The sequence below is a fragment of the Phoenix dactylifera genome, chromosome 4 (genome assembly GCF_051530095.1).
Source record: "Phoenix dactylifera cultivar Ajwa chromosome 4, Ajwa_hap1_PhDact_Kaust_v1.1, whole genome shotgun sequence".
Taxonomy (NCBI): domain Eukaryota; kingdom Viridiplantae; phylum Streptophyta; class Magnoliopsida; order Arecales; family Arecaceae; genus Phoenix; species Phoenix dactylifera.
The window spans coordinates 52,234,581-52,372,181 of NC_143193.1; the positions used below are offsets into that span (position 1 = coordinate 52,234,581).

A 137,601-nucleotide genomic window follows, 5' to 3' on the forward strand; every position below is an offset into this window, starting at 1 on the left:
CTCTCTCTTTCTCTCTCTCTCTCTCTGTGTGTGTGTGTGTGTGTGTGTGTTATACCTTAAGTCTTTACTCTCGTCTTTTTATTTCTACAGCATCAGAGCAGAGCCCTCATAGCCTTGTCCCCGCCACCGGTTCGCCTACTCCTCCAACCCCTGCTTCAACGACAGAGGAGCACTCCGCTTCCACCAACCCCGAGCCAGAGCAAGGGCAGAGGCGGCGGTACCGCGGCGTCCGACAGCGGCCGTGGGGAAAATGGGCAGCAGAAATCAGAGACCCGCACAAGGCGGCCCGCGTATGGCTCGGCACCTTCGAGACCGCCGAGGCCGCCGCCCGGGCCTACGACGAGGCCGCCCTCCGCTTCAGAGGAAACAGAGCCAAGCTGAACTTCCCCGAGAATGTCCACCTTGGACCGGCGGCACCCATTTCTCCTGCGCCTCAGCCGCCGGCTCCCAGTCCTCAGCCGGCGACTCTTTTGGAATCCCAACCATTTGCTCTGCTTCAAGCTTCCAGTGCCTCGAGGGACTATTTAGAGTACTCTAGTCTCTTACAGGGGACAGGGCAATACCGGACGTTGCCTCCCGCGGCCCTTTTGGAACAAATGATGTACTCCAGTTCTTCTATGGCATCTCTTATGGCGAACACTTCTTCACTGGCTTCTCATTCTTTCGCGACTTCCTCTGTTTCTTCCTCCTCTGCTCCATCTTCTTTTTCTCCCTCCTCTGCTTTTCCCCTGCTTTATCCTTCAGGGGAAACAGAGCAGCAGACAGGCTATCTCCGTCCGCCGGGAAGCAGCACTGGAGGGAGTGGATCGGGCTTTCCGGCGCCGCCCTGGACGGATTTTGGCCGCTATCCCCCATCTTCTTCGGGATAGAAGTCAATCGTCGGGACCTGACGCTCGGCGCACATTTTATTGCTTCCAGTCTTATACCATAGTTTTTGTTTTGTTTATTATTTATTAAAAATGTGATCTGGTATTTGCTTTTGGAGTCATTAGGAAGAGCAAAGCAACTTGGTTTCCTCCAATTCTTGTATTCCATTGCTCGGTTTTCGATTAGTGCAGAATTCAAGTCAAGTACGCTTTTTCTTAAAATTATTATTTATATAGAATCATTAAACTACGGGCGTTCTTCTTATTTTAGTAATTTTCCAAATTAATGGGGTGCTTTTGTTTACCAAAACTTCCTATTAACAGAGGAAAGAGGATTCAAATGTTTCTATTAACAGAATAATCTATTCGTAGTGAGAAATGAAATGTGGCACAAAAAGATCAAAGAAACTTGCATGATAATCTTGGACATAAATGTATTGACTAGACAACGCTTCTTCGGAAGCTGACCAAACCATAGTTTTCTTCCAAGTAGACTTTTATACGGACGACGTACAGAGAAGAGTATCATGATGGTTCACGTCGTGGTCAAACGTGAATCCAAGTTGTGGATTGCAATAGAATATGATAGAACTAATCAGGAATTCCACGCATCATATCTAATTTTACCTCTTCTATAAAGTTGTTCATAAAAATGAATAAAGTAAAACTAAATATTGAAATGGTCTTAGATTTCTGACGATGACTTATCCACCAGTCTTAAAAGATAAACCATACTTATCGAAAGAGACAATTTGCAATGACAACTTGAGAAGGTCTGAAAGGTGCTTGGACAGGAGATACATTGATACCAGATGGTATCACAACATGCGATCATTATCCGGCATCCAGTTTCATTCTTATCTTGTCAAGACCTAAGTATGAGTCGTTTATCTCGAGCAAATGGTCCCTAACAAGCAAAAGAAACACCAAGCTATGTGGCACATAGTAAAAAGTTGAATATTTTAGCACAAGCCAATCGGCTTAGCATGGCTGATGCTAGTTTTTAATGACTCAAAAACTTTTTGTCGTGCGCAATGCAATACTTGATGGTAATCATAAGAAGATAGACGACTATCAAACCAGACATGCTTGTGTATGATATATAAAATTATTTTATTTGATGGCTATTCATCTCTTGATGATTGTTATTAAGCATTGCATCCTATTATGCAGTTGAATACCATTAGCAATATGCTGCTTAAGTCTCCAATAAAAAAGACCATCAAGTGGTGCATGTAGCTCTCCAACTCTCTCAGCAGAAGCTTTCCTTGATATATTACCCATATAAAGTTTTAGCATCCAAACGGCGCTTTACATGCTACACATGTATAATATTAGATTAGAAAATTAAGCAGGCATAAGATTTAAGATAAGTCTTGCACCTGCCGAATTGCTTGTACAGACATATAAGAGTAGAAAAAAAAAACAAAGACCATGCCATTAAGCTTTCTGATATCAGTGTTGACTGTCTCGTACAACCTGAGCTTTCTTTAATAAATTGGGCGGAAGGTGAACAAAGACGATTCAATTATGTCCTTTTCCGAGCCACAAGGAGACAAGCCAGCAGTTTTCTTAGCATCTAAGATATGGTGGGCGTTCGAGAAGCTATAAAAAAGAAAAAATAAGATACTGTTCCCATCGGTGTTCCTCGTAACCTGCTCCGTTCTATAGCATTTTTCCTAGTTACTTGAGACGGCGGTTCACGTCTTTTGGACGGCGGTCGGGTGACGCGGATAACCGACTCAGTAAACCGGCAGGGTCGCATCCCGGAGACAGACGTGGATTTGCCGTCTTACCTCGTGTGCATTAGATAATAAAATTTTTTATATGAATATTTTTCTAAATATTAAATTTTATATAAATATTTTTTCAAAATTGATATTTATATGTATATTCTCGTAAAATACTTATTTTGTTATTCTATTCTTTTTTTTATTTTTATTTTTGCATATGTACCTATGCTAACGATGTTAAAAAATTAACGGTTTCAAATTAAAATAACTAAAATATTCTTAATAAATAAATATGCAAATAGATCGTAATCCCGATAGCAGAAAAAGAAGGCAGAAAAAATAGCGTAATTTTAAATTTTTATTTTATTTTTAATTAATATAAATATGATTTTTCTTAACACCGTTAGAACGATCATTATATTATGGGCATTTATACAATACAGAATTTTACGAGGATATACATGCAAATATCAATTTTGGAAGGGTATTCATGCAAAATTTGATATTTAGAAGGATATCCATACATAGGGCTGTTAACGAGCCGAGCCGAGCCCGAGCCTCCGCAGGCTCGGCTTGGCTCGTTTCATCAATTCTTCGGCTCGGGCTCGCCCCATCTCCATCCCCATCCCTATCCGGCCATCCCCATACCTGTCCCCGTTTCCGTCGGAGAGAAGAACGAGTAGCCGAGCTCGGTTCCGACGGTTCGTCGTCGGAGAGAAAAATAAAGGAAAGAAAGAAAGAAGAGAAGAAGAAGAAAAGAAAGAAGGAACGAACGAAAGAAAGAAAGAAAGAAAGAAAAAAAAGAGAGAAGAATGGACTCACCTCGTCGCGTGTGGCAGCCGCCGGCTTCGGCCGCGAGCACCGCCGGCACGGGCGTTGGCCGCAGGCACGGCCGAGGACGCCGCCGGCCGTGGCCCGATCCTCCCGTGCGAGGGACTCACCTCCTCTGTCGCAGTCTCGCCGGTGGAGGAGTCAACAAAAAGAGGAAAAGAGAGGGGGAGAAACGGAGAAGAAAGAGGGGGAAGGGCCTCGGGTGCGATTTCTTTCCCAGGTAACGGAAGGAGGTAACGAGGCATCGGCGGCAGAGGAGGAAGGTGATAGGGGAGGGGAGGGACACCCGGTGCGAGAAGCTTCTGGAGAAACCCAGAAGAAAGAGAAGAAAAAAAAAGAAAGAGGAGGTGGAGGGAAGGGTTAACGGATTGGGTTTGGGTTAACGGGCTAAATCTGAACCCAAACCAATCCAATTCGATTTAAAGAAATTAAATGGATTTGGATTAGCTCAGATTGGGTCTGATTTAAATCCAACTGGGTTCAATCAGATTGGGATTGAAATTGATTAAGCCAAATAAAATTTAATTGGATTGAGTCCAAATTTAATTGGGACCCAATTAATTTGTTAATTGGACTGAGTCCTCTTTTGAGCTTGTTTGGGCTTACGAGCTGCTCGGGCTCGGGCTCGGATTTAAACGGGCCTCATTTTGGGCTCGGGTTCGGGCTCATTTGACTAACGAGCCGAGCTCGAGCCGGGCTTTTACCGAGCCGGGCCCGAGCCGAGCCCGAGCAGCTCGGCCCGTTGACAGCCCTATCTATAAAAAAAAACCTATATAATACTGACACGCGCATTGGAGTTAGACGAGACCACGTCCAAATTTCACCCAACGTTATATATTTTGTTGCCTAGTGGAACAAAACTACCACTCTCGCTTGGCACTAAGATCTTATGGTAGCTTAGAAGCACTCCCTCACTCGAGTGTTTATATCACATTACATTCCTTGGACTCTGAATCTGGTGCTATGTCAAGTAGGTATTTATCATGTAGTTTCTTCGAAAACACTTTATTATCAGGCTTGTTTGCTGATTTTCCCAGGCAGTTCAATTCTTCTCGATCTATGTATCTGCTAGGTTTGGACTTCATGTTATCAGCTTGTAATGTAATGTTAGTCGAAGCATCATCATTCGACATATCTATTGCTCGATCATGCATGGCTTTCGAATAAAAGAATGTCTTAGGTTGAGTTAGTTATGAAGGCTGCTTCAATCCCCACCTCCCATTGCTTCTTCCTATAAATTGATTACAGTACAAAGAAGTCTCATCCTGTGATGCACAAAACAAAGCATGCCTCGCCCTGTGAGTGGAAGAAAGACAGACCGGCTTTTGGGAACAAAATATGTGACATTCTAGAATAGCAGCAGGAAATTATGTTAAAAATAGTTCTGACTTGAGGCATGGAGTCGTTTCTAAATTGTTGTTGCACGCTGGGATTGAGTTGACTGCATGAGGTGGTATTTGTGATCTCACGTGCAATGGGCACTGTTTGTTAATTTCATAACGAGGACTAGTAACAGTGTTGGACCGGGCCTTAATTGGGCCAAGCTTTAGCGAATTGACCGGGGAATTGGACAAACTCGGTGCAAAAAATCTTCAAGCCCAAAACAAATTGGGGACTGTGCAACCCAACAACCCACGTACCGAACGCTATATTATTTATAATCTAATGAAATAAGTTACTGATGCACAGTTTGTTGAAGTTATTTATAATTCGGTTCAGGAACTTCAATTTATTGTTTACTTTGAGATTTGCCAAGTGTCTTTCAGCTGCAACTTTGTAATATTTCAATCTTTGTTGTTTAAAAAACGAGAGAAACACAGAAAGCACACCAATAAAAATATATAATTTGTCTAACTATACATATATATATATATATATATATATATATATATATATATATATATATATATATATATGTGTATATATATATGTATATATATATGTATATATACATGTATATATATATGTATATATATATGTATATATGTATATATACATGTATATATATATATATATGTATATATGTATATATACATGTATATATATATATATGTATATATGTATATATACATGTATATATATATATGTATATATATATATATATATATATATATGAGAGAAGGTGAATATTCAAGTTATAACAACTTAGAACCTCACCCAAAATGATTAGCCAGAAGATATTATTTAGGTTTCTTGATCCTATATAGGTACCCAAGATCTACCGGCGAATAACCGATGTGGGACTAAATACACACCTACACGGATTCTTACATACTCATTCTGTTTAAGTTATGACATTCTCATCAGGCTAAGAATTTAAATCTAATTGCAAGCACTACGATTGACCCGTGGTCAACCCCAATAGATATGTGATGCAGTGATCCTTAATTCACATAAATTATGGGTTAGGTCCACTATAATACCATTTGTAACAAACTAAGACCTTACCCAATATAGCTAGCCGGAAGGTATTATTTGGGTTTCTTGATCATATATAAGTATTCAGAATCTATCCAGCAAATAATCAATATGGGACTAAATACACGCCCACGCGAATCTTCACAAAAGCATTCATTAGGAAATGCATTAATAATTTGTTCTCAACATATTTGTGCGTGTTGCTCGCTAACTTTGTGAATCTTATTATAAGTAGGATCCCATCCATCTAGGATCTATTGGTAAATTGTTCTCGATATATCATAAGTTGAAGTTGGAGATTAGGGAGCTAAAAATAACAGCCTGCCTATTTGGGACCTAGGTGATTTCAAGCATGAAAATTGTAACTTTTCAAGCTGTAAATAATAAGACATCTATTTAGGAACTCATATAAAATTTCTCTCATATTGCACGGTCGGCAGGTTGCACCGACCTCTCGTGGTAATTGCTCCATCATGACGATGAAAACCAAATCCCTATCTGAGATCAATCTCTTCAATGATTGGTACTGTGTGTTTTTTTTGTTCCCTTTCAGCGCCAGTCTTGTTATTTCATCCAAACTCACCGATCAGTGAAAGTACAAGAAAGATGTGCCCTCTTAGCTATCAAGAGAAATAGAACCGGAAGAAACATAAATAATTTGTAGATGGATAAGCCACATAATATTTTTTAATCATATAACACAGCAACATGGTTCTTCATTTCATCTGAAAAGGTCAACAACATAACTTCTTTGCAGCAGGACTGCTAAGTGGATTTGGAAGGGAATGCAGAGCTCTATCATTGCTTCAAATATCCAAGACTAAAGGATTGAGCTTAGGTTAATGCTGTGTAGAAGGTTGAGTTACCTATGGAAGTCTAGTGATCAATCTCTATGGAGAATGCATGGCATGAAAAATAAAAATACAGCAACATAGAGCACGAATAATAAATGGAAGGAGGGGATGAGATAGGACCCATTGAAGACCTGATAGCTCATGCTTATTTTGTAAGATCTTATGTGATTATATCCATAATATTTCTCCTCCTTCTCCTTGAAGGATCTTGTTAAAATCACCATTTGTCCCAAAAATTTAAGCTGATAGGATGAGGTAGATTTGTTTATATATTTTATATTTTCTTATACTCTTCCTCACATGTGGGCCGGACTTTTCTTTAATGAAGAAGCCCAACATGTAAAATTTTTAATAATGAAGTTAAAGAGTGCGAAGACAGGGTTCAAACTTAGGACCTCTGCTATGATACTATGTTAAAATCACCATTTATTCTAAAAGCTTAAGTTGATAGGATGAAGTAGATTTATTTATATATTTTATATTTTCTTATAGATCTCACTTGCTTGCTCCGAGAAGTGAACTAAGGTTTAAATGGGAAAAATTGGTGGGGACAGGAAAGAAGTGTGAACGCTGCAAATGATTGCTAACAATTAAATAATATATCTGGAGTTTTATTGGCAGATTGGTGGTCTTATGTAGATGTGACCAACCATGAGAATCCAAGGATCGGATTTGGCTAGTTATAACTTTCTATTTTAAAAATACACATGTTCATGCACCTGATTCATAAGTTGGTCGTGATTCTTTCCCCCATAATACGTTAGTCTCAGGACATACCTCCTAGTGAAATCCATATCTGGTACAAAGTGTGATGAGGCTTGATTCTTCTCCTCGAAATCCCACCCAGGATCTTGTGAAATGAAGTTCATGAATGCTGAAGATTTTGTGAGGATAAGTTCTTGTCTTCCAATAATGTCATAACATTTTTAGAAGATTTGCTTTGATTGCGAGGAATGTCCCAATTGGACTGGACAAGATCATACACGTATGTACTTAATTTTTCGAGCGTGATTTTAAAATAATAACCTTTAGCATTAATCACTATTATACTAGTTTGGGAAGTCGCTAATTATGTTGTTCATATATAAAATAGACATCATTGCCATTTCACCAATTTTCAGCTATAATTGCCGTGTTTTAACAGGAATTGCCTCCTTCCATCCCCCTCGATCTTCAGTGCTGATCAAATAGAAATGGCCAGAGATGACAAATTCGGTCAAAGTGGTCCAAATTCAGCAATTTGTTATTACAAATATGTGAAAATCAGAAGAAGGATGATGAGTAAAAGATTAATGATGGGTGGTGGTGAGGGCGAAGAGGAATTGGGCTGCCAATAACCAGGGAACAAGATTGGGAAGGGTGGAAGAGGGAAAGGACAACACTGACTTTGTTGTCACCATTTTTCGTCTCATCCAGGACATGTTCGAAAGAGCAATGACAAGTCAGAAGGTACAAAATAGATAGGTGCGTAAATATACCACTAGCATTAAAGTAGCCAAAAAGATCATGATCAAAAAAAGAATATGAGTGTAGCATAGGTTCAAGTGCACTGACTTTGAAGGACTTTCATCACCATCATACTACTATTTGAAGAGGATAGATTTGATAGAGATAATGATGTAGCCTGAGCTATGGTAATAGAGATCTAAGTTAACACTGCTCCTAAGGTAGAAGTCTACTAGTAAGTTAAGCTAAGATTAAATGCATTGATAGGTTTGATTGTTGAAAAGTCACTGATAAAGTATAATTACACTTATCTATATTAGGAGATAAGATAAATGTAGCACAGCCAATTCATTATCGCTACTATCATCAACGATTTTAACGATTCACTCCCATGATCCAATGTGTAGTATAACCCCGAACTAGGTCACTATCTAATATCCTTCAGCATGTGAGTCATTCCAATGTATCATGATTGATCACAGTCAGGTTTTAATCTTTCAATCTGCCTACCCATGTTATGGTTGAATTCCACTACTATCAAATTCAGCAAGAGTCACATAACTTTCATCTATTCCAGCTACGTCTAACTTGATCCATGCGTCAGTTTCTCACGATTGCTACCTAAATTTGTTGAGATGGATTGTAAAATAGATTTAAATTAAGAATATATTTGATTGGTGGGAGTTGGGCTCTAGAATGGAAATAGGAATAAGTAACTCGCACTCCAACCATTTGGTTAGAAGGAGTCCTATTCCCCTTTCCAATCCCATTCCAGAGAGAATGAGAATACCTAACCTTCCAAAATCTAATCTCGGTTCTCCTCTTAATGTTCAAATCCTATTATGCCACACTTTAAAAATTGATTTTCCAAAGTACCCCTCTATTTATTGATTTTTCAAAAATATCTCTCTATTTAATCAATTTTTTGGTTCAGATTTTGATTCTAATTACGAACTAAATGCATTGAGGAATATGTCCATTTCAATTTATATTCCATTCTATTTCATTTCGATTCTGATTCTGATCCATGGCGATCGAAATGCACCCTAAAAGTCAGAAGGGTTAATTGGAACGTTTCAAGGAGTGGTGTTGCTTCGGGTCAGAAGGTGAACAGGTCCAAGTCTGCTATTTGTTTTAGTCCGAGGACTCAACCGCAGATCAAAGCCTCCATCAAGGAGATCCTAGGCGTGGGTGAGCAGGAGGGCATGATGAGGTATCTTGGGGTTTCCATCACTGGTCGGCGTCTTCGGCGTAGTGATTGCTTCGAGGTTGAGCTGAGTTTCAGGCGCGGATTGGAGGGATGGCAGATGGATGCCCTTTCCATGATGGGGCAGATCACCCTGGTGCGGTCGGTTTTAAGCTCAATGCCAGTATACTTGCTAGCGAACACATCAGTGCTAGTGTCTCTGTTGAGGTTATTGGAGCAGTTGTTCAGGGACTTTATATGGGGCAGGCGAAAGGGCAGACGGGGGATTCATTTGGTGGCGTGGGAGGTTATTTGTCAGCCATTCAGACATGGTGGTTTGGGGAAATAGTCATTGCTGGCGAGGCGAGAGGTTTTAGCTGCACAACGTGTTGCCAGGTTTGTTTTGGAGCCAGATAGTCTGTGGAGTGTCTTATTGATGGCGCCCACTTGACCGAGGTGGAGTTTCGGGCCGGGTGTTACTGTTCCTTCATCTGGCAAGAGATCTGCTCCTTCACCCAATCGGTGCTATCGGCGATTAGGTGAACGATTGGGGATGGGCAGTCCATCGATGTTCTAGAGGATAAGTGGTTGACGGAGCTACTACTTTGCTGGATGCTGACGGTGGTTGATTCGGCGAGACTGGTCGGACTCAGAGTCAGCGATCTAATGGTATCCGGCGAGAGATGGTGCGATGAGGTCTTGGTTAGGGAGACATTCGGGGCACAGCTAGCTGAGAGGGTACTTGTCATCCCAGTACTTCGAGGGGGCTGGACAGATAGGTGTGGACTGCGACGGGGTCAGCCAGGATGCGGTCGGCTGGCATACAGGTGGTGATGGGGGGTGAGGTGGCCAAGCGTTGTGATGGTAGCTGGATCTGGAGGATGCAGGTCCACTCCCGAGTGGCGTTGTTCATCTGGAAGGTGGTCTAGGACTGCATGTCGACTAGGCGCATGTTAGCCAGGAGGGAAGTCAGGATTTCGCCGACGTGTGTGGACTGCTCAGATTCGGTGGAGACTGTTAGTCATGTTCTGTTTGAGTACCCTCAGGCAGCTCAGGTTTGGAGGAGGGCATCGTTTCCCCTTTCGGGGTCCGATGTTGTGGTGAAGAATTTTTTACGGCAAGTGAGGTCTGCCATACGATCTCCGAGCATTGTAAGGTAGGGTATTGATTATGTTTACTTGGCTTACCATATTTGGCTGGATAGAAATGCCAGAGTTTTTGACGATAGGAGGGCACCCCTGAGGTTTGTTGTGGAGCGGACCCTCCATCAGGCAGTGGAGGTCATTGAGTCTATAGAGTCTGATTCATCTGCGGTGGCTAGGGACACCTGGGGCCCCTTCTTCGCTTCTATAGCGCCCAGGTTTGCTCTTGTTTCTTGGGAGCCCCCACCACTTGGTCCCCTTAAGGTGAATTTTGATGGGAGTTTGCCCGCCGGTAGTGTTGGCGCGGGAGTGGCGTTTGTGATCAGAGACCATGGCTCCAGGTTGATCGCAGCGGGGGGACGTCATTCCTTCGAGGCATCAGCATTTGGAGCGGAGCTCAGGGCTGCATGGGAGGAGCTCTCTTATACGAGACATATTCTGGAGGCAGGCTATATTATCTCGGAGGGGGACTCAGCTTTATTGATGGAGCACTTACGAGAGGAGGAGTTGGAGGAGGTAGAGCACCCGCTTCTATATGACATACGTCGGATGCTGCGGGAGCGCCATGCGGTCCGGGTCAGGCATGTTCTTTGGGAGGCGAATCAAGCTGCTGATTGGATCGCCTTATTTGTTGCTCATCATTCAGGAGAATTTTTTTGGACCCAACAGTTCTCTATTTTTTTTGCTCTGTGTAGCCTGATTGTTAGTAATGCTGCTGGCTGTGCTTATGCGAAGGTAGTGTGAGCAGCCAATGTACATTAAAAAAAAAAAAAAAAAAAAAAAAAAAAAAAAAAAAAAAAAAAAAAAAAGGAGTGGTGTCGCTGCGCAAATGGCTAGAAGTCGAGGGGCTAAAGTGTGACTTTCCTTCCGCCCTTTCGTATTAATAGCATCTCGTTCCAAGGACTCCCCCGTCTACTTTTGCCCTTCCTCACTTCTAGGCTCTAAACGGCTAAACCCCAAATCCAAACCCTAAGCGCTCGATTCTCCCTCTATTCTATTCTAGGGTGTTCAAACTTCTTGGATTCGGTCGCAGCGGAGGGAGGATGGAATTCGACGAGTACGATTACCTGGAGAAATCGGTGGAGCCCGCGGATCTCAAGAAGGAGCGCCGGAGCTCCCGGCACGGCGGCGACCACGAGAAGGACGGCGGCGGCACGGATAGACCGTCGAGGCGGTCGAGGGCGGAGGAGAAGCAGAACGGCGAGAAGGTGGACCGCGAGGATCGGGATCGATCGCTTCGGCACGAGAAGGATCGCCACCGGAGCAGTAGGGAGGCGGAGAGGGAGCGTGACAAGGATAGAGACAACCGGAGCCGAGAGAGAGATCACCGGGAAAGAGAGAAGGAGAAGGACAAGAAGGAAAGGGAGAAGGAGAGGGATAGAGAGAAAGAGAGGGGAAGGGAGGAGAGGGAGAAAGAGGAAGATAGGGAGAGGAGGAAGGAGGGAGAACGGGAGAGGGAGAGAGAAAGGGAGCGGGACAGCGAGAGGAGAAGCAGCAGCAGGTCGAGAAGGCATGATAGCGAGGTTGAAAGAGAGATGGAGAGGGCAAGGAGCAGAGAGAGGGCATTGAGAGAAAGAGAAATCGAGAGAGAGGTGAGGGAAAGAGAGAGCAGGTATTGTTTATGTTCTTTTCTTATATCCTCTTTAGCTTATTTGTATTTGTGCTAATTTTCGGCTTCTGTGGAGTATTATATACTTTCCATTTGTAAAGTTTTCTATCGTTTCCCCAGTTCTCTTCCTTTTTTTGAATGATTACGGTATTGTTTAAAAGTAATGTTACAGTTTCGTAAACAATTGATATCAAGCTGTCTGCGTTAATGGTGAAATCTATTTTGTCATGTAGGAGGTACAAGGAGAAAAAAGAAGTGGTGGAACCTGAAGTTGATCCAGAAAGGGACCAGAGGACTGTTTTTGCATATCAGGTGTATAGATTGACTCGTATTTTAACCTTTATTTTTAACATGGTGCCTACAATTTTGACAAATTATGTTTCATATATTCAGTCTTGTTCACTTTTATTTCATTTACATGCCAGATGCCTTTGAAGGCGACTGAGAGAGATGTTTATGAGTTCTTCTCAAAAGCAGGAAAGGTTAGTGAAACATAATGGTTTGTTAGTTCAGCAGGATGCTAATGTTTGTCTTCTATTATATTCCTTTTAAAGGATTGCCTGCATGTTTTGACATGTCATTTCACCCACGAGGTAAAATATATCCTGGAATCTATACATGTTATGCGCAATGAAGGTACAGTTTCCATCATATTTTTCCCATGCATATAACATTTGATATGTAGTTAACCATTCAAATCTATTTGGTGCATTTTCACAAAAAAAAAAAAAGTTTGGTCCATGCTATTCAGAGATAATGCTTATCACATAAAATGCTGCCCTTCCTTTATTGAGGTGAACTATAATATCTTTTTTGTGGCTCAATGTACTTATTATTTGGTTACTGATGATGAATAAAGAAGCCAATTAGCAATCACACAGTCTGCTTTAATGGGTGGTATAATATGCATAAGGCATATCACTGCATCTCATATACTGCAGTTCCCTGCTTATTATTTGCTTCTGGTAAAGAATACATCTTTGAATGTTCTTAATTTCTAGGTGAGGGATGTACGCTTGATTATGGATCGTAATTCAAGGCGTTCGAAGGGAGTAGGGTATGTAATTTCCTTGTACCTGAAGCTACACATTTATGCCCTCAAAAAACTGCTTTATTTCCTTTTACTTGTACAAAATCTCCTGCCTAATTTTATTTTGTTTATTAAATGCAGTGGCATTAAGAAAGAAAGAAAAGATGATACCTATAAGAACCAGTTGTTGGGAATTCTATGTATATCATTTTAACTCCTGTAGAATGTTTTTGGCATCGTATTGACATTCAATATTTGCCTTAGAGGCCATAATGTGTGTGTGGGTGTTCAAAAACATTTCTTGAGCATTTAAGCAATCTTTTTGTTCATCCACTTATCTTGGTGGCAATATGTTATGTTCTCGTGTATTTGAACTCAAGCATAAGCTTGTTTTCATAACCAACCTCAGAATTTTTGGAAAAATTCCAGATTCTATAAACCTTCTCCATTTGATTTTAGACCTCTTCGAGGCCTATTTTTTTTATGAGCTTTGCCGTATGTACTTCTGCCCCTGAGATTTGTTTCTCTATCTCCTTGCCTGTGTTCTCATTTGCGTTTTTGCACTGTTTTTAGTCATAAAACCATCTGCCGTACCTTGAAATTAAAATGTGTAACTCCTCGTCCTATTCCTGACGATGTAAGTGTACAAAATTGACCTAAAGTTTGTCTATGCAATATCATGAAGCCTCCAAGTTGTCATTATAGTTTGGAGTTACCCTCCACAAAGGGAGTCATAATTATGATGAACAAGCCTTTTCCTATTCATTTGGTTCCACTTCATAATCATTCTTGTCATTTTGTTGTAATTTTAACTCAAACAGAACCTTTAAAATATTTTGTCATAGCTTTCATCTAAAACTTCGCTAAATCTTCATTTGATGCTCATTTCCAAAACAATCCATTTAAGACTTCCATCTGAACCTTTAAATTTTCATCGTCTGCAAGAAATCTTAGTTTCTCTTTGATGCTGTTAACTTTAAACTTTGTTGCACACTGTCATACCATTCTGTTGGACCCTGATGGATGATCATGTCATCTTCACATCTAACTCAGCTATTGTAAGTCCCAGCTTTGCTTTGTTTTTTTTTATGCTCTCTATGATCTGAAATTCTAATTCACATGAAATATCTTGCCTAGTCACTTTTCATAACAACAGCATGTAATGACTGTGAACATGAGCTGTATGCTCCCTGATTATTCATTCTTCTTTGGGCTTAAGTTCTTTACTCAGTTGCTTTAAATCCCTTGTTAGCCATTCTTGAAAGAAAAATCTCCTGTTGTGCAACTTTCCCTCGAGACTGGAGTGTGTCTTGATCATGCACTCTTCAAGCTTCTTGCTACTCAAACCCTTCTTAAATTCTGTTGCATTGTAATTCTGATTTCTTCTGTTCCTGGATCCAGGATGGCCTAAATGATTGCTTAGGTTACCTTGCAGTCATGATTTTGTGCAAATCTTTCTCATTTTTATACATTTTAAGTTCTCTCTCTCTCTCTCTCTCTCTCTCTCTCTATATATATATATATATATATATATATATATATATATATTTATTTATATATATTCTTGACTTTTATTGAATACATTTTTTTCCTTGCTTTATAACAAGAGAAGCCTTTCTTGTCTATTTGCCATTTTTTTTTGTTGAGGGGTGGGGGTGGAATGTCTATTTGCATGTTCAAACATCTTATTGTTGTTTATATTGGAGTTGTTGCAGTTACATCGAGTTTTATGATGCAATGTCAGTACCGATGGCAATAGTTCTTTCTGGTCACCTTCTTCTTGGTCAACCAGTGATGGTTAAACCTTCAGAAGCAGAAAAGAATCTTGTTCAGTCAAATGCTACTGGAGCTGCTGCAAGAAAAATTTATGTTGGAAATCTTCACTTCAACATTACAGAAGATCAGCTTCGTCAGGTGAATGCAGCCGATGGCTAAACTGAAATGTAGCTAATATGGAATAATTTTGAATGTGTTCTTATGAATTCTGCTATTGCTGGTGTATCTGCAAATTTATGATGACCTCGTCTTTCATTGGGATAGCTACAGTGATTTTCTTTTTTTCTGGATAGATTTTTTTTAGCTATTGGGTCATATTTTTCATTTTAAACTTCAATATTCCAGATGCATGTTATCCGACATTCAGGTTTAAAATGCTGTTCCAATGAATAGCGAATCTGAGTATGGATTTGTTATTAAAAATAGATAGATTCTAACTGAAAATCAATAATATGGAGCTTGATTTCATTTTTCAGTTATTCAATTTGTATATTTTATGATTTGACCAAATAGTATGCTTCTTAGGCCACTTAAATGATATGCATAAACAAGATAGAGGAAACCTCATCTTTGTCATACAAAGGTTAGATTAATTATAAATTACCATCCTTCCTCGATGGAAATAACTTTCATTTTCTCATTGTAATCTACAGTATAGATGGTGTTCTGTTTTCTCAGTTGTCAGGGGGAGAAGAATAAAGAAGGGTCAGTTTGTAGATTTTAGATACTCAGTGCTCCTAGGCTTTATGGGGTAATGATAATTTCCCCCCATCTATTTGTGCTGTCTGTTGGGCAAATCATTATATTTGATGTACTTTTCAATAAATTAAGTTGACAAAGAACTCTGGGTTTTTGATCCGTTAGTCTCCGTGTACCTTTCAATATTGTAAGAAACATGTCCAGCTGAGGCATATTGATCCATTTTTCAATGAAAGATTTTTGGTCGATTAAATCCAGCTTGGCTTATAATTGGATAACTTGGATTTGCAAGTTAAACACTTTATTCATAGTGTTGTGCGATTGCATGCATATTGTGAAAATTGTGAGTCTACTTGAAGACAATTGATTTGGACTTGGAGAGTGAGCTGGTATTCGGCAAGTTTTAACCATTATTTTCTTGTAAGGTGAAATAACAGGCCAGATAGCTGGTGCATCATTGAAATTAAGTATTTGTCTGACTCATTCAAAAATACAGATTTTAGGACAAGTTAGTTGGCACAGAAATTGGATAATAAAGTTTTCAGTATCAGAATAGGGTGTACATTTGCTTCTCTTTGTTAAACACGATTTCTATCCTTCATGTTAGTGTTGGATTTCTATCTCTAGATTTTTACCTAAAGTGCTGCAATCCTTCCTTTTAAATTTTATATGATTCGCTAATATTGCAGTGGTTGCTGGGTTGAGCTATTGTCTCCTTGGATTTCTATGAAATATTAATATTCATTTAAAAAAAGTAATCCAGGAACCAGTACCTATGTTTTAGTCAAAATTTTCTTTTATATAACATGCACAAATTGCGATTGCCATTTCATGTATGCGGATATTAATATTTTCTATTTACATCAGTCTGGGCTCTGGAACATAAATTCGCAAGAATCATCTCAATGGATGCAGAGTTGTGTTAAATTGCAGATTTTTTATGTCCATTCATTATTTTGGTAATTCTCAATAACCTTCACTCAGCTGGCATCGATTTTTTAAATTGTTTTTCATGTTGCAGATTCTAAACTAGTGTATGACTATGATATGATTCATGTTTTTGTGGTATAGGTGCTGATCACTAAGGGTATTTTCTACTCTTCTGATTTTGGATTATATCCTCTCAGATTTGTCATTGTCATGTGGCACAATCATAATTGCTGAAGATATTTTGTGTTCTTTCACTTCTAGGTGATACCCATTGCTTCTATTCTTCGTAAAAATATATCTGAGAAGTTGAATATAGTTCTGTTTAAAATGGGTTCCCCATTTGGAGTTTGCAACATGGGTACTTGTTGTTAAATAAAATTCCATGACTTTAATTGGTGAAATGTCATCCATTTATGAAGTTTTTACAAACTGCTTTCTTTTCCTGATTTGAATGTAATTATGTTAGTGTTATATTTTCTTCTCTTTTTATCCCTTTTTAATGTTTTTCAACAGTTGTGCTTAATGCTTCTTGATCATTTTATTGCATTTTATGTCAACTTCCAAATGTATATTAGAATTGTTAAATGCATTTTTTAGGTCTTTGAACCTTTTGGTCCAGTGGAGCTTGTGCAATTACCTGTGGATCTAGAAACGGGGCACTGTAAAGGTTATGGATTCATTCAAGTAAGTATGTAGTTGTGCAGTGGCTGTTATTTCAACTAATATTTGCCGACATGCTATTTTATCTTTCTTTTGTACTATTCGATCTTTTAGTTTGCTCAAGTTGAACATGCAAAGGCAGCTCAGAGTTTAAATGGAAAGCTGGAAATTGCTGGGAGGGTCATCAAGGTATTCATCGTGCATGATGTTTTTCAGATATTTCTTCTTTGATTGCTTTTGATCCTGCATTAACAAAGACTTGCATATGGTTGGAACAGGTATCATCTGTTACAGATCATATTGGTGGGCAGGATGGTGGACCAAATGCTGCTGACTTTGATGATGATGCTGGTGGTGGTTTGGTGAGTAAATGTGCTCGACTTTTCTCTTCCTCAATATGTTATTTTAACATGCTTGTGAAGTTGTGATTGGTGTCCTGATTTTTTAATATTAAATACTTCTAGTGGTGTTTGGATCTTAAAGACCATTGCATGATCTTCTGTTTGTTTTGGTTTTCCAGTGAAATTCTTTCACATTGTGCATCAAAAAAGAAATTCAATTCCCATGCTTTGGACGTGGAGACAGCTGATTTCTTATTTCTTTGTTATGCAGTCTTTGAATGCTCAATCTAGAGCTTTACTCATGCAGAAATTGGATAGAACTGGAACTGCTTCAAGGTTTGTTTCTGTGTCTAATTTTATTTGTCCTGATTTCATGTCCTGCAAGCTTATCTGCAGCCTTATTCTGCAGTATTGCAGGATCACTTGGAGTGCCTGTGCTTAATGGAGCTGTTCCAAATCAGCAGGCCTTAAGCTTGCCTATGAATGGGCAGGTTACGGTGCCTTCAGCCCTTCCAGCGCTAGCTTCCCCTCTCGCTGAGCCTATCGGGGAGCCTAGTGAGTGTGTTTTATTGAAGAATATGTTTGATCCAAGCACTGAGGTTTGTAACAAACCTTTGCATACATGGCAATCGTATGCAAGCTGCATTGCTAAACTATGAAATTATGTTACAGACGGATCCAGATTTTGATTTGGATATCAAAGAGGAAGTCGAAGAAGAATGTTCCAAGTTTGGCTCGGTGAAACATATCTATGTGGACAAGTACTGTTTCTTTTTACTAAGTTTTTTTTTGGGATTAATGAAGCTTAAATGCCATCTTACTCCATCACAGTGGATTTAAGTAGCAGTTTCGCATACATTATTTTGCTAGGCAATTAGACAAATTGATTTAAGTAGTAGTTTCGCATACATTACTTTGCTAGACATTAGACAAATGGAGGTTCCTTAGATGATTATGACATATAGGGTATCAACATCTGGGTGTGAAATGTGAGAACAAGTTTCTAGGGATGCTGTTGGTACACAATCCTGATTTATTAGAGACACCAGGTTCTTTGTGAAGATGACGGCCGGTTTCCCTAAAAATTGAGGATAATGCGTTGGAGGCTTCTCCCAATCTATACTTCCTCTTTTCTTATCAATGTGGGAGATATCCCATGGACATGGAATGAGGGTTCCAAACAGTGCCACAGAGTTGTCAGCATGCTTGTTTTGCTTTCATGTTGTTTAGTATCAAAGAAGGGGAGGTTTGTGATATATACGAGTTCAAGAAGACAATTCTGACAAGTGCAGTTTGTGATATTTATTTCTTGTGAGAGAATAAGGGGTTTAGTGGAGGAATACGATGTAGTTGAGAAGACAATCTCAACTGTGCTCGAGCAAGAGGAGAAGGGTGGTGGCCTGTCACCTCTCTGAGTAGAGTTTGAGACTCTGCAACTAGGTCTTTCCCTCTTACCTTTCACAGGGAGTGAGGCATGAGCCTACCCCTCCTCCCAATCCAACACCCTGCCCCAACAAATGTTGGTGTTTTTAATAGTTTTAGATATGTGTACCATATAATTCATATGTCTGGTCAATGCATGTTATGCATCTTTTCGTGTGGTTATATATGTATGTGCCTATTTGTATCAACAAATGTCACTTTTTGAATATTCTGAGCCTAATTTTGCTACAGCATGGGGTAACGATAAAATTCTTTACATTTTGAAATTGGAGGTGACAAATTTTGATGAATGAGAGGAACGGATATTTGCTAGATGTTTACTGTTCTAATTGATTTAGATTCTTGTCTGAATTTTTGGGCAGAGCAAGTGTCAAATAATGAAACTATTGATAGTTTTAAGTGTTATATTAAGCTTTTAGATTGTTAAAAGTGTTTTTGGAATCCTTATGCCAATGGCTATTTAAACTTGTGTCATCTAGAGCACAGTGGCCTGGTTAGGGAAAACGCTAGCCTAATTCCTGGATCTTTTTTTGGCAAACCGTTAGCGGACAACACAAACTTGAGGTGAATTCTCTGGATACAAGTTGTGTTATGGTCTCTGCTCAACTGTGTAGACATGGCAATCCCCTTGTCACAAATATCTGTTTGGTCCCCACATAGCTAATTGGGAGATAGATACCTTTAACCATTGGTACTACCTCCTAATCAGGTAACTATGAATAAGAACTATTCGTTGTTTGGTTGACATTTGAGGGCTGGTGGGATAAGTTGTGGAAAAAGTGGAAAAGTAAGGAGAGAGAGGGGAGAGTTTTTAGTGGTTAAATCTATTTGACCTCCTGTGAAATAAACTTAACCTGGTTATGGCATTTTTTAGGGTGTTGGCGAAATAACGTTAAGACACCTTTTTTTGCACTTGTTTGGCTGGGTAGGTAGATAACCACTGCCTAACCACCCCCTAACCAGCATCCAAACAGGACCTTATTGTATTAAGCTATCATGAATCCTTCAACATGCTCTCTTTGATTGTCAGTTGGATATCTAATACTTTCTTTTTTGGTTGTTATATTTACAGGAACAGCCATGGATATGTGTATTTGTGGTTTGGTTCTATGGCAGCGGCTGCTAGTTGTCAGCATGCGATGCATATGAGATGGTATGCACGGAGGACCATATCTGCAACGTTTATGGTAGGAGTCTGACTTGTTACACAATGTTATCTTTAAAAGATGTCGCTATCATACGATGCATTCATTAATATATAGAAGAGAATTTGGAGAAATCAAAATCGTATCAATAGTTCTGAGGACCTAATTCCGTCAATTTCTCTGCCAACCTGATGGTCCATGCCAATGTTGGATGACACCAAAGGTATATTATGTGGGTTGAACTTAAGTTCAGATTGCCGAGGTGCAGGAGGGTTGTATGGGAGCAAGACCACATATACTGCGAACGGTTCACTCTGAAATTGCTGATTCATAGAATCTTGACTGTTCTTTTTTCTTCTTTTCCAAGTTGCTTTGTTGTTTATGTTCACCTTCTGTCGAGCTTATATGATTTCATTCTTTGCAGCGGCCACAAGAGTATGAAGCCAAGTTCCGGGGTGTTTCTTAAGCTACTCCTGAAGATTAGGCAACAGCTGCTGCTGTTGGGTTGCTTGAATACAGTGACTGGAGATTTTGTGGTTGGCCATGCACAAGCACAGTACCTGATGAATTTAGAAATTGAAGCTTCTAACGGTTTCACTTTGTTAATGAATGAGGTTGTATTTGTAACCGAGTCCATTGTATATGCCTTAGATTATTAGATTCCCTCCTGTTAGAAATTTCTCATTTGAGAGAAATATTGTGAGCAAGAAGGATGCTAGTCAAAGGCTTTGACAGATATCTCTGTATAAAAAGCCGTTGTGCCAATAGCAAGATGAGTTCATTGGCCCGTAATTTTGTTACAAACTGCTTGTTAAGTAACAGAGTGACAGCTAGGGCCATTCTCTACGGTTTCTATTTGATCATTGATGAATTTACGTTATCTGACTGAAACAGGTTATTCTACATGCAAATTCCTTCTAGGATAGGGCTGAAAACAGGTTGGACATTATCATGGCTGAATCCCTGTCCGTATGAAAAAAAAGTTCCATCCTCTTCTTTTTAACAAAAAATAAAAAATGGGTAGCTTCATTTTATTCTTTATAATATTTTGAATTTTTTGTTTAAAATATTTAGAAATATCAATGCTTTCAATATATTTCTATTTTTTCCCATATTTTTTAAAAGTTCTTAAAAATAGATGTGATTCCTTTCATTAAAAAAATAGTAGTAGTATTTGCCATTGGCACTCCGTGAGTTACTGTATTTTGATCTTATTGGGTATATTCATACACGTACTGTTTGATGCACCTGTTTTAAGCGAAAAAAAAAAAAATAGTAGTAGTATTCAATATAGAAAAATTTAATACTTTATATTATTTGTGTTATTTAAATTATTTTTTAATATTTTTAAATACAAATTAGATTAGATCAACTATTCAAATCTTCGGTCAAATTGGTCTCAGCAAGTTTAATAATTGTTTAAGGCCATTATCAGGTTAGGATGCTTCCTTTGTAATCTTGATAGTAAATTTTGTATTTATTTTTTATAATTATATTATTAATTTATTTTGCATTGTTAAATTTTACTCTATTTGATTTATATCTGAATGATATCTAATTTGTATCCTTCTTATAACAAAAAAAATATATATTATTAAATATTCAGTTTGTATCCCTTTTTGTTTCAAACAAATATGAATATATTTAGTATTTAATTGATATCTTTATCTATTTAGCATAAATATAAATATTAATTTTCGTGTGTGTGTGTGTGTGTATATATAGCTTCATATGCAAAGCACATCATGCCTGCTGATAAGTAGTGAACGCGGACTGGTAATCTGATTGTGATGCACAGCAAGCGATCTAAATTATGAGCCTTGGGAGAGTCAGGTGCTCGCTGAATAGCGTGGCTTACGGCTCCAAATACCTGAGGATTCATATAGGAGTTGGCCAGAAGGAATTGCAAATGCTCCGAAGACCAACTTGAAATTCTGGGAGAGGCAATATCTGCACAGCACGAAGCCAAATTTCATTACGCCTCGAGTTGTGGGCTGTCATGCATGAAAATCAACTGAAATGCCAGCCCATGGTAATACCAATGGTTCGAGCATGATCAAATGCTTGTCATGCCAATTGCTTTTCACCTAATTTTCTATGGAGCTTCCCCAGGTATGCCAATGCTACACACAGAGACATATCCAGCCGCAGTCCTCTAGCAAGACCATGCTGCTTCACAGTGCATGATTTGTAGACAAACAACACAATGTAACTCAGAAGTCCTTCGTACCTGCACACTGCAAAATGGTGGTCGCATTATGCTCGGGTAGTTTCCTGCCTGATATCAGCCAGCGATATCTGCAAGACCACCACCGGAGGTCTGGAAACATAGTAACTGTTAATATCGTCGGCCACCGGAATCGGCCCATGATTTCTCTTGGAGAAGAAGTCGATATTATACATATACATACACACACACACACACACACACATATATATATATATATATATATATATATATATATATATATATATATATATATATATATATATATATATATATATATATATATATATATATATATATATATATATATATATATATATATATATATATGTTGGGGGGAAAAATGGACCACCCCACAAATACAATTAAAGCACCCAAATCCGACAGCGAGCCGAGCTCGGAAGGCTGCCGAGCACAGCAGGCTGCCGAGCTCAGAAGGCTGACGAGGCCGAGCTCAGAAGGCTGCCGAGCACAGAAGGCTGCCGAGCTCAGAAGGCTGCCGAGGCCGAGCTCAGAAGGCTGACGAGGCCGAGCTCAGAAGGCTGCCGAGCACAGAAGGCCGAGCTCATAGGCCGAGCCGAGCTCAGAAGGCTGCCGAGGCCGAGCTCCGAAGGCTGCCGAGCACAGAAGGCCGAGCTCATAGGCCGAGCCGAGCTCAGAAGGCTGCCGAGCACAGAAGGCTGCCGAGCTCAGAAGGCTGCCGAGGCCGAGCTCAGAAGGCTGCCGAGGCCGAGCTCAGAAGGCTGCCGAGCTCAGAAGGCCGAGCACAGAAGGTCGAGCTGACCTCAGAAGGCCGACCTCGTCATCTGTATGCTGCGGCCATGCCCTGCAGCAGCCTCACCGCACCATGCTTTGCTTGCCAGCCACGCCACGACATATCAATCAGGAACCATACCCTGCTACGACTGTCAACGCCTCACCATTCCCAAGAATGTACTGCACTGCGCGCCACAAGCAAGCTCCGGCTACGCGCCATCTCCTCCCATGATGGGAACGGGCCATCCACGGCAACTCATTACTTCACACGCCCACGTCCAATCGTGACGGTAACCCATTAATTTGCCCAGTCACATCACAGGTAACCCTGCCACTCTCCCTATAAAAAGGGAGGCTTCTTCCTCCCGAGGGGGGACGGCTCCTAACTCTAATTTTCTAGCTTGGACTGCTACATACGAACTACATCTCCTTCTCCTCCAAAATTAAGCCCCCCTCTGACTTAAGCATCGGAGGGCCGGCGCCGGGGAGCCCGGCCACCGGTTTTCCTTGCAGGACTTGCACACCCCCCGCGGCGGAGGACGCAGCCAGCCGGCGCACCGCCGTCCGCCCCCTGTAGCAGCGGAGCTCCTCCTTCCCCGGCTTCGCGGCGGCCCCCGGGTCCAATTTCCAGCAACAGTTGGCGCTAGAGGAAGGGCCCGAGTTCGCTACCATGAAGCTGAGAAGCAAAGGGGCTTCCAACGCCTCTCGACGTCCTCCACCAAGCCCAGAATGTTCCGTTCGGAACTCGCCACCCCCGGTTGAGCCAGCACCTCAAGTTCAACCGGAACAATTTAATGCCCTGGTGCAGCAAGTGCAGGCGTTGGCTACCGCCGTCCAAAGCTTGCAACCCAGGGGCATCCCAGCAGCACCGCCTCCCCCGGCTCCAGTTCAACCGGAGCCCCCTACAAGCGGGCTTCCTCTTCGAGGTCAGGACTCTCAAGCCCAGGCCTCCCTCTGGAGAGAGCACCCAGTCAGAGATCACGGAGGCTGGCCACAGCCTTCAGAAGCTGAGTCAGTTCCAGGGCAACCTGCACCCGAACGGACCGTTGCAGCGATCCCCCAGAATGATGAACTCGACAAGAAGGTCGAAAAGTTGGAGCGCCAAATCCAGGCACTCCACGGGAGAAAATCAGGACGTGATAACGACTTCGAGTTCACTACGAAATCTCCCTTCTCCCCGGAGATCGAAGATGAACCGGTCCCACCACGGTTCAAGATGCCCCAGGTGGAGCCCTACAACGGCAAGGCTGATCCCCTGGACCACCTGGAGAGTTATCGGGCCTTAATGGCCCTACAAGGAGCCTCGGAGGCCATGATGTGCAAAGCCTTTCCAGCAACGCTCCGAGGACCGGCCCGGCTTTGGTTCACCGGGTTGAAGCCGAGTACTGTCTCCTCCTTTGAGCAGCTCGGCAGGCAGTTTGCCAGTAATTTTACCGCTAGCCAGCCCCAGCGGCGGACGTCGGACTCCCTCCTTGACATCAAACAAGAGGAGGGAGAGTCCTTCAAGGAGTACTTGGATCGGTTTACTGCCGCAACATGGGAAGTTCGGGAGCTGGACCAGTCAATCGCCATGTCGGCACTAAAGACTGGAGCCCGGTCTTACAGGTTCCTTTTCTCTATCGAGAAGAACTTCCCTGCGGACCTCACCGAAATGTTGACCCGAGCTCGCAAGTACGCCAAGGCTGAGGAAGCCATGGCCTCTCGGCGGGAGGAAGCCGAACGACCTGCCAAGATGCAGAAGAAGCACCAGGAGCACTCCCAACCAAGTAGCAGATTCCCCTGGCATGAGAAAGAGCCTCCTTGGCCCAAGAGCCTAGCTCGCCCGGGGTCTCCCCTCCAAAAATTTCAGACATACACTCCTCTCACATCCACCCGAGCAGAAATCCTCATGGAGATTGAGGGTCGGGGCTACCTCCGACCTCCATTGAGAATGCGTCCGACAGAGTCGCGGAAGCACTCGAAAAAGTACTGCCGCTTCCACCGAGATCGCGGCCATGATACGGAGGATTGCTACGAGCTTCGTGATGAGATCGAGGCACTTGTCCGCCGAGGTCGGTTGAGTTATTTTGTCCGTGATCATGCCTACAGGAGAGAGCCCGAGGAACAAAATCCAGTGCCGCGTAAGGAGCAGAATGACCACTAACCTCTCACGGGCATCATCAATACCATCAGAGGGCGGGCAACTAGAGGTACCAGAAGCTCCGAGCTCGGAAAAAAGAGCTTCCTCAAAGCATCCGTGCTCTGTGAAAGTCATCTCCTTTTCTGATGAAGACCAAAAGGGTGTTGAGCCCTCTTTATGACGACGCTGTAGCTATTTCCCTCATCATTGCAAGGTTTTAAAAAAAAAAAAAAAAGGGATTTTAGTACATCATGAAAGCTCGGCTGATACCTTATGTTGTATGCCTTCCAAAGGATGAGCGCTCCTCTGGCTAGATTTATAGGAGATTCTACCCCAAGAAAGTACTATGAAGCTAAATCCTTTCATGGTCCAGAAGGCCGAGCTCCGAAGGCCGCCGAGCTCAGAAGGCAGAGCACCAAAGGCCGCCGAGCTCAGAAGGCAGAGCACCAAAGGCCGCCGAGCTCAGAAGGCTGCCAAGCTCCGAAGCCTGAATGCAGAACACCTCCCCCAGAAAATCGAGCCAAAGAAAGCTAGTGCCAAGTCGGAGAATCCAAAAAACGACCAAACGTCGCCCCGAATAGGGCGCACGATCGCCAACGGACGAGGTCCGTCTCCTGTATGCGTCTCCAATGATGCTCTAGCTAAGCTCGGGACGCCGATTCGACGCCATTCGACGCCATTCGACGCCGATTCGACGACATTCGACGACATTCGACGACATTCGACGCCATTCGACGCCATTTGACGACATTCGACGCCATTCGACGCCATTCGACGACATTCGACGCCATTCGACGCCATTCGACGACATTCGACGCCATTCGACGACACTTCGACGCCATTCGACGACACTTCGACGCCATTCGACGCCTTTCAACGCCATTCGACGCCTCCTACGACAAGCCAAAGAAGGCCGCTGAGTCAACCTGGAGCACTTAAAACTCCAACTGCATTAGAGGTACACCCTACTTGGTACGTACATCTCTATACATATTTGGCTATATTACAGGATGATCGACGACCGGACTACTTCCTTCGCCCGAGCCAAAAAGCAGCTCGAACTCGGAAGTCGGGGGGTAGTGTTGGGGGGAAAAATGGACCACCCCACAAATACAATTAAAGCACCCAAATCCGACAGCGAGCCGAGCTCGGAAGGCTGCCGAGCACAGCAGGCTGCCGAGCTCAGAAGGCTGATGAGGCCGAGCTCAGAAGGCTGACGAGGCCGAGCTCAGAAGGCTGCCGAGCACAGAAGGCTGCCGAGCTCAGAAGGCTGCCGAGGCCGAGCTCAGAAGGCTGACGAGGCCGAGCTCAGAAGGCTGCCGAGGCCGAGCTCAGAAGGCTGCCGAGCACAGAAGGCCGAGCTCATAGGCCGAGCCGAGCTCAGAAGGCTGCCGAGGCCGAGCTCCGAAGGCTGCCGAGCACAGAAGGCCGAGCTCATAGGCCGAGCCGAGCTCAGAAGGCTGCCGAGCACAGAAGGCTGCCGAGCTCAGAAGGCTGCCGAGGCCGAGCTCAGAAGGCTGCCGAGCTCAGAAGGCCGAGCACAGAAGGTCGAGCTGACCTCAGAAGGCCGACCTCGTCATCTGTATGCTGCGGCCATGCCCTGCAGCAGCCTCACCGCACCATGCTTTGCTTGCCAGCCACGCCACGACATATCAATCAGGAACCATACCCTGCTACGACTGTCAACGCCTCACCATTCCCAAGAATGTACTGCACTGCGCGCCACAAGCAAGCTCCGGCTACGCGCCATCTCCTCCCATGATGGGAACGGGCCATCCACGGCAACTCATTACTTCACACGCCCACGTCCAATCGTGATGGTAACCCATTAATTTGCCCAGTCACATCACAGGTAACCCTGCCACTCTCCCTATAAAAAGGGAGGCTTCTTCCTCCCGAGGGGGGACGGCTCCTAACTCTAATTTTCTAGCTTGGACTGCTACATACGAACTACATCTCCTTCTCCTCCAAAATTAAGCCCCCCTCTGACTTAAGCATCGGAGGGCCGGCGCCGGGGAGCCCGGCCACCGGTTTTCCTTGCAGGACTTGCACACCCCCCGCGGCGGAGGACGCAGCCAGCCGGCGCACCGCCGTCCGCCCCCTGTAGCAGCGGAGCTCCTCCTTCCCCGGCTTCGCGGCGGCCCCCGGGTCCAATTTCCAGCAACAATATATATTCTGTATCCAATCTATTTTCCATCTTACTGTAGAGTCAGGGGCATGTGGTTGGCTGTGCAGCTGAGGAACACGAGAGGTTCGTAATGGCTGTGTTCCGACTCTAATATGATAGTTTTGGTGGAGGAAAACGAGCTGGAGTAGCTCAGTTGGTTAGAGCGTGTGGCTGTTAACCACAAGGTCGAAGGTTCAAGCCCTTCCTCTAGCGGTTAAATTAGTTATTGTTTTTAAAATATTTTTTATTATCTGATCCTATTTACGTGCAATTTGTTTCTACTTTTGTTTGCTTGTTCAGAGCATTTTTTTCAGTCATGTTTTTGATCCGAAAATTGAGGTTGATGAGTTCTCTTATACAAATAACCTACTTCCCACAATCATTTTGTTAACCTCACAAAATACTTTTTGGAAAATAATTCCACCAATCTTTTGTCAGGTTCACTGATTTTCTAGATGAAAAAGGGCAAGGCAAACGTCTAGAAGAAAATAATTTAGTTGGCGTTGCACTGCATGCATTCACCCAATTTCCTTTCTCGATTAGATTTATTCGTCTTTTATATAAAATTCCTTCCTCCCTCTGCCTCCAGCTTTTCGCTGCGTTAGCATATGTTTCTTTTTTTCCTTCCTCCATTTCCCTTTTCTCCCTCCTTTCCTCATTGGCAGTCAAATCAGTTGTTGAACACACAACAGAGATCATATCTATATGAGATAAAACATGCATACATGAACCTCTGAATTTTAGTGAGTTCCCCAGAGAAAACATTAGGGACTCACGTATACTATGCACACAAGCCTTCACATCAGACAAGAAATTATGATTGTTTGCTAAAACCATGTTTTAGTTTGCAACAAAGTTTTTAAAATGATGACAACCAAATATTGCACAACCTGAAATGAAACTCGTGCCACTCATATTATTCCCTTGATGATGAACATTCTGTAACATATTCCCATAGCATATTATGAACTGGGAAAAAGAAATTCAAGTTGCATTTACATATTCCATGATGGTGGTGGGAAAAACATATATTTCCAATATAATAATATCTCTAGTTTTTAAGTATTCATAGCCTCCGTTGAGCAGTGGGAGGAAGCGTTTCTGAAGGCCCACAAGGAAGCATCTGCCCAGTATCTCGTTCTATCCGCTTCTTCAGCTCTCTGAGAATGCGAATTTGGCCGAGCTTCTCGGGAGAAAGTTTCTCCCAGTAAATTCCTACATTCATAAAAATTATTAAATCACCCACCTGCAAATTGAATGACAAGAGATGGACATGGCTCATGAAAATTTTTCATTCCCACCTTGAGGCTTAGGGATTGTTGAATTGGTGAAGATCACCTGAGTTGGAGTGCAGATAATGTCGACTGGAACATCATGAACTAACAAGTTCTCAACTGGGATATCATCCACCAACTGCTTGTCATGCACTGGAGCCATGGACATGATAATTAGACAACACAAATAAGGTTGACTTAAGACACTAGCATACCTAATTAGTGAGTTCTTGTGCTAAACAAGAAACATGATGCTGGCTGTTCTTACAACTGCTTTTGTGGTCAAGGCATATGACATTTCATGGAAGAAAAACCATGAACTAATGTGCAGTTCAGAGATGCATGGGTGCTTGGCTGTAATATCCGATTCTTTGCGTAGCTGGGAGAAACAAGGGAACAGGTATCTTGGAGGCATTGCCAGCAGAGTTTTTGAGCTGGAGTTGGACCACCCAGCTATGTTTTATGCACAGCAATAAGCAATATCCCGCAAAATTTTGGCATTGTGGGAGCAAAGGCCTGCCCATCCCCTACTACTTCTCTCTTCTTCACTCCTTAAGCCTTTATTACCCACCCATGTGTAGAATCATGTATACGGCTATGGCAACTAGACATCCAAATACCCCACCTTAGGTTTCATCATGCACCCAACATAAGAAGGCAGAATGTAAACGGCAGATAAGCAATAAAGGAAGATACATAGTTGAATACATAGCTTAATGAGACAAGTTGAAGATACATATGAGACAACAGAGGAGAGCCATTACCTGATGTTACAACCATAGTCGTGTCATCTATAGCCCCCATATGTCGCAGCATACCGTACTCAAGTTCTGCAAAACCCTACATCAACTAAATCCTAATAAGGGATGAATGTCATTACAAATGATATTTTCATAATTAAACTTACCGCTGCTGCCTGAGATAAATAAATATGATTCAGTTTTCATACAATGAGATGCGCAAGCAAGAGAATGAAGGATGACATCCAGTAATGTGAAAAAGTTAATAAGTAATGCTAAGGACAACCTAAAATTATTGTCTAGTTCTCAATCTAGCAATATTAAATTCAAAATGCCAACTAAAACAGCAAAAACTTAATAGTGGACCAGCTAATACCTCTCCCTTCCCGAGTCGCGCTCCTGTTCTTGGATCAACAGCAACTGATCCAATAACTATCAAATCCACATTAATTTTATCATCCAGACTGATAGGTCTGCCATATTTAGCAGCCCCAACAGAAGTGCATGCCTCCATTATGGAATCAGAAGATAACATCTGAGATTCTAATACTGAAAAGAAACCAGTTCTCAGACGTGGTTGAGGAGTCAACAACTTTTTCCCACCTGCATAATCCAAGGAACACTGTGATTAGAAATTATGCAAACTGGACCATGAAAAGTCAAACTTTTTTTAAGGGATGGAGGGAGATTTGCGTACTCATAAAGTTCTAACAAAGCCACTTCTTATTGGTCTGGTTAAGGAAGTTTAGAATAATTGAAATTAGTCAAATAAATTTTTACTTAATTTATGTTGAGTCAGATATGGAGTCCTGGTTGTGCTATGATTAGGTTAAAAAGGTTTTTATGAAATGATATTGAAGAACAAGAAGAAGACATTGTGATTAGAAATTATACAAACTGAACCATGAAAACTCATTTTTTTTTTATGTGATGGAGCGAGATTTGCGTATTCCCAAAGTTCCGGAAGCTAGTATGAAGTCATGGATGTGCTATGATATGGTTAAAAAGGTTTTTACGAAATGATATTGAAGAAGAAGATGAGTCAGGTATAGAGTCCATTGATGAAGAAGAAGAAGAATCAAAGGAAGAACCCAACATATATAATATCATGACAAAATGCAAAAAAGTTGGAAAATTAAGAGATCCTTCTATATCAAGCATAAACATCTGTGCTAGAAAATATTTATTTTGATATAGAACATAAACATATTTCTTAATTTTGGACAGGAGAGAACATCAAAGTTTCCTAGATGTCTGCAAGACACAGCATAGAAATGTGTTTATTTGCACCAGAAATGCATGTACATGGACCTTGATTAGAATGCAGCAGCCAAAGCAATATCAGAGTCAAGCCTGTCCAAGACCGGCAATTTTGACAAGTATTATACCGACAAGAATTCATACACATCAAGGTTGGAGGATCCGGTACCGGGCACCGTACCGGTTTTCTGGCAGAACGAATCAGTACGGGCCGTGTTGGGCCCGTATCGAGAGAGGACACCTACCGAAGCCATAGAAGGAGAAGAGAAAGAGGAAGCGAGGGAGGGAGGGAGAAGGAGCGGCGGCAGACACCGGCGGAGGGCCACGGCGGTAGACATGTGCAAGTGCACCCATATATAAATAAAAACATCCATGTGCATGCATCAATGTGAGAAAGATATTATGTGTTAACATTTCTTTAGATAAACAAACCTTAAAATGATAGCTGTAGAACATGATGCTGAATGAAAGAGTAACAAACCTGTAAGAGTTAAGAACCTGACTTGCTTCTGTGGGGAATCAGGGTTGACCTTCACACATTGAGCCTTTTGAAAAACTTCTAATTTCCCTAACTTAACGCCCACCAAAAATACAAAATTTCAGTAACTAGAATTAAGTTAAAAAATAACAGCTCAAGGTACCTTAGTTTTAAAGGTACCAACAATATTAGGATACACTAAACATGAGAAACAAGTAACCTCCCTAAGTGAATATTGAGTTTGACTAAACAAACCTGTCCAGATCTGTTTAGTCTTGATGTAATTATCATGTTATAACCAGCGAACAGAAGTCTCATCCTATCCATTTAGCATAAGAGTAAAACAATATTATGCATGACATAAACAATGTCATTTGAGCATATACAAAGGCAAATCTTATAACTCCCTCCTAAACTATTGTCCGCATGTTCTTTAACATGTGCTAGTCTTATGGAAGCTTAGAAACTGATCTCCACTTCATTCAACTAATTTTATTTGCAAACCAAAAATTATGGCTTTAAAGCATTATCGTGATAACAAGCTGAAGCCTTAAAGGACCCCCAGCTATCAATACAAGACTGCAAAATAAATCTCCACAGTCCCAGGAGGGCACCAAAATACAACAACAGTACAATCTGAAGTAGAGTTTCAGAAACAGTTAAAAGGCCTTAAAATGCAGCACCAATCTTGAGATTTCGTTAAAGATTACATCTTGCAATCGACTAGGACAGAACATGGCAAAAATTATGGGCATTCCACAACAACGGGACCACTCACAAACTCAAGTAGATCATTTAAGGTTTGAGTCTAGCCATTGATGAGAGATTCCATGATATCCAAACCCCGTATAAACTTGTATAAGGATTAAGAAGACCTAATTGCTTAAATAAGTAAATATTTTTTGGTCCCTCTTCAATTATAACAAAGCTTGGTGAGTCTCCTCCGATATTTCTTCTAGTAAGAGGCTTTACAGATCCTTGTTCAAGAATTCACACGCCTCAAGAATTATGTTCTTTAAATGCTTAGTCTACTTTGTCAACTTAATCCAAGTTTCTGTGCTTATAAATTGCTTGAGATTGGAAGAGATTACATCGTTTAGGCCTGAAATTATCAAAGCACAAAGGAAATAGGAATTGTTTGAATGGGGTTAAGAATAAAAAGAGGGGGAGAACACGGACCGAGTCGGCGGCGGTAGCAGCGCCGGCGAAATTGGGGATGCGGTGGTGGACGGGGCGAGGATTCCGGGCGATATCCTCGGCTTCCATGAGATCCCAGATCCGCTTCCGGATCCTCCACTTCCACGCCTTGGGATCTCCGCCTCCCTCCTCTGCCAAGCTTGCGGTGGACGCCATGGCCGCGCGGGCCTCAGCGTCGAGGCGGACTCGGTCGGCCTCAAACGTGGCCGGATCGAAAGACGAGGATCCCTCCACTCTCTCGGCGCCGCAGGGATGGAGAGGCCTCGGGAAGGCGGAGGAGGAGGAGGACCAGGAGCGGTGGAGGGCGGTGGAAGTTTTCGGAGGTGGGTTACAGGCGCCGGCGAGGACGAGCGGAGCGGCGGGAGGCCAGGGGAGTCGGTGGAGAAAGAGAGGCATAGCTTTGGACACAGGGGCATCTAAGCTCGCCATGGATTCCTGGAGTCACGCTGTTTTGAGTCGAGTACCGGATCATGGCCGTACGAGGTCGATGTCACACGTACCCAATTTCCAGACACTGCCTTGTACCACTTTATTGTTTAAAAAAATTATTTTATTTAAAAAAATATAACTAAAAAATGGAAATAATAACTACTATAATGATTTGATTATTTTATTACGATCATCTAAAACCATGGATTAGAGTGGAGATAATATTATTCAACGCTAGATGACCTATGTTAGAAACTCAAAGAAGTTTTTGAGTGTATCATTTCTTATTGTTTATTACTCATAAACTCTAATTACAAACTTATTGGGAAAAAAAAATTGTAACATACTTTACATATGCCCATTTTTTAAGTATTAAAATAGTATAATGCTACAACATAACATTGATATACTCTATAATTGTACCTTACACTATAATACCAATATTCTTCAAAAAGCGTCGGCGGTATAGGTGTGTGTTATTTATTACTTTGAGATATTCGAGCTATGATCTGTGATAATGTGGCGTTTCAAATCAAATACATATTTAAAAAGCCATCGTACATGACCAATCATTTTAGAGATATATTTTGAGTGGAAGAGAGGGAGTTGCCTAGTACACTTCGAACTTGTTATCTTTTGGCTTTTTTTTTTGATATATCTATATTAAATTGTATGAATCATCCGTTTTAGTAAAAAAATAATATTAATATTTTTAAAATAATAATCATGTTGAGTATTAATGTTATGATAATATAATTATAATAAAATATTATTATGTCACATTATATTCATATGGAATAGATAAAATAATATAAATTAATATTAATATTACGTGTGATAAAATTGCACCACTTGAAGAATTGATAGATTCTATTTAAATAAGCGGCAACGTTAGATACCGAATGTGTGTCTCAGATCAGCTGCAGCAGCACAGAGTGTCCGCCGCTCAGCGGGCCAAATCCGAGAGGGTAACCTAGCATTAAAGCGGTGACGGGATTATCACACGTGTCGAAGTCTCGCTCGCGCCCCGTCTTTGATCTCCATCTCACGTGACGGGCTTACCCGATAGCTTCCGACTACGAACCCCACCCTCACTTCTTCTCCTATAAATACCGTGTCGGTCCGTTGTTTCCTTCTTTCTGAAGCGGGACCGAGGGAAAGAACCAGTCTCCTTCCTCTCTTGGGGCAAGATCGAGATCGAGAAAAGGTACCGAACCCTTATTCTAGCATTAATTAGTGAGGATTTTTCTCTTAATCTTGTGTTCTCGTTGTTCTTCTCTTGAGAAATTTCGATCTCTTTCTTAATTCGGAGATCTCTGCGGTTATAAATTCTTCTGGAATTAGGGTTTTTGGGGTTCTTGCCTTTGGTGTTGGGGTTCGATTTTATGGTGGTTTGGTGGGTTTGTAGATGGATCGGTACCAGAGGGTGGAGAAGCCGAGAGCAGAGACGCCCATCAGCGAGAATGAGATTCGGATAACCACACAAGGGAGGACGAGGAACTACATCACTTATGCGACGACCTTGCTCCAGGTGCTTCCTCTGTTCCTTTCTTGTGGAAGATTTAGTTTTTGAGGGATTTGGTACGGAATATTAGATCATAGAATGAACGAAATTTTTGTAATAGTTTTTGCCCAAATCTTGTGCATAAATTTTTGTAATAGTCTAGGGATTCCTATTTATTCGAGCTTGCTTTATAGGATTAGTGGGCGTACTTCTCTTTTTTGCATATTGTAATATGCTGATAACCAAATCACAGAGCAAAGGAGCTTTTTTTTTTTCCTTCCCCTTTTTTCCCTTGATTTTTATGTCTCCAGCTTGTTGGATAGGGTTTTTGATGATATTGTAATTCACTGATATGGACATACACACACACACACACACACACACACACACACACACACACACACACACACACATATATGTATGTATGTATGTATGTATGTATATCACTTATGCTGATATATGTATATACATATGTATATATGTATATCACTTATACATATGTATATACATATGTACATACATATATGTATGTATGTATGTATATCTATCTATCTATCTATCTATCTCTCTCTCTCTCTCTCTCTCTCTCTCTCTCTCTCTCTCTCTCTCTATATATATATATATATATATATATATATATATATATATATATATATATGCATGCACACACATACACACATGCACACACATACACATACATACATATATGCATACATACATATATATATACACATACATATATGCATCCATACATATATATGTACACATATATATATGTATGTATACATACATACATACATATATATATATATACAGACATATACATACATATCTGTATATATGTGTGTGTGTGTGTGTGCTTATATGTGTGCATGTGGACACGGATGCGCACGCGCATGTAGACTTAGACATACGTGCCCGCGCCCGCGCCAGCGCCCGCGCAGATATATATACAATATACATGTCTATATATATACGCATATATCTGTATATGTATATATGTGTATCGTACAAGGACTTAGATATCCTACCTCCTTGTAGTCTTTAAAAGTAGTTGTGTTCAACTAGTACTTCTAACTATTTAGATGAAGACCCTGTGCAAACTTTGTAATGGTCTTGAGAACATCTAGATGAAAAACTACACATGGTAAAGCAATTCAATATGTCCTATTGTCCCTTCTCAACCTGAAAAAAACAAACACAGACCATGTTGCTAGCCGAGCTGGTTCACTCCTTACCCCATCACATTTTGTATGTGACTGAAAGTGAAACAGGTTTTTTTTTGCAATTGTTCTTGAAGATTTTTTACCACAAAACAAAAAAAAAGGGGGGGGGGGATATAATGTGTTACCCCCCCCCCCCCCCCCCCCCCCACCACCCACACACGCACACACAGCAAAACAATGAAGAAAAGGAAGGAAAAAAACTCCAATTTCCTGATGGGAACAAAATCTTGATGCCTTGTAGATAGACCTCACTGTCACTCTTAAGTCTTGCTGTTAAGTATGGAAGATATTGGAGGGATGAAAATTTATGCATAACCGTTGTTGTTGTTCCATTGTTCATTTATTATTATAATTGTTGTGAAAATTGCAGAACACTTTGCTTTGGCACCTCACAGTGTGATCTGTTCCTGGCAAGATATGATTAAATTTTCAAGAAAATTGGACCTTTATCGTAAAAGGTTAACTAAAGAATAGCTGGGTACTCGGACCAAATCCTCGTTCTAGGACTGTACAAACAGAAGAGAACATTAGCTGAAAATATATTGATCTCTTTATGAAAGGTTTTGAAAATAGTCATTTTCTTTCTTATTTCTGTAATACAAATTGAGCTCCAAGTGCTATTTTCTTTATCAAATATTTGTGTAGGACTTTAAGTTATGCGGCCTCTGCTACTTAATTTTACAGTTGTTTACGGTTTGCACTTAAACTAGAGTTATATAATGGTTTCATGGTTTCTTTAAAAATTTGTTATTTGTGTTATTTCTGTTGGATTAAAATGAGTAGTATTCCTAGTACTTATGACACCAAAAATTTTGTTCATCAGAATTTGAAGGGAGAAGGGATCTCAAAATTGGGATCCCATTCACAACATATGCATGTACTTCCCCTTTCATTGCAACTCATCTTTATCTCTTTTGTAATCTTTTATCAGTCTAAATTATTTAAATGTGAATATGCATATGTTATATGAGCTTATATAGGCACCATTGCTTGATGCAATGGTAAAAGGCTTGGACTGACAAGTGCAATGGTGCAAGTTCAAGTCCTAGGGCAGCCACTGTGTGCATAATAAAAAAATGCCAAAAGTTAGTTTTGTCCCAAGTTTAACCCACCCAGGACCCTTGATTGTCGGGACCATAACTGGGTAATATCCTTTTTTTTATGTATGAATATATATATGAATGTAAATAGGTATGTATGTAGGTTAATCAGTCTGCTCTGTGATAACCTACAAATCAGTATCCTATTTTATTTTCTTTCCCTGTATCTTTATAGGAAAAGGGATCTAACGAAATCATTATCAAAGCTATGGGAAGAGCCATCAATAAGACAGTCATGATTGTGGAGTTGATCAAGGTTACATCTGGAAACACACTCTTGACATTTGCTTGAAAGTGTGCTTATTTAAGGCATATTTTTCGTTTGATAAAGTAATATGTACTCAATTAAAGAACCACGTTTTTCCCTCCAGAGGAGGATTGCAGGTCTCCATCAGAACACAAAAATTGAATCTATTGATATAACTGATTTGTGGGAGCCATTGGAAGAAGGCCTTCTCCCGTAAGCAGCATTAGTTATTGTTCCTTTTGTTGTTCTCATAGTGCAGTTTCTGGTTTGTTGTCAGAATCAACTTGTGGTCTAACAGATGTTTTTGACAGCCTTGAAACTACCCGCCATGTATCAATGATAACTATAACTTTGTCCAAGAAGGAGCTAGATACATCCTCCCCAGGGTAAATGTTGTTATTATGAAAAATGCTATATCGGGCATTGTCAATAAATAATGGATTATTTTCATCATCGTATAAGTACATGTTCTTGAATAACTGCATATTTACATGTACATGTGAAGAATGGTTATCTATCTTTGGAAGTCAGTCAATTTACTTTCCTGTTTCCTTCTATATTCTTAAAACTGAGCTACCGATATATGTAAAGGTATAATTGTATGCTGTAAGAATTAACAACTTCTTGAGTCAGTAGCTTTAGACCTTAATTGAACTATCAGTACAGGCAGGAAGTACAGAAGTTGTTTGTCGTAACTAGCATTGAAAAGCCTTAACTTATTTCCTTGCTTTGATTCTCTTGAAATGTGAAATTTTTTCGTTAAAAAACATCTAAAAATTTGTCGTTTTGAAATTTGTCTTTTTGAAGGGGTCCTTTTCATGATTGCAGCCAAATGCTCAAAACATTTAAATTAGATGGACTTCTACTAGGATAGTAGCACTATAGCTTTTCTGTTAAACCTATTGAAACTAGAAGCAAAGCAACAAGTAATTAACTTAAACTAAATGCAGTATATATATTCCTAGCATGTTAGGGTACTCTTTTGTTAATTATGTTTTCGTTGTGTCTCTGCTTAGCTGTGTTAGTAACTATTCATTCTATGCAGGTACCAACCACCCATACCAGCTGATCAGGTGAAGCCTTCGACAGAACTTGATTATGAAGGAGGTAAGCTGTTTGGATGTAATTTTATCATCCTTGCAGGCAACACATATTGACATGTCTGTTTGATTGCATAGATGTAGAGCCCTTTCCATCTAGTGGTCGTGGTAGGGGACGTGGCAGTCGTGGAAGAGGCAGGGGTAGAGGTACAGTGCTCATCTATGTGAGAGTGAATCATGCATGAATTTTTCTATTTAAATGGAACATGGGTTAAATAGTTGGATGTTACTTTTTCAGGATACCTGTTTTGAATCATTATTCTTCTCACATGATGCTGCTTTTAAAATTTTAGTAAAGTTTGTTTGATTCTAATATTGTTAGAGTTGAACTGCTTTATGTTTCCTTGAGACTATGATTGCTTTAAGGTTCCTTAAATATCTCAGGTACTTCTGTAATCCTACATATCGAAAACTCTATATGGACATCTCACCACCCAGGGGGAAAAAAAATAAAAACTGTATGGCTTGGTGTGCTTTGTATGAATCACCTTGGTTCAAGAGTTAACAAGCGAAGTCATTTGCTATTAGTAGTATATAATCTAAAATTGAAAAATAAAATCTTGCTTGGTGATCCATGATAACAGGCTTGGATGAGCCATCCTTTTCCCAAGCACATGAGGTGATGCTCATTACTTTATTAATATTCTGTCGATAAACTGAGTGGGCTGGTTTTGCTATAGGGTATTAGTTTCTCATTCAATAATCAATGAAACTCTGAATTGATGTTGTCAGTCTCCTTCGAGCTGCATTTTGTTTGCATACTAATCCATGGTGTCTTTCTTGATCTCATACTTATGTTGTACAGGGATCAGCAACGGGATGGCAGATTACGATGCTGATGGAGGTTGGGATGGTGGACGTGGATATGGTGGCAGAGGGAGGGGGCTTGGAAGAGGCCGTGGTTACTATGGACGTGGAAGAGGCTATGGTGGCGGCTATGGGGGCGGCTATGGTGGAGGCTATGGGGGCGGCTATGGTGGAGGCTATGGCGGCGGCTATGGTGGCGGCTATGGTGGCGGCGGCTATGGTGGTGGCTATGGTGGCAGGGATATGCAACAAGAATCAGGTGGTTATGACAATGGTGGGCCAAGGGTACAAGGACGTGGTGAGTTCATACTTGGTTGCTTGACACATTATTCTTCGGTATTATTATCTAAATTTAGCGATTTGTTTAAATGTCTTTTCTCAGTTACTTGTCCCTACTTGTGGTTTGAAAATTGAAAGCACATTTCGCAATGTTTTCAGTGCCAAGTATTTATTATAATTTTCTGAGATTCTGAAAATTGAAGATTTTGATCTTTTCTTGCATACCATGAGAATTGTTATTTTTGGGGAAAATGCCGACTATAATTTGAAGCTATTTTGGTCTTCGTTTATATTTCTTAATGTTTGAGAACTTTTTTTATTTGGAGATTTGCGGTGTGCATTCTCTTGTTTTGTCCAAATATGCTTGTTTGTCAGAGTCCTGGAACTATCACTAGCATTGAATTGTATCAGGTAAAGAGAATGTGTATTTAGGGCACCATGATGTTTATTAGGGTATCAAAAAGGCCAACTCATGTCTGTAATGTAGTTGTATAAGTGTGGCGACCGTTACGTGCTGTTAGAAACCTTCTTACTTATAGTGCATGTGTCATTAAGTTAATTGGAGCGGAACTTTGGACACAATTGCCAAAAATGTAGTAGCTATTCACCAAGCTCCAACCTATCGTGTTTGTGTCAACTGTTGAATGTGAAAATGGGGTTATATTCTGTGTGCTTGTAAGCAGTACGCATGCTTTACAGTAATAATTCTGATAGCTCGTCATTGGTGTGGCAGGCCGTGGCAGGGGAGGAAGGGGCCGGGGGCGCGGCCGTGGACGTGGTGGTCAGGGTTATCAGATGGACGCTCTCTAGATGATGCATAAGCCCTCATCTAGTGCAAGATAAATATTCATATGCCTGCTTTGCCCGTGATATTTGAAAACAGTATGGACTAGAACTTATTTGTAGGTGGTTGCTGAAGTTTACTGATAACCTGCCGCCATCTTTGGAATGTGGCTGATGGTGTTTTTGTAGTTAGGTTTTTCTTCATTTATTATTGTCCAAAGTTTGGTGTCTGCTGTGAAATTGTACAATTTCCATATGCTTTTGTAGGAATAATAGAACAGTAAATTCTTTGATTCTTGAAACCAGTTTGAGCTTGGTATAATTTCCAAGAACGTTTTTATGCATGTGCTTGTATGTGCGACCGCTTATATCTGGCTTAAGATGCATTAACCATGTAACTTTGATCCATTTTGCATCATCTGAAATTCTGAATGCTTGCAGAATCAACCTGTTCATGTTGGATCAGTGAGCTAAAGCTTTTTCGGGCGGCCAAGCCATCAAAATTTGTTCCATGTTGGACATTGTGTCATTACAGTTGTTTATTGCTTGTAGGGTGCTGGAATTGATACGGCGAATCTTTCTGCTTATGATGCTGCCGTGGATTAAAAACCGAAAATATTTAGATGGGCAACGTGGAATGAGAAGAGGCATATTCACGAACATGATCTCTGTTTAGTGTTGAATAGGTAGGGAGGGAAAAAGAAAAAAGAAAAGAAGAATTTCTGGGTGCTGTAGTTCCATTTTGTTGCCCTTGTAAACTAGATCAGGCAATCAGAGAAAAACAACGGATGTACGCTGGCCCACCAGATTGCAGCCCCTCGTAATTCGTGCTCGGGAGCCATTGCCCTGGTGGTCGATTAGCAAGTGCTGCACTGGTAAAACAACCATGACGAACGTCTAGCAATTTGCAGAGCAGAAGGCTCCTCTCCGCGTATTCAGGGAATTCCAAAGAAAGCGCTACTTGAATTATATACGGCTGGCCGCAGAAGGATTACAGCAGTGGATGTCACAAATCCCAATCCGCAATTGCGCTTCACCAGGGTGGTACGTTGTCTTCCTAATCTTCTATTTGCAGATGATTGTATGGTGATTTGTCAAGCCATGATGAGCAATTCCATTTTGGAAGCTCAATCACCATGTCAGCTTACAATTAAAACTGGACCTCCTGAACTATAGTAGGGATATGAATATATTTATGAGACTGGAAAATTTACCAGGGTAAGGCGTGGTAATAAGGATACTGGTGCTGAAGTTAACAGCGGGACAAGATCAGCACGTGATGGTAAAATTTACATGTTATCTAGATTGCAATAGATCTACATATACATACCAACATACGTGCATATACATATGTCATGCACACACATATATATACTTCTAGAACGAGAAGCTTCTTAAGACTAGATATAACAAACAATAAACTAAACTCAACATACTTGATCCTGGTTTGTCAACCTCACGGACAATGTGTGTCATTCCAGACTTGTAGCCAAGGAATGCTGTAAGCCTGCAGGGTTTCGTTGGGTCATCCGACTTCACTGCATCAAGGAGTGACACAAAAAGGTCATGTAAGATTTTTGACATGAAATTGACACAAAAGACCAGCATATTATATAAAATTAGAAGCAATTCAACAAGGGGCCATGCAGCACAAGTGATAACAGTAAAGGAAAGCCCATATACAAGAAGTTGGGACACAGAGTGGCTCAGGTTTTAAAGCTCAATTATGTATCCAAGAAATATCATTATCAACAAATATTAAAGAAAAAGAGAGGCGCATTAGAAAAAGAAAAGCTGGGTAGCTAAAGGTGAAACAACAATAACAGCTTTCAATATGGTTAACAGATAGAGTAGAGACCAGAAAATACAAAATAGCAAGATGGTGTAAACATATAGTAAGAAAAAAAGTTGGAAGATGATCAGGAGGTCGCAGAGTGAATATATATATGGATAGATAGATAGATAGATATAGATAAGGTGAAACAACAGAGACAGCTTTCAACATGGTTAACAGGTAGAGAAGAGACCAGAAAAATACAAAATAGCAAGATAGTTAGGAAAAAAAAGTTGGAAGACAATGAGGAGGTCACAGAGTGAATACATACAGACATGCATGTGTATGTATATGTATAAATGTATATCAGTATATGCAATATATAATAAGCATCGATATGGGTGTTGTTGCTCGGCAGAAAAGCGTAATGTAGCAATACAGTGTTCACTTATTGGCAGGCAAAAACAGGTGTGTGACATGAGAACCAGACTGAAAATCTTGCAAAAAACCATTAGTGGTCCCAGCTCACCTTTTCCACAATGGCGAGAGGCTCGCTTCCTGGGAAGAAACCCGAGGGACCCGTGCCTAGGGTGCTCGAACTTCCGGTGAGACATCTTGCTCCTACACCTTGAGATAAGATAGCAAGGACATTTGAGAAAATTACCCAAATTTAATAAAGCAAATATATAAGATGACCAAGTTGCCATTACATGATTCATTTGAAGTATGAATCATTTCCCCTAAAGAGTAATAGAAACTAAAAATGTCAAAATCCAGCATATCATGCTGATTTTCCATCAAAACATACATTTTAATTTTTAAAGTTCAATTTGGCTACATGTTAAAAACAAAATAGTTTTAAAAAATGCATTCGAAAGATAGCTACCACTAAAAAATCAATAATGGAGTTAATCTGGAGCTACGAAGATCCTAATTTCGATACAGCGTTCTTCAAACAGGAGGTGCTAGTCTATAATTTCTCTCACATCATCTAAGTTGATATCAAACTGAGACAAAAGAACGGAAAAAAGCAACAATTTATGATCTGTATTAAAATGAAATAGAATTGAAAAAAGATGAAAACAGTAATCAAACTTCGAGGAGAAAATGTCGGATCTGGTAGAACGAGAGAAGCTATCCGTAATTGCGACAGCTATAAAATACCTGAATCTAAGGTTATTGGATGAGATTAGATCGAGAATGGAGAAACGAAACCGTAACTGATGGAAGGAATTGGATACCTCTAAGAGCCGAAGCCCCTCCTTCCCCTCGGCGGCGACGGCCTCCCGTTCGTGACCGCTTAAAACCCGAACGATGGGTTTATATTGAAGGCGGAAGCGTTAATATTTCATCTGCCCAAACTGCCCTTTCGTCATATTTCATTTTACTACCTCCGAAATTGTTATTTAACTAAGCAAACGCTAAAATGTTCTTACTTGGCTAGATGTCGAAATGAAGAAGGGAGACTAAATATGATTAAATACTAATCAGGGATCTCTTATTAATTTTTAATATTTTTTCTAATAACCATTCCATGGCCATGATATTTGAAATGTAGAAGGTGAATTTAGCTACTTAAGTATATTTAAGTATTAAATAATGATTTATGCTGATTTTAGTTTTTATTTTTTGATGATAAAATGGAGAGTCTCATTTGTTCCTTTTCTCTGAAAATTATTTTTAATAATTTTACATGACCTGTGTAGGGTCATGTAAATCCAACTATTGGGGATGACTGGAATATTTTATACCAGGAATCTTTACTAGATAAAACTAAGTTTGATAATCCATTTTAAGAGGAGGAGATAAAAACTATCATTTTTGTTATTGTTGGCAATAAATCACTAGGGATCGATGGATTTCCAGTATCATTCAACCAGCATTTTTTGGTTCCGACTGAGCAAGACTTCATTAATCTCTTCCAATGTTTATATGCAAGTTAAATTATCCACAAATTTAATTGAGACCCAAGAAAGTTGGTTTCTACTGACTCACAAGCCTAATTAACAGTGTACCAAAAATTATCACAAAGATTCTCTCAATCTAGCTAGAGAAACACGTGCACCGGTTAATCTCTAACTCTCAACTAATATTTCTTAAAGGAAGAGCAATTCAAGATAGTTTTTCCGGTGCAGCCGAGAAGCAAATGCTCTAAAGAGGCAAGTATAGTTTATAAAATAGATATTAAAAAAATCATTTGATGGAGTAAACTGAAAATTTATGTTAAAACTCCTAGAGGTCGAAGAGTTTGACTCAAAGTAGATAAATTGGACCCGACTTTGTCTAGAGATTGATAAATTTGCATTGTTAGTTAACGGAAAACTTGGTAAATAGATGTGCAATATGATATGTCCAAATTAAGGTGACCCTCTCTCTCCACTCTAATTCATTTGGGTGGCGGAAGTCTTAACAGGAGAAAATCTCATCTCTAGCATAAACCCTAACAAAATAATTGCCAAAATCGGCTGCTTGTGTTCTACCGATGGTACAATCCTCTTTACCACAGTGGATTATCAACTCTCAAACTCATCTTCTATTCACATAAGTTGCTCGCAAGTTTGTAAATCAACTTTGAGAAAAACTTTCTTGCAAGATCGAATCTTTCTCAAAATATAACCTAGCATTTGGCCAACTTAATTGGATGCAGAGTGACAGTGTTTCCTATCATATATCTTAGCATTCTATTACATCATTTAGAACTAAAGAAATCAGATTGGCAGTTCTTGTTCGACAAATTCAATTCCAGACTTGCAAGATAGAAAAGCAAGGACCGATCTCTAGGTGGTTGGCTAACTTTAGGAAATGCAATTATGGGATTGATGCCAATATATTGATCTTCCAATTTCGCTCTTCCTTCTTGGGTCACCAATTACATAGACAAGCTTAGAAGAGCCTTCTTATTGCAAGGAAAGCCTAGCAGTCATTGAGGTTTTTACCCAGCTAAATAAGAACTTATTTGCTAACCGGAAAATTTAGAGGTCTAGTAGTTATCAACCTAGGGAATTCCAATCAAGCTTTGTTAATGAAATGGTGGTGGAGATTTTTTCCTGAGGAGAATAAGCTTTGGAGAGAATTGATCAATTGGATCTACTTTTCTTACTGCAATCCAAGAATAGTTTCAAGCGATCTTAAAGCTAAAGCCTTGCATGCGAAGTATGCTTAAAGATAAAATTAAAGACATAAATCATGACAACTTAGAATGAATTTTAACTCGTTTCCTCCAGAACACAGGAGCCCCCACCCCCGAGTTTCCTCAAGGTAAATTTTGACGGATCGGTGTTGGATGGAGGTATGCGAGGCGGGGCAGGCTTCGTCATACGGAACCCTCACTCCAGGGTAGTGGCAGTGGGCGGTTGCCGGTTGTTCGACATATCAGTTACAGGGGCAGAGTTGCGAGCTGCCTGGGCAGGTCTTCGCCATGCCCGATAGGTGCTGTGGGCCAGCTCGATCATCTTGGAGGGCGACTCGGCTACAGTTATTGGGTGGATCCAGCGGGGACCGAGTGGTGAGAGCACTGACCACCCTCTGATCCAGGACATTAGGATGATGGTGAGGGATGGCGTGGCCTTTGAGGCCAAGCATGTATTCAGAGAGGCCAACGGGGCGGCTGACTGGGTGGCTGCATACGCGGCCCACCATTCAGGATACGCCCTGTAGGTAGGAGAGAGAGAGCTGCCATTGGCACTACGTGAGATTGTCTATTTTGATTTTCTTGGGTGTATTTGGACACGCATTGTCTAAAGAACCCGTTAAAGCAAAAAAAAAAAAAAGAAAAAAAAAGAAAAAAAAAAAAAGGAGAAGAAGAAGTATGCTTAAAGTTCATGCTCTATCGCTCAAGTATTTCATTCAAAATAGGAAAGGGAAATCTTCATTTAAATTTAAAGGCCACTTTTCTTTTCGCACTTTTACCCCTACAATATGCAATTGGCGATCGAATATGTTAGAGACGGGACTCTCAAGAAAATTGAAGATCTTCTCCCTCACTGCAGACAAGAAATTGGCCATGACCAGGTCATTGTTTCATCTAGTGTTTAGAGGATGAATTGGTGGATAATCTCTTCATAAGATGTTCTTTTTTTTTTTTTTTTTGGTGAAAACGGCAATTCATATAGCTCTAGCCTGAATACATCCTGCCAAGTCAAAAGAAAGTAAAGAGTACAGAGGGGGCGGAAGCTCTGCTATGGATGTCCACAAGAACTCCCCGGAATGTCGTGCAACATAGGAGGCGACCCAGTCTGCAGCCCTGTTCACCTCCCGAAAAGCATGTACAACCTGATGCTCGCCTAGCTCAGCAACCAGCTTGCGAGTGTCGCAAATGAGTAGGTGGCCATCCCCATACCGGTCAGCACTCCGAATCCACTCGATCACCGTCGATGAGTCTCCCTCAATGTGCACCCGGTCAGCACCGAGCACCCGTCTCGTATAGGTAATCTCCTCCCAGGCAGCTCGAAGCTCTGCCCCAACAACAGTAAGACCTGGTGTATGACGGCCCCCTGCTGCAACCAATCTGCCACGGTGGTCTCTGATCACAAAACCAACCCCTCCAGACCTCCCATCTGCCGACACGCTACCATCAAAATTCATCTTGAGAAAACCAGGAGGTGGGGGCACCCAAGAAACAAAAGCAAACCTGGGCGCTGTAATAGCGAAGCGAGTGCCCCAGATGTCCCCGGCCGTCCCAAGAGAACCCGTAGCAGCGCATGAGATCACCTCTCTCGCCTGAAGCACTGCTCTAACCACCACCAACCTCGACGAGGACCTCCTGCCCTCAAACAAACCCGCATTCCTGTCCAACCAGATGTGGTAGGACAGGTATGCTCTGAGAATCCCTACCTCCACAGAACTAGGCTGCCGGAAAGAGTCTCTCACCAACTGCAGCAGATCCTGTACCGACACAACCGACAGGGGAAGAGGGACTGGTGACCTCCTCCAAATCTCCCTAGCCCTGGGACACTGCAGAAGAACGTGCCCAATAGTCTCCTCACTGACCGTGCACACCTCGCAACACTGCAAGATCCGCATGCCCCGTCGGACTAGCACGCTCCTAGTTGGAAGGCAGCCCCAGGCCACCTTCCAAAAAAAGAGCGCCACCCGCGGCTGGATCCGTATCCTCCAAATCCACCCTCCCTCTATCTGCCGAGCTGGCTCCCCCCTGAACAAAGCCTCATAAGATGTTCTTTTGTGAGCGGCTAAGGTCCTGTAAATGATGAACTTGGGTAGGTCTTAATCTTTGACCCCTCTTTGCATGAAGTGGCTACTACTCATGTAATCTTGATTAAATGATGTGTATTCCAAATTTCCAATAGAATACAATGGGTAATTGTTATCGTAGGATACATATTCCAATAAAATACAACGGGGTTGAATTTCTCAACTCTTTTATCGAAAAAAGATTGCATGTACCACCGAGATAGTAGCATGGTGGGAACAGAGCTTTGATTTCACCAGAGTGGCTCAGATTCGAAACGCACGAGTGTCGATTAAATACGGAGATCGGATGCCTTTCCGCCTAATTTGTCTGGTGGAGTCGCTATCTGGTCTGCCGGTACTTAGAAGGTGCTGTTATGACATACTCACACGAGGATAGAGCTGCCACGCTGGTGGAGCTCTGCCACGGATGGGGAGAGAATGAGTAAAAAATGTTCTACCCGCATCGAATACTCTCTAGCAAGGAGGGGGCCAGTGGGGGTTGCTATGCGGGTGAGGTTATCCTCACCCTCCTCTTTCTTTTTTTCTAGGCAAAAAAAAAAAATAAAAAATAAAAAAAATAAAAAATCGCATATTCATTGTACTTAAAAGATAAAAAAGCAAAGATATCCCTGATGAATCTTTTTATTACTTCTGAGTCCAACATATTAAACTTGACAGATGGGTGCCGAGGGTGCTGACCCTGCGCTTCCTCTTATTAGCTCAGAACTCAGAAGACAAGAGGACCTCTCGGAGAAACCCAAGAGAGGGAAGTAGGAAGAAGGGAGACGATGGATCTCTCGCAGATCCAAAGCGCCCTCGCTTCCAAATCGTACGAGAAGATTGCAGACATCTGCGACGAGTTCATGCTCCAGGTAGAAGCCCATCAAATCCACAGGGTTTTGATAGGGTTTTGACCTTTTTTTTGGAAAAAAATCGAATGATTTCTTGCCCTATTACGAAAATTTCGATGTTTGTTGGAATTATTGGATCAGTTTGCCTCGAGAGGAATCGCCTTCCAAGCGGAGTGGCCTTATACGATCCATCTTCTAGGGCACATCTATGTGAACGATCTGTGAGTTCGCCCCTTGTTTCTTTGAATTTTCGTCGTTCGTTGGATTTTTTTGATTCTAAGTACTGATATAGTTATGACTGTATGATTGAGTTGTTCAGCAACAGCGCAAGGTTCTTGTGGAAATCGATACCCCAGGGGATCAAAGAGAGCCGACCGGAGCTCGTGGCCGCTTGGAAGATTGGGCAGTGCCTCTGGAATCGAGACTATGCCGGGGTTTATGGTGCTATTCGTGGCTTTGAGTGGAGTCCTGAAGTTGTTGGTCTCGTCACCGCCTTCTCAGGTGAGCACATGTATTGCTTACTAAGTTCTATCTCTTTTAATATCTCCATCTTAAGATATTGATTAATTCCTGTTCATTGGTTAGGGTTCTTTTCATATTTGTGATGTTTCTTGAAGAAAAAAATCATATTTTTCCTGCAACACATAACCTGCAGACTGAACAAGACTTTTATAGACTAGAGTATAGACCCTAGATACAGGCATTCTAAATCTTAGATTATATATGATACACTTAATGCCTAAAAGATTGTCCTACATTAGGCTACTGGCTACTGTGAGTTTTTGTGATTTTTGTAGCTGCATTGCAATAACTGATCCTATCCTGTACTTTTATATAATGGACCACCGGTAGTTGATCGTATACCAACAATAGCATGCAGCACTTGGCATTTTTTGTCCTGGTGACAATTGGTGATAATCTCAAAACATGAGTACCTGCACGACTGTTTGTTTATTGCCTGTATTATATTTTTTTTCGTCAGTCCCTTTGTAAATGTAAATTTAAATATCTAAAAAGTATATTTAGATAAATAGCAGTTATATATAAATGATAGCATTCTTATTCGGGGAAAGATGAATACATGATTGGAATTATAACCTCTTTTCACTTTTGTACAAAGTCCAACTCTACTTTTGTGGAACTATGAGATACACCATCCTTAGTTACAATTCCTTTCAATATAATCTTGCAATTGGGATACTTGATTGCTGGCTTGGAGTACTAGCATAACATAGCTGTCAGTGTTAGACTATTATACTTATCCAAATGATCATACATATTCGTAATTTTATATTTGAATTATATAGAACACTTGGAATAGGATACACAAGTTGCTTTCCAAAACAAGATATCAAAAACTTAAAAAAAGAGAGGGTTCACACATATGCTTTGGAGGTGATAAGACTTGTGAGTTCAATGTGCGATGAAACTAGCAAAATAAGGTGAGGGCAAGGTGGAGGGTGACTGACTGAGATGCTCAGCAAATGTGCAGCAGATTGGGGGAGGCCCCAATTTTTGGGTCGAGTCATCATGACTATGGCATATTGTTATCATCAGAGTTGTTGGCCCCTCCACTCAGGAATGATTTTCCCCCTCCCAAGGCATAGTCATCTCGGAGAAATTTTTGATGCGAATACACATTAAAACATGAAGCATACATGCCTCACTTTCTTTTGCTATTGTCTTATTTATGCAACAATAAGGCTTAAGTGGTCACAGTTCGGAAGGGAGTAAAATTATGTACTTTGGGATCATATAAGTGATGATATTTCAAGTTGGAAGGAGAAAAAAACAATTTCTGAAAATGATTTTTGGCATGGCTCTCTAGCATGTTCTGTGATTATCAAGGTCAAGCGAATGTTATTTTGCAGTTTCTTGCACTGTTAGAGGATGTTAACTTCCAGCATTTTTTTAGTGTTGTTTGCATTCAAAACTTGCATCCACTCTCTCGAGCAACCAAAAGCCCAATATCAGTAGAAGTTCTTTTTCAGACTGCCTAATCTATCATCTCAAGGTTGTGAGGGACCACAGGGGGCTGACTTTTTTGCTTCCCAATTGGAGAAGCTTCCAATAAAGTTGCAGTAAGATGGTACCTATTCGTTGGAGTGGTAACAAGAATAATCATAGATGTACACACCCTACACTACCTGCAGTTGCAGGTTCTCAGCGTATTTCAAATGCTGGTCTCTCTAGCCACTGGTATCAACATGGTAGAGCATAAATAAGGTTATCTGCTTTGGTAGGTTAAGGAAGCAAATTCACACGCAAGGGGAGAGACAAGATGAGATTCTGTCATACACATGCTCATGTTTATATTATATGCTTTTTGTGTGAAATATTTCCTTGATTTCCTTTATGATTCACTTATGTCTTTAACCACAAGTTTTTAGGTTTTTACAAAATATATTGAATGATTTCTGGATACTTGATGGTGCAGAGAACTGTACAAACAAAATGTTTCAGCTGTTAACTTCTGCTTATTCAACAATTGCTGTTGCTGATGTGGCTCATTTTATGGGAATGAGTGAGGATGATGCCACAAACTGTATGTTTCTAAATCCTTTTGCCCTTATGAATTGACTCCTTTTCGATTGACATTTGCAACTTTTCTTCCTGAAAATGTAAACAACAAAACATTGCAATTCTGAATATGGTCGTGTTTTACAGCTCGTTCCTATGTGCTGCTGATGTGATTGTGTTACGATATTGATTACCCAAACCGACATCTTATCTGACATGTTTAATTACTGTTTCAATTTATCAGCGTTTCTGCCATCACTAATTAAACATTACTGTTTAATCCATCAATTATTGAAAAAACTGGATCAAGAGTTTTTCATTAACTGTATGATTGATTACAATTGTTCTCATCATTGTGATTGTTTGGTTTTGAGTTTTTTTTCTTTTTTTTTTGGAGGGGGGGTGGGTGGTGAGTGGGGAGGTCGGACTTTCTCTGTTAACACTGCTGAGTCAAACTCTTATTTGCCCTGGAGTTTTGCATAACATCATGCATACTAGAACTCAGACCATGTTAATGTAGGTTTGGTAAGTTCTTTCTTTCTCATATCTTCTCAGAACAGATTTCTCCATATCAAAATTCATTCATCCATTAATTCCAAGGTCCCATATAAATGATAGTCACATTATTTACTTCCTAGTGGATCATGACTAATCTCTCCGTCTCCATAACAAAATTCATTCATCCATTAATTCCAAGGTCCCACATAAATGATAGTCACGTTATTTACTTACTAGGGGTTTATGACTAATCTCCCGAGAGAGTAAGCAATTTAGCAAGCAGGTGTGCGAGAGAGAGAGAGAGAGAGAGAGAGAGAGAGAGAGAGAGAGAGAGATCTGAAAAGTAGTTTTACATAATGCTGTGTTTCATAATATTGAAATATGTGCAAATATATTTTGTTGTATAGGGTAATCAATATTTTATTGTCACTTAATGCTAGTATATTTTTATTGGGATGGATAGGAATGACTTTCTTTTGCTCTTTCTACTAAGATGGTTTATATTTATCTGTAAGAAAGTTATAGATATGACATGTTTTTCTTTTTTCTTTTCAGCTAGCAAACTTATTGGAAGTAATTAAACACATTGGAAGTAATTAAACACTTCCAATATCATCTATTGTCAATCTTCTACTTAGCAATTCAGTTTGAAATTATGAAGACAGATCATATTGAGATAGTTTGATTGAGTGCTTAAGAAATGCCTTTTTAGATTTGTTCTATATTAGCTTATGAGTTAATAACCTCAAAGTTACTTAATCGATAGTTAGGACACAATAAAATTTTAGTACTCAGGGCTGTAAATTTTCTTAATATTCATGGCAGTATCTAGTCAACAAATCTCCTATGGAAAAAAAAAAGCTGTGATGTGTTATCCAAAGTTCAAATTTCTGAGCTCTACTGTGATGCGAAGTTTAAAATTGTGGCTTGTAAATGCCTGAATTTATAAAGATCAGGCAGGTGTTTCGTCTGTTTGTATCATCCATTTTCTATTCTTTCCAACTCCCCTTCATGACGCCCTCCTCAATGCTGCCACCAGCCACTTTTTACTTTGAGATTGGATGCATGATTCTCTGATTTGCTATCCTTGTATCCGGGCATCACCAAACTGTTCTATGAATGCTATAATATGCCATGCCAGTATAAGATAGCAAAGCAATTGATCTGTAACTAGAAAATGGCTGTTAGCCTGCTAAGTTGAGGTAGAATAAGAGTGGGGAGAGCAAGGGTCAAATGAGTGGGGGTGGCAATGCTGAGTCAGGTTCATTTTGAGAGAGGTACTATTTTAGGAGAATTGTCAATTGAACATGACTCATTTAATAAACAGGTCAAAATTGGTGCCCAAAACTAACCTGTCTATTAAAATGGTAACCTGATCTGACCTAAGTAACCTGTTTAATGAACAGGTCGAGTTGGGTTTGGTCTATGATGGCACACAACCTGTTAACCTGACACTGCATAACTTGATTTGATAGTGTAACCTGATAAAACATAGAGGTAAACAGGTTTTGAGTTATAGATAGGTGTGGGTTGTGATCATGTTGGCCCAACTCAACAACTGAGTCACACTGGCTCAGATAGGTCAAGACTCTACTGAGCAGTAATAAAGGAGGTCAAGACTCATGTTGACCAGTTTATGAGTCTATGACAGATCCTGTTTATGGCAAAGCCAAACCTGGTAATTTCCAATTGGGTTTGTGGTGGGTTCAAGGACTGACACCCCTAATAATAGGAGATTAGAGACAAAACACCTCCAACCCAACAAATCTGGATATTTCATATACCATGCCTTATGTTTGGGACTTTGGAAAGCTTTATGCACCACCATATTCTGAAACTTCATAGATGACGACTTCATGCCATTTTGATTTTCTATCCTTGTATGTCATATCAAATCATCAGAACACCTTTCTCTATGCAGCTAATTATTTGAAGTGCCATAAGAGTGAAGCTTTTATATTTACTTATACTGATATCTTTTGCCATTTATGTGGCTGGTACATTCAGATGCACTGCAGCAAGGTTGGACGTTGGATTCATCTTCTCAGATGCTGACTGTTAGGAAGCCAAAGATCACCACAGAGCAGAAACTAGACCCCAGCAAACTACAGCGTTTAACACAATATGTTTTCCACCTGGAGCACTGATCTCCTTAACCTTTTGCATTTTAAAGAGTTTTTTTTTCCTTGTTTCTTTTAGTCAAATTAGATATCCATTGGATTGGTTGTCAGTAATGTAAGGAAGCATGCTCTAAATTTGCTCTGACGTTGAGGGTTTAGAAATTATTCTTGCTGCTATGGACTATGGAGCTCTCTAACGATTGTTAAATTAAGAGCTTAGCTAATATGGCTTTTCAGTAACTTGGTCTATTGCACCAAAATTGCATTGTTGCCATGATGCATATAGGATATAAGTTATTTGAAGTTGAAGTTGATTTTGACATCAGCATACCCAAAATGAAGTTGAATAACTTCTTTTTATGAACTGTATCTTCCTCGCATTCTAAAGGTTGATCCAAAATGGTTTTATTCATAGGAATCCAGTTTCTAAGCTTGCGTAGACGCTGATTATCTAGGCACTGTTCCATCCATGAACCAAAGGGAACACGCAGGAAAAAAAAGAAATGAAGGGGAATAGAAACAAAGCACTGCAAATAGAAACATTTTATACATTGGTGTTCGTGGGGTAAACGGACGCAGTTATATAATTTGAGACATGCAAGCATCATGAGAATTTTCATATAAATTATTGAAAGACTGTGGAAGTCTCAAGCATTATAGTTCAGCAACTATTCGCTCCCTCTAGTTCGAACATTTCTTGGTAACTTAGAAGAAAGACTTTTTGGAAACTACTAGCATTAAGATTAGAAACTACTTTGACCTAGGACAAAAGGGGGAATTCCTTCATGTTTGGTTGGAGCTTTCAGATGAGAAAGTAACTTTTTTATATGAATAAGATTTTCATATTTCATGATGAAAGTAAAATTCTTATGAAGATTTGGAAGATTTTTTTTTCTTTCCAAAAGTGCTCATAAGCTTTTAGATAGGATAGGATAAGATCTTTTTCTTTGTTAAGAGCATAACGGTATTTTATACAACTTTCTCAAAAAAAAAAAAAAAAAAACTTAGCCAAATATAAGCAATTCTGAAATATATCAATTTTTCATAGTAAATCAAACATACAATTTTTTTTTTTCCACATAGACATTAACTTTTTAGAAAAAAGTTTTCGATGAAGAAAAATTCTTCTAACAAACCAAACGGATCCTTAGTTTGTTTGAGGTAGCTTCTTTTCATTATTTCTTCATCTGATAAATTCTATTGTTAATTCTTGTCACGATATGAACATGGCTTTGGACCATGATGATATTTATGGTGATTTTATTATAATGTTATTGAACTAATTATTTAATTACGTAATATTCTAATATTATTTTTTTTCAATACATACATATGGACATACATAATACTATTTTTCAGTACATCCTAATATTATCTAATTGTTTAATGGAGTTGGTTTTAGTTCGGGTTATTTAAAACCATGCTAGATGCTGAACCATGTTTGTGAAGAACAAGAAACAACGTAAGACACGAGGATTTTTATTAATATCTCATACAAAAGTCTCTCTGAGACATTTTGTTTGATAAGCTGGACTAGACGCTAAACATTAATTATTCAGTTAAAGATTTAACAATTCAAAGCTAATGATCAGTCATTCAAATTGAAGATTCAATCTATGTATAAATTCAATCCCACCTCTATTTCAATATTTGGCTTGGCATCCATCCAGAGAAAATATGATTTACGCCCTAAGAGTATTTAGAAACTAAAACTTACTAAGTTGTGTGGTTTTGACCTAAACAAAAGTGGGCATGAAATAGATGATTTTAGTAGCATGATATCATATTTTTCTATGACCAAATTATTAAATTCGTTGCATCCAAATTATTATTTTAAGGTATATATATCATGACCGCTAAAGTGAATCTTTCATTCATCATGCATTGTAACATAGCACTTTAATTTATTATTTCATTTTTTACACACCTGGTGCACATTTTACATATCTATGGAGCATACAAGTATACAACTCAACACTATAGATTCTGTATTTTTGGAATTATTTTTTTCCCTTAAATTAACGTTTATTTGTGTAGTCTCATCTTTATTTTAATGAGCCTGTCTATCAATTTATCTAGCTATTCGTTATACGATACAAGTCATACCAGGTGGACTGCAAGGGTGGGCCTGAGGCTGAGAAATCTTAAATTGCGTATTAAATTCTGTGCGGGCGTCCGTTTGGATAAAACCCAGCGGTCGCATTGGAATCCTAAGTCCTGACAATCAGACCCCTCACGTGCTCGATCCAACGCTCAATTATATAAAACACGTCCCAACGGTAAAGTTCGAAGTCGACAAACCCGATGGAGCCACGTGGTGGCTCCTTTCTTTTCGCTGCGCGGGAAAAGCACGGGCAACCGAATTCGCTTCAAATTCAAAAAAATTCAAACGAGCCTTCAACGCTCTCTCACTCTCGCGCCTCGCCACCCCTTCTCTTTTTACCAAACAACAAAGAACTCCCATGGATGTCACAGAAATCGGACGAGGATTTCTTCTCCCCCTTCGTCTGATGAAGGATTTCGTTTAATTCCAATCGGTTTGCTTTTCTTTGGTTCTTTTCCTTAAATTCCATGGAGATGGAGTTAGATTTCAAGAGCATGAAGAGGAAAGAGCTCCAGGCGCTGTGCAAGAAGCATGGGTTGCCGGCAAATTCCACCAATTTGAAGATGGCTGAGATCCTCGCTTCCCTTCTCCAGGTACTACCTATCTATCCACTTTCTTTTCTCTTCTTGCTTCTTATTTTAGATCTTTCTTTCCGGAAATTTACGCGGGCCGAGATTATATAAGTTTCGTGCACTTTTTTTTTTTTTAATGTTTGTGGAATATCTATACCTGATTTCTTTTTTCTGTTTTCTTTAATAATTAGAAGAAGGAACATAAATGTGAGGAGATGAAGCCCAAGGGCTGCCTGAAGGGCTCAGGTGGAAGCAGCGGGGAGGATGTTGGAAGAGCGCGGGGGGTTTCAAAGAAAGTCAGCTTCTCTTTAGAGGAAGATAAGCTTGAATTCGATGAGTTACAGAGGAAATCAGATGGGAAATACTCTCCAAAGAAGAGGAAGTTCAGTTGTCGGAGGTCTGATATTGCTTTCATGCCAGTAAAGGCCCTTGAGGAAGATGAAACGGTTGAAGTTCCAGCAAGAAATACACGGTCTCGATCGCTTGCAGTTATGGTAATGTGGTCCCCTGGTGTGGAAAAGAAGAAAGGGAGAACGCGTATGGAAGCTGTTTGCCAGAATGACGAGCCACCTCAAGTAGTGAAGTTGCTGAGTCCAGATAAAAGGAATGAAAGGAAGGCAGAGACGGAACTGTCTCGTGATGTGCCAACAACCAGAACCTTGAGGAACAGGGTGGTTGTGGTCAAAGGAGATGAAGGGTTAGTGCGAGATTCAAAACCTAGGAGAGCCCAGACAAACAGAACTGCCAGAGACAAAAATGAAGCTTCAATAGCTCCTTTGTTGCAAGAAGCCACCATAGCCAAGGAAGTGGAGAATGATGAAGTTTTCAGAGGGAAATCTTGTCCTAAACATCCGCGACGTGCAGTCTCTGCGGAAGAAATTTATGCTTATAATGGAAGTGAGATGGTTCCTTCTTGTGAGGATCCTCCTTTGAGGAGATCAAAACGCATTAGAGCGCTCGATCATAATTTAGAGGAAGGTAAAAAATCCAAAGGTGATGCAGTAGCTAAAATGATCAGGCCTAAGAACTTGAGAAATGAATCTTTGCAAGTTTCAGTTACAGTTGTGAATAAAGCTGAAAAGCAAGTTGCACAGGAAACAGAGATGGCCCCTCTGATCGGAGAAGCTTTAAAGAGATCAAGGCATAATGTTTCAAAGGGTAATGAGGAGTCAGGACTTGGAACCTCCTTGCCGGCATGTAGGGAACTGAAAGATGAATGTGTTGCAGTAGCTGGGAAGATTTCGAGAAAGAAAAGAAGAAAGAATGCTCCTAATGGAAGAGATCTTGCACCCTCTGTACCTGATAGTAGCATGTCAAATGAAACTGCAGCTAAAAGAGTCAATAGAGGAAATCTCTGCAAGCATAAAGAACCTCCCAGGAGATCAACACGTAGTTCTTCGGTGCACAGAATCCTGGATCATGAGACTAATGATGTTGGAATAGTCCAGAAAAATGAACCAGTGAAGCAAGGAAGGCACATACGAACAAGAAGGGGAATTATGAAAAGTGCTGCTCCTAGCAATGAAATTGAAACTTCACTTCAAGCACCAGAATCTCAAGAGGAATCCCAAATGGGGTCACAACCTGAAGAAGGTCTAAGGCATTTAAGATGCAATGCTTCAGAATTCAGCATGCCTGATCATGAGATTTCCCTTCCTGCTGGCAGGAATCTGTTAGATAATGAAACCAATGGAATGAATAAGTTGCAGAAGCAGAACAAACCTGAACTTGAGATTTCCCTACTTGAAGGTGAGAAATCAGTGGATGATGAAATAAATAGAGGGAAGAATTTGCAGAAGCAGCAAAGAGGTCAGATTCTGGGAAAACCAGGTTCAGAAGCTTCTGTTCCTGATTGCAAAACTGGGGTTCACGCTGCATGTTCTGACACTGTTCCTGTAACATTAGCTGATGAGAAACAGAAGCATGAGAAGCATGCTGAAATTCAAACAGTTGGATTTCAGGTCATGGAGGCAAAATTTAGTGGATATACTGTGATGGAGGATTGCAGCAGCAGTTTTCGTGGGGCAACTAACCGTGAAGATAACAATGGAGGCAATGAAGTAGCAAAGATTACTGATGAACTTTTGTCTTGCAATCATCCTGAAGTGCTTTCAGCAGCCATTGTCGAAGGAGATTCTTCAGTGATTGATCCCAATCATAAAACACCTGGTATGCCAGTTGAAGTTCATGATGTTAGCAAAATGGCTTCTCAAGTTGATAATTTCTTGCTGGTTGATACTAGCGACAACCAGGGTAAGCTTAGATACAGTATAACTTGCATTACTTTTTCCTTTTGGTATGATAATTTGCTAGACTTTCACCTTTTTGTAGTATCTTTGCAGTTAATTTTGTTATGAAAGAATGTCATAGTCCTGAAATTTCCTTATGGCAAAATTGTTCTACAGAAAGGACCATTCAGCTTTCAACTGTTGTTGCTGGTAGTGATTCGGAAGATATGTTGAACCAGCAAAAAATCTGCAGAAATGAGATGGTAAATTGTAGGGCAGCTGAAGATACCACTCTAAATGCTCAATCAACGCCCGATGAATCTGATGATGTGAAACAATGTTGTGAAACTGTTGCTAAGCCTAAGGATCCCCACATATGTGAAACTGCTGTTGATGAAAGTCAAGATAATTCTACAAATTTCAGTTTACTCATTAATTCGGGAAAAGTTGGTTTTCAATCTGGGGAGAGTAATTTTCAGGAAAACTTTAAAGATGAAATTAGACAATCTTTTCCCAACGAGAGTATTCCTCTTAATGTATGCTCTGATGAAGTTAGGATATCATACGGGGAATTTCCAAAGGGTGATTCCGATGGTATGCAATCTGGCTCTTCTAGCAATGTTATGGGCTCTGACTCTGTAGAGCAGATAGCTAAATATAAAGAGTTATCCCTCTCCAAGCTTGTTGAAGTGTCATGCGGAATAAAAGAAAAACTTCAGGAGGTGAAAGAAAAGTCCAAAACATCTTTTGATGGCCATCTACGTGCAAAAAATGAAGAACAAGTCGCTATTCAGGTCGATTCTATTATATCTGAGGAACAAGAAGCAGCCTTGGAGATTGGTTTGGATAAAGAACTTTCTTGCTCCAAGGTTATGGAAATTCGAAGTGAAATCTCAGATTTACTTTCAGAAAGATCTGGGCATTCAAATGTTGAAGCTGTGGTGCAGGTGCAAAGTGTGAGAGATTCTGCTTCACAGGGGAACTTAAATGCGGACAACAACATTGCCATTCTGTCATTGGATGATGGCGGCATGTATAGAAAGCAAGACAAAGTTCTAGATGTTCTTCAAGCTACAGATTTGAAATCTCCTGCTTCTACTACTGTGGCTGATAACAATAAAAATCCTGTTGATGTGTTTCACTGTGAGAATAGCAACAAAAGAAATGAAGCAAGAGGCTTTGGTGGAGTTATACTGCCCTCCACTTGTCCAGAAGATCCTTCAATAGTCGCTGCCACTGAATCTTCTTCCTGGATTCACGATGAAGAACCTGAAGCTGCTAAGCAGGAGCATGTCTATGATGCTATTGAAGCAGGTTCTCATATTGATGGTCACTCACCAATTTGTGGTTTTGGTAAGATATTGTAGAAACCGTTCTGTGATTGTGCTAATTATTTCTGTTCGATCATAGTCCATTAGTGATGGTTATGTTTATAGATGCCATAGCTTGTTCAATATACTTGGTCATTCTTTTTTTTTTTCTCTCCATTCTTTTTTTCTCTCTCTCTTTTTCCTTTTTTGATGATTATCAAGCTTTTGCAGTTGAAAGTTATTTGATTTTGTCTGTGGTGACAGATAGTAATGGGAAAGACTTATCGAACCTGCAGACAGACTCTAGAATCAAGATGGGGTCTGGCGGAGTGGCTAGGAATGCCATGCTGAATGGCCTATCATATAGTGGGCGTTGTGATGGTATAAGCGGCAGAAAAATTTATCTTTTAGATGGTAATTCCCCCTTGTTTAAGGATTGTTTTCAGGGTATGTCCCATATTGTCCTTTTTCTACTAGTTGTGGATATTCCAAGTATGCTCTATGGTTACTAGCATTAGTTATGATTGATTATCTAGTCTTATCAATTGTTTATCTTTTGTTAACCTCAAGCTTCTGCCTGCATCTACAGACACTGAAACTGGAGAACATTTACCAGAAAATCTAAAGGATTCCAAAAATAGAGGGGGAACTTGTGGGGATGTTTCTTCAGACATTTGTAGTCACAAGTCGGCACCTGGAGAATGTGAGGTTTTAGACAAATTCAAAGAAGATTTAATGGAGGATAATCAGTCACAATTGTGGAATTCTTTTTCGTGCAAAGTTCTTCCTGAGCAGAGTAATTTAGAGTTATGTAAAGTTGAACTTCAAGAAACAAATGAAACTGTTGTATGTGGGCATGCCAGTGATGATAAAGGGGCTGCTTCTAATGAAAGTGTGTTTGTTCAGACCATCTTGGAGGAGAGAGATGTTGTTGATGCTGGTGAGACTGTGGACATGAGCAATAACCAGACAAGAACATTGCATGTACATCAGGTGTCCACTGATTCTTTAACAAAAATTATTAACATTGATTCTGGAAGAAGTGGCGGTTTGAGGGACGAGCATGCAGTTCAGAAAGCCAGATTGGATATATTAGATGGCATAGTGGGCGATGAGGGTGAACTTAAAGAATCTGTAGGGAATAAAGAGAACACTGCACCTTCCAATAAATTTGATGGAGAAGTGGTTCATAAACCAGGTGAGCTGTTGTCTTAAAAAGGGGTTTGTGATCTTACTGATGAATTTCATGCGTCTTTTATTAATGCTATAGCATCATTTGAAAACCAATCCCCCTTGTATATTTGAAGTTTTTGGTTTATGAAACCTGTTCAGCATGCCACATGTAGGATTAACGTATAATGCCTAAGATTCTGCATGGAGAAGGGTGAAGATTGTATCATCTATAAATGTTGCCTTTCACTGAATAACAGTCATTGTTTCAGAATTTTACCATTACCATATGTAAGCATCAAGCTTCATTCCAAATACTAGGTGTAGGCTTTATGAATCTTGATACTAAGCATTTTTGTTTAAAGTTACCTCTGATATTATTTCATTCTTTTCTTATCCCTTTTCACAACTTCCATAGATGTTATTTTAGGTCTTTTCTTATCTTTATAACTCCTTTTCTAAGTATATGTTAAGTGTCCCTTCATATTGGAGCTCTTTTAACTGTACATTGTGCATTGACATACTTCCATTTGAATATCTTAATTGTCCTATCCTCATTTTGGTTGTCTTTGACCTTTTTATTCCCCAATATATCGAGGTAGACAACTTAACACGCTTCATTATCATTCTACTAATTTTCCCTTCAGTGTCTACCAAGGTTTTGAATCACATAAGACCCTAGAAAGACCTCTCAACTTCTTCAAATTAGCTTTAATTATATCATATATTAGTCATCTATCTTTTCGTCATTTTATGCAATAATTCTAGGTAATGAAATTGATTACTCTGGTATTTTTCTGTTTACAACTTGACCAAGGCCTCAACTTCATATCTCATGTTGCTTAAATTCCATTCCATACATTGAATTTTTGTTTTATTGATTTTCAAAATCTTATCCTTTAAAGCTTTCCACCATAAATTCAATTCAGTGTTTATTCTCATCCTCTTCTTGTCCATATATACTATTTCACCAGCAAATCACTTATGCGATGTTAGCTTATCTTGATTACTAGTAGTAAATTCATCAATATTAGATCAAGCTTCATGCACATCCTAGTTATAAGCCCATGGTCATTGGAAATATATTTTTAATGCCACCACAGCCTTTTATGCTTGTTATGCTACTGGATGCATGTCTTTTCGTAACTTCTATGTGCTGTTTATGCACACATATCCTTCTTATGTCCCACCCAGTTACCTCTTTGCGAACTAATTCATCTGTTCTTGCATTTATCCTTCATCTAGATACTGTGTAATGTTTCACATCCACCACTTTATCCCTACCCTTCAGCATTATGAAGGAATTCAATTTAGAAATATGCAATCTGCAGCAACTTGTAAACATGCATTAATATGACTAGCATTGTTAGAGCATTTATAGTTCAGTCTCATTTTCCAAGCCAAACTGAAAGTGTCAAACTGCCGTCTTTACTACTTTTCAACTAATAAGCGTGGGTTCACTGATTCTGTTCCTTGCATGTGAAAGTTTTATTATCCAAGCACATTTTTGAAATTGTAGACAAATATTGGGGTATCATAGCTATATTTGATTTACAAATCAGAATTATATTTTGATACTGTACTTTTAATCCCCTTCAGATGTGCAGTCGAACCTTTTTGTGCATGACTTAGCTTTTGCATGCTTGTTCCATTTCTGATCATGATGTCTTAGGTACTGAAATGGGCTATCGTTAATAGCATATGCAGGAGCACCTGCAAGTTTGATGTAATTTTTTTCTGTTTAGCTTATTAGGTTCTTGAGGCATTTTTTTTGAAACTCTACTATTCATCTTGTACTGATATCAAAATTGTTAGAGTCAGCTTCATGCAAAGAAATGTTACTCTCTCCAGAACACCTGGGATCAGTGGAAGCTTTGTGCACTGAGGAAGGGCCCTTTTCTTACAAGCAAAATGTTGAGAGAATTGATCAAAAGGAGGCATCTAAAATTTTGGTGAGAAAGTTTGACTGGAGGGTTCTCGAAGGCAATGAAGCCTTCAAGGATGAGGATGTAGAAGAGAAACTGTATGCAAAATTAAATTGCATTAACTGCAACGAAGTTGATGACATTTTCTCTGCTGAAAATGTTCACAACAGTGGGGCAGGAGGAACTTTGATTTCCATAACTCCACCAATTCTTGAATATACACTGGAAAAATCAGAGCATGGTCTACATAACAGTGGCAAGTTGCCTATCACAAAGAGGGCTTATGAAGTTCTTAGTGCATTGAAAAGTGAAGTTGATGAAGCTTCATTCATCATGAGACTTTTAATTGGCTCAAAAGACCTAATCACTCAGGATGACAAAGAAATTTCACCCAATGATGCTCTGGATCAAGTTGGCTTCACTGAAATTGTTTGCAAGAATGGTGCTTTAGACGAAGCAAAACCATATCGTATCAACTCTGGTGAAAGTCTTTGTTACAATTCAAAGAATGATAAGGCGGTTTTAAATGGTCAGTTTGACTTAAAGGATCATGATGATGATAATGGGAGCAAGTATTTGAAAACCTTGGGACTTAAGTTGGACTATGGGTGTTCTGAAGATCCTAACATAAGTGGGAATAGAGATCGGACGGGTACATCGACAAGTCATTTAAGTCCCAAATTATGCAAACAAGATAAAGAGAAGGTGAAAGCAACTTCTTCAGAAGGTATGTTCAGATATTTTGCACAGTTGGACTCTTTTGCCTTTTCTCTAATTAGACATTTATTTTCCTTAAAATGAAATACTTCTGATATCTTTGCACTTTAGGTTTAACCTGACATATGGTAAAGACAGTTTGGACTAAATTAATTGTCGTTTAAAAATTGCAGGGAAATTTAGCAGCTCTAATACGGCTCCATTTGTTGGCGTATCAAGTGAATCCAAATCTAAAGATATTTGGGATGCACCAGGTGCAAAGTTAATATTTTCAAAGGACCTATTTTGGATGGAAAGTGAAGTGTCATTTGTCATGAATGACAATGCTTGGGCTGCTTTTTGTGGGAGTCAATCTGATGAAGAAAATTTTGGGCATGAAAGTAAAAATTCCATGGACATAATGGCAGCTAATGAAAATAAAGCATCAGGGAAGAGAGAAGAGATAGAGGCTATGCCACTCTTGTCAGATGTTCTGGTCCAAAAAGAATTTGGAGGGCAAGCAGATACTGCGGAAAATAATGGGGGTCTGCATGCAAGCTCAGAGGCCCTTGGCTGTGAAAATTCTTACGTGGTAGGAACCGTATCGGGTAATGCTTATTCTGAGCCTGTTGATAGATTGGGGTGTCAAGGTGAGTAGAGGTTATGTTGTTGGTGCCCCTTTTCTGTTTCATTTATGATTTTGTTGGTATTTCCTATTCTTGGACTAAAGTAGTCTGACTGTAATGGTTTTCCAGTTTCTATGCAACTGGATGAACAAAAAAAATCATGTCAAGAGGATGATATTATTGACAAATATGAAGGTTAGTGTTGCTGTTTTCTTTGTTATATCTTTATTTAGCTGCTGAAACTTACTGGCTTCTGTTGGATAGCAGGTGCGAAACCAGACAACTTTTGCCATGCTGTATTAACTGAAGGCAATCTTTCAGAAAATTATGCTACCGATGGGCATGAGGACCAAGAGAGGGTAGAAACCTTGAATCATGTGTCTCCATTGATTGGTGGAACTGGGGTTGATGAAAAGGCATCCATTTTAGATTGTATTGAACTTACTAGTGCAACAAGAGAAACAAAAGTTCAAGATGGATCATTGCCTATGGTACAAGGAGCGTCCGTGCTGGAGAGTTGCACAGAGAGTTTCCGAATGAAAGCTTGTGGTCCTTTTATTTCTGCAGAATCTGAAGAGTGGGGGAATACATTTGCCGATGAAGTTGCTGGAAAGACATCTATTATTGAGGCAGCAGAAATTGTCTCAGTGGAGGAATCAAAGTCCAAGGAAATCTTGAGTTTAGCTGAAGGTGTATCAGTTTTGCCGGATGAGACTGCCAAATTGAATTCGACTGATTTTGAAATTGTTAATTCCTGTGATACAGAAGTGGCAAAACAGTTCAAACATGAAGAAAATTCTGAGGATTTTGGAATGTCTATGGTAGAAACTGTAGATTTGGTTGGTTTGTCTCAGCAGGATTGCAAAATTAACTCTCAAGGACCAGTGGGATTTACAGGTGGAACTCCTGCTGACTGTTCTCCTGTAGAATATGGAATTGGGCATAAGAGTGATGCCTTGGAGTCTGAAGGTGAATTGTCTAAATTATTGATCATCTCTCTCTCTCTCTCTCTCTCTCTCTCTCTCTCTCTTCCCTTTTTTTCTCTTTTGCAACTTATTTGACTGTTAAATGTTTCTTCAGAATCAAGTCGATATAGCGGTCTGGACCAGATGGAGGAAATTAGCTGGAAGTTGTTAAACTCCAGGATTTCCAGTGCAAACAAGGCCAGTAAAACAGGTCTTTACAACACTACACCAATAAAGTTGGTTGAGAACTCGAGATGCCACTCTATGATGGATGGTGCAAAAGGTAAGGAGAACACAACAGTTATCAAGATGGACCACTCTTATAAACATAATCTGGATAAATCGGCAATTACCAGATCTTCCAGACGACCTCTACAGAGTTTGCAGAAATAATAAGAACGTTGAATGATCAATGTATATATATATATATATATATATATATATATATATATATATATATATATACACACACACACACGTATATTTAGTTTGTGTTTTCAACTTTTGGTTGAAGGATTGTACAAGGTGAGAAAATAGCAGTGTGGTGTCCTAATCTACTTTGAAAAACTTATAGGGTCTTGTGAATTTGAGATTTGTTAAGAGTTTCTTTGGGGACCAGCGTATTTGGGATTTTTATTAAGAGTTTCAAGTATTTCTTCAGGTCAATTATTGCTCTGTCCTTGGTGAAACCATGTATGAACTTGCCACTATGCTTGGAATGCTAAATTAAAAGTTGATTTATCTGTAAATTTTGAATTGAGTGGAAGAGTTTCCAGGATCTTCGAAACATAGTTTTGTATCAGCTGTGTGCATGAAGAAATACCGTTCTACAAAAGAACTTCAGCGGTACACGTTAGCTGGTTGATTAGCATGTTGCTTTTAGCTTAAATTCTCTTGTAATTTTCATTTCTATGCTTTAAATCTGTCTTCAAAGAACGTTTTGGGTTGTACAAGTTCCAAATCATTTCAAAGTTTTATGCTCCTGAAAGCCTGTCCCCATATTCTTATGTTTTGTGTTTTGAATGGCAACCTAGTTGTTAAGATCAGTCATTAGCATCAGGAAAAACTCCAAAATGATGCTTCTTAACTTAACTAAAAAGGCTTTTACAAGAATGTTTATCTGCTTTGATTAAAGGGCTAGGTGCACTGGGCTAAACTTCTTTAGACTCCAAACACGACAAGTAAACTTGCTTTGCCTGCTCCGCAGGGCAATCATCCGCTGCCTAGTTACCATACATTCCAACAATGGCATTCTCTCATGAGATGCTTAAACCAATTTAGCTACCAGGATTGGAATCGAATGTAGCAGCCGATCGAGAACACCCCCACTTTACTCAACTCATTTAGGACGCAGCCCAACTATTTCTGTTCTCCTGAAAAGAGAGATATAAAAGAAGAAAAGGGAGAGGAAAACAATATCAACTCTCACACTGTCCCTCCTTCATGCTTCTCAGCATCTCTTTCTCTCGTCATGAGGCCTGCTGCTGATGGGTTGAGTCACCATGTATATATACGCCATCGAACGAAACCGCTGCCTCTTCTGCGGCCGCCCTTCGATGATCTTCTTCCTCTTCTTGCTGCTGCTTCTGCTGCTGAATTCTTCTTCGACGTCTTCTTCTCCCCAACTTAGATGCATTAGCTGCTGCACTGCTTCCATGTCCAGCTCCGTTAACCCCTTCACCATCCCTACGTACGTAATCATAGACTATATATTGGTAAGAAGAGAAGAGAGTAAATATTTTGGCTAGAAGAAAAGGAAGAGTCTGAAGAGAAGAGAAGAGAGTAAATATTTTGGCAAGAAGAGAAGGGAAGAGTCTGAAGAGCGAGACAAGTTTAACTCCCATATTTCCTCCTTTCCGCTGGCTTGCGTTTATATATATGGAACCAGCCCACGCGTCGAAGGTCGTCGCGTTGTTCGTGTGTACGCGAGAGGGTTATTTGTCTTCAGAGGCTTTCAAAAGGAGAAGCTGCCAAGTTGACGCGACGAAGATGGTACGAAAAGTCGCGGGGCGAGGGAACCCCTACTACTACTATTCTTACGAGGAAGGTGGGGGGCCAATGGGGTCCGTTTGCATGTTGACTCGTTTTACGCGTCTGATAGCCTCCGTTCTCACAGTTGATTCACAAAATATATCAGGTATATTTAGTGCTGCAACTCCACGCGTCCATTTCCTCAAGTGATTTTGATGTATTGCCTCCTCTCCCGACTCCCCCTCACTGTATATGGGATTTATCCTTGTAGACATATCGACCCCAACTTTATTCACACACACACACACTATGTATATGTATGTTCGAATGTAGCAGAACTCTCAAATTACAAAAAGAAACTTGACGTATACAGATGGCTCTGATCTCATGTTCTGAATTTATTATTTATATACCAAGATAAATTGAATTTATTCTTTTATTTTATTTGAATTTGGATTTATTATTTGGATATATAAGTATATTAAGATATGCAGTATATTAAGAGCTGACAGTCTACAACTAGACTACATAAACGTAGTGCACACGCTTGTAACATCACGGGTGTAGAGCTTCTAAAATTACAGTCGCCCAAAAACAGTGTATGACGACCTTTCTGCACAGGGTCCTTTTGGAAGTGTGGAAAGTTGCGCAAGGTGTCAGTTTGTAATTTTGTCCTAGCATTCCTCGAATCATAAAGTATTGAAGACAATGTTACTCTCAGAAATGACTTTAGTCAAGCTGGCTCCAGAGACCAGACTAACCAAGTCAAGTCCAAGTATTTCCAACTCCGCGTCTGTTCTAAGACCCTTCTAGGGAGCCCCAATCAAAACAGAACCATAAGATGGCGCGCCTTTGATGTTCCTCGTAGAATTTTCTTTTTGCATCTTGAATAGTTATTAGACTCTTTTTCTTTTCTTCTCCAAATAATTAGAATATGGATGGAGCTCGGCATGCAAAATGAATGTTACAATTACTAATATGGTTGAAAAGATGAGCCATCTGTAATTCGCTATTGTACGTGAATTTATTTATTTTTGAATTTTCAAAAGAGTTCAATTAGCTGAAACTTGGATATGTAAACCATAAAGGCTTTTCTAAACGAATTAGGCACGGTAGCTCAAACGTTACAGATCTATGAATTTATCTGTTTTCAACAGAAACAATATTAGAAAAGTTTTGTATATCAATCATAGTTGGTAAACTCTTTATCAACAAATATTATAGTCCAAACGTGGACTTGACCAGGTCGTTGGATTGGAAAACTGGTGAAATGAACCCGGTTCGGTTTCTATTTAGAAAGAGCCTATACTTTAGTACTATGGGGGCGTTTGGTAACCCCAACAGAATCACTACGGTGATCTAAGATCTCCGATGATCTGAATACTGGAGTGATTTGATCCCCAATGATCTAAGATCAATGTGTTTGGTAAGCCATAGTTTAGTGATTAAAAATCCTCGGATATCCATGAGTAACTTGTTTGGTATGGATCCAAGATTACCGACCACATAATACCACAAATACCCCAATATATCTTGGATAGATTTTTTATGTGTTTTTAATTCTTATGAATCAAAAATGTAAGTCAAGCACACTATTTCGACAAAAATGTATAAATCTAACAAAGATAAACAAGAAGCCTCTTCAATTTAATATAATTCTTGAATGGAAGCACAGAAAAGTAATTACTCTAAAAGAAGGCCCATGAAGCTGATTAAATAACTGAGATTATGCTTGGCAATACTGTTTACCATGTCGAGCAAGAGTAGAATAGAAAAAGGTTATCCCATGGCACTTCATGGTCAAGGTAAAGAAAAGAATTTGTCCAGAAAAGGACAACTAAACGCGGTATTCTCATCACCTATACCCACATCACCCTTGATCCTGAGATGATCACTCTATACCAAATGCCTCCTATGGTGTGCATGAGTATTACGATTGACCCTGGGGATGGCTTGCTTGCGTAGGCTGAGGTATATTTTATGTGCTCAGTTTAACAAAGTTGCTGAAGTATACACTCGTTCAAGCGAAGGAATTATTGATCTTCTTTTATGTCGGATCAGGCCCGGCAAAAATCTAAAAATAATCTGAACTCTTTCATCCATTTATTTGCATAGATCTCTATTGCACATTTCAATGGTGGATCTGCACACGAGATGGTGAATCATTTTTTTTTTTTTTTGGGTACAAGTTGAATCATTCTTTCTCGCGAAGGACACAACCCCTGTACAGGAAAAAAACACCCATCCAAACGGGGCCCTTCAAAATCCGGCAGTTTTATTTAGTCTCCTCGCGAAGTTTCGACAATTTTTGCAAATAATAAGTCCTTCCAGCCAAATGATTAGCCTATTATTATTTGTCATAAGCAAACAGGTGAGATAAGTCTGATGGAAGTGCTCCTCCAAGGGAAAAAGAGGACAATTTGCAGCCCTCTACAATTCCCAAAACTTTACCACCAGTCAACTCCAAGAAAACGAGAGTCAAATACAAGTAATCATACTGGTTCGAAGTATCTTTAGTCCCACACGCAGTGAGACTGGCATGGGCCTTTTGACCACCATCTCAGTCCCCACCAAAATCTCAACCTATATTCATCTGAAATATGGCCGCATAATTCCACATTCAATACATGAATCCCACCTGAAATATGAATGCATATCGTATTACCTGCATCACATTGAATCCTGGAGCGAACTTCTGTTGTGAATCCTCAAATTGACATAAATCATTCATTATCACATTATCAGAAATTGGAGCACTCAAGTGCTTTAGAGCTGAAGACAACAATAGTGATGTCCAGCATACTTAAATTTGCAACTCAGAGACGACTAGGCACCATTTAGTAAAGGGAATAAAAATTCTTAGATGTAGAATTATAAGAGCTAGCAGCATGATGTATGGGCAGAAGCTCTGCTTTAGGATATATTGATGCCTCAGAATTCCAAAATTAAGATGTATGAATAATGATCCTTCATAATTCAAGTGGTATATGAGCATCTATCCACCAGTGATTTATTTGAAGTCTTCAAATATATTTTACCTTTGCTTACAGCTTACATTCAACAAAATATTCAATCACACTGTTATTCTGTTTTCTATGTTAAGAAAACCAAAACAAAAAGAATTATGAAAAGAACTATCAAGAATGCTATCATCATAAGCTGTCCCTTCGCACCAGCCTTCTTCATAACCATAGCCACTTTTTTCTGCACGCAAAAAGTGTTTTCTCACTTTAATAATGCTTTTTGGCACTTTGGGGGGCAAAAGGAGGGAAAAAGAATAGACCAGAAAGCATGTCATTTGACTAGGTTCGCTGCTGAATCAAATTTGCTATAGAGCAAAAGGATCCAAAGAAAAGTGGCCCCGGGAAGGAACATAAAGAAGGAAAAAAATGCAGACATCTTCTAAACAGAAGAATGCAAAAACTAACCTGAACAAAATCAAGCCTATTTGAAGTAGTTTCCATTTCCATGCCTAGGTCATCCAATATTCTTTCCTTCATCAACATAAAAAAAAAAAGCACACCGATAATGAATTAAAATTGCCACTACTGAGTTATTGCAGAAAAGCACTGTAACATAATAGTATAGATTAAACCGGCCTCCTGCAGTACTGCACTGTAAATGAACAAATACGGCATCCTGCTTCAAAGTAACTAAAAAACTGGACACAACTGACATATGACCTATGACTGCCAGGAAGGAAGATGCATGTAAAAATTGAGACGATCAAAACACTCCAACCAATCTAGCCAAGAAGCACATTTTGCATGTCAAAAAAGTAATAATGACATGACGAACGATCATTAAAATGCTTTAAACAAAATAACAAACCAAACAAAAATATACCAGAGACATGGATGCCTCTTTATTACTTTTTGCCCATCTGCTAGATATTTTTTGGGAAAATGTTCTATATCTATTCGTAAAAGAAAGTGAAAATCTTCTATGAACCATATTGCCACCAAACCATAATCATTGAGGATATTCAATTTAATCAAGCCTTCATAAAATAAAAAAATTTGAAACAAACATGAAAATACCTGTCCAACAAGCTCATCATGTATAGTAAGTCCTACACCACCTAGTCTCTGAACACTGGCACTGAGCTCATCCAGCTCCTCATCTTGTTGCCTATATCATCAGGTAGTAGGTATAAGTTCCCAGTGAAATAAAGCTATTCGTCAAAAGCCTTAAACCAAAGGCTCAGCTGTGGCATGAAACAAGCTAAACCCATTCCACTCAGAAGGTAAATACTGAGGTTTTTTGTTCATTTGATGCATTTTTCTCCATGATGTGGGTGACCATGCTATGCAGACAAGTTTCTCTAAATCCACATAGAAGAAAATTATGTTGCATGGACCCTTCAGTTTAGTATCATGTACCTATAACTAGTGCCTGGGCATGGGTATTTATATAAGGCCTAGGTACAAGTCTATGAAAGAAAAAACCATTAGATTCTATAAGAGTCTGACACATGCACCAGCACACAACACAATGTCTATATCCATGTATCAGTTGGAAGAAAATGACTACAGGACCCCAACATTCTTCAATGCCTTGGAGAAATTATAGCTAAATTATTGTCAATTTTTAGAAATAACTCCTTGGGAAAGCCTGATCTGTCTCTCCCCATGGATGGAAACCCTGACCACACTTATAAAATGCAACAGATTCTACTTTCTTCAATAAATCTAGTCAGACCAATTTTTTAGTATCACTTGATGGTTGTTCATTAACTGAATAAGCAATTTGATTTAGTTAATGATTTCCAAAATTGGTTGCAGAAAGTGTTTGACTAATAAAATTTTTGGCCATGTCCACAACAAATATGGAAGGATAGATTTAGATAAATAAAGCACAAAATTACTTTATTAGGAGCAGCTGCCGATCTGATTCTGAAGAGATAAAATCATCATTGTCGGCAATGAAGTGGTTCGATCTGCCTGTCTGAGAAGCATGATCATTGGGAAGTCTCATCAGCTCTTTACGCATACCATTGATTGAACTGCTCTTCTCCTTTCCAGCTTCCACAGCTCTCCTCACAACACCAACCTAAAAATTTCATCAGAGCATCCAAATTACTTTTCCAGTTTAGAAATCATGAAACAACAATAATAGAAGTGTTAATGAGAAAACTAAATTTAACGATTTCTATTAAGTCTACCTGATTATGAGCAGTACCAGTCCATTTTCTACGTCTTTCAAGTTCAACTTCATCAAGGCCATACCAAGCTGGATCTCTTGCAGCAACTGCAATTGCCTTGTCCAACTCATCCACCTTTCAAGGAAGAAAGACTGTAGGTTCAACTAAGGAATTGTAGCCCGATAAAACAATGGGAACAGACAAAACATTTGGCTAAATTTTAACCATACAAAGCCAGGAGGTGCAGAGTGCCATCCAAATCAAAGGGACAAGAAAAAGGAAATCTCCCTTTTCATGTCCGATTTTGCTTGTTCGCTAGGCCATGTTGTACTATGCCATGTTCTAATATGTTAAGTGCTCAGTATAACAACATGTTGATAAGAAAAGTACTTAGAAGTAGAATAAATGAAAATAGACAACATGATACCTGCCACTCAATGCTTTCACAGCTGGCAAGGAGCTCCTTGCTTAGATGAACACGCTCTCCGGTGTCTGAAGGGGTCTGCTCCCAGTGGTGAAAAGTAGCTTGAAGTTTATCAATCTGCCACAGTTCATCCAAAAGATGGAGAGTTTGGTTGGTCTCTAAAATAAGCAGAAACAATTAAGTCGCATATAGAAAAAGATGCCTAATAACTAGGAACATAGCTGGAATTCATTAATTGCGTATTAACATATTTATCGAAATGCATTTTTCATTAATAAATGTAGAAAGAGATTTATTGTATATATATGTAAAGAGTTCTTGGTCCTTTGCTATAAAGTACTCAAACACTTTGTAGAATGCTTAAAACTGACAAATGGGTTTTCCATATAATAACAACTGTCATTCACAGTTACATATTTGTTTAAAGAAAAGCAGCGGAATATATGTCTATGCATAACTACTGTAATTTACAATTACCTCTCATGTAAACATATCTAAGACATGAAAAAAAATAAATCACCATTTGCTATGTCTATCAACATCCTTTTTGGCATCATTCTCTTAATTTACTGACCCCTCAGCATGAATATACAAGCCCTTAGTGTGGCATTGGTGGACCAAAGATTCACCTGCACGACTGAAAGATGTCCGATAAATTTTCTAGAACCTCCAGAACCTTAAGCTCCCCTCAAACACACATTCAGGTTCAGAACTTACAGCCACCAGTTCTACTCCCATCTTGACTCTCTCTACCTTTATGCCTTTCTTCCTCACTCCAGTCCTACATCACTGAATAAATCTCTCTTTGTTCACATGTCCTTTCTAGATCTATAAAAACAAGGTTTTGTCATTTTCTTTTCATATAAATATATCCATAAATTGAAAGCATGGTTATATATGAATGTGGAAGAGTACCCTTTACAAGTATAAAAGCATACATGACCTCATAATCAGCGTCAACAATAACATAAAAGACCCACTTCAGGTGAGATGTTCATCCTTTCAACAACTAAAACACGTGACTCCTTTAAAGAGATAGGACATTCGTGTTGGAACATAATTTTTTCTAAAAAAGAACGGAACTAGATAGCAGAAAACACCAAAAGATTTCAGAACACAATTATGTTGCAAGTTTCAAGAATTACAGCATAAAGAAACTTCTTTGTTATTCGTTTGGGTCATCCTAGTTTGCCAATTTATCATATGGAAAGCAGCCCCATATATTTTCTCATGGCCCCCTTTCACATTTTCTGAAGTTCACCCCTCCTATCTCAAAACCAGTATATTCATCGAATGAACCGTACCTCCGGCCTATGTTATACAACAGAAACAAATCAAATGGTTTTACCTTTCTCTTAAGCTCCCTCCAGTACCATCATCTCGGAATCAATCCTTCAGAGTTTTACTGCTAACCCTACCAAGCTCATCTAATCTAGCCCCCTTATCCTGTCTTCATGTTGTCTGATATCAAATCGAACTACAAAAAACACATGATTAGACAGACTTACAGAATCCTGAATTTCTTCTTTCACGATATAAAATGGATCTTGAGGTGGCGTCATTTTTTCGCATTCACCGACGAAGACTTTAAAATCGCAGTGCTTCAAGGTACAATGTTCTGCAATTATAAGAGAGCAGACATATAAATCAGCCCATGAACTAAAGCATATCCATAATAAAATTGAGATCCTCGACAAGACAAGTGGATCTAATATAAGACCAATCAAAATTTACAGCAATGTTCAATAAACCCTAACCCACCAATATAATTGGAGTTATCAGTAATGCTGGGCTTACTTATTCACATAAAGAGATCATAAAGGCCAGATCCAAGTTGTTTGAGTGCACTGGAAGAAAAAGACGAAAGGTTTCAGAAAAGATTTGGAAGATACAAGTAACTGGGCACCATATGTGTGGAATTTAGATTTGGAGAGGGTGGATTAGGGACCTTGAATTGGGATTGCGGCTTGGGGTACGGGAGGTGGAATTGGGAGCGATGCGGCGAGATTGGGGAAGGTGGCGAGTTTTGGGCACAGGAAGGGCCGGAAAGATCAGAACTGGGGGCGAGAGCAGCAAGCGAACGAATGGAGAGGGGGGATAAGACGGCGAGGGATGGAGTGCGGTACCTGGAGCGAATCCCCGGAGCTCTCCCTCTGATCGGCGCCGGTGACCAGAGGCGAGGAGGGGGGGGGGGGGGGGGGGGGGGGGGGGCGGCGATGAGGAGGGGGACGGTGAATGGGCGCGTGCGAATCAGGCAGCCATGGACCGTGGTGGAGTAGGTCCAGGAGGAGCCCTGGAGGAACTATTGCCGGCACGTGCGACAGCGAATCATGGGCGAGTGAATGACGTTTACGATGTTGATGTATTGGAGACTCTAATCTATGTATCAAGACATTCCACATGCATAGTTATAATGAAATGATATAGTTTATTAATTTTGTGATGATCTGACGCTTCTATAGGTAGGAAATTTTCAAAATATATAATCTTGTATAAATAGATATGATTGCCCTTCTGGACTAACCCAAGTTTTTATTTTTTAATATTATTATTGAAATTGGTGGTATTGTCATGTTTATATAACCTCATTCTTTATTTGAATCAAAATTGACTCAAAATATAGTGTTGCATAGAAGGATTTTTTCTCCTCATTGTCCTCAACTTATAGTTTGGCAATTTGCCAAGGTTAAAGTAGTTGGGTTGTGAATCAATTTGATAAAAAATGAAACATAGAATGATATGGAAGTAAAATAGTAAATATTATATGAAGATTTATTGGAAATATGGAGACTTGACTTGCTTGGATTTTGTAGAGCATCAAGTCACCTTGTAAATCATTGCCAAATTATTAAATAATATATAGGTATGAGTAACATAAAATTTGAATAAATAAAATAATAGCAAACAAATATAGAGTAATTCATGATATATATAAACTAAATGTAATATATATAGAAAATATTATTATAAAGGCAATTTTAGAAGACCTAGTTGAGTTAAATTACGGATTTGCATAAGAACTTGGCTAAGTTATTAGATTGGGTCATCGTATTTTTATATAATTTGATCATTAACTCGAGTGTTGGCAATACAATGCGAGATCCAACCAAATCCAACCAATTATATCAAATCAAATAATCCTTGAGTTTGATCTCTAGGTTATTAAACAAATAGAATTGCCCAAAAAAAAAATATTAAAAGCTAAATTTCCTGTTTTTCTTTCTTATTCTTTTCTAAGATAATTTTCATGCTATCATTGCTACTATATTAAAGTCTTGATATTTCCTCCATAGGAATAATAAAAAACATCTAAACATCATGTTTATCCCTAAAAATTTATATTTCTGTATTTTGTATACAATGTTTCTTTCACGTAAAAAAACAAAATACATGCATGTCAAGTTTATTTCCAAGATACACTTATTTGTATTATCCAGAATACACAATGCTATTTCTTAACAATCCTATACTTTCAATCTAGAGTAGTTCTTAATATTTTCCTAGGTTAACTTATGACAATCAACTTTCACACACCAGAAACTTAATCACTTTGACATAGTTTGGACTAAATAGTTTTATTCTTAATCATTGTATGGAATAAATAATTGTTCTTGAGACTCGATTACGTATGAATTTTTGCTTGCTCTCCTTATTTTTTTCATGTTCTCTAAGATTCTCTCAATCCAAACATGACATAAACCCATTTGAAGTTTCTTCCGTATAGATGGTTCCTATTAGCATGAATGTTAGATTAGTAAATCTATCCATGAGGTTGTAGTATATGGCATGCATAGTTATTAAATAGGCAGATTTGCGCTAACTAAAATTGATAAAATCTCTAATTTAATTCTCATCGAAATATTTCAAAATAATATGCCATCATAACTAAAATAGGTAGGAGAAGAGAAAAGTAAATAAACTTGCTATTTGTGCATTTCAATTGGACCATAAAGTAATGAATAAAAATGATGGTATGATACTTAAAAAATAATAAAATAATGTTACAGAATGCATGTTATAATTATGACTGATAAGAAAAATAAGTACCATCACCTCAAATGAGCAATTTTTTTAAAAAAATTAGTCCTCTTTATTCATAACCAATCTTAAAAATTAAGATGATGAATATCATCAAGCATGCTGTTCGTCCATCTTGTTTTCAGCTTAAAAAGCCTCAGAACCATCATTGATTTATTCACATAAACAATATTATTTTCTATGCAGATATTTTATCATGTCAACTGTGTAATGGTTTTACAAAACAATAGCATCTTATTATCCTCAACAAAATAAGCAATCATATTATAATTCAAATTTTTTTGCTTAATACGTAATAATTATAAAAAATCAAAGATGGCTAAAAAAGACAAAATAAACCGACTAAAATTCAATGCCACCAATATTTGGTATAAGCATCAACATTTGATACAGATAAATAATAAAAAATATAGATAATTCTTTTATCTTCCCTCGCAGCGTACAACTCTCTTAGAATATTCAGGTTGATGATGCTAATGAGGATTCTCTTAGAATATTGACAGAAAATTATCAAGTGTATATCCACAAAGTACATCCAGTGATTTTTGTTTTTAGATAAGAAAATTATTAATCTAATTCACCGACATGTCATTATCTAACAACACTTTTCTTCCAATGCACTTGACAGCTCCCTTTTGACGCTAAAGCACTTTTATCTGATAAATAAATTAAATCATTTGAAAATACTTATCCAAATACATTGTACTTAGTCTAATTAATTAAGAATTTTCAAAATATTAAAATGCGCAAGAATTATAACTATTTATTGTAGTCAACAAAAATGGGAGCTTAATTTTGAATGGCCTCCAGCTGCCGATCACATCCTCCATTACCTGTAACGTTTCAAGAAATAATATTGGCGATCCATCAAAAAAATAAATAAATAAAATGATACTTCATGTTTAAATTCTTGGTCATATATTTTCATATATGACCGGATTGATCAAAGAGTTGTGTTCGAATGTATAAAAAGTAGATATTTTTGCATAAATATTCTCTTAATATCAGAATTTATATGAACACCTTTCCAAATTTAATATTTACATTTATATTCTGGTAAAATACTTATTTTGCTATTCTATCTCTCTTCTTTATTCTTGTTCTTGCATTATCGCATATGTACCCATATCTTCTAACGCCATTAAAAAATTAGCAGCTTCAAATGAAAATAACTAAAATATTTTTAATGGGTAGATGTGAAAAAAAACACATTTACAAGCCGAACGTTATGGAGGACAAAAAATAATTTCTAAATTTTATTTTATTTTTAATTAAAATAAATATTGTTTTTATCAATGGCATTAGAAAAACTGTTATATTAGAAATATTTGTAAAAAATAATAATTTATGAGGGTATAAAAATAAATATAAATTTTAAGAAGCTAATTATGTAAATTTAAATTGTTAGAAAGTTATTTATGGAAAAAAAAAGTCCTAAAAAATAATAGAAGTAGAATTTCTCGTGCAGGCGGCCAGGGCGCGCACGCGCGCGCCGCGCACCCCAACGGCCTTGGTCATGCCGTTACGCGTAAGCGGCATCTCGAAATTTTTTTTATATAACTTATCCTTTTTTTTTATAAACAACTTTTAGAATTCTTTTTAATAGATGAAGTCGGCAAAGATTGAACAAACTAAGGCCGACTTCTTACTAAATACTACACCCATCTCTAGAATCGCCCAGCAATAAGCCCTGGCACCGATCCATAAACCCTCGCGCCAAAGGCTCGTCGAGTTCTATTCGGGCGGACGGAGACGAGGCAATGGCCGTGGAGAAGGCCGTCGCCGCTCCGGCTGCTTCTCTGGCAACCATCCATCGCTTCGAAAAGATCGTCCTCAGCTGGGATTATCTCCGCCTCGTTCGAGAGTCCACTGTAATTGATCTCTTATCCTCCCTCCGTTGATCCATTCCCTCTAATCCTTTTCTTTCTAGGGTTTCGATCGATCTAACCTTCTTTGGTTCTCTTGCGCGGTCCTCTTAGCAGAAAAAAGGCGCCGAGGTTGGAACCGCCGCGGGGCTGAAGTCCGTCAAGAAGACCTACAAAGACGTGGAGGAGTACATTGGAGTCTTTGAGCCGCTCCTCTTCGAGGAGGTGAAGGCCCAGATCGTCCAAGGGAGGGAAGAAGAAGGTGCGGTTAGTCTAGGTTTAGGGTTTCGAAATCTTGGGCATTGGGTTTGTTTCCTCTGGTCTTATTATTGTTATTATTTTCCCTTTCTTCCATTCCTTGGATTTCTTGGGTGACAGATTTGACGGATTGGCAGAAGGGTGCGGTCGCTTCCTGCGCTGAGACCGATGGGTTTCATAGAGTATCGTTGGCCGTTCTTGATGAGTTTCGAGAACAAGTGTCAGAAAATGATATCTTGCTCCTTTCGAAGGAAAAGGTAGAATTTACCGTATTTTTTGTTGAAATTCACAAGAAGGTTATGTGCTTCTTTCTTTCTCATTTGCAAAGTAACAGTTCGTTCATCTTCCAAGAAAAAAAGAACAAAGGAGCAATCAGAAGGAAATTGTCAGTAAATGTGAAATTTGTAAGTAGGACTACGTTTGATTGACATTAAGGACGATTATGGTGTCCATATATCTAATACTTGATAATTTCTTCAATGCATTATTTGTTAAATTTTTATTTGAGAAACGATAGCAAGGAAATGATACAAAAAGGGTCTCACCTTGGACTGTCACTCCACACCACAAATCCGGTACCTGATCTGAACCCGACGATGAATAGGTAGGTTATGGAATGAAAGTTAAACCTCACTTTGCATTGGGTTTGGGTTTGAGGTATTTTATACCCGATCAGACCCGAACCTGCATAAATTACCTGGTTTATTATATGCATGCATACATGTATTCATACAACGTACATATATACATATATAAAGTACACTGCACATGCATAAGTATATAACATTAGTTTTATTTATATATCTTCAATTGATAAAAAAAAGTAATGACCTGTTAGAACATGTTTGGATATTCATACTTGACCCTAAGTAAAGCATATCTTTTCAATTTTTGGTTCATTATTTTGATGTAATCAACCATCCAGTGCTTGCTGTTCATGATTTAATTTTTATAGCATGTATTGGATGTTTCGTTGATAAACTTCTCAAAGTATGGGTTATTTAGTTTGACTTTAAGATATAATATTTAATACTTGATGGGTACATGAACCTGACCTCCACTTGACCCGAATCTGAAATATATTTTTGTTACCTGAACCCGAACTTAGAGTCACCTTATCGTCAATGGCCCAGGTATGGAACAAAAGTTAGACCCAAGACCTCAATGGATGCAGGTTTGGGTTTGGTATAGCCTGAACCTGACCCATCCTGATAGAATCCCTACTCCCACCTTGTAAATATGTGGGGGAATAACAAAAACATAAGGAGGAAAGATAAGAGAAAAAAGTTTTTGTTATCTGTTAACTTAATGTTGGCATTTAGTCAATTAACCATTTATCTCAGTGTGTCAAATTTAGCTGATTTCTTTCAAAATAAAACAACCAAGTGGGTCTAGCTATCAACTAGATGATCAGTTTACATATTAATATCTTGAGGATGTGTTGCATATTGCAGTTTCAGGAGGGAATGACTCCAAGTACATATGCTTTTGCCTTGGTGGAACAACGTGGTGGCAGAGAGACCCTTACACTTCGAACTTTTCTTGCTGGGGAGGTCAAGCATCTGGATAAAGCTGAACCTGAGCACAGTCAAAGGCTGTTGAGGATGCTTTCTGTTTTTAAAACAACAGAGAGCTTCTTGTGGATTCTAAAAGTGAGTTGAATTGGCATCTGATTTGCGAGATCTTTTGCATACATTTTAGTTAGCTTACTTGACATCATTCTGGAATATAGCATGTTGTCTTGTTGTGCTAATTTCCTTGAAGGTTTTTGGATTGGTTTATTAAAACATGTTCAATTTCTATAGAGATTTTCATGATTGCTAGACTTATTTCGGTTGTTGTTTTACCTGTTCCATTATTGGAACTTGTTTCCTTTTTTTTTATTGGAGCTAACCTTCTGATTTTGTTTTCTCCACCCAATCTGATTCTTTTCTAAACTTGAATTCTGTATGCTTTAAAATCATTATCCTCCGGTGACTTTTGTCCGGTCATGGGTGACCAATCTAAAAATTTCATGGTAAAATTTGTTTTGGCAGACTTTAAGTTGTACCACAATTGAGGTATTGTTGACCCAGAGTGGAGGTCCCATCATAGCATTTAATTTAGATAACCTTGTTCTACAGTATATTTTTGCTGTATAAATCTTTTTTTCTTACAAATTGATAGCATTATTGGGTAAACTTTAGCTTAGTAGAATAATAAATAGGCAACAAACTGCTTTTCAATCCTCTTCTCCTCCAATTGCTACTTGCATACATTTTATATGAATCTTAATATGTTACATGCCATCTTCTTTACTTTTGGATTTGTCATATTTTTTATCAATTCCAAGGTTATATTTTATTCCTCTTTTTATTGGTGATGTGATATTTTCAGCTCCATTTAAATATGTGACATGTTAAATTTAATGCTCTCCCTTTTATCTTTATGTTAGCTGTTTTTATATAATGCTGCATGTATTGCGACTCGTAATTGTATAATAATTTGTAGTTGGAAATGAATATTTGGAACTCAGATTAAATTTAATTGGTGCTGAAATATAATGTCAGGTTGTTGTGAACTAGTTCTTGACTAGATGTAAGTTCAAGAATTTTCAGTGATTAAGAATATAGAAATCTTACTATAGGATATCTATATTCATGGACTGGATCTAATTTCATAGATATCTGGTGTAATAATGCAAACTCCTTTGTGCCGTTTGTCTGTGCACTAATCAGGATATATATAATCTTTTGCCATTGCTATGTGCCAATTAGTGGGAATTCTGAAGAAAAATATCTATGAAATGAGAACAATCAGAATTAAATATTTTTATTTCATAAATTACATAAGGTGGTTCTTGTAGATGGTAAACAACTTTCACCGATTGTCACTCCTGTAATTGGGGAAGGGTGAGGGGACACTTATGGACTGTTGGAAGTACTATTTTGCAATCTGGCTTGATTATCCAAGTACTATCACATGTGCTAACCATAGTTATTTCAGGATTCTTGTGAAAAGCTATTTAAGTGTAACTACTAGTCATTTAAAAGGAATTTTGCACAATGATAGAATAATGTTAATTACTTGGTCTTTAAACATAATCTTTATGACAAATTGACCTTGTCAGATTTGCAGTTTGTCTACTATCATGCGTGAATATGTGGGACTGCATTCTGTTGCTTCTCTTCCTTTCAAGGATTTGATATTGTCAGCTGCCGAAAAGTCAGATCAGGGTAATCTTGGAGATCGGGCCTGGAATGTTCCTCAACCACTCATGGATTACCTCCAAAGCAACCTAAATGATTCACAATTAGATGCTGTACAAGTGAGTCTTTTCTGTAAGATCATCATATCTAGCAACATATGAGACTAAATAAATTTTCTATTCACATGGCACGAGTGGTCTACATCTCCTCCTTTTCCATTGAAGCACATTTGCTTCCGATAAAATAACTTTGATCTCTGTTGCAGGCAGGTCTTTCACGTAGAACCTTTGTTCTAATACAGGTAATCTTGTTGCTTTTACATGTCATTTATGGAAAGTGTGGTTTTGTTGAATTAATCAGTTTTATTTTATATTTGTTCATTTATGGACAATTCTTGCATGCCTATGTACATAGTTAATGAGATTTTGTAATACTTGCCGAATTAATTTAACTTATTGGACTGGCATTTCTGATACAGTCAACTAAGATGTAATTAAGTTCGATAAAGAGATGGAAGGGACTATTTGGATGCTTTGTGATACTTTTGAGTTTCTTGAAATTGGTTGATGTGTTAACATGCCTTCAATATATCAAGGTGCCTTTTAATAACAATAATAGTAACACATTTCAAAACAATTAGATTGTCAGGTCGTAAGTCACTGGATGTTCTAAAATGTGAGTCATATGTGGCTGAATCAAACTCAGAGAATGAATATTGTAGATCATTACTAAGATCCTGTGCTAGTTGAATTTTTAGACATAATCAACACATCAAACTTTTATTAAATTTCCATGAAAGCTTTTGTCAGTTTTATTTTGTTTGCCACATAGATAAATTACCCATCGAGATCCTAACAACACATTCTCTTCTAGGGTCCCCCAGGAACAGGAAAGACACAAACCATACTAGGACTCCTCAGTGCTGTTCTTCATTCAGCTCCTGGAAGAGTGCAATCCAAGTAATTATGCTTTTTATTCTTCTTTCAATGATTTGTTGTTGAAAGTGTATAGAAGAAAATCTTATAAGGTAGAAAACAGGATACAGACTATTTTAATTACTTGTGGATAATGATATGCATATCTTTTCATGCAGGGGAGGAATTTCTGCACCAAAACGTGGGCCAGAGCTGCAAATCCAGGACAAGTATGTAGCAAGTATTTTCGGCTTTTTGTTTATGTCAAAATTTGATAGGTGCATACTCTCAAGGATCATGATATTTTTCTGGGGTAAATAGATGCAGAATTTTCATAGAAATTCATGCTGCCTTGGCTAATACTCATCTTTTAATTAAATCATGTTTCCTCCTCCTCTATTTTGTAGAAATTCATGCTACTTTGATTAATTCTTTTCTTTCAAATTCATTATTTTTTTCAGTGGTTATATCTTCAAAGTAATGCAATTAAATCATATTTTCTTCTTCTTTTGGAAGATTCGTGGTTTTAAGGAATCATGAAAGGTCATATGGCTGCCAGTGATCTATTTTGGACACATAGTATCAACAAATGTGATGGTTGCGTTGGCTTATTGAGCTTTGCCATATGTTTATCAACAGTATAAGTTGTCATTTGAATCATATGGTTATACAAACAAACTGTTATTGTCTTTTACCGCTTTCTGCTTTATGTTGCTTTTTCTTGCAATGTATCTTTGATAGATACAATATAACATAATTTAAACTCCGTAAGGTTCATGTTAAAGGGATGTGATAAAAGTCAGCTAATATGATTTGGCAACAAGAATGATTGACAAGTTTTTTTCCCTCTTAGTCACCATGGGATATTCTCAGTCCCAACTGTCGGGATGCAGGGGGGGTTCATTCCATGGAAACTGGGACGACCTTATCCCACGGTATTTACAACTTTGACCCAATAAAAGGTACACAACTATTTGTCAAATTGCATAAAGTATTTAAATTATTTGAAATTGCAGTTCGAGGTTTTTGTGACCAATTATAATGGATTATGGTCTGCTGTGCCGGTACCGGGCACCGGACCGGTTGCTTGGCGTCATGGGTCGGTACGGGTCCGCGTCGTACTATGCCGGGCCTGTACTGACACAATAGAGTAGGTGAGGGAGAGGGCAAACAGGAGAGAGAAAGAGAGAGAAGGGGGTAGAGGGAGGAAGGGCCGGCGGAGGGCAGGAGGCGGAGGCCGCGGTCGGGTCTCCTGTTTCGTTTGTTGACTTCACTTAAAAATCGCAAATTTTTTTAGCTATCGGACCTCTGTTTCGAACGAAATAGGGGACCCTGCTGCGGCCTCCTCCTCCTGCCCAGGTGCCAGTCTCCATCGGCCCTCCGCCGGTCTCCCTCTCCCTCCCTCCCCGTTCGTACTCTTTTTTCCTCTTTTCTTCTCATTCTCTTTCTCCGGCAATGGGTTTCGTTTCCGTTGCCGGAACCGTTCCGGTCTGCCACCAGGATAGCTCGGTACGATCGGAACCTCCCGATTCGGGATGGAACCGCTGACCTTGTAATGGATAGTGTCTTGCTTCCTTCTGTTAACTACTTTAATGCAGTGATATGCATGTGTTAAGCTTAAGTCCCCCATATGGCGACTAACTTTTTGTCTATTTTGTTTATTTGTTATTTCTCTCATTGCATGTTATATCAATGTTCTATTTTTTGGATTGGCAGGTACTGTCACTGGATTAAGGCATCTCCTTGGTTAAGTGGTGCAAATCCAAGAGATTTAATTATGCCTATTGATGGTGATGATGGTTTTTTTCCTACTGGAAATGAATTGGTAATCTTTTGAAATCTTTGTGTTTTTGGCTGCAATGGTTGTATGATACCTGACATGTTACACTCTTGATTTCTTGCATAGAAACCTGAGATTGTCAACTCTAACCGCAAATATCGAGTCCATGTGTTGGTTTGTGCTCCTTCCAATTCTGCACTTGATGAGATAGTATTGCGTGTCCTGCGCACAGGTTGGAAGTTTCCCATTCAGACACATGCTTCTTTTTTGTTTTATCTTATCATAATCGTCACATTAAGTAAATTCCACATTCTCATGTTTACTTTTTGTACTCTATGCAAGAGAAAATCATGATCCTTTATTTGTAATTCTTTCTTTTAACTACAAATTTAGAAGCAGGCATTTAACTTGCAGCGCTGGACCTGTTATCCAGTTGATATTGGTTACTATCCTCCCACTCTCCTTTCCCCCAGCCTCGTACTTCTAATGGAAACTTATGTTCCTTCAACTGCTGTCTTTTCCTGCATCTCAGCCTCCTTTCCTGCTCTTGCTTCCAGCCTTGTATTTAAGGTTACGCAGTCATTTTGCTTCCTTGGATTCTTGGGTTTGGGTACTGATGGCATCATCATGTCTTTATTCCTGCAAATGTATGGATAGTTCTAAATTGGCTTTTAATGTGGTTTTGACCTAGTAAAGGTGCAGAGGAAGATATTGATCAATAAGCTATAATGCAAAATTGGTAAGAAGTTTGAATCTCTTTAAAGTGTATGTGTTACATAATAATGAAAGGCAATGAGAAGGATCTAGAAAGATTGCAGTGATAGGGTATGTAACCCTTTTAGGTTTGACTGACTATCGACAAAAAAAGATATTGAACCCAAAAAGGCTCAGAAAAGGCTTGAGTGGTATGGTTATGGCGTAATCAAAAAAGATGCAACAGTCACTCTAGGGGACTCCTACTTTACTTCCAGTTTACAGTGCCCAATTCTAACATTGATGAGAAGTTTAAGTTATCTTTAGAAGGAGTTCTCGGTGGGTAGCTTATGATAATTATAGTTAAGGGCCTGGTTTTGGTGATGAATACTTCTACGAGAACATGCTTTAAAGCATCGTTCGCTTTACAAATGTGTACCGCCCTATACCAGGCATATTACCAGCACTGTACTGGTACCGAACCGATCCCGTATCGGGCATACCAAAATTGTACCAGCATGGGGTGCAATACCGAGACGGCGAACCTTGGTTTAAAGTGTTAACCGTAAAATACAGATTTTTTTTTATTGGGTTGAAAGTGAAACTAAGCTTGAAATAGTTAATGAATGCCTTGTTTCAGTTGTTTCAAATGAAAGAATATTGTTTCAGGTTTCTGCTTGGGCCACATTGATATTTGAAGGGGTTTTAAGGTGCTTTGACCAATTTAAACCAAAACCGACTGAAATGTTGTGGTTTTGTCAACACTTTGGTTGATGGCTTGTCTAAAGATAGGTCTAAACTAAAATTTTATAGTTTGCCTTGAATTATTAATTATTAACATGATGACTTGGTGATGCAAGATCTTGATTCGATAAAAGAACTCCTATGTTATGATGCAAATTTATCATGCTTCAGATATTAGGCCAATGTTGTTATTTTTGACTTTGGTATTTTGGTCTATATCTGTTTCTTCCTTTTACAATAAATATGATTACTGAGTTCTATTATGAGTTGTTTGAACAGAAATATATTTGCTTTGCTTCAAAATTAGGATTTGACTCAATTTTTTTGCATTTCTAAAAACTGCTTAAATTTTCATTTGGGTTATACTTGAGATATCTAGTTTTTTTTATGGTTTTTTGTTGTTTTGTACAATACTAGAATAACTTGGCAAGATAATCCTATTAGATTAGATGTGGTGAACCTGTTGAAGGGGTTTGTTCTAATGGAATTAATGGTCTTTCAGAAGCATGAAAGGAATTATAATTCAGTATCTTTAGGTACTATCAGTTGTTAACTTTGGTGCAAACTAGTTTGCTAAAAATATCAGAAGTTAAAATCTCTAATTATAAAGTATTAGCTGGGAGATGGTCCACTTTCTTATATTATTAACTAATTTGATCCAAGCAGAAATCTGTCACTGTTATCAATTTGTTTAGACAACCCGAAGATGAAAGCTACAGTTATAGGCAAAATTTGAATTTCCCCATGACTGGAGATACTTAAAACATGAAAAATTATGGACTGCCTTGTCTGGGTAATTAGTCATAGTTGCTTCCATGTTGCTCTTGGTTGAGTTTTAGTAATGTCATCATTGATTAGTTGTATTTAGTTTGGTCGATGCAATTCTTAGAAGATGGCATTGTGTGATTAGATTAAGAAAAGTTAAGAGAAGTAAGATTTGTTTGCTATTAGGGATGTGTATGGTTTGGGTCGGGTTATTTTGAAACCAAACCGGCTTAAACCGGTTTCCTAAAACCAAAACTGAAAATGAACCGAGCTATTAAAAAGACCAATTCAAACCGACCCAATAAATTCGGTTCGGTTCGGTTCGGCCCGGATTGGTTTATCTTGTTGATGTTCAATGGGTTGGGCTACACGATTGGGCAAAGTATATAAAATTTCATTTTATTAGGGTTTGATATTCAATGGGCTGAACTAAGTCTAAACATATAAAAAAATAAAAAATTTAAAAATATATGTATATATAGTATATACACATATGGGTGAGGTCGGTTTAAATATACATACTTACATATGTATATGGGTCGGGTCAGGTCAGCTGGAATGTATATACCTATATATACTTATGGATTGGGCCGGGATGAATGTATATACCTATATATACATATGGGCTGGGTCAGTTGGAATCGGTTTTCTGAAAACTTAAACCGAAACTGAACCACATTTTTTCGGTTCAAGATGTTCTCAAGCCGACACCAAATTGACTCTAAAAAAAACCCGATATAAACTGAAACAAAGAGAATGGTTTGGGTCGGGTTTGCAGTTTGGCCGGTTTTTTGCACACTCCTATTTGCAATCATAATATTCTTTTACCACTGGATGCTTGTCTATTTGGCTCTGTGTTAAATGCTTTCAGTGCATTCTCAGTCTGTGAAAATGAAACTAATACTGGCTTTTATTTTCAGGTATATATGATGAGTACGGCCATGTATATACTCCCAAAATTGTACGGATTGGTCTTAAGCCACATCACTCTGTGCAAGCAGTATCCATGGATTACCTTGTGCGTGCTTTACATGTAGTTGAGATGCATATTTGATAATCAATGCACTTTATTGACCAATTGTGCATTTCATATATTTGCAGGTGGAACAGAAACTTGCTAGTGTGGATCGCTCATCATCCGGCGCTGGTAAACAGGGATCTGGAGGAGCTGATCGAGATAGGATTCGCACTTCAATCCTTGATGAATCAGCCATTGTATGTCGATTTTCTGTCCCAAGATTGGAATTTAGCATCATTTGCTGTTTCTCCTTATTATCATTCAAACTGGCAGGTCTTCTCTACTTTGAGTTTCAGTGGATCATCCCTTTTTAGTAAAATGAATCGTGCGTTTGATGTCGTTGTAATTGATGAAGCTGCACAAGCTGTAAGTGCATTGTTCTCCTTTCACTACACTCCAATGGAGTTTTACACCATTATTAGGAGATTTCATGAGTTATTTAGTTACCTGAATATTGTTTGTCTTTATATTTCAGAAAAATTTCTGTATGGAACACAATTTGACATTAATTTTCTTTTCTATACCATTAGGTTAGGTTATTTCCTTGGTTTCTTCCTTGCTTGTTAATGTGAGACTCTTGAGAAATAAGAATTCTGGGCAAGAGGCTCATGATGTCTAAACTGGAAGCTTCATTGCTGACAGCTTAAGCTGCTAGGGAATGGATCAGCAATGCATAGCAGGCCTTTACTACAACCCTGCCCCTCCACTCCCACCCTCCCTCTCACATGGAGCCTGGACCATGCAGGTGAAGGCATAAATGAATCAAGAACAACTCAAGATAATAACCATGAACGAGTCAACACAAGGAATGACTCAAGGATTGCAAACAGCTGAATTAAAGAAAAATTAACTGGGTGAATTAAAGAAAAATTCTCTTGGAGGAGATTTTAACCCATGACCTGGACCAAGTTTGATACCATATTAACTAACTTTGGACAAGCTTGAGCTATTTGGGAATGGGTCAACAATGTACATCAGGTTTTAACAGATACATCCAATATTTGTTTAGAAGAGTTTTCTCAAAAAAATAGTTGATCGGAAGAGTCAAAAAAGTCTCGAGCACTTGCTTATCTCACATGATCAATAAGATAATTCCAAGCAAACCATTAAGGATAGTTTTGGTGCAAATTCCTTGAAGTTGATCTTGCATTTCCGTCACTTGAGGGAGGGTAACAAGTTGTAAGCAAGTAGTTGTTATACTAGGTTGGAACAGGAAGTGACTAGCCAACTGAAACTCGTACATAATTTTCACATCCTGGCCATAACCATCATTAAGGCACATATCCCACCACTATGTTGCCAAAATATCTTGTCCCCATCAAGTGAATTATCATGGATGTTGTACTGATCTTAAGTATACATCTATCCATCAAGGGATTTATGTTCCATAATACTTCCATTGGTGTTTTGGTGTTAAGACAAAAGCTCACAACTCAATAGAAGAGTGTAATGTAAAAGGAAAATGATTGCTTAATGGGAGAGAAGTGCATAAAGTTGAGACAAAAGCTAGAAGATTAGAGGATGTTAAGGGATAACCAAAGAAAATGATGAAAGATGCAAGGAGAGGAAAAGTTGCTGTTGTGTAGAGATGATGATAATATATGAAGGTGCTGGAAAGGTGAATATCTCTAAAAAGTAATTTCATTAGGATGCACCAGATTGCATTGGGTCTTTTTCTTTCTACTTTAGTTTTTTGTAGGTTTGGACATAATCATTGTTTAAGATGGGAAAGGAGCAAACAAGATTTTTTTTCAAACCACTACAGATGTCTTCTCGCTGTTATCTTAGAACTTTTTTTTGATGCTCAGTTCTTTCTCTTTTTTAATGCCACATATGATGCATAGAGATGCTGATGTGTTCTTTGATTATTTTTCTTCTTGATGTTTCTATGCTCTATGTGATTTCTTTTGTTTAGGGGGAAAAAAAAGCTTGGATGGGTCAAGCTACTTCTTTCCATGCTCTTATTTTTACTTGCCGTTCGCTGTTTTCTAACATGGCGTGGTTGTTTGTCAAGATTCATGCTAGCATCTAAAGTGTCTTGTGCTGATAAAAGAACATTTAATGCTCTCCATCTGTATCTCACATTTAGCTGAGACTTTCATTCAACCGGCTACAATGTTTGATGTTTCTTATGTCATTACATTTGTTTTGTTATTTTATCAGGTGGAGCCATCAACTCTTGTCCCACTGGCGCATGGATGCAGACAAGTATTTCTTGTATGTATAATGTGTAGTTTCTTTACCATCTCCAGCAGTTATTATTATTTTTTCTCTTAACATTGCAGTACTCATGTTCCAATATGGTATGTTTTGATGCATGGGCTCTCTCTCAGACCAAACGAAGAACAAAAATAAACAACTGAACTCTCATCAGCAAATTGGGTTTTGCTATATGGGATTGGTTCCTATCTAGTGCCTGGTCTTTCCAACTTCATGTGTTTTCGGATCATTCTAACTACTTCTAAGATTTATATAGCTCTCCTTTTTGTTTTTTAGTTGCTTAAACCTGCATTTCACATCCCTTCCTTTTTAGGCCACTTTGGGCTAACAATATAGGTGCCCAACTATATCTTGGTTTTCTTCTATTGCTCCTGTATTATTGCTATTGCTTATCTTACTCCATTGTATTCATTTTTATGTCTCTTCCTCCTAAGCTCAGCATATATCTACATCCAAGAACACTTTTACCCTGCTTTAACCTTATTTAAGTATTTTCTCATAATAGGATTGAGGTGGTGAGGGTGATCTATGTTCTCATCTCTTACTCCTCGTCTTTGCTTATGTTCTCAATATAATTGCTTTAGGTCCCCTCTTAATTCCAATTTTTGGAAGCTTTTATTGGTGTAGCGTTAAGCCCATCTTGACTCCTATTAGCCAACACTATAATAACATGAACAAAGGGGTTTCCTGTTAAGTATTATCTTTTAGTGACCAATAAAAGAAAAATGGTAAGGGCCTAAAAGCTTTAACCTTTGCTGAGGGTATGTACTCTAGCTTTCTTCTTTGCCCTCCAAATCCTCTCTTTATAGACAAGTTGAATGTACAGAAATGGGAATGTTAAGATGAATGTGTGGTAAAATTAGAAAGGATAAAACAAGAAATGAATATACAAGAGGAGCTATAGAAGTTGCACATGTTAAGGACAAAGTGATGGAAAATCAACTGAGATGGTACAAGAAAGATCTGTGGAGGCTCCAGTAGTTGGTTTGTGTTGAAGGTGGTAAGAAAAGGGGGGGAAGATATAATGTGACATGGATGGAGGTTGTGAGGATGGTTTTAGAGAAACTTGGAATAGCATCAAAGGTCATCCTAATTATGAATACTTGGTGAATGAGGATCCACAAAGCTAACCTCAAATAGCTGGGGGAAAGGCTTGATGATTATGATTATGATTATCCTAAAAACTATGTAAGTGGGGGAATAACCATGTGAAAACTTCCCATTCCAAAATGCACCCTCCTGGAATGCCCTTATAATAATTAAATTAGATCTTTTCTCCTAAGATGCTTCTCAAAATACTACTATATTCTCAAAATATATCAAACTCATCAACTAAATACTTTTGCACTTTTAATACACCCCCCTTGAAATGTCCCCATGCTAACTAAAATATATTTTTCCTTCTAAATACTTCTCAAACTGATCAAGTAAAACTTTTAATCCTAGAGTAGTCCTCTTCCCAAAATGCTCGTGTTCTCAAAATACATCTAATTGAACAACTAAGTGTTTCTTTTTTTTTTTTGTAGATGACTGGCATAGGTACCAAATCTATCAGGACTCCTAAAATTCCAAAATCCATCAAACTATTCAATTTAATACTTCATTGAACTCCCTTTCTCTCACATATTTGTACATAACGATTTGGATGTTATATCTACTTGAACTACTGTTTAAAAATTGTTCCAGACTGGGAATCTTGCCTACCATAAACAAAGGTTTTCTTTTTTATGGATCTTTGTTTATGTTTTATTATAGGTTTTCTTGGGCGCTAAAAATAGAAGCATGTGGGTTCACCATCCCATGCCTCTAGTTGCTTGGAATGACTTTTAGACAATGCTTAAAGGCTTGTAGCATTCCTTGTGATCTCTACCAGCTACATTAGAATGGTGATATGAAATTTATTGTAGTTATTATTAGTTTATTTATAAGAGGCAATTACTGATAAACTTAAAAAAGTTAAAACCAAAAACTTATAGTAATATATTATTGTAGTAGTTGTTATTTATTGTTACCAAAATTTCTCATATGTATTATCATAATGTTTTCTTTTAATTTTACATTTTATATATTTAATTATTTTAAATTATTATTATTATTATTATTTATGTAACTTTCAAGTTAACTCGTCTACCGATCCACTCAAAAAAGTTGGGATGGAATCGAGTTTTCGAATTAGTGCATCTTAATGAAAAGTGTATGAAACACTGATTGCCTCTTTATTCTATCATGATCATCCAAGACTTCCTACTAGCTCCTAAATCCAAGAATAGCAATCTAATGCACATGTATCTTGCATCTATTGTACATGCCTCTCTATGGCCTAGATTCTAGAGCCAATGGTCAAATCGGAAATAAAAACAGTAAAGCGTGGATAAAAAGGAAAGCTGTGATGGAATGTCAAGTTGATGATAAGTCTAAAATAAGGGTAAATGATTATAAATTAAGGAGAATGGATAAGGTCATAATATAAAGTATAACCCCTTTAAATGCAAGCTCAAAGTAGCATGATGGCTCCATGCACAAAGTTTCTTCTTTTTTTTTTTGATTGCTAGCTATGGGTTCCAAATGATATTTAACAGTGTTCACTAGAACGCCCAAGGGAGGCATGAGACCATGGAATGTTCTAATCAAGGAACCCAGATCTATGAAAGGAGAGTAAGCAACTGCTATTTCTAAAAATATATGGAGAAAGTTTGAGCTAACAACTTAATTTTCTAAGATTGTTAATAGGTGATTTACATCTAAAGTTTTTTTTAAAAAAAAAAATACATGCGAATTAGAGAATATGATCTCGAATTTTCTGGGTAAAACTAATTCATCAATACCATTATTGTCCAGCATGCATGATTGGATCCATGTTAAGGCCAAATGCCCTAGCTGACCAAGTATGCATCCCTGGGATTGATATTTGGTGATGGCATCCTCACTATATTTCTCAACAAAGGTGAAAAAATGAATTCATGTCAATCATATATCCACAATACCTTACTTGCAAGATGTAGCTTGATATAAAAAAATAAACTCACCTTGTTTAGAAGGTTACCTTCTACGTGCCCATCAGAAATTCCTTTGATCTTTTCTCTATTAGCTGGTCATCATCTAATGAAACATTTGACCTTGTTTCCAAAGGAAGCTTTCCATTGTCCAATTGGAAAATAGTTTAATTATAAAGCAGTAAGTATATTTTGTTCAGATAATCTAGCATAGAGAAGAGGACATAACTTATTTGCTTATAGAATGACTTGATGCTATGGGACCATTACATCGATCAACTTGAAGATTTGTATTTTCATAATGAAACTTTTGTTTGAGAATACTTTTGCAGGATAAAGCTTGAAATTATTAAACATCCTATTGGCACATAAAAGATATATTTTTCTACACATTTTTTCTCAACTATCAAAAAGATAATGCTTTCTCTTGCCTAGGTTTTGAAATTATCTAGTAGACCATCAAATCCTATAGCACGGTATTATAATAATAGCATATTGTCTATCAAAATTAGAGTTCGACAACTACTAAAAATTAATTATGCCGTAGAAAATGCAATATTGGTATAACACTGAATGATCCAGAGCTGCTCATGCGATCAAGTAGTAGCATTATTTAATAGGTAACTTCAGATAAAAATATTTTTTGAATGTTGTGTTGTGTTATGCATTCTTTGAGCAGTGATGATGGTCAGATTATACTTTGAAACTTCCATTTTTACCAAATAATTTTTTTCTAAAAAAAATGATAAATAACATATATTTTATCAAACCTACTAGAAAAGTTCTTCTGAAGTGTTAAACTGACTGTCTAATATATTCTTGTTAAGAATGTTAAGGAACGTTAAATTGATCTCTCTCCCTACCTTTTCTTTTTTACTGTGTTAGTTATTCTTCCGCTAATCTTCACGTTCGTATGCATGCGCATCCTAACTAGTAATCAATAAAAACCAGGCAAGGTTTTGTTCCTCTTTGTGTATTTTTAAGTGCTTGATATCAACCATCCTTAATGTTTAACCTCGGCACGAAACAAAATTGTTCATGAAACTTTTTTTTTGGTCATTTAACCGATCCTGAAGCTAAGTATTCAGAAGTTTGTTAGTCTATATTTTCCTTACAGAAACAAGGGTTGTCAAAACAGGTGACCCATTTATGAGCATCTTGTTTTCAGCTAAATATAATCTTACTTTTGGCACCACCGTAGTAAGTCAAAACTGATTTGATGCTAAGGCTGAATGGTAAAAGAGTTTAAAAATTGTTTGCACTGACTATCACCCTCCCTCATAGGCAACCCCCATCACCAACAATATAAATTGATAGTTTGCGCTCCCCAACTTTACCAAAACTTCCTGCTGTCTGCTCACTGGCAACTGCTTTTATTTTAGATCCTCTACTGGTTAGTCAATCACCAACAAAGATTGATCCAAGTTCCTTCTGAAATGCTGTTGAACCCAATTCTAGCTCAGTGGAGCTAGCACATGATCAAGCTGAAACAATTTAAGCTTCAGCTTCTAGGAATCCAAATAAGTAGTTCTCGAATAGGATCCTTCCATTCCATCATGAAGACAAGCCAAGATTGAAGTTGCGCTCTACTGAATATTGAGCCAAGCTCAAGCTGGCGCTCAGTTAAGCTCAGCTTAATTGCACTCCTATACAGTATATATTGGTGCCTCTGCCATCTGCCATTTATCTGGCATTTTCCTTGTCTATAAGAAATAAAATATCTAGTCGAGCTTATCAGAAATAAAAGCTCAGCTCAAACAAGCTCGACTGAATATCAAGCTTAGCTCAAGCTGGCCCTGTCTTGCTCAAGCTCAGCTCAGTTGCCCTCCTTGAATGTATATTGGTACCTTTGCTTTCTGCTATTTATCTAGCGTTTTCCTTGTCCATAAGAATTGTTTGAGATAAAGTATCTAGCCTAGACTCTCAAGAAATACATCAAGCATGAGTGTGGCTATCTTTTGTGCATTGGCTCTAGATGTGATGATTTGCCTTTTCTTTTCTCCCTTCCCATCATGCTTCTTAAAGATATATATATATATATATATATATATATATATATATATATGTTCAACACAAGTCGCACCTGAATGGCATGACATGTATTTTTTCCCTAGATGGATTAGAATTTTGATGTTAACATGTGGGTCAATTTATTATATTCTCGTCAAACAAGATTTGTATTATTCTTATATATGTGTCTCCACATGTGGGTATAATTCATATATACCATATGTATTTTTTGGGGGGTGCATGTGTTTGTACATAAATGTGTACGTGCATGTGTGTGTGCACCTGCTTGCATGTATGAGCAAGCTCAGGATAGGGCAAGCATCATCCTTTCTGTTGAGCTAAAACTACTATATTATATAAGGCTTTCAATTTGGATCAATGTTTATGTAGACGAGGCCTTTGGGTGATTGAACTCATAATCTTCCAAATATTTTCATGAATGTGAATAATGATGTACCTAAACTGGGATAAGGTATGTTGGGATTTAAGGACTTTCATGTCGCTTTCTGCACTTTCATCCTCTTTTGGTGCATCTATCATGCTTTCTTGGAAGTGCTGGGGCTCTACTATGTCTCATGTACTTGACTCCCTTTGTTGCCTGATATTTTTGTGGTCTGCTTGTTTCAAGTTTCCCCACTCTCTCATGAATAAGTGCCTTGCTACATGAATAAGTGCCTTGCTATCCTCAGCTTGCTATTTATGTTTCTGTACATGCATGAAGGTCACCTAGTGCTTCTCTTTGAAATTGTCTTGAGTGTTGCTGGTGGTTCATGTTTTTCTTAGGTTGGTGATCCAGTCCAGTTGCCAGCAACAGTAATTTCTTCGACTGCTGAAAGATTTGGGTAATTGTTGGTTTGATGCTGGTTTCCTGCAATCAGGTTGCTTAATTTGGTCTCACTTGTACGTGCACTTTCTATGGATCTATCAGATATGGCACAAGTTTGTTCAAGAGATTTCAGAAGGCCGGCTTTCCTGTACAGATGCTCAAAATCCAGTACCGCATGCATCCAGAAGTCAGATCATTAGCCTTAAGTCTGTACTAATAATGACAGTGGCATTTTCTGTTGGAATCTCAAAGTTAAATTTTTTGACACAGATAAGCATCTTTCCTTCAAAAGAATTTTATGGCGGTTATCTGGAAGATGGAGAATCAGTTAAGAAAACACGTTCACCATGGCACATCTACCGCTGCTTTGGACCCTTTTTTTTCTTTGATATAGATGGCGTTGAATCCCAGCCATCAGGAAGTGGTTCTTGGGTAAATGAAGAGGAGGTTGAGTTCATAGCTCTCCTGTATCATAAGTTGGCAAGTAAATTCGAAGATTTGAAGTCCAGTTCTCAACTGGCAGTCATCTCCCCTTACAGACACCAAGTAAAGCTTCTGCGGGAACGTTTCAGGGCTACTTTTGGGGACCAATCTGATCAAATAGTAGATATAAATACTGTGGATGGTTTCCAGGTGATATTCATACTTTCTAGATCACTTGACCATGCACCACCAGTAACATAGCTGCTGAAACTTGCCTTTGTTGTCAACAGGGACGAGAAAAAGACATTGCCATCTTTTCATGTGTTCGAGCAAACAGTGGGAAAGGGATTGGTTTTGTTTCTGATTTTCGTCGAATGAATGTTGGCATCACTAGAGCAAGATCCTCTGTCCTGGTAAGCATTATTTGAAAGCAAATGTTCTCTTCTTTCTGCCTTTTTGTTCATTTAATTCATAGCTGAATTCAAAAAAATCATACTTCATATCCTTCCAGGTGGTGGGTTCTGCATCAACCTTGATGCAAGATGATCATTGGAAAAACTTAGTGAAAAGCGCTCAAGATCGAAAATGTTATTGCAAGGTGCATTTTCTTTTAAGTTATTTTTGTTTTAGAAGAAAAATCTGCTTGGCTGCTGGACTGCATTCATAAAGATTTTGTTGCAGGTTACAAAGCCCTATGGTGCATTTTTCAATGATGCCAATTTGGACGAATTGAAAGCAGAGGACCCATGGAAAAAGAAGGCTAAAATAGTAGATGAATTGCATAGTGAAATGGCAGTAATGGAAAACATGGCTGTTGATAATGTTGAAGGTAATGCAGAAGGAAATGAGGATTATGGCATGGAAGGTGATGGCAGTGGCTATGATGATGACTGAATGTCTTACTAAGAGGCTTCTCAGTCTACACTTTCGCAGGGCCTGGGCTATGTTCTTATTTACTGTGCCTTGCCTTGCAGTTGTTGAGATGATAGCCTTTCTATGCGACTTCCAAACCAGAGCTTAGATGCTGAGTTTGGTTTGTATCAAGCAGAACATTAACTACATGTTAATTCTTTGGCTAGCTTCTCACTTAAATCTGCAAAAAGCATGCATCATTTGGGTTTTGTTGTCTGCAACATATACTGTTCTTTTTTTTATGCCTTTCTCAATTCTATTCCACTTTGTAAAAGATTATTGTTTACATTGATAACACTGACAAATGATATATTTTTCAACACTGATAGGGGTGGCTGTTTGATCTAAAGCCTCTATTTGATCTGAGGAGCCACTCTCTGATGTCATAATGCACTTTGATTCAATCCTGTTCAATAGCAGACAGCTCGTAGAGCTCACAGGGCACTCAGCATTTTGAACCACGCCGGGTGCTAGAGTGCTTCTGTCAGCAACCTGCAAAGAACTTGCTCCTAGCCCACATGGAGCAGTAAATTAGTCGATTCTGTGCAAAGAACTTGACATGTTGAAACTAGAAATTGAAGTTGGAAAAATAATTTTGGATTTATGTAGGTTATCAAGGTTGACCATTTGTCTTGTCAGTCATCATGAATGATATACTTTCGTTACCTTCAAGGGAAAAACGAGGATCTACTTTCATATCAAGATTTTTTCCAAAATAAAATTCAGGACAGGTTGAACGGTTGAACCTGGTCAAACTAACCCAGTAGTGAGAAGCTTAAAGTCCAGTAGATACACTGAAACCAACCTAGGGATCGACGTATTACCTTATCGGCCCATCATTACACGTTAGCCATGAACAGGAACAGCTACTATAAAAGTGGGATGATAAGAGACAACTAAGGAAGAAGACAGTAATCAGAAAGCAAAATGTTACAACAAAGTTCCCCATTTTGGAAATTTGAAGATTTACCTGATTAAAAATGGATCATAAGAACTAGAAGTTCCTGAAAACAAGACTCCAAGGCATTCAGCAACAAATCACGAAGGCCAATGCATCCTAGAGAATGAACTGAAGAAACAATGGAGATGCAGCAATCATGGAAGTTGGAGCGGCGAGAGACAGCAACCATGAATTTTTCCGCTTGGGTCATGGTTTTCATATAGCCATCCACAGAATTTTTGTGCTAAACTTTCTTTCAATGCAATTCTTGGCATTTGGATGAGAATGGTACTCTTATTTTCTGAATTAATCATCACAACTGTCAGAAACTCAAGTCCCAGGGCATCAACATATTTGCCTCTCAAAGGACCTCAGCTAGCCGTTGCATTTTACAAAGCTCGAGGACTAGAGGTAAGCATGGTGATGGATATGCTTAGAAGCGTAACCTGCAATGCGGATTGAAGTGATGGTCGAGCAAAATTTGCTTTCTCTTTCACTGCTTCCAAACGCGAACAGTGCCATCTACAGAGGACGTTAGCATACAACAGTCTTTTGGGTGGTAACTCACACTTGTCACCTATCAAAAACAAACATTGATATTGTCTGACAAGGCATTGAAAGAATGGAAAAGCTTAGAAAAAACAAAGTATGTATTAACAAACTTGCAGTGCTTTGAATGTGTAATTTCTAGTGCTTTTGTCTCACTGTTAACCAAATATATGGACATTTTACTTTCCCCTGCATTGTTCAGGTCAAAGGGGGGTTAATACGGCCCCTTTAACCTGTCAAACACCATTTTATCTGAGGGCAAGTTAAGAAGCTGGTAGAGCGACTTTTTCCATTTAACTCGGAGGAAACCTACAGCGTGTAGTACTTTACTCTGGATTAAAGTGAACTAAGAGTAAGTTAACCCATTTACTCTGGGTAAACTTGTCCACAACCAAATATAGCCTTAGTGTAATATGCCTACATGACTATTATGGAAGCCTAAAGAATGATGTTAAGAAACAAATATTACGGAATTATCACATAAGGTTTTTCTATAGAATAAGATACAAATCTTGCAATTCTGATTATGAACCGAGCTAAAAGGAAATCAAACGCAATAACTCACCAAAGTAATCATTGCTGATGAAGAACTGCCAAGTTTGCATTCCAAGAAACTTCTATATGTAAATGTATAATTGCTCAAATAAAATAGCTAGAAGTTTTTTTCATTTTTGAAAGTCTTTTTGTTCAAAGCTGTGTTAAAAAAAAAAAAAAAAAAAAAAAAAAAAAAAAAAAAAATCTATCCCTGAGTTTCTCAGAAGACAGCACAAAAAGATGTGAACGCTGCCTTTTTCAATTTGGTAGCAGTCACTGCATCTCCTATCAAAATCAATTCCATTTCTAAAAGATGATTCCAAGTTTGCAGAGAATCCTGTCTTATCCTCTACTCAAAAGCCTTGAACTCATTTGAGGTTCCCTTGATCCACACAAATCTATAACTTTCAAAATTTGCTTTGACTAGCAAATTTGTAGACAGTGTCATATATTTGTCCATGCTACTGCCTTTTTTCCCCTTCCTTTTTGGCAAGAGGCCTGTAGGCAATGGGTTAAGAATGGGCAAACCCAAAAAACATACCCCTATCCCTGCAAACCCTAGTGAAATCATATTTTAACTCAGGTCTCTGGTAAAATCAAAAACAGACTTTACCAACAAGTTGGGACGTTCTGTTTGCATCAGTATTTAACATAGTATGCCTATTCTGCAGCTAGTGTGGTGTACAAGCATGAGACACAATACTTTGAACCATGTACATACTTGTAACATTCTTTTGTCATGATCATCTGATATACTCCAGATACATAATTTATAAAAATATACTTCATGATGTAGCTTGAAATAGGTTAAAATAAATTCATAATAAGCACCACTAGATGACTTGTCATGACCATTACATTATATGCCTGCAAAGCTTTAGGACAAGACAAAGAGCAGACTTTCAAACAGTTGCATCCTTGGTGAAGGAATTTCATATTTTGCATATTAGTAATTTAGTTTATGCTACAAGATTAACAACGTTTTCAACTAGTCTAAATAAATATCTAAAAGCATGCCAGATGGCAGTATTTTGCATGCATTGGATTCTATTAAGAGTTGATAAATAATAACCTGGTTCTACTCAAGATGTTTGAACAATGAAAATAGTGTTTAAGCTAGCTGATCAACATGGATTTAGGAACTCAGGTAACTAATTGTCATGTATCATGTAACAAAAGCAAACAATACATGAATACTATGTAGTTTCTTCTTCTTTTTTGATACCCAATCAAGGGAAGCTTATTTAGGATGGATTTTTCCCCCTTTTTCATTTGAAAATGTTGACAAGTTTTCAGTTCACTTTTCATCTCTCATGTTTCCCATTTCTCTTTTCATATATAGCTGTCCTAAGCCTCAAATGGCAGCCAGTAAATTATGCATAACTCAAAACCTGAAAGACTTAAACAAAGAAGATAGATGCATGCGTCAGAATTTATATTGTAAGAGTAAGAAAATCCCAGTAACTTCATAGTTGATTTATGTCGCCATGCATACCAAGACTGTTGTTTAAGCTAAATATTAGCATCTTCATAAGAAGGGCCCAGTACTTCAAGTTGCCTTATGTTGCCATGCATACAAAGACTGCATGTGTTAAGCTACATATTAACATCTTCATAAGAAGGTCATTGAATGATGGAGGACAGCTGTGTAAGAAATAAAGAAGCCTGGTATAGATTGCTAGGCATAAAAACAGGAATAATGTCTTTATATCAATTGCATGTCTTACCACTACTAAATATCTAAACATCAATTTCAAAATAATCAAAATGAATCGAAAAAGGAAATAATACCACAGAGGCATGTGCTCGGAATCTCGAAACCACGGATCCATCTACTAAATCCCAAAAGAAAATAAACCCATCCTCAGACCCACCAGCAACATGTGCATCAGTGTTGGTCAGGCAGCAATCCATCTTGTAAGACTATGAAAAAGAAATTCACAGTAAACAGCAGTATCACACCACTGCAAAAGCAACATAAACTTTAACAGCACCAGGCAACTGAAAAGAGAGAGGATAACATGACAACAAAACAAACTACAGAGCGTCTGTCAAACCTTGCAGGTATGCCCCTTGTATTCTTGCAGAAGTTCCCCAGCGGACCTAATAATAGAAGCAAATCATAAATAAGCATGCATGAGATATATCTCAATTTTCTATGAGATAGTGAAGGATATTACCTGTCCAGCAGACGTAGGGTAGAATCCAAACAACTTGCTAAGACACAGTTACCGTCATTCGATAATGAGACGCAGTTCACAGACTGCCCCAAGTTGTCAACAAGTTCTCTAGTACATGGAATTGAAAGAAACCTTTAGAACAACATCCAAAGTGAAATAAACTTTATACTGGATAAACAGCCTTTTTTTAAACAGAAATATATCTAATTGTAATAGTGGGGCTTGACCATACTCACCTACCAATCCGAATGTCAAATGTGCGAATGGTACCATCAACACTTCCAGCAATAATTTCAGTTTTTGTCAAACAGAGAGACATTACGCTGTCTTGAAACGTATCAATAATCTAAGGCATGAACCATAAGCTTTAATCATGAGTTGAAACAACAAAAGGAGAAAATAATGCTGCAGAACTCTCAAAATATATTTATAAGAATTAAAGAAAAGGTTCACCTGAATTGGCTCTGTGCTTTGAGATCTGCAGTCGAATGCACGTATCGACCGATCATAGCCAGCCGACACAACCACCGAATCATACTCATTAAACTTCACAGAATTAACCTAAGAAAACAAATAAAAATAAGCAAAAACAAATAAATTAAACTTAAAACATGATGGAAGACGATTCCCTAAAATCTCGATACTCAACAACTAATCATTTCCATATTTTCAGTAAAAAAACAAACGAAACGTATCAGACCAATGCCCTAATTCTTGAGTGCCGGGAAGAAAATATAGATATAACATGACTGAAAAATAAATCAATAAAAATGAGGAGAAATCACTTCAACCTCGCTATTATGACCGCGGAATTTCCGGATGACACGGCCCGTCGTGACATCCCAGTAGAACACTTGCCGATCTCCACCGCACGAGCATAGCTTCGCGTTATCCCTGCATCACGATATAATTTGTTTTAATAATGATAATTGAAGAGAAAGTCGTAAGTTATGGGTTAAAGAGAGGGCGGGAGAGGAATAGTACGAGGTGACGTGGACGTCGCGGACCTCGCGGCCGTGGGATTTGTAGGTCTTGACGTGGATGCCGCGATGGGGGTTCCACAGCCGGAGGGTGCGGTCCTTCCCGCAGCTCAGGCAGTAGTTGCCGTCCCCGTTGAATCGGACGGCCAGCACCGCCCCCTCGTGCCCCTTGAGCACGTTCGCTTCCTTCCTTGGTAGCTCGCTGGCGCTGCTGCTACTCGACGCCATCTCCGCACGACGGCGAGGACAACCCGTGCCCTTGGGACTTTAGCCCCCTCGATTTAGCGGTTCGGCCTTTAGATGGCCGAGGCCTCGCTGGGCCCTGGCCCGGACGGACCACGGCCCAAATTGCCCGCATTCGCAACAACCTCTTTCTTGACTTTCCCAATCTCTCTCTCTCTCTCTCTCTCTCATGGACACATCCAAAAATAAAAAATAAAAAAAATAAATTTTAGAGCGTTTTAAACAGCTCTTTTTTTCCGGCCCATAGAGAACTTCTGGAGTGGTTGGTCACGTACCAAGCTACTCAGTTCGTAGCCTCGTTGGTCTCTTTATGGACATGCTTGGCCTGAAATAAATCTCTCTTCATTGCTCGCTTCGTATTTGAAAAGCTTCCATGTCAATTGTTCAAAAGCTTGCCCTCTCGTTCACGATCGTTGGGCTCGCGAGCTCTTCCCCCCTCGGTGCCTATCATTAGATCTCTCAAAGCCTAGCTCACCTCCAACACGGAGCTAGTTGACAGCTAGAAATGCACTGCTAGAGCCAAAATTGTACTCTTCTTCATGAGCGACAAGTCGTACCTAGGCGCCGATTGCTGTCGCGCCATCCGAGTCATCATCGACACTGCTTGAAGTCTATGCTTGGTCCCCCGGCTTCAACCCCCAGGAGGGGAGGATACCGCAATGTCGAGCGTGCGCCTTCCCTCCCCCGGTGCACCGCCCCTACTCCACACCATCTGCCTCTGTGGCCGCAGCCTAACACCTTCCATTTCCTCACATGATGGGTCTTTCTATCATGTTTTGATACCAAAAAGCTACGTTGTATCTATTGTTATCATGGCTTCAATAATTTAAATGCGATTCTCCTCTCTATCTATTAATCCTCTCTCTCTCTAGCTGGTTTCTATTTCCATTTCTTTGAGGGGAAAAAAAAAACAAAAACAAAACAAAGCCAATCCTCCAATCCAACTATAAGCCCTGCCGGAAGAAGGACATGCTTCCCCAAATCATGACCAAGAAAATAGAAACCGGTTTTCCGGCTACTGTTAAGGGCAAAATTGACATTGTACCCTAGAATTCCTACGAAATCGAACCAAATCCGGGCTTACAAGGTTTGGTCGATTTTGTGAAGATCGGTATGGTCGCAGTCATGGGGAAAAGAAAAGAAAAGAAAAAGATGAAGCCACTCGTATCTCTTCGATCAAAGGGCATCATCGCTGGCATGCGGACGCGGACGTGGACGGCCACGGTGTCCAGCGACGAGGCCGCAACCCTTCTCCCCCACGACCGCCTCGCCACACGCGGCGATCCCGGAGCTCAGCCGAACTCCGCCGTTCCAGGAAAAACCCGTCGCCATCGGACTCGCGACCGAAGAACTCCCCGGGATCACTTCAAGCGGATTCTCTCCAGGCGACACGATCTCCGTAGGATTCGCAGCAGGACAATTCATCGGCATACGTTCCGGTGGATTCACTCCAGGAGACACGACCTCGGTGGTAATTGGAGGCCCGATCGCCGGAGATATCCCGCTAGGCGCGTCCGGAGCGATTCCAGGTTCCATCGGGGGCTGTATTCCGTCTACATAGGACGGGGGAACCGCCACCGAAAACGTGGATCTCGATCCCGGAGTTGGAGCCGGAGTTCGCGTCTCCGGCACTATCGGGGAGAGATCAGCGGTCGGAGACGGGGCCGGGAGCCACTGATTCGCTGGATCGGCGGACAGATACGGAGGGAGATGGGAATCTGGCGTTGGAGCCGGAGTTTGCGTCTCCGGCACCATCGGGGAGAGATCAGCTGTCGGAGACGGCGCTGGGGACCACTTATCCGGTGGATCGGCGGACAGATATGGAGGGAGATGGGGATCTGACGATCTTGGCGGACGAACTGGGTGGCCGGAGGCCTGGTGCCGGTACAGCGGGAGAATTCCGGCGAGGCCGTGAACGGCGACGTCCTGGCCGTAGAAGATACCAGGGAGGACGACGTCGACGCCGTCGGCGGTGACGAAGTAGGCGTTCGGGGACTGGTGGCGGGGGGATATGGCGATATTGCGGCGAGGGTCGAGGGTTGGGAGGTGGGAGCCAGGGGGGAGGGCGCGGAGGGCGGGGAGGGGGAGGCGGCGGAGGACGATGTGGTGGCGGAGGGCGCGGACGTAGGCGGCGGCAGAGGAGACCATGTCAAGGGCGAAGAGGGTGGAGTCCGTGGGGGCAAAGAGGGTGTAGGAGGAGTTGGGGCGGAGGAGGTCGAAGCGGACGTCGGAGGCGGTGATGGCATTGCCGAATAGGTTGTAGCCCCGTGACCGTAGGGAAAAGATAGCGGCGTCCAGCTCTTGATCGGAGATCGAGTCCACCGGCGGGAGGAAGAGAGAGCAAAGGAGGAGGAGAACGGTGGCGAGAGGCGGAAGGAGAGGGTTTGGCGTAGCCATTGAGGAGCGGGAGAAAGGAATGAGGGGTGGGGTTCTTGATTCCTGCGGAAAATTATGATGGACGGTTTATATAATGGGTAGTTTCTTGGGTCAAGATTTGGGGTATTTACGGAACTGCCAGTGAGCTGTTGGCGGGAATGAATCAGTTCTGAAGATAATAAGTTCTTTAATTCTAGTACTTGAAGTCTAAAAACATGCCATAATCATGATCAGAGTATTTAGTCTCATCTTTTTGGCTTGTAAGAGTCCAATTTAATGTATATGGCTTGTCCATGTGAAATCTCTTGCACCATGGTTGGTACGCAGATTTGGGTCGGTACAGAATGTACCGTATTTAATCTAATTCGCTATCAATATTCGATACAGATGACATACCGATGCTTAGTATGTCAAAATTTTTTTACAGTGTATCAACATTGTACAAATATAGCACTAATATGGAATCTGATACTGAGACGATGAATTTTGTTTATCATTATTTATTTATTGGTCAATGATAATATCATAATAATGATACTACTCTATTTTCTAATGCTCTATTAATTAGTGAGGTCGCTGGCTGCTGATTTGACTGGACGGCAATACAAATAGAGCGGGCCCGCCTCAAGAGTTAATCCACCTGACCTCTAATTATATCTAGATGCAACAAGTGTATGACATTTTGAATTTTATTTTTCCTTGAAACAATTCGTATCACCTATTTGATCCTTGCTTATATGAAATGATCACTACATGCATGAGCTAAATGTGTCAAACTTGGCCAAAGAATTTTTAGAAAGCTTCGTCAAAGGAGCTAAAGGTTAAGTAGTTGCTCTTTCAGATTTAGAGTCATTTGACCTGGAAACGTACATCCAAAACCATTAAGCTTGGGCTCAACAGTGGAAAATACTAATTAAATTATCTCACCAAAAAATCCTTAATTAAAATTATCAATTACAATTGAGATGCAACCACACCACTAGCAGAGATTACAACCAGTATAGCTAGGCTGGACTCTGGCCCTGTTTAAAAGAAAGGGTAGGTTCATTACATTAAAAGAAAGAAAGATACTAAGGCTCTGTTTGGCATTGTTGTTGGCAGTAGAGTTTTTAAAAGTAGAGCTTTTGGAAAGTATAACTTTTGAAAGTAGAGTTTTTATTAAAAGCTATTTATTGTTTGGCAACTACATTTATAAAGTATTGTGAAATTTTAACATATATTTGGTAACTAAAATAAAAAAATATTTCCGGGATGATAAAATGACAATGATATTGCATAATACTGCATAGTGGATATAATACAATATAATATTATAAATTAAAATATTATTTTTTTATAATATTATTAAAAGATAGTGTAATATAATATCAAATACTACAACATAATAATATAACATGATATGATTTGATATGATATGATATAGTAAAGTATTATTAATAGTACAATATTATTACAATATAATATAATATTGTTATAATTATATAATATAATATAATAATATTGTAATATAATACAACAATATAGTATAATATAATCGATTAGAATCAAATCTAATAATAGATTATATTATATTGTTATTATATATTTAATAATATAATCATATAATATAATATAATGTAATATAATATAATATAATATAATATCTTTTATATTATTAATTATATATTATAATATTATTATAATAACAATATCATATATTATCATAACATAACTATTATTATAATAATATTAATAGAAAATTATGATTGTAATAATATATATATGTCCATATATATATATAAGAGTAAATTATAAAAATCATTTCGAGATTAGGGGTAAATTACACTTACATCCAATAGTATGAAAACCTGCACTTACCCTCTTGAGGTTTATTTTTATCCAATATTTTAACCCATAATTTAATAGAATATTAGTTAAATCGTTGAATTTTTATAAGACCCAAATGCCACATCAAAAAATAAATAAAAATGACCAAAATAACCTTACAAAAATCTCTCTAAAATTTATGTTTATTACACTTACATCCGATATTATCATAATATAATAATAATAATAATTATAATAATATAAAATTATGATTGTAATAGTATGTTATATTACGCTTGTAATAAAATATAAGAATATGTGATATTATAATTATGTTTTACTACAATAATATAATATATTATACTATTATAATATGATAATATAATATAATACAACATAATATATTGTTGTTTTATTATTATATTATATTATATTTATAACATAATAATATATTATGATATGTTATGATATAAAATGTAATAATAAAATTTGTTGGTGGGCATTTTGATCATAAAAAAAATTTCAATAAAATCGAAACATCTTTCTGACATTGATTAGAAAGTGCTTTTGGAGAAAAACTTCAAAATAGATTTTTTTTTTTAAGTAGACCTTTTCAACATTCTGGCAAAGGCAAAATAATTTTTAATTTTTTATCAAATACCACCATATTATCTAAAAGCTTTGCTAAATAAGGCCTAACTATTCAACTATGATTTCTAGGAGCCAAAATTTGAAATGGATTGAACTTGCAATGGCTCATTTATACTTTGATAATTTGGATACGTTAGTCTAAATATGGAATAATAAGATGTTAAAAACCACCGCCCTAATTTAGTGGCACTGATTGATTATCAATTTTCTGCTATTTATTAGCATAATAGATCATAAATAATTTTTCTTATTTATTTATTTTTCTTAAAAAAAAATTGGAGAGAATTTGAGTTTTCTCTCTCCTACCCGTTGGGTAGGACGGAAATATGTTCCTTTTTGTCCTCCGCCACGGGCGCAGGCTTTAGCTACTCGTCGGAGCCCCGGGGCTTGGGTCGGAACCCTAGGGCTTTGTAGGCTTACCCTCTCGCTGCTGCGAGCCGAGATCCCGATTCCCACGAGATCGGCATGAGGAGGCGGAAAGCTGAGACGACTTCAAACCCCTCGTGGCGGCTTCTCAGAGAGAATGGGGGTTTGGGTGTGGCGGCGATCGCCTACGTGTGCGTGGACTACCTCCGCGAGCTGTCTCCCCAGTGGCACGAACGCCTTCAGCCGGTGCTCTGGGCGGCGCTAGCCCTCGCCGCGCTGGCCCGGGCCCCCTTCTACCGCCACTGGTCGCTGGAGATCCGTGCGGCCCTCCCCTTCCTCGCTTCTTTGGCCTTCCTGCTCGCCGCCTTCCTCTGCGAGGCCATCTCCGTCCGCTTCGTCACCGCCGTTCTTGGCCTCGACTGGCACAGGTAGCAAGCACCTAGATATATATCTCCACCAAGCTTGATAAATTTCCATAATTTCTTCTATTTCTGTGTTTGCTGTATGCGAGATATTAAAACTTGTTAGAAAGGTTTGATTTTGGGGTTTTTATGATTTTTTCTTCATAAATTTCTTATTTTTTAGCAAAGTTTGGATTTTGTTTAAGGTCATCTAGGTTTTATCTTGGTAACCGGTCGAACTAAGAACTCTAGTCTAGGAACTAGATCTACATTAGTGGTCAAATAATCTCTGTCGATGAGGAGCACAGGCAACCAGCATTTTCAATTCAGCAGTAAAATGATAACCGGTTGTTTTTTTTTTTTTTAATTTTCAATTTTTGTTCTTGATGCTTATTGTGCTACAGTGATAATCCTTTGATTAAGATCATACATGGGAATTTACACACCGAAGGACAATGAATAATGTGTGAAGTTGTACTTGATACTGGTTTTAGGGCTGGATCAAGATGTAATATTCAAGCATGCCCTTATGATGATCTCTTAGGGGTGATATACGAGAAAGAATACCACATTCCTACAATGGGCATAAAGATTGAAATTAAGTTGTGGCTTTGAAAAGGACAAACAAATGCTTGGTGCATTTAGGTATAGATTTTAAGTTTGATGCAATTTAGGTGATGTTTAGTAATCTGATTCTTCGCCTAATTCTCATGAATTGGATGCTCCTAATGCTTATGCTTATCAAATAAATGAAGGAGACCGACCACAAGATTGCATGTCAATAATGATCAACTCTAGAAACATTGCTGCAATATAATAACTTCTAGTAACACATTTTCACCATTTTGGAGATTGAATTACACCGAGTTGCTTCTTCTTGCAGTTGACATTGTTGATATGTAATAGTTCTATTCACCTCGTATTTTGCTGCTAAGGCTGAGTTTTGAAAGGTTTGATTAAAAATCACGATTCCTTCTTTTCCATGAATTCAAGTTTCTAGTTTTAAAAGTGTGAGGCGTCTGATTGTTGAAGGAAAAGGATATGTAATGGGAATATATATGATGTTAGGGAGGAAAAATCAAAATTGAGATTTCCAATTTCATGATTTTAAGGATTTAATGAATTCTCACTACATGTCTAATTCTCAAACCACAAATTAGATTTTCACAAAGCATGCAGAAGCTCTAATTATCATGATTTTATGGTAATCCAAATGAACCCTGTATCTCTGCGGTCACCATGAACACAACAATAACCATCAACCTCGTTGCCCCAACAATTTGGATGGACTATATTAGTCCTCATGTGCCATGTGTTGCTATTTAGGCTGACATTAATTCTAGTGCTTTTATATCCTTGTCCAGTTTCGTTAAGCGTGAAAATCTCTCAAGATGATTTCAACCCTTGTGCGCATTGTCCCTGATCTCACCCTACAAGACAAAGTGACCAGAAATGTAACATAATCTTCAGCAAAGCTGACATTGAATTCTTTCCTTAGAAATATCGCCTGGTTTCTGGAGCCAGATTATGGGAGTTTATCACAAATTTATTTTATTATAGAAAGTCATTTTCTCCAGATATTTTTAGGAACTTCAAAAGATATAATTATTGTTGATGTTGTTGTTATTCTTTTATATTTAGAAATGAATTAACATGCTGTAAACATTCATAAAATTGACAGATCCACTTCTCCTCTTCCTGATACGGGTCAGTGGTTGCTGTTAGCACTGAATGAGAAGCTTCCTCAGGTGGTGGTTGAGATACTGAGAGCTCACATTATTGGGCTTCATCATTATCTGATGCTTTTTATGATGTTAGGCTTCTCTGTGCTTTTCAACTCTATTAAAGCTCCAGGCCTTGGATTCGCTACAAGGTATTTGTTTACTTTGGCTATAGGCCGACTCCTTCGTGCCATAACATTCGTTTCGACAGTTCTTCCATCAGTCCGACCATGGTGTGCATCATCTCGATATCAAATACCTCTGCACCCTCATCCCTGGGCACAGAAATATTACGAGCCATATGCTTCTGATCCTAAAGCCATTCGCAGGCTGATACAAACTGATACACATTATGGTTAGTCTACGTTTGAATTGTTAAGACACATCATATTTCATTATGCTAATAATTTGGATATAGAAGTAAAAGCAGTTATTTTTTGGCTTGTTTTTCAGCACATGTAAAAGAATACCCTGTTGAGTACCGGCCAGATTGGGGGCATATGAGCTTCCTAATAGATGTACTAAGGCCTTCTGTTTCAGAGGGATCTAAATGGTACCATTTGCTAAAGAAAGCTAGTGGTGGGTGCAATGACCTAATGTATAGTGGCCACATGCTTGTTGCTGTACTGACTGCCATGGCATGGACGGTATGCGTGACTTCTTCTGCAAGCACTATCTGCTTAGAATATATTTTGAATATTTCTAAATTGACTAAATGCGATGCCTTTTCTGCACATACACATGGTTAAGTGGATAATGTTATCTTTAGTTTTAGCATGACCATTTGCAAGTGAAGCTAGATTCTTTAACCGGTTTATATTCAGAACCAATTGTGCTGTCTTAATTAGAACATAATAAATTGTTAGTTTAATCTGATTTGCCACTTTTTAGCTGAATATAATGTTTTATATTTTCATACTGTGACTTGTCCTTTCTTCAGCTTTATTTTACATGCTGAGGGCATCATGCATTTTCTTTTCCCAGCAAAGCTTTTATTGGAACTACTTCTGCAGTTGGGTTTTCCATATCTTCTGTATTTATCAGTAGGTCAAAGACTGAACAACATAAACACAAAAAATGATGTAAATAAAGATTCTTTTGTTGACCTTCCTTTTTTCTCCTTCAGGACTTTCTAACTTTTCCAAGCTGAGATACTTTGGCTGAAATCTGCTCATTGATTGACCTCACAGTTGAGGTCTTTACTTGTATGTAACATATATATTTCTGGTTGAACTTCTGTATTTTGCAATGCTAATTGTTTGCCCTAACATACTCCCAGCTATAACTTTTGGTGGTTATTTATGGAATTTCTGTCTGATATCAAGCGTACACATCATGAAACACGAGCATGGACTATTTAATCTCTTGCAACTGTTTTGAAATCGAAACACCCTATTCTGGGATGAAATCAGTGTGCTTGGAGAAGTTTACATCCCTGATACACATGTTTAATTCCATCATAATACATTCTCCCATTTGCTTTCAAGATTTTTGTCATGATAATCACTTGTTCCAACAAATTCAAGCTGCTAGTGCATATTCCTGAAAAACACAATTTGCTAATCTTCGATTTTTCTTAATCTACTAGCATAAGATAAACTTGAAAATTTTGAAATTTAACATCCTTTTGTTAATGACTTGAAACACCCCCTCCTCCAAAAAAAAAAAAAAACTGCACTCTGGACCTTATTCTGCTGCATGGGACTAGCATGACCATATCTGCACACTGCTGGAGTTTCTCAACAAGAAGAATAGGAAAATAATGGATGATTGGAGAGGGGGGGGGGGGGGGGGGGGGGATGAAAAATTCTCTGTTCATTGGGAGCATCTCCTCCATGCTGGTTCAGTGAGGTACCTTTCTTTTCTACCATCTTATCTACTAATTTCCAGGGAACATACAGGGTAGAGGATGCATTTCTTGTATATGAAATAATTGACGTCCATCAAGTTTGCATGCGTCCTACAGTATATTAATGAAGAGACATTTCTGTATAAAGGTTATATGTGTTTCTTGGCAGGGCATACACTTGTTTATTAATGTGCATTAGTGCACTTGCGTGTTTAACATATTGATGCTGGGTGTGTAGCTTTAACTACTAGATTTATTTAAATGCAACCTACTTATCCAGCTGCTTTGTTGAAATGCTAACCCAACATATCGATACATTTTCTTTTCTCAGGAAGCATATGGGGGCTGGACCTCTGCTCTGATATGGCTGCTCGTGCTGCATAGTGCCCAAAGGGAGGTACGTGAGCGCCACCATTACAGCGTTGATTGTGTTGTGGCAATATATGTTGGCATCCTATTGTGGAGGATGACCGGCTTTATTTGGTCGGCAAAAGACACATCCAGAGTAAAAAAACTTGCCAAACTCGAGGAGGTCCAAAGCAGACTTGTTCGAGCAGCAAAGGATTCAGACATTGATGACATAAGGAAGCTCTTGAAGGAGGTGGAGTTGGCAGGTCAAGAGAGGCAAAGTTCGCAATTGGCCATCTGGGCATTTGCGGGCATTGCCACTACTTTCTTGATCACCTGCGTACTCCTAGCCTTTATATGGACGAGTGATGGTTGATTGATTGCTTACAAAATCCTAAGGGTGGCTTGTATTGCATCCGAGACATGGCTTTTTGTATGTACTATATGCTTTTTGATACCATTTGAAAATCTAAAAGCATTGCAAATGTGTCATGTATGGATATTTTTATGTTAAAACGATCATGATCCAATTAATTCTCCTAGCAAAGTTATCCTCTTGGTAAAATAACGTTATGATCCCCTTGCATCCCTTTTCCCTCAATTTCTTAATTTCTTTCACTTGTTTTCCTCCTTCGTACCCTCTCTCCGGCTCATCCTGTTTGATCCGACAAGAAGTTCCCATATTTCTCCAAAATGAGAGATTATGATTTTTTTTTCTCTCATAAAAATCTGTTATTGGAGTATAGTCCTTCTTGATACATGTGAATCACAGGTATGTGCTGTAAACTAAACGTGACAGGGAAGCAATTTCATACTTTTTAAGGTGTTTTGGCATGCTAAATTGCCGATTCAAGCACCTTATATCCATGATATCTTTAGTTGCCTGGATGTTAGGTTTTACAAAAACAGCTAAACACAAAATTTAAAATAAAACACTTATTTGATTGTTAGTAAAATCCAATTCTATGAAAAAAATTCTTCTCCTTGTTTCATAAAACTCTTGCTAGCTGTTTAAACATCGGTGATTGCTGGAAGTGGAAACAACAAGTAGTTTTTTTAAGCAGATAATCAAGTTTGTGATGAACATTTGTAAAATTGTCATGCAATAAGTTTTTTTTAATAGCAGATAATCAAGTTTGTGATGAACATTTGTAAAATTGTCATGCAATAAGTTTTTTTTAATAGTACATATAGCAAATTTAATGAGAAAAAACGTGCACATCTTTTTATCAGAACTAGTTTTTTTTTTTTTTTTTTCTTTGGCGAGTTTATCATACAATATGTGTATAAATATATCCAATAAAATTAGAAGATATAAGCTTATAGTATGCCTAAGGCTTTTTTTTTTTTTTTTCCTCACCACAAAGTATATTCTGAATGGTTAGCCATTATTAAAAGCCAACTCTCGTGGCAAACATGTGCCTCAACTCAGGGACATTCCAGCCCCTTGATAACAGACCGTTAATTCTCCTCACACTGCGGCAAATCCAGCGGCATGCTAGGGGCAATATCGGCAGACATGAGGAGGCCATAAATTAGAATAAAAGAGAACCCGAAACACGCGACAGCGGAATCGCGTTATCTTTTTCGCTGATAAAATCACTCCCCCTCTTCAACAGAAAATTTAGAAACCCCAGGAAATGGCGGTCTGCTCCACCGCGGTAGCCGTGCCATCGTCGTGCAATCTCCGCCGTTCGAGTTCTCTCGACCCCTCCAAACTCTCCGCCTCGAGATCGCTGCGGTCGACGCCGCTCCACGGCCTCACGGCGAGGAGCCGGAGGCTCGCCGCGTTTCCTCAGCGCCGAATAATTACTCCGGTGACAGATTTTTTTTTTCTTCTATCCGATATCTTTTCTTTGGTTTAGTTTCAAGTTTTGATGATAAAGTATTAGAATTTTAGGGATCTGATCGAGGTGAAATCATCTGTGGTTTTCTTTCATTTGAGCTGAATCGGTGGTGATTTGAGCCTAAATAATACTTGTAATCTGATTTCCAATGTAGATTAGTAAAAGAATAGATGAAGATGGGGGACGGGTGGGGATTAAATTATTGTTCTGACTGAGAGCTATTTAATATTTAATTCACCTCCTTACAATTTAGTATGGCTAGCTGAATCTAGTTTGACAAGGAAACTAACAACCCAGTCATACAAGTCTACATTTCAGCTGAACAAATAACTTCTTGATTATGATCCTATCCAAAATTGCTGTATGGAATCAATTCATTGGAAAGTTTGTGGATATGTGTGTGTATAGTAGAGCTAATATTTGGACGGCTACACAGTAGCCCAGATAAGGTTGGTCCTGACCAGATGACTGGGGCCCAACACTGATGATTTGAGCCTTTGGACTGCGATCAGTAATCTCTAAACTACTTACTGCTAAAAACTCATGTAATTTGGAGTTTCTTAGTCTATGCATCCAGTGGTGAAAAAAAAAGGTATTGTTCATGTTATTTAAATTGTCAATTTTTTAAAACTAGATGTATAAGGGATGCATAGGCTAGGGATCTCCAAATTACATGATTTTTTTGATAGCAAGCAGTCGATCACATCAAATTACTTGGATTGTTGATGCTGATCTCTTGGTCATCTGGTCAAGATTGATGGGTGCCCATAAATTGGCTCTATACACACTCTCTCTTTACGTACATACATAAATTTGACTTGAAATATTTTACTATTTCAATAAAATTCAATGATATTTAATGAAACATATACATAGAAATATAGGGAATGAGATACCTAATGCAAGCATTCTACTCTTCCTAAGAGGAATTATGTCTCAAATGGCTTCTTGTCTTCCTTCACTTATTGCTCTTAATCGCAAGTGGCATTTACATTAATTATTTATCTACTAGGAATAGCGTTGATATTCTTCTTTGTATTTACTAGGTATGTTTGCAAGATTTCCAAGTTTATTGTCTTCCTCTTCTTAATCCACCTCCTGTGCTTTATCATGGTTTTGGTCCTTCTTGGTTCCTCATTCTTTTCCTTTCTGCCACTGCTCACCATATATGACATCAGGCATTTTATTATCCTAGCAACACCTAAAAAATCATAAGGGATTCTGCTCATTTGATTGTAGAATAAATCTAAACTGTATATCATCTAGAACTCTCAACCCTAGATAAACTAAATTCCTGTTAAATCTCTCTCCTTTTCTCTGTTTCAAGAAATATCTGAGCAAACCAGAGAAACTTGCCATTAAGCTCCTATAAGATGTAGGAGACTGATGAGACTCAAGAGCATAGCCTAAATATTCTGATGAGTTAACTCTCTTCGTGTCTCCAGTCCTTCTAGGTACTAAAAAGATCCAATGATAAAATCAATAATGGAAGAATCTTAGGAAATTTTGGTGGAAAGGAATCTTCACAACAAAAAAAAAAGGAATTTCTCAATGGTATCTGCTGTTCCCTACTTTCTCATTGTAATAAATATGAACACATGTATATGTATGTTTGTATGTTTGCATGTATATGTATATATGCATGCTTACATTCTCATTGTAATAAATACAAACATATTGTATACGAATATATGTATGTTTGCCTATATGTATTGTGCATGCTTGTACTCCTGAGCCTCATTATCAATACAGAAAATTTGTATAGGGCAAACAATAGCTTGCATGTATAACACCACTATACAAGCTTATATTATCCAGTTGCAAACTCATGAAGAATGATATTAAGAATGTACTTTATGCTATGCATGTATAAAGTATATGCTACTACCTTACGTTATCCAGTAACAAACTCTTGAAAGAATGATATTAAGAATGTATTTTAGGCTATGCATGTATAAACTCCATGCTGCCACCATATCTGGCTTATCTCTGCCACCTCAGATTATGTTTTTTCTAATTTATTTTGTGGCATTATTTTTTTTTTTTTTCCGGTGCTTGCTGAGTATTCTTACCATCTATCATATATGGAGCTATAAACCTTGATAACTATGTTGCTTGTCCATCATTTTTTTAGTAATTCTTTTGCAGTAATGATGCATCATGAATTCATGATCACTAGTCGATGCTTTTACTTAAATTGAGTGATCTTTCACATGCCACACCAATTATTATAAGCCACTGGACATGCTGCCAGCCTGCTACTCATCTTTTCAGCATATCTTCAGTGCTTTACCCATAATATCTGTCTCTCTCTCGAATTTGGTTCGAATTTTCAGAACATACACATGAGGAATGGCAGAATATTTTTGAACCACTTGGTAGTGCTTGGCGCAGTGATAAATCCTTTCAATATTTCTACTTGTGTTTCTTTTGATAGTTACATAGTCGGTGATTTGAATGTGGCATAGTAACGGATTGATAACGTTTTGTACATGCTGCAATTTCCTAGAACATCCTCCTCTAGTGTCTGTTGCCAATTTCAGACTCTGATTCACCAGTTATCCATCTTGGCAAGAGAGGTGAAGGGCTTCGCTACTTCCTTTTTGCTTGCACATCGAGAAAGTTCCTCCCAAAATATGCAACTTATGTCTGCTGTGTAATTTCTATCATATCAACCCTTAAGCACGTGTTCTGGCAATGAAATATGAGGTGGGGATGGCATGCAGCTAGCTCCAAGTAAGTGAAATGAGGCTTCGTGGGCATCGTGGCTGATGCCAGCATGTTGACCTAAGGAGTTTTGAACCAGTCAAGTGCTTTTGAAGCTGCTTTTGTGCATGTGTGCATGCATCTAGGCTGGCACATTCATGCCAATCAGCTATTCTGTTTGAATTTCTTGGTTTGTGGATTCTAGAAGGGCCATTTCTCATGAAGCCTTTGATATTCTCCACAGTTGAAGGATGTGCCATAGTGGCTGTTTGTTGCCTTTTTGAACCTCTGGATCCATTGTCCCCCATCATCTTGATCCTGCCAGATATTTGCAACTGTAGCATTTTCCTGAGAACAGAACCTCACAGTTCCGCCTAGATTTGTAAACCAGCATCATTTTTGACTTTCATTCAGGGAAGATGGCACTTCTCTTTTCTTGATTGGTTAGCAGTCTCAACTCTCTATGGCCAAGAATATCTGATATAGATGGGAGTTTACAATAATCCTTGGCGCTCTTTATCTTAGTGTAATTTAAAACAGTTTTTTGATTTTTTTTTACTTTTGTGGCAAGATATATTTATGACTTGGGGGGTTTGATGAAAACCCCCTCCCCCCCCTTCTCTCATCATGACTTCAATTGCCATGCTGTACTGCTGGTCCCAAAATAAACAACTGATATCTGGGCTGTTTTGATGTAATAATTATAAAATTTGTTTGATAATTCCTCTGCAGGTTGAAGCAAAGAAGCAAACATTTTCTTCATTTGATGAATTGCTAGAAAAGTCTGACAAGCCAGTGTTGGTTGATTTTTATGCGACCTGGTAAGCAATTATTTATTCAAGTGAATAACCTGTATTTTTGCACCATGATTGATAATCACTCCTCTTTAGTATGTGTTGATGTTTCCATTGCTTTTGTTATAATAAGTTCTTTGAACTTCTTTTGTTATCATTGGGGGGCTTGAGCTCCTCTTGGTAATAAGAACTACATTCTACCTGCTATGGAGAGGAAGCAACGCTGATATGCGCAGCTTCCGACACTAAGCAAAATGACATAAATCCATGGATTCCATTTTTGAGTTAAAGTTTCTCTCTTTCTGAGCTCTGTACTTCTGTCCCAGGTTGGGCAATGGGGCTGTCATCTCTCTCTCTCTCTCTCAATAACAAAACTGGAAGGTGGACCACTTTTCTACAAGTTCTGTTAGGACTTGAATATAAATTTTAAAACATTTCATTTACATAATCCTTTATACACCCATGGTACCATCAAGTGTGGTGTCGATTCTATTTTTTACAATTCCTTTTTGTGCAAATTCATTCCTTTTTTTTTGTTTTGCAGGTGTGGTCCGTGCCAATTCATGGTTCCTGTTCTTGACGAAGTGAGTGAAAAATTAAAAGGCAAAATCCAAGTGGTCAAAATTGATACAGAGAAGTACAAAAGGATTGCGAATCACTACAAAATTGAAGCACTGCCTACATTCATCATTTTCAGGGATGGGAAGCCCTGTGATCGCTTTGTAAGATAGAACTAAATCATATTCCCCGCCAAATTATGTCAACCATAACCGGAACTAATTTTCTTATTTCTGATTGAATTATATCTTTACTTGTCTCCATGATCCTAGCTTGACTGTTCTTATTTTGCTGGCTATCTTTTTTGTCCCTATTTAGGAAGGAGCAATGCCTGCTAATGCGCTCATTCAACGTGTTGAGAGTGTTCTTGCAGTCTCACAATAGCATGCTTGGTAAGCTGTTTTATGTATTGAGACTATGGAGTGCCTTTAATGATGAACAGCGTATTGTTTAGTTTTTGTTCAACAAGTTAATTTGTTCTTTGGGGTACAGAACTTCATCAACTTTTTCATATTGTGCTTGCTTCATCTCAATCGGTCACTTCCTTTTGATCTCCACATGGCTGCTCCTTTTCATTGTTGAGCAGGTCTAAGTTATGAACTCTGGGGGTATTCTATAAACATGTCTGAGGAGTTGAGATGATGTAATGCAGGATGATTTTTCCAACAGCAAAACCACATGACAAAAGCATATAGTTCTTTTTTCTTGAACTTTGTAGCATATCAAATATTTTACCAATTATTTCGGTCTGTGAAATCTACTTGTCTGCTCCTTTGGCTTTCAGTGCCTGTTTGATTCACCATATTAGTTAAATCATGAGACTCAAAGTGCCATGTAAATGTTAATTCTCTTTGTTATGAATGTGCAAGAATAGTTATACTAGGAGTGAATGGAGCAGTTACAAGGAGGGGGCATGGCCGAAACAGTTGGCTCATTGAGCAATTTGGCGAGATTCTGAACTCATGTTTTGTAATATCCTTCCAGATTCCTGGATTTTTGACGGTCTTGCATACTCTTATTTTCTTATGTTTTTATTTATTTAAGTGAAATACAGAAATAGTGGTCACTGGCTTATATATTTTGGGACTAAGGTGCAGAATGGGGGAAATTTTCCTCATGATTAGGTATGACAAATTGGTCTCTCCAAAGCATTGGCAAGTTTTGGCATCCACCTAACCAGCTAGGCTCCTCTTCTTTTTCTTATCATTTTTCTTCTGATTATGTTTTACTTTCATGGTGAGGTTATGCTAACTTGAAGGAAGCAACTTTTCACTAAACATAGTCCAACCTTGGTAATTTGTTGGTCCTTTTATTTTTGCCTTTGGGAAGGATGATAAAGTCTCTTTACAATTGTTTTATAGAATTCAGTATGGACTATTTTAATTTCTTGAGTTAGATGATGGTAGAAAGTGCTAGTTATGAAGCTAATAAATTTTTTGATAACTGCATCGGAGACTTTAGTGCAAATTCTATCTTTAGAAAGGTCTGGATCTTACTCGATCCTATTAGGCTCTTTTCAATTCTGATATTTTACGGTGAGAAATTTACATGACTAATAAAAATGGTGACGTACAAAAAAATTTAGTTTTGACGTCAATTATTTTATATTTGTAATAATTTAAACTGCCATAAAGAGATGGTTTAAACTCTTAGGAGGGAGATATGTTCTTGCAACTAAAAGCATGTGGCATTCTTTTTATTAGTTTAATTTAATATAGTGGTAGAGGGCGGAAAGCAAAAAAATAAAAAAATAAAATAAAATAAAATAAAAGGCTTTTTTTTGACAAAAAAATGAAAAATAAAAAAATAATTCCGTCAATTATATTAGATTGGAAACCTTACCGAATCCATTGGACTATGTTGGGTCAACTACTGAGGCAACTCACTGCGACTGAATAAATTTTGACCGTAATAAGCCGATACTTGCATTCATCTAATAAACCGATGCTTGGAAACACTGTAGCCAAATCCTTTAAGCTTACGCTACAAAAGAAGATTGGAGCAAAGAGAAACGACGATGGAGATGCGAGCACGCGAGGAGACGGGGTTGGCCCAAGACCTGACCCCGTCCATCCCTCCCATCGCCGCTGCCCTCCACGATTCCTTCCTCCCCTCCCATTGCACCTCCTGCTTCCGCCCCTTCCAACAGCAAACTTCCTCCGCCACTCCCCTCTCCTGCCCCGCCTGCGACGCCGCCGTTCGCTACTGCTCCCTCGCCTGCTCCGCTGCCGACTCCATCCCCCACGCCTCTTCCGGCGAATGCCTCCTCCTCAGCCTCCGCCCCCTCAACTCCGGCCCCACCTCCGACCTCCGCGCCGCCCTCCGCCTCCTCTACTCCCTCGACGCGCTAGGCCTCCTCACTCCCCCTCGCCGGGGCGAGTCCCCCCGGCGGATCGGCGGGTTGCTCGCTGGCGATCTAGAGAACGTTCTCGAAGAAGGCGGCGAGGTCGCGGAGAGGATACGGGAGGGCGGGTCGTTGATATCTCGCGCGAGAAATAGGAAGCGAGCGCGAGATGAGAGGAGAGATGGAGCGGTGGCGGTGGTGGAGGAGGAGGCGCTGTTGGCGGTGCTAACGAACGCCGTGGAGGTGCAGGTTAGCGAGAGGGGCGCTCTCGGGATCGCCGTCTACGGGCCGCCCTTCTCTTGGTTCAACCACAGTTGCGCGCCCAACGCTTGCTACCGGTTCGAGCTGGCCGACCTGTCTAAGGGAACCGGTTCGTGTGAGCCGGGTTCGTTTCGGGTTTCGCCCGCTGGTACTGAAGATGCGTCCGCTATGGTAATAATTAGTTTTTTTTTAAAGTAATTTCGAAAGTTAAAACAAGTTCCTAAGCTATACGACTTGTAAAATTTTCTAAAAGTGGCTACTTTAATTGATATCAATTATTTGCTTGGAGTGAGTATGGGGTTTGATGTTGATTGCAGTGGAAGGCATTAAATTATGGTGAAGGCGGAGCGAGCCATGGTGAAGTTTTGTCTCTCTTTTTGAATTTTGTATTTGTTAAAAATTTATATTGGATTCTTTTATTAATAGATTGATTAGTTTTGTTTCTAGGATTGTGTAGATATGGGCCAAGGGTTATAGTTCGAAGCATCAAACCAATCACGGAAGGTGAGGAGGTTTGCATTACGTACACTGACCTGCTACAGCCTAAGGTACACTTTCTTAAGGAGATGCTATATTTCTTTTGGTTTCCGAATTGCTACAATCTTTCTATTTTTTTGACAAGTTCAGATTTGTATTTTTCAGGCAATGAGACACTTGGACTTGTGGTCAAAGTATCGATTTTTTTGCTGTTGTGAACGTTGTAGTGCATCGCAAGAGATGTATATAGACCGTCTTTTAAATGTAAGTAACTAAAAAAATGTGAATATGATGATCTATAAGTTTGCTTTTCGTTTTTACTCTCACAAGTATTATCTACTGTTCTTTTCTTCTACTAATGACTCTTTTAAAAGATAGATAACTAGTCTGCTCTAAATGCATGCATTAGTTTAGTACCATCAGTTAATTGGGTTGCACTATGACATTCCACTGGGTCGCACTATGATTTGTATATATGCATCATAGTCGCTGTTGTAGACAATTGATTCGATCAATTGCCTGCTTGTATTAATCTTATGTGCAAGAACTGTCATAATATTACACCTATTCACAAAACCAGATTTTTGAAATTCTGGTCGTCGATTTGATTCTAAATTAAATCTTTCCTCACTAGACAAACAGGATGGTTATCAGTCTGTTGGCACTATATATAATCTTTGAGATGTGATAAGATCAGACTTGAGATCTGTAGTTGGATCCTGCATGGGGGAAAATTTAAATATTTATAATCTTTGAGGTGTGGCTACTATCTTCCAATGGTTGCATAAACTTTTAGTTCGTTAGGTACCTAGATGAGTATCACAAATAAACTGGCCAAAATCATATGACAGTTTTTCTAGATCTTCAAAAAGTCAGTGCAAGTTTGAGCAAGACTTACGTAGGTCTTCTACTGCTATCTCACCTCGCTATATTAGTTCTTCTCTTTCTCTTTTTTTTTGGTGTTAAATTGATCTAGGAAACTTCTATTGCTGTTACGTCTTCTGGCTTGCACATAATTTGTCCTAAAAAAATCTTTAAAAAAACTTTTTCTTTATTTTTCAATCTTTTATTAGGGATAAATAATTATAATAATCTGTCGTGCTTCTAATTTTTTGAGCAATACCCAATATTTGAACTGTCATGCTTCTGATTTTATGGACATATTAAGCAGCTACTGATTTTTTGAGCAATACCCAGGATTTGAACTATCATGCTTTCGATTGTATAGATATAGCAAGCAGCTAGCTAAAAGTGGGTTTTGATGTTCATTGGTATATCATAGTTGTAGCAGGATCTATCTTTTAGCTCGCATGTAATGTGAGGATCCGTGCGAGTGTCTGTTTAGTTCCACATTGGTTATTTGCCAGAGAGATCTTGAATATTTATACAGGACTAAGGAACCCAAAAAATATCTTCTGGCTAGTCTTTTTGGGCAAGGTCGTGGCTTGTGATAAATGGTATTAGAGCGAACCTGGCTCATGACTTATGTGGATTAGGAAACGCTGCAGCATTGGCTCATTGAGGTTGACCACGAGCCGATCGTAGTGCTTGTGATTTGATTTGAATGGATTTGAACCCTTAGCGGAATTATATAATATCAGATAATTATTTATCACAATGTATACTTTTGGGGATTTGTGTGTATGCACAAATGAGGAAGTAACTATTTGAGACATGTATAATTAGCTGCGGATGAAATAGAGATTATTGATATGGAGGGGCAACATATGCACACACAGGCACACAAACAAAATATTTGAGCATGTGTAAGAGATGTGCCTTACTCCTTGGTTGCATAAGATGCACATGTTGTTGTCCATGAATGTTAAATATTGAGTTATGATGGATACTATTATGTAAATGTCAACATCTTGTTTCAGTGTTATGCTAGGGATTTGGATTTAGATAACAGCGACAGCAGAGATGCTGGATGTGAAGAGCTAGCTGATATGTTAGACCAAGCTATATCTGAATACACATCAGATGACGACCCTGAATCTTGCTGTCATAAGCTTGAAAGCATGCTTTCCGGAAGCTATGAAAACAAAAGGTTCCAAGCAGATAATCCTTCAGAAAGCAAGTTCAGATTGCACCCCTGTCATCATCTTTCTCTGAAGGCATACATCATACTTGCATCTGCCTATAGAACATGTGCAAACAGCTTACTAACAACTGGTTTGGGTGAGAATAATAATTTGGAGTTCTTCAAGATGGTCAGGGCTGCTGCAGCTTACTCATTGCTGCTCGCAGGTGCCACACACCACTTATTCTTGTCTGAACCCTCACTAATAGCAACCACCACACATTATTTAATAAGTGCAGGGGAATCAATATTGAGTAATGTTCAAAGTCCACCATGGGGGTCGACTGGACCGATATATAAATCAGAAATTTGCTGGGCGGTACATCATTCTCCGAACACCAGCAAAGAAGGTTCTGCTCTTCTTGGGGATAAGTTCAAGGCTGCACCTGTGAGGTTTCTCGGATGTACCTCAAGCATTTTATTGCATTCCTGGCCATTTTTAGCTCAAGGCTTCTGTTATTTGGAAAGTATTAGAAGTCCAATAGATTTCAGCTGGCTTGATTTGGACATGGTTCGATCTCAGACTTTTGCTGTTGGGAGAGATACTACTAATTTTGCTAAGCCAGAGTGTTCTGAATGCAAATACCAAGCAGAAATGTCCATTGAAAAAGAAAGGAAGGGCCTCTTTCAGCTTGCTGTTCATTGTCTCATCTATGGTAGTTACCTAGCAAGCATATGCTTCGGTCCACGGAACTATTTAACGGATCATGTTAAGGAGCTGCTGCATGGTAGTTCTGGTTGTGCTTGTGTTGACATTTTCTTAGGGCCCCAATCTAATGAATGTATGTGCTTTGCTGTTAGCAGTGTTAATGAGAACCTTTTGGTGCATGCAGGAGGGCTTAATAGCCATTGAAGCATTATGCATTTGGAAGCATGTAAATTGTCTATCTTGTTCATCAGCTAGCTAGCACATCTGTGTTGTTTATAAAAGTTGCAGCCAAATTCTGAAATCGGGCTTTTAAACAACAGGGGTATGGTTTTAATACTGACTTCAGATTAGTACAAGAACTCACACCATCAAGATATATCATTTTTGATTTCTTATGTTAGCTTCACAAAGCATATACGGCAAAGTTTAATTGAAAAGATTGTAAGCATGTTGAGCTCAAGGTATGAACCATCTTCCAGTATGTTTTCTGATGTGAACAATATAATATTTGTTTGTAACCTTTGGTGAGAGTTATTTTGTTCCAAATGTTTTTCAAATGCTTCTTAATTCATCTCTCAGTTTAGTGGCAGGTAAAGCCTTATAAAAGATGCACTAGTTTATGGCACATCTCATGAAAAAAGAAAAAGGTTTGGATCATTGCTGCTGGGTTTGCAATTCTGGTCTCTCTGCTTTAAATAAAGGTGCAGCACAAATTAAAGTTGGCCTTTCCTTATAATAATAAATTCAGTTATGCTTCCAAGTATTCAAGCTTTGTTGCATTGTTCCATAATTGCAGAATATAGAAAGGAACCCCAAGAAGCAGAGGATCTTCACACTTTGAAGTTATGTTTTCTCTCTCTTCAATCATAAAGGAGAGATACTGATCAAAGTATCAGATTTCTGAAGAATAATGCAAGTTGGCATGTAGTAGTCCAAGGCTGGGCAGAACATTGTATCTGAAGCCTGAACGGGGAAAATTTAAAACTGTCGGCTGCTTTCAGGTTTACTAATTTTTCTCCAGTGATTCTAAACCTGCATTTCACTCCATTACTCAGTCTATTATCGATTTCCACTAATATCCCTGCCGTCACTTTTCCCGGATTTCTGGGACTTGGAGGCCGACTTTAAACATGAGTTCAGTTGAATGGACGACGGATGGTTACATTGGAGTTTTACATCATGCACGGTATCGACTGCTTCAAGGACCTTAAATCTCTATAGTTTTCATATTGAAGTATTGAACTCACCTCATATGGGCATCGTACCTGCTTTGATGATACGTAACACAAAGGTTTTAGAGGACGGCAACACTTGGGCAATAACTATATGGGGAAGATCGGTTATGACTCAACCCACCACAAGCTCTTTGGGTTCTGCATGGGTACTGTGCTGCGACCTTTTTTTTTTTGTGTGTGTGTGTATCCGATTTGCGTGTCGTGCTGAAGGCCGGATGCAACTCTTGGTGCAGCACCGTCCACATGACACCTCGAGGGACCACTACAATGGCATGCCTGAGGTGGGACCCTTCTCTTCTAAGTCTCCTTTGTTTAACTTTTCCTCTGGTACCACAAGAAGGTTGCCTCGTGTGTGACTCGCTTACTCTTCAATTATGATAGCTTATAATTTATAAAAAGTAATTAAGATTTTTGGCAGATCCAAAATGTATGTGCTCGATGAATGCATCGTTTAATCCAATGTCATGAAATTAGCACACCTTTTAGTGGTAAACAGTTGAGGAAAATTCACTTTTCAAAAGGACCTACGTCATTCTTCTTGGTTGCTCTGAAGGGGCGTCCCTTGTTGATAAGAGGAGAATACATGCAGTGCTTTCCAAAGGTGTAGCATCCAATTCCATGCCGAAATATGAATGCGATGAATTGATTCATTCCATGAATGGAAAAACGACGCGTATTTGGTCAAATTTCAACTTCTCCGATGCCAGTTTACATGTGGCTATCTGTTTATCTGGGGAAGGCTTCATCCACAAAGTACGCCCCCAAATTTGGGTGAGCTCATGGAACGAACACCTAAGACTTCAAGTAGGTATATGTCTCCTTCCTTTATCCGGGGAAGGTTCACGGGCAACATCTGCTCACGTGGCAGGGTGGCATCTTGACGTTTCACAGCCACGACGAAGGGCTAGTTTACCCCACCACTAAGGCAACCACAGATCCACCCCTCACTTGGTGGGGCCCATCCACGATTGATATTTGAAGATATTTTGAAGACACGTGTTCACGTCTCCTGTACTCGTCCCAGTAAACATCCCGTGCAAACTTCCGCATAAGAATTACTCTGCTTATCCTCATCCTATCCAAACGAAAGTGACTTGATGCTAATCCAAGACTCCGGAAGAAATAAAACCTCTGGCCCCGGTTACGGATGGGAAGTTATGATTGGTGATTATAATGGATCCGATTTTCCCCTCATCCGCGGGCCCAAAACGAGGGTCACCAGGTCTGATATTGTCCACACAATTCCTTTGGTACGTGTCCTTTAATATCACATAGCGAAAGCTCAGGATTTGTACGTGGCACCGTCCGATCTAGGTGATGTTGTCCCCTGGTGGCCCCCTATGACATTACTCGTCCGCTTAACTCCGATAGGACGGCCGAGATGGATCATGTAGGAGATGTGTGACCCTATACTCGTATGACGTTGCTTCGACGGAGGGCGGGCAGCCGGGCGCCACGACCGAAGGATATCAGAGGATATTCCTGGGGTTATCCTTGCCGACACTGCCCCTGAATACCATATCCCACCCACCTGAATGATTTAGCGGGGGGCCGCACCGCCTCATTATCGCTGCGGGCCCCGCACAAGTGCTCTAATCCCGTGGAGCGGGGCTTTACGAGAGGGAGGACTCTGGGTTTTGACTCCACGAGTAACCATGGCACGTGGCCATTCTTGGTGCCTCAACTTCACGGTGGAAGCGTGGGGCTCAGGTGCGTTTCCCTTTCATTTCGCTGTCGAAAAATTTTAAGATGCGAATGGGGAGTCGGTTGAGAGATGCGTTGCTAGCCGTCCGATCGAGATCTAACAGTCACGATGTCGTCATGGGTAAGGACTACCTGTGATGCGCGCAATGTTCGCGGTTTGTCGGCCATCCGAGTCCCGGGCTCCCTTGGCTGGTCGGCAACGGCAAAGGATGGTTGGGAGATATTAAATAAAAGATGATGACCGGTTTAATGATAATCTTCAGTTTGTCAACACCAGTCATTTGACTTGAGGAAAAGATATTAGGTTGATATCTAATCATAAAATTGGAAATGAATTTGAACCATTCAAAAATTTAGGACTTCCCATTCTCTAGAAGATATTATGTGGTTGAGATAAGAAGATATTGAAACTGAAAAACCATATGACGACCTTGGTTTTGGATGATAGAATGCTAAGCAGCCAAAATTCAATTGCAGAGAGCATTGGTCCTCACTTGGACCTCCAAGTATGCCGAGACCTGGTTTTGTCAGCAATGGCTTGGTGTACCATGGAGCATGAGTTTCAGTCAGGAAAGAGTGGAAATAGTCTCTTTTAGTCTCAAAAGGAGAAAAATATAGGTCTCATAAAAAGAAAGCAAGATGATAGGACAAAGAGAATATGCAAATATATAAGATTTTACTTAAAATAGAAACATTCATATTCAAAATTAAAAAATATTTAGTTATATAATTCTAAAAGACGAAAATATGAAGTTATAAAACTATATTTATAATAGACATATTCAATTCAAGAAAAAAGAAATCAAAAAAGTTTGGAGAAAAAGTGAAGTTGCAAAATTCTGCTTAAATCAGATATATTCAGTTTTCTAATTTTAAGACACCATCATCACTTTGCACTCGAATAGCATGAAGTCTTCCATAAAATTTTATTGCACAATCCTATAACCTAATATTAGAAAACCAATATTCATTAATTATAAATATAAGACTATGAACTGTATTATATTAAAAGTTCAAAAAGGAGGATGCATAGAGAAAAGAGGTTAATTTATAAAATTTATTAAAAATATATATAAATTATAAATTATTGAATAATTTTGTATTTTTCTGTATCAAAGAATAGCTCAAAAAATTAATTTTTTAATAAAAAAAGTGAATCATTCAAAATTCATTCCAATAACTCATATCTTGATTTGCCTCCATATTTTAGAAGGTAGGATAACAATCTCTAGGTTTCAATGAGTGCCAAGTAAATGCTTTTATGTTTTTTTAAGTGAGTTTTCTTTTCCAAAGTGGAACATCTCTTAATTAACTTTTAAGTAGAATTCTCCTTGGTCCGTATAGAAAAAAAAAAAAAACTAAAGTTCAAATGCCTTCTAATAATTTAGAAACCTTGGCCACTGATCTTGAAATCTAGAAATGAAAAAAAAGGCTAAAAATACTCGCACCTACCTTTCTCTTTTGCATGCGTGGTCTTGAAGTGATCAAGATAAAGCAAAAAATAAAGCACACGCACTCCTACCTAACAAGAAAAAGAAAATATATCATTTTTCAGAGTAACTAATCCCACACTATTATAAAAATAAAAATCTATGTTTAAATATTCTGTTTCCGATTTACCAAAAAATAACAGTATTCGCAATATATGCGCATGGCGCGTACTGAACTTTGGCGACTCGATATTCATGCCACATTATGCCTTTTATTTTACTGCGGGCGTCAGCAATAGCATTCACACGGCTTGACGAATCACAGGACTAGAAAGGTCAAAAGAAACGAGGGCCCACCACTCTCAAGCAAATCTTCCCTTATTATCTATTAACGACGTATAAAATAAATCCGATTTGCTTAGCAACTAATTGAACTAATATTTATATAAAAACTCAAAAAGGCGTCAGATCCGTGATCCCCGCAAATCAGGACGGTCCATCCGTCCCGGTCCCATCACCTCCCCTCCTATATATACCCCCTTCCTACCCTCCTCTCGTTGCCATATACCATCACCACAGCCTGATTTAAGCCATCGATCGATCACCGATGTCGGAGGAGAAGCACCACCACCACCACCACTTCCACCACGACAAGGAGGAAAAGCCCGTGGAGTACTCGGAGACGGCCTACTCCACCGGAAGCGGCTACGGCGAAGGCGGCTACGGCGGCGAAGGCGGCTACGGCGCCGGCTACGGCGGCGAAGGCGGGTACACCGCCGGCTACGCCCAGACAACGGAGGTGGTCTCGGAGTCCAACGAGGGGAGGTACGAGGATTATGAGAAGGAGGAGAAGCACCACAAGCAGAAGGAGCATCTCGGCGAGATGGGCGCGATAGCCGCCGGCGCCTTTGGTCTGGTATTATTCATTTCACATCTTAACTTGTTCCCGCAGAGCACCATACCATTCTTCTTCTTGTCTTGTGGGCTGTATCACTGATCGTCGGGTACAGACGAAGATCTATAAAATCTAGACTGGTATTCGTCATGCTTGACACGTATCCACGACTCGTGGGGTCCACCAAAAGAAGGAAAGATGATAATGTTATAACGGAAATAACGGGCCTTTTTTGTTATTATTTGGTATAATCGAAAACGAAAGATGATAATGTTAAGAAAACAACACTGTTCTTAATTTGGTTATAATTATTTTTTGTTTTTTAAGCTTCACTTTATCCATATCAAAATCTAGAGATCGATTGGTAATTAAACATTGGGATTTTGTTTGTGATTTTATCACAACCAATGTTTCAGTATGAGAAGCATGAGGCCAAGAAGGATCCGGAGCATGCACACAGGCATAAGATAGAGGAGGAGGTGGCTGCGGCCGTGGCGGTGGGCAGCGGAGGGTATGCCTTCCATGAGCACCATGAGAAGAAGGAAGCCAAGGAGGAAGCTGAGGAATCTCATGGGAAGAAGCATCATCACCTCTTCTAGAGTGGATGGAACTTTCCTTTCCCCATATCTATATATCTTTCCTTTCTGTTTCTATATTATGTAAGCGTGACATGGTTTGACATGGTGTTTAGGGTGATGTATTTGGGTCTGACAGCCTGACACCCAAATAAGTGCCGGTTTGTTCTGGCCTTGTGATGTTGGCTCTATATATTTTGGTGGTGTGAAGATTTCCTTTCCTTTTCAAAGTTTTTTGCGTTCAAACTGAGGCGGTGCTTTGTTTTAGTACTGATGAAACTGAAGTATAAAATGTAACGACACCATGGCCTCACTATTTGCAGATTTTGAGATGTTAATGATTTGTCTTTTTTTTTTTAAGTAACGAAAGAGAATGTGATATGGCATCTTCTAATTTGGTATATGCCAAATCCCTTGGCCCCACTTAGCTTCCAGGCCATCAATCCGGGAATAGTGATCTTGATAAAACGACAAACTTAATGTCCGGATCTTTGAGTACAGCGCATCACTGTATCTCAAATGGCTAGAAATCACGTGTCTGCGTCACTCGCCGTTGTAAAAAAAAACTTTAAAAAATTATATATATATATATATATTAAAAATATCAGATAGCTATATTTGTGGTAGTTTAGGCGGGCAACGGTCCTCTACGTGGTGCATTTTGCACCGCAGGATGCTGTACGTCGGTGGCTGCCACGTTATCCATTCGCAGCGATCCTCCACGCTATCCGCCAAGGTGCCGCATTGCTTGAAATATGCGGCGTGACGACTTTGGATGTTTGACAACCGTTCGTCTTCTCGATTGGATGACGTGGTGGCCTCGGGTTTTGTGTGGCCAGCTTTATGCGTGGCAAAATTGATGCATAGGGCGATGCGTGATTGATGGGATGTGCTGCCTTTGGAATGCCCATCCTTCTGGTTGAAGCACCCATCATTATCCGACAAGGGCAAATGCATTGAAATGGCTCCACCATGATCAATAAGATCGACGAATGACGTAATTGGAAAAGAAAATAGAACGGGAGAAGATTCAGTCTCTCTTATTTGAGCTTTTATTCTTTTGGAGCGAGAACGTCTCTTTATTTATTTACACAGTAACGAGTAGACTTATTGAAGATTATATACTATAGATATGCAAGGGAAGCTACTTGCAGGCCAGGACTCGTTACTATCAGCAAAGCATGCATTCTATCCATTCCGCCCTGCAGCCGATGCAGGTTATTGACCTCATAATTGTTGCCTTTGCCTACGCGATGGGGTAAATTTACTGGTCGTTGGAGAAACTTGTGTGGTGTAGCATGGATGAAGAACTAAGAAATCTAAGTAATATTTTTTTGACTAATGAGTTGTTACGTTAATAATCTTTGCACAAGGGCAGACTTTCTTGTCTGGTTCTAAGCTATGGACAAAGATCAAAATTCTCAGGATGGAGATAGGATACCTCGAGCCTTATCCTGAACTTGATATCAACTTCTTTTCTCTCTTGGCCTACCTTTACCATCCCACCCAAGCAAGCTGTAACCAGCGAAGGGAGCTTGTCAGCTCGACAAAGTAGACCACTCGAACGCTTTCATGAGCAAGGCGAAGTCAAATCTTTCGTTTAATTGTCATAGATTTTTTTTGAGTAAAATCAAAGGATCCATTTTAAAGTGCTCGAATGATGTAACAAAAGCACATGGTTCACGAGTTGGATTAGCATTCGTGGTTAGAGATTTTTAAATAAATAAATAAAATCATGGTCAGAGATCAAAATTCCACTTGATCATAATGAGAACCAGGATCACAACACATTGTCAGATTATGTCAGGTTCTAAAATCTCAAACCACTAATAATTTTCTTGCTATATGATTTCATCCTCTTCATATTAACAATGCACTGTCTTGCTAGAATAACATCCTATGCATTGCTTTGAGAAAATTTAAGCTGGTGCCAAAATGGACTTTGAATAGTTATACTGGTTTTGGGTTGACCAGGTACGTCCGTGATTTGGTTCGTTGGACTTTTTGTTTATTGGGCCCGGTTTTAGTAATTGGGCTAGTTTTATGGATCAGGCTTGATATAACGGCTGCTTGGGTTCCCCTGCCTCTTCTTTTCTTTCTTTCTTTCTCTCTCTTTTTTTCCATTTTCTTACTCTTCTGTATCTATTTCATCTCTGACGAAATATATGATGATCTTTTTCACAGTTTTTCTGGAAAAAAAATGAGCTTTGACATCATGCTAAATATGAAAATACATATCTGCTCGAGCAGTGGTGTGATAGCCTAGCTTCCTTGGGCTAGTGGGCCGGCCTGAAGAGGCTGGGTCTGTTGGTGTTCGAGCAAGCCTTGTTGCAGGTGAGAGGCGGAGAAGAAGACTCCAGTTCTTCCTTCCTGATATCGCTGAACTCTGATAGTTCTAAGGCAATCCAAACACCAGCTAAACCTAGGGATCTCATTTATTAAAGGTTCCCCACCTCGTCCGTTGAAAATTATCCACGATAACTCGAGGAATAGCCTCCGATCCCAAGCTTGTCTTACGAGTTTCTCCCTTAATTGTTCACTGAAAAATCCACCGGATCACCTCGCCAGACTGAGGTAAGCATCGTCCATTTCTCTCTCCTTTTTCAAGTCCTGTGGCCATTACCACCGTGATACTAGTTGGCGAATCGCTGGAAATTAATCTAAAAAAGGAGTGCTCTGTTTTGGTTACTTTTCTCTTTATTCACCATCGTGAGCTGCTAGATTTAGCCGAGTTTCACCACTTCTTGAGACCTTTGAGATCGTGTGACCATTAGACAGTAGAATTGGCCATGGTCTAGGCTGAGTTTAGTGTAGATCCCTCTCTATCTTTGTTGTTTTCCTCTCTCTTCTTCTTTACGCCAGCTAGCCACCATCATCAGCGATGATTGTGGCTGTAGGAAGCTCGTGGCCGCCGTGGTTGCCCCAGGTTCTGGCCGAAGAGGAAGGGAAAGATAACTTTCCTTCTTCATGAAGAAGAGAAGAGAGGTTTCTCCCTTTTTTTCTCTCTCCTCTCTCTACCTTGCTCTCTCTTTCCTTCATCTTTTCTCTATCATTGTTTCTTTCTCTCCATTTTTCCTCTCTAGTTGATCCAGGTAATTGATGGAAGGGATTCGAGGGATCTACTGATGGACCCCTAGTGGATAACGGTAGGCGATCTAGGTTACTAGTCTACTATATAATTCTTTTTTTGATAATTTAGTTTGATTCTGGAGGGAAAGAGTTGTCTGTGTAAGAAGGCATTGATTGGGGTACTCTACACCCCAGCTCGTAGATTGCGAAGCGGGTTAGTGAATTGCTGTATTTGAGTCTATTTTTGGTAGAGGTAAGAATCCTTGCACCTGATCACTAGTATATATACATATTTATTGAATTTATACCACTGGTTTTGCATCGTGTGGTTTGTATTTATGGATTTCGTTTTGCATGAGATGATATGTTTTATATCATTTTCAGTATGAACATACTTGTATGATTATTATATGAGGATATCAATTATTGAAAACATTATTATATGAACAATGATGATAAATATCTTTAATTTGTAAGAAATACACTATGTAATTAGAATTTGATTCGATAAAGATAACATGTAAATTAGATGGATAAGAAGTGGTTTGACTAACTTCGGCATGGAATAGTCTCCATGAGCTTACATATGGGACAACCTCCATGGGCTCCATGATCTTATACATGGGACTGCCTCCATGGGTTTACACGTGGGATAGCCTCCATCAGGTTACACGTAGGATAGCTTTCACGAACTTACGCATGAGACAGGCTCTACGAGCTTTTGCGTGTGATAGCCTCTACGGGCTTATGTGTGTGACAGCCTCCACGGGCTTGTGCGTGGGATATTCTCCACGGGCTTATGCGTGGGATTTTATTTAGCAGTCTTAGACTAGGTTATGATTTTGGTTAGTCAAGATCTAGAGAAAGATTAATACGAAACTTGGAAATTAAGATAATGAGGAAAAAAATGACACATGGCGTATGAAACTATTAAATAATTGGTTAAATTTGATATATATATATATATATATATATATATATATATATATATATATCTGTGTGGGCGCGCGTGTTTCTTTGATAAGATGGATATTAATGGCTTATGTGCTTGTTGTTTTGAATGAATTTTTTGAATATTATTATGGTAAATATTTTATCTAGTATTGTTTATCTGATTATTTATAGTGTAGCGGTTGGAGATTGTTATTGGACTGAAAAAGTTCATATCTATCTTTACATTTTTTTTTCAGAGTCAGAGGATGTGTAATTTCAGATAGGTGAGACGCGGAGTTTGAGCTGCAGAACTATTAGTTAGTTAGTTATTTCTATTTTTCTAATATCGATGAACATCTGTATCTTGTAATCGAGCAAGTTGGTTATTTAATTATAGTGGTTTTATTGGATTAAATTGATTATTAATTATTATTTTAAATTTTTGGTATTATTTAGATATTGTTCATTTTAGGTTTTGCACGATCTTTACGGCTTCGTTTTAGGAATTATGTTGCCCTGTCATGTGGTCTACCGAATGACAGGTTCGGGGCGTGACAAGTGGTTCCACCTTTGCATCATTACCACAATGGTGAATTTTTGCGTTGGTTTAGCTCTTGCCCTGTGGTACAATGGGAAGAATATATTGAGAAAGAGCACTAACGGAGGCTTTGACCAAGGAGCTGAAAACATACCAACAAATGCAAGATGACAAGGGAGCAGTTTAGAGAGATATATAGGAAGTAATATGGAAATATTCCGGGGGAAAAATGAATAGAGGAAGGTATAAACTAACCCTTAGCGATATTGGGAGACACAGCCACCGGCCCAGTGTCAGGGCCAAAACAGGGCCTGATGTTGCGGTCAAGGGTTCCTAGAAGTTGGTGTAAACTAAATTAAGCATGACTCCTTTTAAATGAAGTGTAGTCTTGTTAATTAAATTTCCTATAGAAGTAGTTCAGCTCATTTGTTTCAATTGGTTAGTCGCCAGTCGCCACGGTCATGTCTGTAGACCTCATGCTGCCGGCCATTGTACTAGGTCATGGACTAGTAGAAATGTCTCAACTAATTGTTGTAGTTTTCTTGTTTCTCCAAATGGACATTTATAATGGGACCTAATAGTCACTAATAACCTACTCCTCTCTTACTTCCAAATTCCAGTAGCAACAAAACTTACCACAATCATGGAAGAATTATGGAAAAGAATGAATTGTAAAGAACGGTTCAAGATATCCATCCTAATGACTCTTGTGATGACAAGAATAACGAAGCAAACAGAACTCTTGAAGACCTTGCAAGTACTATAATGGACGCAGTAGAAATTTATAATGGGAAACAAGTTGCTGGCTGAACTGGGAATTATAATTAGAGAACCGACAAATCTCTTATTTAAAAATTTAGCCAGGCGTCACGGATTGCAGCTCAAGATGTAAACCCTTTCTCTATAAAGTTGTGGGCGTGAGGATGGTAATACATTGCTTCTAAGACGAGGTTCCCTTTCCTCTTCGTTTGCGTCCGTAAGAGAAAGATGAAGTTTTACTTGCTCCTCTTAGTGTCGATGTACGTAGCTCTTGTTCAGCTTCATGGCCAAGGAGTCGTGGCATGGCCGGTCACAGACCCTACGGATGGTTTCATCTCTCTCCCTCTCAACAGCTCCAGCTTCGACATTCACAAACCTTATGACCTCCCTGTAAGCGAGCGATACAGCGTCACCAATGGTGTTCACAAGCTGTGGGTCCTGTCTGCTGACAAGCCCCTCTCTCCAATGAGTCCGACTGCTCCTCGTTCCGAGATTCGGATACGTGTATGAATCACAAAAAACTCAACTATCTCGCATTTCTCTTCTTTTTTCAGCATCTCTTCCTTGATATTCTAGGTGAAGAAGGTTTTTTTTTTCCTTGGTGAAAATGGGTTACGATTTCTAACTCTTTCTCGAGGAAAAAAAAACACTCTTTCTTAAAGAAAAAAAAAAAAGGCACAACGAGCTCCTTTTTGTATTATTTTCCACTTTTTTTTTCTGTTTTTGTCTGTTATCGAGATGTTAACTAACCTAAATTCTGTGATACAAATGAGGTCCAAGCTGCCATTTCCTCAGCACGAAAGGTCAAGCAGGATAACTAAGAAACCTTGATATATATTCAACTAACCAGCCAATCTTGGGCCAATTTTATCTGGGAAATCTAGTCGCTCCAGAAGTTATTCCTCTCAGTTCATATGATATTAGGCTATTAAAAATGGTTTTGCTGAGGTTTGTTTATATGCATATGCTTTAAAACTGACTAAAGAATCCCTTAGTCTCATCATATTCTTGATGATTTCTCTCTCGAAGGGATATGACTACTCTTCTGGAGTGTGGCAATTCGAAGGACAAGCTTACGTCCCAAGCGGGACAACCGGTGTGTGCATCATGCAAGTCTTTGGAGCCAATCGGACGAACACAGCTACAGCACTGATGCTGAGGATCTACGACGGTGCACTCATGTACTATAAAACACGGCTCATAGAAGACGATATCTATGGGAGATGGTTTCGAGTGAATGTGATCCATGAAGTTGGTACAGGGCTGCTAAAGGTTTTCATTGATGGAGATCTGAAGCTGGTTGCAAAAGACCGTGGAGGGGCCTCGCATTACTTCAAGTGTGGCGTTTATGCACAAAATTACAGCTCCTACTTCATGGAATCCCTGTGGAAGGACATCAAGGTCTTAAAGTTACCTCACTGAGCTGAAGCATAGAAGCTACTCTGTTTGAGTTTGAGGGAGAAAATAATGACTCTGTATTAGTTTTGCTTCCTTCGAATAACAGTTTGTAGCTCACAATAAGATTCCTGGTCTAGTATCCTTTGTCTTGGTTAGCTTGGTCGAATACTTTAATTTATTCATCACCTTTTTTATTTCCTTCTTTTATTGTTGGGAAAAAAGGACCTCCTACTATTGGGCTATTTCATAGGTGCCAACATGGTTTGTCTCAGTCTGAAAATTTTGACTCAGCGTATTTGATGGATCTCTTTCGCTGCCATTAGAAGTACAAGGTACAAAAGAGTAGAAAAAATACATCAAAAATTTAAAAAAAATAAAAGAAAAGACAAGCAATCTATTTCATTTGAGAACTTGCTTACATCGATGCAAAGAGGGACAGCTTTCACTTTGACATAATACAACTTCAAAGTTCAATGGAACGACACCTAATGGTAAATTCTCGATCCTCTTTTGCTCCATATTCTAAAATAGTACAGAGAAGTTATAAATTTGAAAGAAAATTACGCCACTTGTTTTCTTAAAAAAGGTTTGGACTGCGGATAGAAATTTTCATCGAAGAGCTCTAGAGGCATATGCATAAAACCTGAGAATCCGAGATCACCATATAATCGAATGCCTGATTAGGGACCTCAAAATAATAATACTGCCATGACTTGTTCCATTTAAAGTTCAGCAAATTCCACCAACTTTATAAGAAAAATAAGAATTTAGGAAAATAACTAAAAAAATATTTATGGACTCAAGAAATAATTTTTTACTATATTTCATGTTTGAGAGTCTTTAGCTGTGCGTAGCATAGCTGCTGGCTAAAGGGTAGATAACTTGAAGTTATCCAATTTAATCGCTTAGTGCGCCTAAAATATGGTGGATAAGCTTGTTTATCAAAGGAGCGAAAGGGTACTGGAGTTTTTAGGTATTAGAGGAAAAACCCTAAGTCATATATCCACAGAGACGCTCGGCCGAAGAGCGCCGACCGAAAAGCTGCTCGGCCAAGAAGTGCCGACTGGAAAGCCACTCGGCCGAAGAGCGCCGACCGGAAAGCTGCTCGGCCAAAGGATGCCGACCAGGAAGGCACTCGACTAGAGGGCGTCGACCAGAGCGCGCGCCAAGAGGTACCCCACCCAAAGCTGCTCGGTTAGAAAGTGCCGACCAAAGACAGCGCCAAGGCGCTCTGCTAGAAGGTGCTCGCCTAAAGGGCGCCGACCAGGAGTACTTGAAGCAACCCCGCCACAGGGCGCCCCATTGGGCGACCAGCTCGGCTCGGCACTCTTGCCGAGCCGATGCCTTAACCAAATGTTTAACCTCCGCCTAAAGTCCAAGGGACTGACAACTCCTACGGCTTGCGACCTGCCACTATCTCCAAGCCATCAAGGCATAAGATCTTCGCAGGTATTCGGCACGACCTGCCATTAATGCACGAGACTCTCTCAAGTCTCCGATGCACTCAGTCATTTAATGAACACGGCCCAAGACGATCTCCAGATCACTGAACCATCAGAGCGCATGGCTCTACCTGACCGCCGGTTCATTCGGTAATAAATGCACTTACCATCCACAGACCCCAGGCCCGCTACGGCCGGCGGTTCAACCACTCCAACAGGTCCGGTCGACCGTGACAACTCCCTGGTTCCGGTCTGATTCGGCCTTATTTTCCACCACGCCATTAATGGGCCAAATCGTGCCCAATTATCACATAACAGGACAAACCTCATGTCACCTCCCAGGTAACCGAATCCTCCTATAAAAGGGAACCTGGGGGGAAGAGGAAAGGGGGACCAAAAAACGGGAGGAAAAACCCGAAGCTCT

At 39.1% G+C, this 137,601-nt stretch overlaps 15 protein-coding genes, 1 long non-coding RNA gene and 1 other non-coding gene across 49 annotated transcripts in view; 12 read left to right on the plus strand and 5 right to left on the minus strand.

Moving 5' to 3' along the window:
- The window catches only part of LOC103701239 (uncharacterized), a 2,435-nt gene extending 1,327 nt beyond the window's left edge, over positions 1 to 1,108 (plus strand). Inside the window, exon 2 of the mRNA XM_008783232.6 lies at positions 91 to 1,108. Within this exon, the coding sequence (XP_008781454.3) occupies positions 91 to 869 (779 nt within the window). The 3' untranslated portion in view covers positions 870 to 1,108. The remainder of the gene's footprint in view (positions 1 to 90) is intronic.
- A 10,280-nt stretch (positions 1,109 to 11,388) lies between these two features.
- LOC103701237 (uncharacterized) lies at positions 11,389 to 20,955 on the plus strand. The gene is made up of 13 exons (XM_008783230.6): positions 11,389 to 12,088; positions 12,319 to 12,397; positions 12,511 to 12,567; positions 13,087 to 13,142; positions 14,831 to 15,029; positions 17,118 to 17,204; positions 17,295 to 17,369; positions 17,459 to 17,542; positions 17,793 to 17,857; positions 17,931 to 18,120; positions 18,194 to 18,282; positions 20,037 to 20,151; positions 20,534 to 20,955. Exons 1-13 carry the CDS (start codon positions 11,520 to 11,522, stop codon positions 20,573 to 20,575), a joined length of 1,707 nt encoding a protein of 568 aa, XP_008781452.1. The 5' UTR covers positions 11,389 to 11,519; the 3' UTR covers positions 20,576 to 20,955.
- Positions 20,956 to 27,517: 6,562 nt separating this feature from the next.
- On the plus strand, positions 27,518 to 27,591 carry TRNAN-GUU (transfer RNA asparagine (anticodon GUU)). Its single transcript has one exon. It is a non-coding gene; the product is annotated as a tRNA-Asn (tRNA).
- Positions 27,592 to 28,269: 678 nt separating this feature from the next.
- Positions 28,270 to 32,771, minus strand: COG0212 (NagB/RpiA/CoA transferase-like superfamily protein). 2 transcript variants are annotated; one of them, XM_008783229.5, is made up of 6 exons: positions 32,310 to 32,754; positions 31,134 to 31,224; positions 29,769 to 29,995; positions 29,417 to 29,492; positions 28,680 to 28,805; positions 28,270 to 28,593 (listed from the first exon to the last, which is right to left on the minus strand). In XM_008783229.5, the coding sequence occupies exons 1-6, from the start codon at positions 32,721 to 32,723 to the stop codon at positions 28,445 to 28,447; spliced, it is 1,083 nt and encodes a 360-aa protein (XP_008781451.5). In that variant the 5' UTR covers positions 32,724 to 32,754; the 3' UTR covers positions 28,270 to 28,444. The 2 variants fall into 2 exon arrangements, with proteins under 2 accessions (XP_008781451.5, XP_038989170.3); XM_039133242.3 differs by lacking the exons at positions 28,270 to 28,593; positions 28,680 to 28,805 and adding an exon at positions 29,070 to 29,277 and having other exon boundaries at positions 32,310 to 32,771.
- A 1,070-nt stretch (positions 32,772 to 33,841) lies between these two features.
- LOC103701235 (uncharacterized) lies at positions 33,842 to 40,146 on the plus strand. 2 transcript variants are annotated; one of them, XM_088720519.2, is made up of 9 exons: positions 33,842 to 33,963; positions 34,101 to 34,287; positions 36,762 to 36,842; positions 36,958 to 37,046; positions 37,145 to 37,219; positions 37,879 to 37,940; positions 38,012 to 38,080; positions 38,739 to 39,038; positions 39,753 to 40,146. In XM_088720519.2, the coding sequence occupies exons 2-9, from the start codon at positions 34,165 to 34,167 to the stop codon at positions 39,827 to 39,829; spliced, it is 876 nt and encodes a 291-aa protein (XP_088576645.2). In that variant the 5' UTR covers positions 33,842 to 33,963; positions 34,101 to 34,164; the 3' UTR covers positions 39,830 to 40,146. The 2 variants fall into 2 exon arrangements, with proteins under 2 accessions (XP_088576645.2, XP_008781449.2); XM_008783227.6 differs by having other exon boundaries at positions 33,843 to 33,963; positions 34,165 to 34,287.
- Positions 40,147 to 41,202: 1,056 nt separating this feature from the next.
- LOC103701234 (uncharacterized) lies at positions 41,203 to 42,875 on the minus strand. The gene is made up of 3 exons (XR_603145.4): positions 42,818 to 42,875; positions 42,106 to 42,203; positions 41,203 to 41,340 (listed from the first exon to the last, which is right to left on the minus strand). It is a non-coding gene; the product is annotated as an uncharacterized LOC103701234 (long non-coding RNA).
- A 4,566-nt stretch (positions 42,876 to 47,441) lies between these two features.
- Positions 47,442 to 52,995, plus strand: LOC103701233 (COP9 signalosome complex subunit 8-like). The gene is made up of 5 exons (XM_008783226.6): positions 47,442 to 47,638; positions 47,759 to 47,838; positions 47,937 to 48,118; positions 50,055 to 50,162; positions 52,643 to 52,995. Exons 1-5 carry the CDS (start codon positions 47,555 to 47,557, stop codon positions 52,780 to 52,782), a joined length of 594 nt encoding a protein of 197 aa, XP_008781448.1. The 5' UTR covers positions 47,442 to 47,554; the 3' UTR covers positions 52,783 to 52,995.
- Positions 52,996 to 55,183: 2,188 nt separating this feature from the next.
- LOC103701385 (uncharacterized) lies at positions 55,184 to 64,812 on the plus strand. Of its 4 annotated transcripts, none has more exons than XM_017841381.5 (10): positions 55,184 to 55,452; positions 55,623 to 57,684; positions 57,837 to 59,012; positions 59,234 to 59,416; positions 59,559 to 60,167; positions 61,955 to 62,791; positions 62,955 to 63,410; positions 63,516 to 63,581; positions 63,654 to 64,355; positions 64,467 to 64,812. In XM_017841381.5, the coding sequence occupies exons 1-10, from the start codon at positions 55,327 to 55,329 to the stop codon at positions 64,742 to 64,744; spliced, it is 6,495 nt and encodes a 2,164-aa protein (XP_017696870.4). In that variant the 5' UTR covers positions 55,184 to 55,326; the 3' UTR covers positions 64,745 to 64,812. The 4 variants fall into 4 exon arrangements, with proteins under 4 accessions (XP_017696870.4, XP_017696872.4, XP_008781645.5 ...); XM_017841383.5 differs by having other exon boundaries at positions 61,961 to 62,791; XM_008783423.6 differs by having other exon boundaries at positions 61,991 to 62,791.
- Positions 64,813 to 69,267: 4,455 nt separating this feature from the next.
- On the minus strand, positions 69,268 to 74,166 carry LOC103701230 (syntaxin-61-like). Of its 5 annotated transcripts, none has more exons than XM_088720521.2 (9): positions 74,016 to 74,134; positions 73,651 to 73,736; positions 73,398 to 73,507; positions 71,893 to 72,006; positions 71,487 to 71,600; positions 71,190 to 71,374; positions 70,363 to 70,453; positions 69,751 to 69,816; positions 69,268 to 69,526 (listed from the first exon to the last, which is right to left on the minus strand). In XM_088720521.2, the coding sequence occupies exons 3-9, from the start codon at positions 73,449 to 73,451 to the stop codon at positions 69,416 to 69,418; spliced, it is 735 nt and encodes a 244-aa protein (XP_088576647.1). In that variant the 5' UTR covers positions 73,452 to 73,507; positions 73,651 to 73,736; positions 74,016 to 74,134; the 3' UTR covers positions 69,268 to 69,415. The 5 variants fall into 5 exon arrangements, with proteins under 5 accessions (XP_088576647.1, XP_026658087.1, XP_017696873.1 ...); XM_026802286.4 differs by having other exon boundaries at positions 73,687 to 73,736; positions 74,016 to 74,030; XM_017841384.5 differs by lacking the exon at positions 74,016 to 74,134 and adding an exon at positions 73,838 to 73,952 and having other exon boundaries at positions 73,687 to 73,736.
- A 3,389-nt stretch (positions 74,167 to 77,555) lies between these two features.
- Positions 77,556 to 96,900, plus strand: MAA3 (P-loop containing nucleoside triphosphate hydrolases superfamily protein). 3 transcript variants are annotated; one of them, XM_008783225.6, is made up of 20 exons: positions 77,556 to 77,798; positions 77,910 to 78,054; positions 78,171 to 78,307; positions 79,505 to 79,702; positions 81,160 to 81,357; positions 81,504 to 81,539; positions 82,112 to 82,197; positions 82,332 to 82,382; positions 83,869 to 83,977; positions 84,059 to 84,164; positions 87,055 to 87,152; positions 87,236 to 87,349; positions 87,426 to 87,518; positions 89,316 to 89,369; positions 95,159 to 95,217; positions 95,304 to 95,388; positions 95,472 to 95,834; positions 95,915 to 96,037; positions 96,136 to 96,222; positions 96,306 to 96,900. In XM_008783225.6, the coding sequence occupies exons 1-20, from the start codon at positions 77,688 to 77,690 to the stop codon at positions 96,516 to 96,518; spliced, it is 2,466 nt and encodes an 821-aa protein (XP_008781447.3). In that variant the 5' UTR covers positions 77,556 to 77,687; the 3' UTR covers positions 96,519 to 96,900. The 3 variants fall into 3 exon arrangements, with proteins under 3 accessions (XP_008781447.3, XP_038989172.2, XP_038989174.2); XM_039133244.3 differs by having other exon boundaries at positions 77,596 to 77,798; positions 77,907 to 78,054; XM_039133246.3 differs by lacking the exons at positions 77,556 to 77,798; positions 77,910 to 78,054; positions 78,171 to 78,307 and adding an exon at positions 78,495 to 78,654.
- Positions 96,743 to 102,001, minus strand: LOC103701229 (Transducin/WD40 repeat-like superfamily protein). 5 transcript variants are annotated; one of them, XR_015977396.2, is made up of 9 exons: positions 101,724 to 101,999; positions 101,531 to 101,633; positions 101,193 to 101,300; positions 100,976 to 101,085; positions 100,740 to 100,847; positions 100,617 to 100,662; positions 100,351 to 100,482; positions 97,507 to 98,053; positions 96,743 to 97,045 (listed from the first exon to the last, which is right to left on the minus strand). XR_015977396.2 is itself a non-coding variant. In XM_008783222.6 (8 exons), the coding sequence occupies exons 1-8, from the start codon at positions 101,945 to 101,947 to the stop codon at positions 97,970 to 97,972; spliced, it is 915 nt and encodes a 304-aa protein (XP_008781444.3). In that variant the 5' UTR covers positions 101,948 to 101,999; the 3' UTR covers positions 96,743 to 97,969. The 5 variants fall into 5 exon arrangements, 2 of the variants coding, with proteins under 2 accessions (XP_008781444.3, XP_088576648.1); XR_015977397.2 differs by having other exon boundaries at positions 96,743 to 98,053; positions 100,351 to 100,523; positions 101,724 to 102,001; XM_008783222.6 differs by having other exon boundaries at positions 96,743 to 98,053.
- Positions 102,002 to 103,044: 1,043 nt separating this feature from the next.
- Positions 103,045 to 104,389, minus strand: LOC113462346 (uncharacterized). The gene has a single exon (XM_026802252.4). The coding sequence runs from the start codon at positions 104,357 to 104,359 to the stop codon at positions 103,139 to 103,141; it is 1,221 nt and encodes a 406-aa protein (XP_026658053.2). The 5' UTR covers positions 104,360 to 104,389; the 3' UTR covers positions 103,045 to 103,138.
- Positions 104,390 to 107,108: 2,719 nt separating this feature from the next.
- LOC103701228 (Sphingomyelin synthetase family protein) lies at positions 107,109 to 112,045 on the plus strand. The gene is made up of 4 exons (XM_008783221.5): positions 107,109 to 107,589; positions 109,244 to 109,638; positions 109,737 to 109,930; positions 111,464 to 112,045. Exons 1-4 carry the CDS (start codon positions 107,261 to 107,263, stop codon positions 111,854 to 111,856), a joined length of 1,311 nt encoding a protein of 436 aa, XP_008781443.4. The 5' UTR covers positions 107,109 to 107,260; the 3' UTR covers positions 111,857 to 112,045.
- A 990-nt stretch (positions 112,046 to 113,035) lies between these two features.
- On the plus strand, positions 113,036 to 118,240 carry LOC103701227 (thioredoxin Y, chloroplastic-like). 2 transcript variants are annotated; one of them, XM_088720530.2, is made up of 5 exons: positions 113,036 to 113,297; positions 116,766 to 116,854; positions 117,372 to 117,549; positions 117,704 to 117,777; positions 117,878 to 118,240. In XM_088720530.2, the coding sequence occupies exons 1-4, from the start codon at positions 113,121 to 113,123 to the stop codon at positions 117,767 to 117,769; spliced, it is 510 nt and encodes a 169-aa protein (XP_088576656.2). In that variant the 5' UTR covers positions 113,036 to 113,120; the 3' UTR covers positions 117,770 to 117,777; positions 117,878 to 118,240. The 2 variants fall into 2 exon arrangements, with proteins under 2 accessions (XP_088576656.2, XP_008781441.3); XM_008783219.6 differs by having other exon boundaries at positions 113,038 to 113,297; positions 117,972 to 118,240.
- Positions 118,241 to 118,388: 148 nt separating this feature from the next.
- Positions 118,389 to 124,860, plus strand: LOC103701226 (SET domain-containing protein). Of its 17 annotated transcripts, XR_015977411.2 has the most exons (10): positions 118,389 to 120,161; positions 120,308 to 120,347; positions 120,438 to 120,538; positions 120,633 to 120,731; positions 122,348 to 123,278; positions 123,384 to 123,660; positions 123,779 to 123,900; positions 123,996 to 124,385; positions 124,491 to 124,580; positions 124,668 to 124,860. XR_015977411.2 is itself a non-coding variant. In XM_088720527.2 (6 exons), exons 1-6 carry the CDS (start codon positions 119,403 to 119,405, stop codon positions 123,401 to 123,403), a joined length of 1,962 nt encoding a protein of 653 aa, XP_088576653.2. In that variant the 5' UTR covers positions 118,389 to 119,402; the 3' UTR covers positions 123,404 to 124,860. The 17 variants fall into 17 exon arrangements, 3 of the variants coding, with proteins under 3 accessions (XP_088576653.2, XP_088576654.2, XP_088576650.2); XR_015977410.2 differs by having other exon boundaries at positions 123,784 to 123,900; positions 124,491 to 124,860; XR_016400369.1 differs by having other exon boundaries at positions 120,426 to 120,538; positions 122,348 to 123,900.
- A 3,237-nt stretch (positions 124,861 to 128,097) lies between these two features.
- Positions 128,098 to 129,268, plus strand: LOC103701223 (uncharacterized). Its single transcript, XM_008783213.5, has 2 exons — positions 128,098 to 128,484; positions 128,880 to 129,268. Exons 1-2 carry the CDS (start codon positions 128,176 to 128,178, stop codon positions 129,060 to 129,062), a joined length of 492 nt encoding a protein of 163 aa, XP_008781435.3. The 5' UTR covers positions 128,098 to 128,175; the 3' UTR covers positions 129,063 to 129,268.
- Positions 129,269 to 129,409: 141 nt separating this feature from the next.
- Positions 129,410 to 136,330, plus strand: LOC103701383 (citrate-binding protein-like). Its single transcript, XM_039133250.3, has 3 exons — positions 129,410 to 131,612; positions 133,298 to 134,841; positions 135,367 to 136,330. Exons 2-3 carry the CDS (start codon positions 134,566 to 134,568, stop codon positions 135,757 to 135,759), a joined length of 669 nt encoding a protein of 222 aa, XP_038989178.3. The 5' UTR covers positions 129,410 to 131,612; positions 133,298 to 134,565; the 3' UTR covers positions 135,760 to 136,330.
- The last annotated feature ends 1,271 nt before the right edge of the window (positions 136,331 to 137,601 follow it).

What these genes read in the sequence shown, in the direction of transcription:
- LOC103701237 (XM_008783230.6), top strand. Translation starts at nt 11,520, where the DNA reads ATGGAATTCGACGAGTACGATTACCTGGAGAAATCGGTGGAGCCCGCG. An exon ending in TCTTCTCAAAAGCAGGAAAG is followed by an intron (nt 12,568 to 13,086) that starts GTTAGTGAAACA and finishes CTTAATTTCTAG; the next exon opens with GTGAGGGATGTACGCTTGAT. An exon ending in TTGCTGGGAGGGTCATCAAG is followed by an intron (nt 17,370 to 17,458) that starts GTATTCATCGTG and finishes TGGTTGGAACAG; the next exon opens with GTATCATCTGTTACAGATCA.
- COG0212 (XM_008783229.5), bottom strand. Translation starts at nt 32,723, where the DNA reads ATGCCTCTCTTTCTCCACCGACTCCCCTGGCCTCCCGCCGCTCCGCTC. An exon ending in CTGCTACCGCCGCCGACTCG is followed by an intron (nt 31,225 to 32,309) that starts GTCCGTGTTCTC and finishes GTGGGCGTTAAG; the next exon opens with TTAGGGAAATTAGAAGTTTT. An exon ending in CGCGACTCGGGAAGGGAGAG is followed by an intron (nt 29,493 to 29,768) that starts GTATTAGCTGGT and finishes TAGTTGATGTAG; the next exon opens with GGTTTTGCAGAACTTGAGTA.
- LOC103701235 (XM_088720519.2), top strand. Translation starts at nt 34,165, where the DNA reads ATGGATCGGTACCAGAGGGTGGAGAAGCCGAGAGCAGAGACGCCCATC. An exon ending in ATGCGACGACCTTGCTCCAG is followed by an intron (nt 34,288 to 36,761) that starts GTGCTTCCTCTG and finishes GTATCTTTATAG; the next exon opens with GAAAAGGGATCTAACGAAAT. An exon ending in CTAGATACATCCTCCCCAGG is followed by an intron (nt 37,220 to 37,878) that starts GTAAATGTTGTT and finishes CATTCTATGCAG; the next exon opens with GTACCAACCACCCATACCAG.
- LOC103701233 (XM_008783226.6), top strand. Translation starts at nt 47,555, where the DNA reads ATGGATCTCTCGCAGATCCAAAGCGCCCTCGCTTCCAAATCGTACGAG. An exon ending in CACATCTATGTGAACGATCT is followed by an intron (nt 47,839 to 47,936) that starts GTGAGTTCGCCC and finishes TGAGTTGTTCAG; the next exon opens with CAACAGCGCAAGGTTCTTGT. An exon ending in TGAGGATGATGCCACAAACT is followed by an intron (nt 50,163 to 52,642) that starts GTATGTTTCTAA and finishes TGGTACATTCAG; the next exon opens with ATGCACTGCAGCAAGGTTGG.
- LOC103701385 (XM_017841381.5), top strand. Translation starts at nt 55,327, where the DNA reads ATGGAGATGGAGTTAGATTTCAAGAGCATGAAGAGGAAAGAGCTCCAG. An exon ending in TGATACTAGCGACAACCAGG is followed by an intron (nt 57,685 to 57,836) that starts GTAAGCTTAGAT and finishes ATTGTTCTACAG; the next exon opens with AAAGGACCATTCAGCTTTCA. An exon ending in TGATGCCTTGGAGTCTGAAG is followed by an intron (nt 64,356 to 64,466) that starts GTGAATTGTCTA and finishes ATGTTTCTTCAG; the next exon opens with AATCAAGTCGATATAGCGGT.
- LOC103701230 (XM_008783223.6), bottom strand. Translation starts at nt 73,451, where the DNA reads ATGACGCCACCTCAAGATCCATTTTATATCGTGAAAGAAGAAATTCAG. An exon ending in AAGAAGAAATTCAGGATTCT is followed by an intron (nt 72,007 to 73,397) that starts GTAAGTCTGTCT and finishes GAACTGTGGCAG; the next exon opens with ATTGATAAACTTCAAGCTAC. An exon ending in CTGGTACTGCTCATAATCAG is followed by an intron (nt 71,375 to 71,486) that starts GTAGACTTAATA and finishes TGAAATTTTTAG; the next exon opens with GTTGGTGTTGTGAGGAGAGC.
- MAA3 (XM_039133244.3), top strand. Translation starts at nt 77,688, where the DNA reads ATGGCCGTGGAGAAGGCCGTCGCCGCTCCGGCTGCTTCTCTGGCAACC. An exon ending in GCCTCGTTCGAGAGTCCACT is followed by an intron (nt 77,799 to 77,906) that starts GTAATTGATCTC and finishes CGGTCCTCTTAG; the next exon opens with CAGAAAAAAGGCGCCGAGGT. An exon ending in TTGATGAAGCTGCACAAGCT is followed by an intron (nt 87,519 to 89,315) that starts GTAAGTGCATTG and finishes TTATTTTATCAG; the next exon opens with GTGGAGCCATCAACTCTTGT.
- LOC103701229 (XM_008783222.6), bottom strand. Translation starts at nt 101,947, where the DNA reads ATGGCGTCGAGTAGCAGCAGCGCCAGCGAGCTACCAAGGAAGGAAGCG. An exon ending in TCCGCGGTCATAATAGCGAG is followed by an intron (nt 101,301 to 101,530) that starts GTTGAAGTGATT and finishes TTGTTTTCTTAG; the next exon opens with GTTAATTCTGTGAAGTTTAA. An exon ending in TCCGAGCACATGCCTCTGTG is followed by an intron (nt 98,054 to 100,350) that starts GTATTATTTCCT and finishes TGTTTTTGATAG; the next exon opens with GTGACAAGTGTGAGTTACCA.
- LOC113462346 (XM_026802252.4), bottom strand. Translation starts at nt 104,359, where the DNA reads ATGGCTACGCCAAACCCTCTCCTTCCGCCTCTCGCCACCGTTCTCCTC.
- LOC103701228 (XM_008783221.5), top strand. Translation starts at nt 107,261, where the DNA reads ATGAGGAGGCGGAAAGCTGAGACGACTTCAAACCCCTCGTGGCGGCTT. An exon ending in CTTGGCCTCGACTGGCACAG is followed by an intron (nt 107,590 to 109,243) that starts GTAGCAAGCACC and finishes TAAAATTGACAG; the next exon opens with ATCCACTTCTCCTCTTCCTG. An exon ending in ACAAACTGATACACATTATG is followed by an intron (nt 109,639 to 109,736) that starts GTTAGTCTACGT and finishes CTTGTTTTTCAG; the next exon opens with CACATGTAAAAGAATACCCT.
- LOC103701227 (XM_088720530.2), top strand. Translation starts at nt 113,121, where the DNA reads ATGGCGGTCTGCTCCACCGCGGTAGCCGTGCCATCGTCGTGCAATCTC. An exon ending in AGCGCCGAATAATTACTCCG is followed by an intron (nt 113,298 to 116,765) that starts GTGACAGATTTT and finishes ATTCCTCTGCAG; the next exon opens with GTTGAAGCAAAGAAGCAAAC. An exon ending in GGAAGCCCTGTGATCGCTTT is followed by an intron (nt 117,550 to 117,703) that starts GTAAGATAGAAC and finishes GTCCCTATTTAG; the next exon opens with GAAGGAGCAATGCCTGCTAA.
- LOC103701226 (XM_088720524.2), top strand. Translation starts at nt 119,403, where the DNA reads ATGGAGATGCGAGCACGCGAGGAGACGGGGTTGGCCCAAGACCTGACC. An exon ending in CTGACCTGCTACAGCCTAAG is followed by an intron (nt 120,539 to 120,632) that starts GTACACTTTCTT and finishes TGTATTTTTCAG; the next exon opens with GCAATGAGACACTTGGACTT. An exon ending in ATATAGACCGTCTTTTAAAT is followed by an intron (nt 120,732 to 122,347) that starts GTAAGTAACTAA and finishes ATCTTGTTTCAG; the next exon opens with TGTTATGCTAGGGATTTGGA.
- LOC103701223 (XM_008783213.5), top strand. Translation starts at nt 128,176, where the DNA reads ATGTCGGAGGAGAAGCACCACCACCACCACCACTTCCACCACGACAAG. An exon ending in CCGCCGGCGCCTTTGGTCTG is followed by an intron (nt 128,485 to 128,879) that starts GTATTATTCATT and finishes CCAATGTTTCAG; the next exon opens with TATGAGAAGCATGAGGCCAA.
- LOC103701383 (XM_039133250.3), top strand. Translation starts at nt 134,566, where the DNA reads ATGAAGTTTTACTTGCTCCTCTTAGTGTCGATGTACGTAGCTCTTGTT. An exon ending in GTTCCGAGATTCGGATACGT is followed by an intron (nt 134,842 to 135,366) that starts GTATGAATCACA and finishes TCTCTCTCGAAG; the next exon opens with GGATATGACTACTCTTCTGG.